Genomic DNA, 135,906 nt, shown 5'->3' on the forward strand with positions numbered 1-135,906 from the left:
CATCTCTCCCTATCCCTTCCACTCTTTCTAAAAAAAAAAAAAAATCAATGGAAAAATATCCTTGGGTGAGGATTAACAAAAATAAATAAATAAAATAAAAAGAAAGGAACCAGGTCACTGAATAATGTCCAAGGGCTCAAGCCCTTGCTTGTCTTTCATTGTACTGTTGCGTTTTGTGTGTTTCAGAATAGATTTTGATATTCTGATTATAGAAGCAACATTTGCTAATATGGCAGGTTAATTTATGGAGATACTAGTGTGAACGAAAGGAGCCACATGCTAACCTGACAAGCTCAGGGGAGGCCTGTGTGGCCGTCTTGCAAACTCAGAGACCTGAAATAACCACAAAGGATGGTTTGAAAATTAAATATTTAACTACAAACAGGTTATAGTGGGTAGTCATGTCCTAGTCCGATATCTTCCCTGACAAAGATCAACTTAGATCTTCTTTCCTGAGCCCATTTGCCTTTTTGCCTCTAAGATAACATATCTGTGAGATGTCTGTGAGATGTCTGGGTAACTTGTAACTTCCTTTTTTACCCCGGACCCCTCAGGGCACAACAAATGGCACCGGGACATTCCTTCATTGTTATTGTTATCAAGTTAATTGTCAACTGTTAATTACGTTAAAGTATCCTGTATCCATCTCTGTAAGAGAAGCACATGTCCATCATTTCACTTTTCACCCAATCCCAGAGGTTTCCCCGCTTTGCTTTGTCCCATCTCCCTAATCTGTCACCAATGGATTTCATGTAACTCACCTACGTCCCTTTCCTTTGATTTCAATGTATAAATATAGATGTAACCCTGCATTCTCCGGAGCATTATCTCAATTCATTGAGGTTCTGCTTCCCGGCATATGTCGACAGTTTGGCTCAAATAAACTCACAAAATTCTTTACAGGTTTCAATGGTTTTTTTTCGTTAACACTAGTTTATGCTTTCTATTTTGCAAAGAAACCTAAAGGTTTATAAGGTTAATTTTTCACTACACCTCTTATGGAAGAAAAGCTAAACTAAGCCTTTGTAGATAAAAGTCTAGGCTCTGTGTTTCAGGAGCCATCTTTGAAGAAAACACCCCATGAATTGAGGATCAACTATTAGGAGCATGGAGAACACAACATTCAGCAGCAATTGAGATCTTGCTTCCCAGCATGTCATCAGTTTAGCTCAAATAAACTCTTATTTTTAAAAAAAAACAAAACACATAGTATTCCTTTGTTCCTTTGTCTATTGTGGCATTCACCTTTTTATTAGTAATTGATAAGAAGTCCTTATTTGTTAAATGTTTTGGCCAAATATTGCATGTGTTTTCCTCATTTGTTTGTCTTTTAATGTTGTTTTATGATGGGTTGTTGTTTTGACATACAGAAATTTTACAGGTTATGTCTTTTATTTTTGGTTTCTGATTTGTCTGATGCTTAGAAAGGCCTTTCCCAACCCCTCTTCAAGAAAATGTATATAGGATGTGAGGGCAATCTGGCTGCGACATCTGTCACCCCATTGATCGCCAGGGTTGATTCGGCTGATCTGGCTGGCTAGGCGCGTGTCCCCCTCCTCCCTCACCGATCCATATGCGTCCCTCCCGAAGCTGCAGGCTCGGTCGAAGAGGACGACCTTCCCCCCAGAGGAGAGGACCGGTCTTCGGTCAAGGTTATACGAGTAGCTGCGCTCCCCTGCTAGAACCTCCAAACAAGCTCTCAAGGTCCATTTGTAGGAGAACGTAGGGTAGTCAAGCTTCCAAGACTCCAGACACATCCAAATGAGGCGCTGCACGTGGCAGTCTGCCTTTCTTTTTTTTTTTTAAAAAGAAAGAAAATGTATATACTTTCTTCTAAAACTTTGATTTTATTTGTTTTACATTTAAATATTTCATCAATTTATATAAAGTGGCTTCTGAAAATGTGCCAAGGATTTTAAAAACAGCGTTAATATGATGCTTTCCTGGAATTATTTTCATTTGGAAGTCACAAGAATATAAACCAGTAAGTATACAACACAATGTCACATTGTGGTCCAGGCAAAAGAAATAATCCCATGTATATATATTTTTTAATCCTCACCCGAGGATATTTTTCCATTGATTTTTAGAAAGAGTGGGAGAGAGAGGGAAAGACAGAGGAAACACTGATGTGATAGAAACATATCAATTGGTTGCCTCCAGCACTGTTGTGGCAGAATGCACGGGAGAACAATCAGCCAGCACTCTGAGGGAGGAAAGTTTAACCTTTATTTTGCAGATCTGCTGGTTCAGGGGATTCCAGATCCAAAACCTGAACTGAACTCGTGGGGAAGCTCTGGCCTCTATATCTCCTCCTGTGGAGGGCTTCTGAGGGTCTCCAAAGCTCCGCCCAAGTCAGCTGTGGCAGGGCCCTGGGGTTAAGTTCTGCAGCTTTGCCCAAGTCAGTCTGATGGGGAAGTGAGACTACAGGCAGTCCTCGGGTTACACGTCAGGCTCCATGTACATCGTTTCACGGTTACATCGCCATCTCCCATCCTATCTAATAAAGAGGGAATATGCTAATTGACCCTCACACCGTCGCAAAGATGGCGACACCCACAGCCAAGGAGGGAATATGCTAATTGACTGCCCTGCCCTCAAAGATGGCGGTGCCCACAGCCAATAAAGAGGGAATATGCTAATTGACTGTCACACCCTGAAAGATGGCGGCACCCAGTCCCCTCAGCTCCGCCAGGGTGGCAGGCTCATGGCAAGACTGGTCCCGGCCCCAGGCAGGCCCAGCCGCTCCGCGTGCCTGCCTCCGGAGTCCCCCATTTTCCTCATCCCCCCCAGCCGCCCAGGGCCGGCCCAAGGTGCAGGCAAGCCTTGGATGGCTGCTTCCTAGCCACCCAGGGCTGCCTGAGGCTCAGGTAACCAGGGTCGGCCGAGGCTTGCGCTGACGGCAGTGGCAGCAGCAGAGGTGTGATGGGGCGTCACCTTCCCCTGATCGCCAGGTCACCTCCTGCCCCTGAGGGCTCCTGGACTGTGAGAGGGGGCAGGCCAGGCTGAGGGACCCCCCTCCAGTGCATGAATTTTCATTCACCGGGCCTCTAGTTTATTTATAAAAAAAAAAAGTTCTGTCATTTTGACGTATGTACATATGTGCTTTATGTTTTTTATTAGTTATTTACCAAAAGTAAAGGTCAGGAATTGTTATCTTTCTTTTAAATTTTTTTTACTGTTTAACTTCATTACTGCTGTGTATGTGCTCCAAGACATAGGTGCTTACGTAGGTGGGTTCCGACTTACTGTGAAAATCGCGTTACGGCTTGCCGTAGGAACGGATCTCCGACGTAACCTGAGGACCTACTGTACAGTTTTAACCAGATACTGAACTAGGTTGCAAGCCCCTCCATTTTCCTTTTTATTCCCCCTCTTGTTCCACAAGCTATTCTTAGCCTTGGGGATTACAAAAGACTCAGGAATTGAGGTTAAGGTCAACAACTGCTCTAGCTACTTCCTGCTGAAGAGGGGTGACTAAAAAGGGGGCTCAGTATTCCGAGTTTTCACCATCTTCCCAAAGGGGGTTGTCGGAGTAGCAAGGGCAGAGAAGTTCTCCTCCCAGTACCAGTGTGAGGTTCCAGCAACACTTGTATGAAGACAGAGTAAAGCTATTAGAATAAAACAAAAACAATAATTATCCAGATAGGAGGGGATAAGGAGATTCAGGTCGGGCAGCTGGATCCGCCATCTTCTTGAAGATGATCCACAGGGGGTGGTTCAGGTCAGAGGTCACCTTCCACTCTGAATGCTGATTGTCTAGCTGATAGGCTGCTTTTACCTAGGAATGGTGGATCCAGGTGTTCAGTCCTGCAACTTTGAGAGCTGAGTGGGTGATTAGTATGACTGGATAAGGTCCCTTCCAGGTAGGCTTAAGGGGTTCCTTTTTCCAATCTTTTACCCAAACCTGGTCCCCAGGCTTGTGAGAGTGCACAGCTGTTCCTAGAAAGATGGGCAGTAACCCATCTGTGGACTTCCAGGATACTTTTCCCAAGTCCTCGTAGCTGTTTCTGAATATCTAAGTTCCCTATTTCCCCCAAATGTCCCTTTGGCCAAATTAAGGGAGCGAGTCTGCCATATAGAATTGCAAATGGAGAGAACCCTACCCTGGCTCTCGGGGCATGGCCCACCCGCAGGAGCACAAGTGGTAAGATACCTGTCCAGGGTAAGTTTGTCTCCTGGCATAGCTTAGCCATAGCCTGCTTGAGAGTCTGGTTCATGCGTTCTACTTCCCTGAACTCTGGGGCCTGTAGGCTGTATGTAAGTTCCACTTACTTCCTAAGGCCTTAGCTACCTGCTGTACTGCCTCAGCTATAAAGGCTGGGCCATGCCTAAACCGGTTTGGCTCAGTGGATAGAGCATCAGCCTGCGGACTGAAGGGTCCCAGGTTCGATTCCGGTCAAGGGCATGTACCTTGGTTGAGGGGAACATCCCCTGGGGGTGGGGTGCAGGAGGCGGCTGATCAATGTTTCTCTCTCATCGATGTTTCTAATTCTCTATCCCTCTCCCTTCCTCTCGGTAAAAAATCAATAAAATATATTATTAAAAAAAAAAAAGCCTGGGCCATTATTTGACCCTATGGTTAATGGCATTCCATACCACGGAATTATGTCCTTCAGTAATGCCTTAGTGACTTCTCTCGCCTTCTCCGTGCTGGTAGCATATGCCTCAACCCAGCCTGAAAAGGTGCAGACAAAAACTAAAAGGTATTTATTTCCTCTACTAGGCCCTATTTCTGTAAAGTCTACCTCTAGATCTGCAAAGGGAGCCTGCCCACAGCGCTGAATTCCTATTGGTCCCACAGGACCCTGCCTTGCATTGTTCTGTGCACAGAGGAGGCAGCGCTGAGAGACTGAGGCGCATAAGGAGGAGAGACAGGCAATTAGATAATATCTGCTTAACAAAACTTCTAGAGCCGCTTTCCCTAAATACGAAAGTTCATGCTGCTGGAGGACTACTCTATGAGCTAACTGTTCTGGAACGTAAACCCTATGACCTGGAAGTATCCACCAACTTTCTTTCGTCCTTTTACCCCCTTCTCATTGCGCCCATTCTTCTTCAGGAGGGGTGTATTTCGGAGGTTCAGGTAATTCAGGAACCAGCATGATCCGCGATGGCACTGCCCACTCCTTAGCAGCTAGCCTTCCCGCTGTGTCTGCACGATGGTTCCCTTCTGACACTGAGTCTTTTCCTTTTTGGTCTCCTCTACAATGGATGACTGCTACTTCCTTGGGCTCCCATACTGCTTCTAGTAACTTCAAGATCTCATTCTGATTTTTTATTCCTTTTCCTCCAGCCTTCAGGAGCCCCCTTTCCTTGTATATGGCCCCTGGATATGCAGGGTAGCGAAGGCATAGCGTGAGTCAGTGTAGATGTTGGTACGCTTATCCTTATTGAGATGTAAGGCTCTGACTGGGGCCCAAAGTTCTGCCCTCTGCGCTGACCATCCCTCAGGTAGGGTCTGTGCCTCTATTATCTTAAAGTTTGATATCACTGCATACCGGCTCATCTTTTTTCCTTCATCTAGGAAGCTACTGCCGTCCGTGAACAATTAAGTCTGGATTCTGTAGAGGCCAGTCTGTTAGATCTGGCCAGCTACAGTAAACCTCCTGTAGGACTTCTAGATAATCATGCTCAGAGGTTCCCTCTGATTGAGTCATCTAAGCATGGGTCAGCCAATGTTGCCCCTTAGCTTCCATTAGGGTGACAACAGCATGAGGCACTTTAACATTTAAGTTCTGTCCTAGAGTGAGCTTGTCTGCCTTTTTTACAAATAAGGCTCTGGCTGCAAGGGTCCTGAGGCATGGGGGCCACCCAGAGGCAACCTGGTCAATCTGTTTGGAGAGGTAGGCTACTGGCTTCTTCCAGGGTCCCAACTCCTGAGTCAGAACTCCTAGGGCTACCCCATTGTAAAGTCCCACATCACATCTGGGAGCCCTAGGGCCGGTGCCTCAGTGAGCTTTGCCTTTATGGTTGTGAAGGCTTTTTCTTGCTCAGGACCTCAGTTAATGGGTGCCTTTTCCTTTCCGTTTAAGGCTTCATAGAGGGGCTTAGCTAGATCTGAAAATCCTGGGATCCAAATTTGACAGAACCCTGCTTCCCCTAGGAATCCCCAAACCTGTTGCCGGGTGCTGAGGACTGGTATGGCACATACTGCCTGCTTACTAGTACTTCCTTCTAACAAATTTGAGCCTTCCTTTTGGACACCCAGTAACCTGTTTCAGTTAAGAGTTTTAGAAGGGCCCTAACCAGTTTGGCTCAGTGGATAGAGCGTCGACCTGCAGACTCAAGGGTCCCATGTTCGATTCCGGTCAAGGGCATGTACCTTAGTTGCAGGCACATACCCAGTGGGGAGTGTGCAGGAGGCAGCTGATCGATGTTTCTCTTTCATCGATGTTTCTAACTCTCTGTCCCTCTCCCTTCCTCTCTGTAAAAAATCAATATATATATATATATATATATATATATATACTAGAGGCCCGGTGCACGAAATTCGTGCACGGAGGGGGGTTGTCCCTCAGCCCAGCCTGTACCCCCTCCAATATGGGACCCCTTGAGGGATGTCTGACTGCCCGTTTAGGGCCGATCCGGGATCGGGCCTAAACGGGCAGTCTGACATCCCTCTCACAATCCAGGACTGCTGGCTCCCAACTGCTTGCCTGCCTGCCTTCCTGATTGCCCCTAACCGCTTCTGCCTGCCAGCCTGATCACCCCCTAACCACTCTGCTGCCAGCCTGTTTGCCCCCAACTCCCCTCCTCTGCCGGCCTGGTCACTCCTAACTGCCCTCTCCTGCAGGGTTGATCACCTCCAACTGCCCTCTCCTGCAGGGTTGATCACCTCCAACTGCCCTCCCTTGCAGGCTTGGTCCTTCTCAACTGCCCTCCCTTTCAGGCTGGGTGCCTCTCAACTGCCCTCCCTTGCAGGCCGGGTGCCTCCCAACTGCCCTCTCCTGCTGGCCATCTTGTGGTGGCCATCTTGTGTCCACATGGGGGCAGGATCTTTGACCACATGGGGGCAGCTATATTGTGTGTTGCAGTGATGATCAATCTGCATATTCCTCTTTTATTAGATAGGATAGAGGCCTAGTACAGGGGTGGGGGCCAGCTTGTTTGCCCTGAAGGGCGTCCCGGATCAGGTGGGGGTTCCCTTGGGGTGTGGGGCGGCCTGAGTGAGGAGCCTGTGGTGGTTTGCAGGCTGGCCACGCCCCCTGGCAATCCAAGCGGAGGCCCTGGTATCTGGAATTTATTTTCCTTCTACAATTGAAACTTTGTAGCCTGGAGAGGAGCCAAGCCTGGGGCTCCCTCCGAGGCCCGTAGCCATTTGTGTTAGGGTTATAATTGAAACTTTGTTGCCTTAAGCGGGTGGGCCCGGCCAGGGTGTGTGGAAAGCTTTGCTTCCCCTGTTGCCGGCGGCAACCCTGGCCTGCTCTCTCAAGCTCCATTCTGCTGCCATTTGTTTGAATTTGTTTACCTTCTATAATTGAAACTTTGTAGCTTGAGTGGAGGCTTAGGCCTGCAATGGCAGAAAGCTTGGCTTCCTCTGTTACCTAGGAAACCTTGCTCTCTGTGGCTGTAGCCATCTTGGTTTGGGTTAATTTGCATGCTCGCTCTGATTGGATGGTGGGCGTGGCTTGTGGGTGTGTCGGAGGTATGGTCAATTTGCATATTTGTCTATTATTAGATTAGATATATGTCTTAGAAGGGCTTGTGTTAGTTCTTGAACCCTTCCTCTCTGTAAAAAATTAATATCCTATCTAATAAAAGAGTAATATGCAAATTAACCATTACTCTGTGACAAAAATGGCAGCGCCCATAGACACAAGATGGCGGCACCCAGTCCTCTCAGGCCCACCGAAGTCCCCCAGTCCCAGGGAGGGCTGCCACTGAGAGCAGGCAGCATGTGGCCCAGGCTGTTGGCCTGGGAGGCTCCCCTGTACCCCCGGCTGATCTGCTCCCAGCCACGGCCCTGGCCGTTGGCCTGGGAGGCGGCTGCCGCCCCCCACCCCCACGATCTGCTCTCAGCCGTGACACCCTTCCCCTGTGTGATCTGCTCCCAGCCGAGACCTGGGCAGTGGCCTGGGAGGAAGCGTGCACGCCCCCCCCCCCCACCCCCCTGCGTGATCTGCTCCCAGCCTCGACCCAGGCAGTGGCCTGGGAGGCCGCGCGCACCTCACCTCCCCCACTACCACCACCACCCTCTCAGGATCTGCTCCCAGCCGAGACCTGGGCAGTGGCCTGGGAGAAGGCACACATCCCTGGCACAATCTGCTCCCAGTGATCTGCTCCCAGCTGCGACCCGGGAGGCTGCGCGCACCTCCCCCCCCCCCCCCCGCCCCCCCCCCTGCACAATCTGCTCCCAGCCAGGACCTGGGCAGTGGCCTGGGAGAAGGTGCGCTCTCTCTCTCTCTCTCTCTCTCTCTCTCTCTCTCTCTCTCTCTCGCGCACACACACACACACACACACACACATACACAGACACCCCTGATCTGCTCCCAGCTACAACCTGGGCAGTGGCCTGGGAGGCCTCAAGCACCACCCCCTCCCCACCCCCCACTCCCTCACCCCCCCACCTCCCCACACCCGCCCCCCGCATGATCTGCTCCCAGCCAGGACCTGGGCCTGGGCTGTGGGCCTGGGAGGTGCCAGCACTGCCTATCCTCCTCCCACCCAGTGATCAGCTCCCATCCGTGAGTGAGGGTGGGGGTGGGGGGGTGTAGGCCTGGGAGGCAGCCTGGGGTGTCAGCCTCCAAAGGGCCTGCGCCCACATGGAGTGATCCCCCACACACACACACCTAGAGCCTTGGAAATTCCCTTGCCCCCAGCCCAGTGATTGGAGATCGTGAGGGGCGGCGGGTATCTGGGCTATGCTGCCCAGCAAACCTCTCCCATTGGGTAGAAACTTCTGACCATGTTAGGGAGGTAAATGGGTTTTGTTTAAAATCTTTAGAAACTGCAAAGGAAATGTCTGAGGTAGGGTTTCACATCGGAAGTAACTTACTGTTAGGTCGAGGCAGGGGGGAAGTCCACAGCCATGCAAGCATCCACAAGGTAGATGGTGACAAAGATAACTGGCGCCTTCCCAGACCCTTGCCCGAGGCAGGAATTCCACACCTCTCATGCCCTCCACCCTCCCCTCACTAAACAGCTGTATAAAGGAAGTACCTAAGCCCTCTTTTTGGTGCGAACTTTCCTGGCCCACTCTCGGACAGGTGAGTTTCGCCCGGGAGCGCAAGATTAAAACCTCCCCCCCTTTTCATCGCCTGGACTCTGTCTTGTTTCCTGCATCGCAAACCTTTCACTTACAACTAATTTCTGAAGGCAAACGGAGACATTGCAGTTACATTACTGGAGAGTACCATGTGGTCTGGAGGTTGACTCTGCAAGGGCGGTGGTGGGTGCTCCCCACCCTGGTTCCTCAGCACCTTGGGCAGGGCTTGAGCCCACCCAGGAAGGCCTTTTCCCCTACAGTTTTCACCAAGGCAGGGAGGTTTTGTAGACATGAATAAGAAGTGCCCATGCACAAGTCCTGAAGATGCTGGGGCGGCAGAAATGACAAACAAACCAGGAAAAGAGCAAAACCAGAAACACCACCGATCACAACATAGATCATCTTTTTCTTCAGATGACGGTGTGTTTCCCCCTTCTTCGTCTTCTGGAAGCAAGACAGATTCAAGTACTGACAATTCTACCAAGGGAAAAGTTAAGAGAAAGAGAGGACAGAAAAGGAATAAAAGCAGAAAAGAAAGGACAAAAGATGCAACATCAAGAAAAAGAAAAAGAAGGAAAAAAGGAAGAAATAACCACATGATATCACCTTTCCAAGGTCTCATGAAATTCCTGTTTAAGGAGTTTATTTTATGACACTTTTAGTTTGGGTTTACATTTTTACTGGTTTGTCAAGACACGGCAGGTACACTGTCCAATATGTTAAAGAAAAAACCCTATCTAATAAAGAGGGAATATGCAGGGGAGGGCATTTGGGGGTGACTGGGCTTTCAGAGGAGGGCAGTTGGGGACGATCAGGATGGCAGGGGAACAGTTAGGCATTGATTAGGCTGGCAGGGGAGTGGTTAGGGGGTGATCAGGCTGGCAGGCAGAATCGGTTAGGGGTAATCAGGCAGGCAGGCAAGCAGTTGGGAGCCAGCAGTCCCAGATTGTGAAAGGGATGTCTGACCGCCTGTTTTTAAACAGGCAGTCGGACATCCCCCGAGGGGTCCAAGATTAGAGAGAGTGCAGGTTAAGCTGAGGGACACCCCCCACCAGTGCACGAATTTCGTGCACCGGGCCTCTAGTATATATATATATATATATATATATATATATATATATATATATATATATATATATGTCTTAGAAGGGCTTGTGTTAGTTCTTGAACCCTTGTGGCAGTCTGGTCCAGGTGAACTATTCCTTAGCCCCTGTGGTTGGGTTTTCCCACTCAAGGAAAACAGGGGCTGACGGGAGGGTGCCAGCTGAAGGCAGAAAAAGGCGTTCTGCCCAGACCAGTGGGAATTCCTTCTCTAATTCAGGCTCTAATGGTGAGTCCTTTGACTGGAAGGTATATTTCTGCTTCCATCTTGGCCAAAAGGTCTCTGCCTATTAGAGAGACCAGGCAGTCTGGAAAATACAGGAGTTCATGAACCACCTGGTGGCCGCCTAGCTGACATCAGCGGGGGCAGCAGAATGGTCTGTGTGTGGTCCCCAGTAGCTCCAATAATGGTGACCTCCCGTCCTGAGAGGGAAGCTACTTTCTGAGTAACTACCGAGTGCTCTGCCCCTGTATCAGCCAAAAAGTTTACAGTCTGGGCCCCAATTTTCATTTGGACCATGGGCTCATGGGGGCCCAGTTTGAAAGAGCCTGGTCTGTCCTAGTCGGAGTCGGCTGCCGCTAGTCCGATGAGGTCTGCCTCAGGCGGCTCTGGCAGATAGCGGCTCTGGCCTATAGCGGCTGGGTGGTTTGGACGGCCTTACCTGCTTTTTATGGTGGCTCAGACATTCATTCTTCCAGTGTCCTAATCCTTTACAATAGGCACACTGGTCCCGTTTAAGATCCATCCTTCCTTTTCCTGACTTGGCTTCTTGCTGTCTCCCTTTCCTTCCTGCCTGAGGGTTCTGGGAGTTAGCTTCTATGACAGCCGCAGTGATCAGGGTTTCTTACAATTGACCCAGGTGTGCTTAAGGGTCTGAAAAATTGACTTCAGGAGGTCAACCATGGCCTGAGATTTTTCAGAATAAGCAGGAGTGTGATGCTTCTAATTTAAGAGATTTGTCGTAGTAAAAGGCTGGTAGTAAAAGACTGATCCCCCCTCTTGTAGGGTTCCGTCTTCTCCCAATAGTAGGGTACCCTGAGTTTCTCACAGAGGCATCTGGAAAGCCGGGGGTGGTCTGGGTCCCCGATCAGCTGAGCACAAGCGCTGTCCAACTGGCTCTGGAGAGTCTGGTTTCGGGGGGGGAGACGGAAGGAGGTGGTGTATCAAAGCTTCCCTGACCAGGCAAAGGAGCACTGGGTGCCATGTGAGGCACATATGGAGGTGGTAAAACTAGCGGCAGTTCCTCGGGTGGGGGGGGTCCTGTAGAACAGGGGCCTGAGCTTCCTTCTGAGGGACCTGCTTCTTTTCTCCTGCCACTAAAACCTTACTCAGTCCCTTCTTACACACGCAGAGCCGGATCCAAGGAGGCCTGTGCCAAGCTATTTCTAGCCATTGATCTATGTAAGAAAACTGATCAGGATGACCAGGGTCACCCGTGATGACCTCAAAGAGGGCCTGACAGTTGGGACATCTAGGGTTCCCTCTGAGGGCCAACCCACACCATAGGCTGGCCATTCTAATTCACAGAATTTTCTTAGTTTCCAGAGAAATAGTTTCACACTATAATCCCCAGCAAATTCTTTCTGTAAAACCCAGCATTCTATAATATCCTATCTAATAATAGAGTAGTATGCAAATTAACCATCACTCCACGACAAAATGGCGGCCCCCATAGCCACAAGATAGCAGCACCCAGTCCGCTCAGCTCTGCTGCTGGAGTGTCCAGCCTGTCGGCAGGAGCAGCGAAGCTGGATCCACCTCCGGAGGGGTTTTTGATCCGCCCCTAGACACGGCAGTCAGAGCCTGGACAGCAGGGCATGGAGGCTTCCTCAGCAGCAGGAAGCCCCAGGCCCTGCAAACAGAGCCCGGACAGCAGGGCATGGAGGCTTCCGTGGCAGCAGGGAAGCCCCAGGCCCTGCAAACAGAGCCCGGACAGCAGGGCATGGAGGCTTCCTTAGTGTGTCGGTATCCTCAAAACCCCCAGGCCTGGCAGACAGAGCACACTGCAGGGCATTGGGGCTTCCTTCACATGGCGCATGGGGAGGCCGGCAGAAAGCGGAGAGCAGGGCATGGGGGCTTCATCTCCATGGCTGCAGCGAAACCTCCAGGCCCGCAGAGAGCAGAGAACCACGGAGTGGCCTAAGCCATCAGTAGGACACCCCCTGAGAGCTCCTGAATGTATTGTAGAGGGTGCAGGTTGGGCTGAGGGACCCCCATGCACGAATTTTGTATTTGACAAAGGCTCCTATGTACCTTCAGCATAAAAATTTTCCTTCATGAGAGAGAAAACAAACATTCAAGACATCTCAAAGCCTATTGGGATGATCTAAAGCCAATTCTAGGTCAAGAGAAAGTTTTCTTAAAATTTAAACCCTTGAAGGGTTGTCAAACTTGATATTACCAAAAGATTATATATCAGAGTGTATTAGACACAAACATTTATATAACTTTCAGAAATAACCAGCTTTAGAAATTACCTTCATTCTCCTTCAAAATGCATTTCTATGCCTATTCTTTCTTTATTGCCCCAAAGTCATACTTTCTTTCTAATTAGTTAGAATTCTTAACCTTAAATTTTAGGTGACATGTAAGTAATTAACATTCCTCAGATTAGCAATACATTCATATTTTTTAAGAGACACAAACAGAAATTTCACTAGATAAACAATTTAAACAACAAAGAGACATATTTAAACAATAAAGACAGATAACATTCCCCACTAAATCTTTGAATCACCTCGGAAACGCAGGAGAGGTTTAGAAGGTTTTTTTTTTAAACAAAACAGAAACAAACAAACATAAGCACCGGTGCGCCGCCACATTTACACCACAGAATACCCTGCGTTCACCAAATCAGTTTCAATTGCGCAGAGACACAGAACAAGTCCCTGAACAGAGGCAGTAGAAAACTGCCTAGAACACTTCTCTTCTACCTTTTTCAAAGGCAGGCCAGACTCGGACCCTTCCAGTCCAAGTTTTTACTTCCCTCCCCGGAAGTCCAGGAGGCAGTGAATACAGTCTAGAAGCCATTCCTCCAGATGATCCGAGCTATCCTATGGTAAATAATTACCTAGGTAGGGGCCAGATACCTCTTCTGTCTCATAGGACAGGCCAGAACTCGGACCCGTTTCCCCAGGGAAAAACTTACAGTTTCAGATGTCTGATTTTGACTTCCCTCCTGAGAAGTCCCAGAAAGGTGTTTCCTGCCTCTTTTGGGTCCATAGGAGCACGGAGTTGCCGCAGTCCCCCCCCCCCCCCCTCCCCTCCCCGGGCCCCATGAGTTCAGGAACTGGTGAATATGGTGCACCTTCCTTGGGTCCCAGAGCCCGAAGCGAGTGCCCCGAAGTCCACTCTCATCAGCAGTGGCCTAAGAGCCAGCTCAACTGATGTTTCTCGGCCAATGCACCAAATGTTGTGGCAGAATGCACAGGAGAACGATCAGCCAGCACTCTGAGGGAGGAAAGTTTAACCTTTATTTTGCAGATCTGATAATCCAGGGGATTCCAGACCCAAAGCCTGAACTGAACTTGTGGGGAGGCTCTGGCCTCTATATCTCTTCCTGTGGCAGGCCCCTGAGGGTCTCCAAAGCTCCACCCAAGTCAGCTGTGGCGGGGCCCTGGGGTTATGCTCTGCAGCTCAACCCAAGTCAGTCAGAGTGGGGAAGTAAGACTACAGTTTTAACCAGATACTGAACTGGGTTGCAAGCCCCCCATTTTCCTTTTTATCACTAGCCCCAACTAGGGCCTGGGCCTGGAAGGATCCTGCAACCAAGGTACATGCCCTTGACCGGAATCGACCCCAGGACCCTTTGGCCCTTAGGCCAATGCTCTATCCACTGAGGCAAATCGGTTAGGGCCCATATATATTTCTAAATATCAATATAAGAACATCTTTCTACTGTATATTGACCTTTAATGAGGTTTTTACCATGAAATAACTTTAAGCATGTTAAGTTAATAAACAAAATGTTCTGTTAAGAAGTCTCATCTGTGTTAGGACTAAAATCCAAGTACCATGATCTCCAACACCAATAGCAGTGCCGCTACTTTATTGTGTTCTGTACAAATCTCTTACAGTCTTCAGGACCAAGCCCATTCACCCACATTTGCTCAATTTACAGCTGCAGTTCCTATAGTAATTTAGCACATATCACAGACTCATTGTATATCTACAAATCTTTTTTAGGGTGAATAGTATTTTATTAATTTATTAATTTTAAAATTTAAGTATAGTTAAGTATATTATTAAGTATAATATAACAATATTCTATTAGTTCCAGGTATACATGTAATTTATTTGTTAATCCTCACCCCAGGATATTTTTTTCCATTGATTTTTAGAAAGAGTGGCATGGAGAGAAGGAGTGGGGGAGAGAGAGAGAGAAAGAGAGAGAGAGAGAAACATTAATGTGAGAGAGAGAGACACAACAATTGGTTGCCTCCCGCCTGTACCCCAACCGGGGCCTGGAATGAACCTGCAACCCAGGTACATGCCCTTGATCAGGAATTCAATCCACAACCCTTTGGTGCATGGGCCAATGCTTGTAACCACTTACCAACACTGGCCAGAACTACAACATAATTTATTTATATGTCCTATGATGTGATCATAAATCTTTAAGCATAACTGCTTGGAAACAAAAGTTGAACTAAATATAAAGGGAAAATTTTTAGCTTCCAGAGGCAAGGTTTTACTGAGCTAAGTGAATACAAAGGTGAAAGAAATGATATGATGTTTATAATTTTTAAGTAGTTGTTATGACCTCTAAATACTTATGCACAAATAATTTCTGAGAGTTAAACGTATGTTTATGGGTATAAAGAGGTCATATATACTTTTTTTCCTCTTCTTTAAATTTTTTATTAAATTTATTGGAGTGACATTGGTTCACAAAGCCATACAGGTTTCAAGTGTACAACTCAACAAAGCATCATCTGCACAATGCATTGTGTGCCCATCATCCTAAGCAAAGTTTATTTCCATCCCCATTTCCTCCCCCCTTTGCCCACCTCCACCCCGCCACCCTACTTTCCCTCTGGCTAACGCCACACTGCTGTATGTGTTTATATGTTATGTATATATGTTTTTTGGCTAATCCCTTCTCTTTCTTTCATCCAGTCTCCCTACCCCCTCCCTTCTGACAGCTGTCAGTCTGTTCCATGTATTCATGCCTCTGTTTCTATTTTGTTCATCAGTTTATTTTGTTCATTAGATTCCACATATAAGTGAGGTCATATGGTATTTGTCATTCTCTGACTGGCTTATTTCACTTAGCATAATAATCTCCAGGTCCATCCATGCTGTCACAAAGGGTAAGAGATCCTTTTTCCTTTTTTACATGGCTGAGTAGCATTCTATTGTGTAAATGTACCAAAGCTTTTTATCCACTCATCTACTGATGGGCACTTGGGCTGTTTCCAGATCTTGGTTATTATAAATAACACTGTAATCAACATAGGGGTGCATATATCCTTTAATTTAGTGTTTTGAGTTTCTTCAGATATATTCCCAGAAGTGGAATCACTGGGTCAAAAGGCAGTTCCATTTTATTTTATTTTATTTTATTTTTAATATTTTATTGATTTTTCACAGAGAGGAAGGGAGAGGGATAGAGAGCTAGAAACATCGATGAGAGAGAAACATTGACCAGCTGCTCCTGCACACCCCCTACTGGGGATGTGCCCGCAACCAATGTACATGCCCTTCACCGGAATCGAACCTGGGACCCTTCAGTCCGCAGACCGACGCTCTATCCACTGAGCCAAACCGGTTTTGGCAAGGCAGTTCCATTTTAAATTTTTTGAGGAAACTCCATACTGTTTTCCCACAGTGGCTAAACCAGTCTGCATTCCCATCAGCAGTGGAGTAGGGTTCCTTTTTCTCCACATCCTCACCAGCAGTTGTTGTTTGTTGATTTATTGATGATAGACATTTTGACAGATGAGGTGTGATATCTCATTGCGGTTTTAATTTGCATCTCCCTGATGATTAGTGACCTTGAGCATTTTTTCATATGTCTCTTGGCTATCTGTATGTCCTCTTTCAAGAAGTGTCGTTCAGGTTCTTTGCCCATTTTTTAATTGGGCAAGGAAAACAAAGGAAAAATTAGACAAATGGGAATACATCAAACAAAAGCTTTTACACAGGAAAAGAATCCATCAACAAAATGAAAATGGAGCCCACTGAATGGGAGAACATATGTGTCCAAGATACATCAGATAAGGAGTGAATTTCCAAAGTATATAAAGAACTTATACCACTAAATACCAAGAAGACATATATACTTTTGAAATCAATTTGTAATTACTATTTGTATATATTTATAATTCCTATTTATTTCACTTATCTCACATAAAAAATTTTCATGTTATGGTAAACTCTTTGTAAATGTACTTTTTATGACTATAAAGTATTCCATCATATAGATGAGCCATAATTCACTCAACTATTAGTTTCTAAAGTTGTTTCCAACACTCAAGAGTACATTTTAAAAAAGGATGTAAAGAATGTCTTTGTGTATAAAACTTCTAATTATTTCCTTAAAATACACGGTTAGGGGTGGAATTGCTGGAAAGAAGTGTATGATACATATGTAGAATGGTTCTCCAAAAAGATTTTTCTGCCCAGCCGGTGTGGCTCAGTGGTTGAGCATTGATCTATGAACCAGGAGGTCAGGGTTCAATTCCTCGTCAGGGCACATACCTGATTTGTGGCTCAATCACCAGTAGTGGGCGTGCAGGAGGCAGCCAAACAATGTTTCTCTCTCATCATTGATGTTTCTATATCTCCCTTTCCCTTCCTCTCTGAAATCAATAAAAATGTAAATATTTTAAAAACTAGTCCTCTCAGTACCAGCTCTTTCATTCTCCTCCAGAAACTGTCATTCACATTCACACCAACACTTTAAAAAATAAAAGATTTTACCAACTCTACCGGTTTCACCAGCAATGTTTGAGAGTGCCCATTTTCATAAAAGGTTTGGAGGGTAAAGGGCCATTCACATTCAGTTTATTAAAAACAAGCAAAAGTTATAGAACAGTAAGAAGCTAGGAAAATTCTAGGACAAGTGAAATAGGGAAACCAAGACAGATAGATAATTAAACAGCAGTTTTCAGCCACCTAGTGAATCCTATCTTCCCTAAACCAAAGATAATTAAGAGTAATTATTTTGCTCTTCACCTCTCCAACCAAAGGGTAAATAACTTAAACCATCCTACTTAGGGAGGCAGATAACAGAAATCCAATTAAGTGCCATTTGCCAACCACACCTAAGGACAAATTAAGAGAATAAATTTCATTTTGGTATATCAATATAAAGCTGATGAATAGCCTATTGATCCACCCCTAAAACCTCCCCTAAACACCCAGACTTTAAAACCCCTGAAAATGAAGGTCCCAGTGCGCTCTCCCTCCAGGGAGCATTCCTGTGCCATTCCCTGCCCTCCCCCCTCCCCAGCACTTATCCCCTAACCTCTAAGGGACCCCATGAGACTTGCAACCAAGAGAACAATAGGCAGAAGCTGTTTATTCCCCGGCTAACCCCCTGAATCTGTCTCCAAGACCCCCTTTTCTCTGATTTCCCAGTGAGCTAAGGCTCTCCTATTGATTCTTCTATGTCCTTTCTTGTTTCACTCCCCTAAGTATATTTTTGCTGTGGTTAATAAATTCTTGCTTGCTTTTGTACACTTTTTCTCTTGATTGAAATCTTTCCCTCAAGAACACAAGAAGACAAGTTCTCATCGTCTCCCAGGTAACACATCCATTTAATTAAGTATAAAATGAGGGGAAAATCATGGATTTTCCAAGTGGGCCCTAAATGCCATTACAAGTGTCCCTATAAGAGAGAAGCACAGGAAGGTCAGACTCAGAGAAGGGAAGGCCATGTGAAAATAGAGGCAGAGATTGGAGTGATGCGGGAATGAGCTCAGGAGTGGCAGCCAGCAACCACCAGAAGCTAGAAAAAGCAGGGAACAAATTTTTCTCTAGAGCTTCTTCAGGCATCATGGCACTGCCCAGCCTTGACTTTGGACTTCTGGCCTCCAGAACTGTGAGAGAATACATTTCTGTTGTTTTAAGCCACCATCTTTGTAGTAATTTGTTACAGCAGCCAGAGGAAAGGAATACAATGCATCACCCTATTCTCTCAATTAACACTTTAGGACAGGACCCTGGCCATGGCAGTGGGCAGGTGGTGGTGGTGGTGGTGGGTGGGGGCAGGGGCAAGGTGGAGATATTGAGATTTATTAAATAACCACCAGGTGACAGTGCTGTGCAGGGGATCACATAAAAAACTGTTCTGTCACTTCACTTTCTCCCTCTCCCCTTGGGTATCTACTTTCATCACTCCAGCCCACTGACCCAGAAACTTCTTCCTGGCCCAAAAAAGCTTCACACTTGGACCTCAGATATCCATAGATAGTTTAGATGATAGATATTAGGTTGAGTATGTCAGGGGTTGGTAAGCAATGAATGGAAAAATCTGCCTTTTAGTACTCTACAAAGCTCCAAGCACTGTCAAAGTTGTAGCTTTTGGGGAAAACAACCCAGGATTCCCTTTATGGATGGCCTTTAGCAAATGGTGAAGTGGACAAAGCTGGTGAGCTCTGTATTTCTAGCTGCTTCTCTTCAGTAAACCCGAACGCAGACACCCATTGCTCTTTGTGCTCTAGGTCCATGGTCGGCAAACTGCAGCTCGCGAGCCACATGAGGCTCTTTGGCCCCTTGAGTGTGGCTTTTCACAAAATACCACGGCCTAGGCGAGTCTATTTTGAAGAAGTGGTGTTAGAAGAAGTTTAAGTTTAAAAAATTTGGCTCTCAAAATAAATTTCAATCGTTGTACTTGATAGATCCTCCCTTCCCCCAACTGACGGACAGAATATGATGTAATTTGCACCTGTGGCCTGGACATTCCTGAGCACCTAACCAGGCACCTTATATGGGCTGTACATTGAACCACCAATCAGCACCTGCCAAATACCCTAAGCCCCCCCCTCCCATTCCTAAGTACCTAAGTGCCTAATCATGTGCCTTATATGAAACCACCAATCGGTGCGTGCCGAGTACCCTAAGCCCCATCCCTTCCCATTCCTCCCCTCAAAAGGCGTGTTCACTCATGCACGTGTGCTCTCTTCCTTCTCAAGGAAGCCCGGCAGGGTCCTTCTCCTCTAATAAAGCCTGTAGTCCTGGTTTTCGGCCCTCTGTCTCATCTTTCAGTGCTGTTGATATTTGGCTCTGTTGACTAATGAGTTTGCTGACCACTGCTCTAGGCCCTTCAATCATGTAACCCATTACGTCTCCTCTTTTGATTGTAATGTCTAAAGCAAGGTGAAAAACTGTGTCCTGGCTAAATAGATATTTGAAATATGTATTAAAGGTTATGGACAAAAAGGGGCCGTATGCTAACCTGACTAGCTCAGGGAAGGCCTTTGTGGTGGCCTTTCAAACTCAGAGACCTAAAGGGATGGTCTGAAATTAAAACTTTTCATTACAAAAGTAGCTTATGGTGGGTAGTCATGTCCTAGGCTGGTGTCTTCCCTGACAAAGGTCAATCTTTACCTTAACTGAGCCTATTGTCTTTTTGCATCTATGTATGATAACATGTTGAAATGTCAAAGTAATTTTCCTTTTTCCAGACTCCTCCAAAGCACAGGCACCACTCTGCAAAGACGACAAATCCTCTCATTGTTATTGAGTTAACTGTTGACTGTTAACTATCCTGCACTCACCTAAGAAAAAGAAGTATGTCTATCATTTTACTTTTTATCCAATCCCAGATGTCCCCCACCTCCCTAATCTATCACCAATGGATTTCCTGTAACCCACTTATGTCTTCTCTTTTGATTGGAATGTATAAAACAAAGTGGGGGGAAAAAACTGCCATTCTCCAGAGCATTATCCCAATCCATTGAGATTCTGCTCCCCACAATTGTCGACATTTGGCTCAAATAAACTCACAAAAATTCTTCACAAGTTTGAATGTTTTTTACATTAACAGGGTAAAACCATAGGCCCCAAATGGCATCAGTTGTGCTAAAGCCTATGATATCAAACCTAGACTAAATACCTGACCTAATTGCAGTTTCAACCTTCTCCAGAAATATAATCTTAATTAACCAGTCTGGAATTTTCTGGTCAAGCACCAGTAATCTATCACAGGGGCCCTCTCCATTGCCCCACCACCACCACCAAAGGAAGAAGAGTCATCTGCATAATAAAACCCTTGCTTTTACCTCCCTTCCCCCAGGAAAATTTCCTGATCTAAAAATAATCCTTTCTTTTCTTTTGCTAATAGCTCCTTTGTCCCACACTTTTTCCTATAAAAACCTTCCACTTTGTACAAGCCCTGTGAGCTCCCTTGTGGTTGCTACGTGGGATGCTGCTAATTCTGTGGGAAATATCTATTATTTTCCTATTTGGAGATTTAATTTGTGAGGTGCAAAGCCTAATCACCTGGTTGAGAGTCACAAGCAGGGCCGGCTTCATAGGTATGTGACCCCATAGTGAGAAGGTCCCTGTGCTTGTTTGTTTTTTACATTTTGAAAAAAATAAAACTTTATTAAATCAATAAGTGGGTATGTCTTTTTCCAAAGTGAGGCAGACACAAAGGATAGTAGCAGGTGTGGGTTTGCTGACTTGGCTTTGAGCCTTATGAAACCATTTTCTTTGCTGTTTGTTCCTTGCTGCAGCTTCAGTTTTGAATTGATGCCAGGATTGCCAGCGGTGTCCGTTCCAGACCCGGCCAAAAGAGGGCAGCCAGCCTGCACTGGTGCTGGAGCTGTGGTCAAAGTTGGCCCCAACTCTGTCTGTGGGGGGAAGTTTCTTTAATTTCTGTTTTTCCTTTTCTTTAAGAAAGTCTTCATAGGAGGGTCCTATTTGTTGGTTCCCAGAGCTGTGTTCCTCATCTTGGACCATCCAGGGTGGTGTAGCACCTGATGACCAATGAATGTCAGAGGTTGTCCTGTCTCCATCCAGTCAAGCTCTGGGGCAGGTGGCAGGTCCAAGTATGAGGGCCACTGTGAGGTGGAGGCTACTTACTTGACTGGTTGTCCCTTTCCAGCTTCCAGGTGCCAAAGAGCCCTCTTCTGGGTCTGGCACTGCTTCTTGTTCCACCTCTTGGATATGAGCTGCCATCTCTTTGATCATCCTCTTTTTCCTCATAGGAATCCAAACATTTCATCGTGGATTTATTGAATTGTGCATAATCTTGAGGGGAGATGAGAAACTTCTCTTTCATCTGAACCTCCTACCAAAATCGGTTTGTTGCTTTCTTATGCTCTGGACTGGCCAGGTGCTCCAGCAGCTAAGGTGTGTGCGCACCTCACGGCTGCAGCACAGGCACCAGAAGCGCCGCAGGTGCTCGAACACTTACCGCTCCACCTGACAGCCTTGTGGGCGGCCTCCAGGAGGCGTGGCCAAAGCCACCTGCGGCTGCCCCCTGCTTGTGACTGTAGATGTGCCCGAGCCGAAGAAGGTCTGGTGGCACAGAGTGCAGCGCTGCGCCGGCGCCATCAGCCCAGGGCGGGCAAAGGGGACACGAAGTGAGTCCTACCAACCCATTGACCCTTCACCCCTAGGGGTGGGGCCTTATTTTTTTTAATATATTTTATTGACTTCAGAAAGGAAGGAAGAGAGAGAGAAACACATCGATGATTAGAGAGAATCCTTGATCAGCTGCGTCCTGCATGCCCCACACTGGGGATGGAGCCTGCAACCCAGGCATGTGTCCTAACAGGGAATCGAACTGTGACCTCCTGGTTCATAGGCCAATGCTCAACCACTGAGCCACGCCAGCGGGGCCATGGGATTGGTTTAATATTCTGCCATCTCTATCTTGAAATTATGAGTACTTTTTGGACAAGTGGCCCTGCATTTTCATTTTACACTGGGCTCTGCAATTTATGTAGCTGGTCCTGTGTACACAGATGAGCACTGCTGTTCATCTGGTTTTCTAGAATATGTGTATATAATTTTTTAATGATATTGTTGCAGCAGGAATTAATGCATCAGATTTCCCAGACACGAGTGGGAATGAGGTGGAGTTTCTTGGGGTACTGTTGAAATAAGCATTTTCAGAAGCCATCATGGGAAAATGGGATGTGGAAGATTTTATTGGTGTGGAGTTACATTTTTCAGGTTCCAAAGTCCCCTGCTCCTTAAGCCAGTCCTGGAAAAGGTGAAGCTGGGAGTTAAGCAGAGCCAGAAATAAGGCCAGTGTCCAGAGCTTCCGTTCCATGTTGCAGCCGGGCGTGTTGGTTCAGCATCCAAGTTAATTAAAGTTCATTAGTCCATGTGTGAAGTCCATCATGTCCATGGGTTATGTGGGCACAGGGGAGAGCATCTCCCTGCCACAGGAGTCCCAAGTGGGAGAAAAAGGTACTTCCTTTGTTTGGAAGTTTATATACTTAGATTTCGCGTTTCGGTGACCATGCCCATCTTGGCCATTGACTCCCTTTCGGGTGTGATTAACAAACAATCACCTTTCCATGTCACTCAGACATTAATGGGAATTCATCTAACTGAGTCTAGTCCCTTCCCCCATCAATCATCAGAGAACAGTCTTGGAGAATGTTAAATGCAGCTTTTTAGCAAAGCTTTATAAATTACATAGCTATACTATTTGGCCTTCCCTTTCCTCCTTTCATGTTAAATAATAACCAGGTTATTACAACAGTATCAATATCATCCCAATTTTATTGATTTATTTTAGAGTGAGAGAGGAAAGGAGAAAGAGGGAGAGGGGAAGACGGGGGGGGGGGGGAGAGAAACATCAATTTGTTGTTCCACTTATTTGTGCAATCATTGGTTAATTCTTTTATGTGCCCTGACCAGGATCAAACCCACAACCTTGGTGTATTGAGACAATGCTCTAACCAACTGAGCTACATGGCCAGGTGTGTATATAATTTAGTCTGTGTTCTAGCATGATTGCCTCATTATTCCAAAAGAGGCAGGATAGTAAGAAGATAGGACAATTCCTTAGCAAGTGGAATGGAGAAACTGAGACAGATAGTTAAATGGCCGAGCAATTTACAGCCAGATACAGAAGGTCGCCAGGGTGGAAAGCCCCAGGTGCCCAGCAACAGGTAAAACTGGCACGGGACCTCACCCCCAAGGTGGCCTTTTTTTCCCTAGCATATGCCTGGTCCTGCAGTTTAGACCCCCTGACCTTTCCTCCCTAGAGATAACATCTAGGCCTCAGTTGCATTTCAGCTCCAGGCCAAGAAAAGCAGCAAAGCTAGGCAGGTGAGGCCAGAACCAGCTGCAATGATTAATGACCCCGATGCTCTGTCACAAGGTTTTTTGTTTGTTTGTTTGTTTTTGTGTTTTTTGTTTGTTTGTTTGTTTTTTTGTCACAAGGATCGTGGAGACCACAACCCTGAAAAGACAAACCTGGAAAAAGTGATCAATATTCTATTGAGATCCTTCCTTAAGACCTCCCCTAAACTCCCAGCCTTTAAAAACCCTCATAATGAAGGTCCCAACATGCACGCTCTCTTCTTCTTTTCCTTCCCCCACAGGCATGCATCTCCTAAACCGGTGATGGGCAACCTTTTGAACTTGGTGTGTCAAACTTCGCCAAAAAACTGAGCATAACTCGGGTAGTGTGTCACTTTGAGGAAAAAACATTATTTCGCAAATGTTTCATCCTCAGGAGCAGCAAATGTTTCATCCTCGGCATGCGGCCGCCTCAGCAGCCGCGTGTCATCAGAAATGGCTATGCGTGTCAGTGCTGACACGCGTGTCATAGGTTCGCCATCACTGTCCTAAACTCTGAGGGACCCCCACAAGTCTTGAAACCAGGGGAGCAATGGACAGCAGAAGCTCATCCTGGGTAAACTCTTGAACCTAGCCTGAGGGCCCCTTTTCTCTGACTCTGGTGACACACTTCTTTCCCATAACATTTCTAGAGAGCCAAAGCAGCCCCACCTAGTCTCTCCCTGTTGTTTCTTCTGCCCCCAGCTTAAAAATCTTTCCTGCAGTGCTGAAGCCGGTTTGGCTCAATGGATATAGCGTCGGCCTGCGGACTGAAAGGTCCCAGGTTCGATTCCAGTCGAGGGCATGTACCTTGGTTGCGGACACATCCCCAGTAGGGGGTGTGCAAGAGGCAGCTGATCGATGTTTCTAACTCCATCCCTCTCTCTTCCTCTCTGTAATAAAATCAATAAAATATACTTTTAAAAAAATCTTTCCTGCAGTGCCCTGACTGGTTTGGCTCAGTGGATAGAGTGTTGGCCTGTGGACTGAGGGGTCCTGGGTTTGGTTCTTGTCGAGGGCACATACTCAGGTTGTGGGCTCGATCCCCAGTGAGAGGTGTGCAGGAGGCAGCCAATCGATGATTCTCTCTCATCATTGATGTTTCTATCTCTCTGTCCCTCTCCCTTCCTCTCTGAAATCAATAAACATATATATATTTTAAATCTTTCCTTCGTGAAGTCAATAACCTACAAACTACAGGCTGGCCTGAGCAGACCCACTCTGGGCAGGTCCCTATCCAGTAACACAAAGCCAAACCAGTTCAAGTTATTAATGATCCAACTTTCCTGCCCAAAAAGGGGCTACATATATATGCACCTATGTGCACTTTCCTACTAGGCTACAGTCATCACCCTGTGAACAGGAAAAAAGGCCACATGCTAACCTGACTAGCTCAGGGAAGGCCTGCATGGCAGTTTTGCAAACTCAAAAATCTAAAGTAACCACAAAGGATGGTCTGAAATTAAAAATTTAACTAAAAGTAGTTTATAGTGGATAGTCATGTGCTACGCCAGTATTTTCCTTGACAAAAATCAATTTCAATATTAACTGAGCCTAATGTCTTTTTGCACCTAAGATAACATACCTGTGGAATGTTAGGGTAACTTGTAACTTCCCTTTTTCCGGACCCCTCAGGGCACAACAAATGGCACCAGGGCGAAGACCACAAATTCCCTCACTGTTATTGTTTTCATGTTGTCCACTGTTAACTATCCTGTACCCACCTATGTAAAAGAAGCATGTATTCATCGTTTCACTTTTTATCCAATCCCAGAGGTTTCCCTCTCCCCCCGACCTTGGCTTTCTCCCACCTCCCTAATCTATCACCAATGGATTTCATGTAACCCACTTACGTCTCCTCCTTTGAATGTGATGTATAAAATAATGCTATTTTCCAGAGCATTATCCCAATCCATTGAGATTCTGCTTCCCAGCAATTGTCGACAGTTTGGCTCAAATAAACTCACAAAAATTCTTCACAGGTTTGAATGTTTTTACATTAACAACCCTTTCTATGGTTGTACCTCTCACATCAAACACTATCGTTTCAAGGAATCCTATGCTGCTATTGACTGCCTTGCTTCCCAATAATCTTAGTCTCCTAGTCATTTCATTACAGGATCATTTATAATGTTTTTGTTTTGTTTTTCCTGCTGTGGAAGAATCAGGAGAATGAAAACTATAGCTTCCCCCATTCAAAGGGAACATGTTCATATGTTTGCTGAAATTGAATACAACCTCTCTTCCTGTCTTAGTTCACTGATGAGATCACACTGTGTGTGTGTGTGTGTGTGTGTGTGTGTGTGTGTGTGTGCGCGCGCGCGTGCGCAGTGGGGATGGGAGCAGAACTTGAGAAGTGAAGATTACCCAAGACTTACTGAACAAAGATTGTGAGTTTGATGCCCGTTGTGCACAGACAAGCCAAAAGTCTAATATGACAGGCTTTCTCATAGAAAGAGAGATTTATTCATAAGGCCAGCTAAATGAGGAGACCAGAGACTAAGCTCAAATTAGTCTCTCAGAACAAAGGCTTGGGATCATTTTTTAGAGGTTATACATATTTATGAATTCTACTTCAGGGGGTCTGATTGAGTAGTCTTTAAACTAAGCCATCTGAGGTTAGGGATGTGGAAGGGGCTACAGAGAACAGAAATTCCAATGTGGTAGAATTTGATTTATCAGCCCTATGTGTGTCCAAATTTGGTCCCTGTACCAGATCTTCCTTATTGACTGACCGCTTGAGTCATAATGGGCTCTGGGTGCTAAAAGTAGTATCTCTGCTACTTGAGTTCCATGAATCTTGGTTCCACTGTGCTCTCGAGGTTAGCTTAGTTATTTAGCTATTAACTGCTCCTGCTCAAGCCTCTGGGACCAGTCTGATCTAGCTTCCCAGAGCTCTGTAAAGAGGCCTGTTGTTATCTCCTGAAAGACACTTAAAAGAAAAAGAAATTCTATGGTTTCAATGTTAGGGCCCAGTTTCAAGACTAGGAAAAGAAGAGAGGTCTGCTGTTTCCTTGAGTGGTGGGATCCAAGACCCAATCCTTTTTCATGGAGGTGATATACTTCAGGAAGGAATGGCTGTGTCCTATTTCAGCAAAAAATGCAATGCTAATGTGGATGAAAGGGGCCACATGTTAACCTGACAAGCTCAGGGGAAGCCTGCATGGCAGTCTTGCAAACTCACAGAGCTAAAGTAACCACAAAGGATGGTCTGATATTAAACTTAACTAAAAGCAGTTATGGTGGGCAGTTACATCGTAGGCCAGTATCTTCACTGACAAGATCAACCTTTACCTTAACTGAGCCTATCTGTCTTTTTGCATTTATAATAACATACCCTTGAAGTGTCTGGGTAACTTGTAACTTCCCTTTTTCTGGACCCCTTGGGTCACAACTTAATGTACTGGGTGCCAGGACAGATACCACAAATTCCTTCATTATCATGTTAATTGTTCCTGCACCCACCTAAGTATGTGTCTATCATTTTACTTTTTATCCAATCCCAGGGGTTTCCCCACTTTACTTTATCCCACCTCCTTAATCTATCACCAGTAGATTTCATGTAATCCACCTACGTCCCTTCCTTTGATTGTAATGTATAAATACTGATGTAACCCGCCATTCTCCGGATCAATATCTCAACTCCTTGAGGTTTTGCTTCCTGGCATATGTCGACAGTTTGGCTCAAATAAACTCACAAAAATTCTTTACAGGTTTCAATGTGTGTTTTTTTTTTTTTTTACATTAACACTAAGAATAGCTCAGAGGCAGAAGAGCCCTCTGAGGCCTGGATTCCAAAGATCCAGCTTGGACAATGGGCATACAAGTGATAATTATTGTGGACCAAAGACTGGAAAAACTACCCTAACTTTTTTATGGCAGGATACTAAAAAAAAAAAAAGGGGGGGGGGGGGCAGTCAGTTTTAGTTTTTATTCCTGGATACTTCTTTTCTACAAAAGTCCTCCACTTTGCCCGCCTGGAGTGGCTCAGCGCTTGAGCATTGACCCAGGAACCAAGAGGTTGCCAGTTCGATTCCCAGTCAGATCCCCAGTAGGGGATGTGCAGGAGGCAGCCAACTGGTGATGTTTCTCGCTCATTGTTTTTATATCTCTCTCCCTCTCCCTTCCTCTCTCTTTAAAAATCAATAAAAACATATTTTTTAAAAAGTCCTCCACTTTTTTTCTTAATATATTTTTATTGATTTCAGAGAGGAAGGGAGAGGGAGAGATAGAAACATCAATGAGAGAGAATCATTGATCAGCTGCCTCCTACACACCCCCACTGGGGATCAAGCCTGCAACCTGGGCATGTACCCTGACTGGAAAGTGAACTATGACCTCTTGGTTCGTAGGTCAATGCTCAACCACTGAGCCATGCTGGCCGACTCTTTTTTTCTTTATGCAAGAGCACGAGGGGTTAGTGCAGGGGTCCTCAAACTTTTTAAACAGGGGGCCAGTTCACTGTCCCTCAGACCGTTGGAGGGCCGGACTATAGTTTAAAAAAAACTATGAACAAATTCCTATGCACACTGCACATATCTTATTTTGAAGTAAAAAAAAACAAAATGGCAAAAACACCCGCATGTGGCCCGCCGGCTGTAGTTTGAGGATGCCTGGGTTAGTGGGTAAGGGTGAGGAACCCATAATGACTTGGGATTGAATTTCCCACTAGTCTCACAGAACAGGGCCTAAAAATAAGATAGCATTTGATTTAAAGTAAATTAAGTAATGTGATATTTCTTGCATGTCCCATATGGTAGTTGCAAATTATTTCCTGCTACAGTGTAATATTTAAACCATAAACATCCAGCTGATGACATAATTTCTCACACAAATGTCCTTAGGTGCTTTTTTTTAACTTTTTTTTTTTCAAATATTCATTGATTTGTATGCAATTCAGGAGACTAGGAAATGTTTGAGTACACCTTCAAAGATAAACAAGGATCAGTGAAATATAAGATACTAGAGGCCTGGTACATGAAATTTGTGCACAGAGGGTGGGAGTTCCCCAGCCCGGCCTGCACCCTCTCCAATCAGGGCCCCCTCGGGGGATGTCCAATTGCCAGTTTAGACCTGATCTCACAGGGCCTGGAACCAGCAGTCAGACATCTCCCTCGCAATCCAGGACCACTGGCTCCTATCCACTCACCTGCCTCCCTGCCTGATCACCCCTAGCCGCCTCTGCCTGCCAACCTGATCGCCCCCTAACTGCCCTCCCTGGCTGGCCTGATCGCCCCTAACCACCTCTGCCTCAGCCCTGCCACCACAGCTTTGTCCTGAAGATGTCCAGTCTAATTAGCATATTACCCTTTTATTAGTATAGACTAGGGGCCCAGTGCATGAAATTCGTGCACTGGGGGTCAGGGGTCCCTCAGCCCAACCTGCCCCCTCTCACATACTGGGAGCCCTCAGGGGATGTCCTACTGACGGCTTAGGCCCACGCCCCACAGGGAGCGTACCTAAGCCTCAGTCTGGCCTCCCTTTGTGGGAGGCAACTGGGCTGGTCAGGGGAAGGCACCAGCCCCATCACCCCACTGCTGCAGCCACTGTCAGTCACTGCAGCCACCAAGGTGTTTTCATCAACAAGGACTCCAGTCCCTTCACCAAGAAAAAATGACAACTTTCTTTAGGCATTTTCAAGATGTGTCTTTTATAGGATATGGATTTATTTATTTATTTTTTATCCTCACCTGAGGGCATGTTTCCATTGACTTTTAGAGAATGTGGAAGAGAAAGGGAAAGACAGAGAGAAACACTTTGATTGGTTGCCTCCTGCCTGAGCCCTGATCTGGGCCCCAGCCAGGGAGGAGCCTGCAACCTAGGTACATGCCTTTGATCAGAATCAAACCCAGACCCTGCTGTCTGCAGGCTGAGGCATTATCCACTGAGTCAAACCAGCTAGGGCAGGATATGACATTTCTTAGCCTTCCAGCAGTGGACCTTCATTTTTTTCTCCAGAAGTGTGGTGGAAAAACCCTAGATCACCTTTTTGGATTCTTATTACCCAAGTTACTAAGAATATTACCAGTGGCATACAGGAAGCTTAGCCAATGTGCAGTCAGAAAAGGTGTTTCCTCTATAGTTCACACCAATGGAGGGCTGGGCCCTGCCCAGGCCTAAAGCCTCTGGCTGAAGCTTTAGGCCTGGGCAGGCCTCTCCAGCTCCCTCTGATCACTGGCTTAGCCCCTGCCCAGACCAAAAGCCTCTTGAGCAGGAGCGGACCCCCAGCTCCCTACAATCAAACGCAAGGGGTCCGCTCCTGCCCAGGCCAAAAGCAGACCCCCAGCTCCCTGCCCAGGTGGTCAATCGCAGGGGGTCCGCTGGTGTACCAGGCCGAAGCAACCCCCAGCTCCCTGGGATCGATTGCAGGGGGTCCACTCATGCACCAGGCCGAAAGCAGACCCCCAGCTCACTGCCCAGGTGATCAATTGCAGGGGGTCCGCTGGTGTATCAGGCCAAAGAAACCCCCAGCTCCCTGCAATCGATGACAGTGGGTCCGCTCGTGCACCAGGCCAAAAGCCTCCGGAGGCTTTTGGCCTGGTGCCGGAGTGGACACCCAGCTCCCCACTTTAAATGGCAGGAGGTCCGCTCGTGCACCAGGCCAGAGGCTTTTGGCCTGGAGCCAGAGCGAACACCCAGTTCCCCGCTTTCGATGGCAGGGGGTCTGCCACACCCACCATCCAATCAGAGTGAGGAGCTGGGTGTCTGCCACACCCACCATCCATCGAAAGCGGGGAGCTGGGTGTCTGCTCCGGCTCCAGGCCAAAAGCCTCCAGCGGAGGCTTTCGGTCTGGTGCCAGAGTGGACCCCAGCTCCCTGCAATCCATCGAAGGTCAGCTCAGGGTGCCTATGTATGCAAATTAACCACCATCTTGGTCAGGTTTATTTGCATACTCGCTCTGATTGGATGGCAGGCATGGCTTGGCTGGTGGGCGTGGCTTGGGCATAGAGAAGGTGCAGTCAATTTGCATATTACTGTTTTATTAGGTAGGATTAGTGATTCAGATGCAGGGAATAGTAAAGTGACATTTATTTATGCAGGGCTGGGATAAACAGTTTTATTTTTGAGTCAATTCTCCAACTCTCTTCAGCAAAGACCCATGGGAGGAAGCTGAGAGGCTGGCAGCAGCTTGATGAGCACTCACCAAGTCTGGAAGAATGCCAGTCTCAGTGTGTGTGAGCCATGTCCTGCGTGGTTCAGGGTTCGGGATCTGAAATAATAATTTGGAAATAATGGGGGGGCCAAGCAGAGAGTCCAACACTAGAGGAAGGACTTTGCTGGTGCTCAGGCCTTGCCAACCTTTTATTCAATTTTGGATACACATATTTCCCTTAGTCAGGCAGGCAGCTCCGGTAACAGACAGACTATCTTAAAGGTCAGTAAATATTAGTAAAGATTTGCTTTGAGACTATTTGGTCAGGAAATTGCTTGAGCCACCATTGTCTCGACTAAACAATTGGTACATAGCTTTGGCCCTTGCCAGAGCTCAAGGTTCATGAGCCTTCTGCATTCTTTGTTTACACTTTTCTGATAGTGAAGACAATGGGTAGCTTCTAACATCAGTGCCCTGGGACTTTTTTGTTACTGGTTTAAGAAAAGTCATGTCCAAAACATGCCAACCCCTCTTCATTTGTTACAAAAAGGTCTAGATAAGTCCACAGAAGTAAACATTTGGCTACCCCAGTCACTAAAAATTCTGTCCTTCAGCGTCTTTTCTTCAACAAGCTCTTCCTAGAGTCTTAGAGGTAAGGGGAAAACTGGAGAAGGAAGCCAGCAACTAAAGACCAATAAGGAGTGTTGGTACCCTACTACTCCTACAATAGGCTGATCTCCTTTGGTCCCTCTTGCTCCAAGAATTTGTAGCACTTTTGCCTAATGCAATGGTCATGGCTCCTAAGCTAGGTATTGATTCCAATAAGCATTGCTTGCTACAGAACACTGGTGTGTGTCTGGTGCTTAAAGCATGAAGTCACTAGAGTCTACACTCCTGTCAGAAATTGCTCTATGAAGTCTGTTTTATCAAAGCTAGGTGATAGTTTTTGCAGCCATCATTGCATTGCTAGTTCATCAAGACTTCTTTCCATGAAGTAAATTGATGTATGCAAACTAACACTGTCTTAACTCTTGGCCTCTGACTTAAACAGAGAAAAAAATCTGACTTTTGGAATCTTATGCCCAGAATCTTTTTTTGTGTGTGTGTGTATGTGTTTTTGTTTTGTTTTATTGAGGTCTGTAGATGGTGTTTCTGTTGTTACACATTCTTAGAAGGAGTAAAATTCAATTTATCTGTTTTTAAAAGCAAAATGGGGTTTACTGAAGATACATTCCAAACAAGGTATGTGCCAATCGAGAGAGAGTGGCCGGGCTGCTTTAGCTCACTGGGAAGTCAGAGAAAAGGAGACAGGTTGAGGGGGTTCACCCAGAACGAGCTGTTGCTGCCCATCTGCCCTGGTTGCAAGGTTCATGGGGACCCTTAGAGGTTGGGGGATATGTGCCTGTGGAGGAAATGAAGAGTAAAGGGAAAGGGAATGGCATGGCCTTGCTCCCTGGAGGTAGAGCCTGTGAGAGACAGAGCATGGCTTCCAACTCCTAGGTTTAAAAGAGGGGTTTCCTGAGTGGAGCCTTTCTTTTGTGTTCAGGGATGATTGACAAAAACTATCTTTCTCTGGGCATGCCCATAACTTATATAGAAAAACCCACAGGGGGGCAGGGTAAAAACCAAAATGCAAATTTTATTATAATTAGCCCAGGGCCTTAGTAAGGTCACATTGGCATTGAGGTCATGTTGCTGGCTCTGAACCTGACTGCTGGCGATTTGCTGGTGGTCCACTGGGCAATGTTGGTCCAACCCCTGTTCAGGACCCCAGGGCAGGCCTCATCCCAGCCACTCATGTCTAACTTCCTACCTAACATTTTCCCCCCTCAAGTTATGAGAACCCAATTCATTGGGGACTTTTGGGTGAAGACCACTCTGGCTGCTTCAAGTTGATTGGAGTCATTGTGGGCTTTGGGTTCCCATACTTGCTAGCTGTCAGCTGAGGGAGGTGACTGCCGATATCCACCCAAGGGCCCCAAATAAGGAGTTTGTCCCATGGGAGTGAGGGCTTGGTATCCTTCAGACAGTACCATTTGGAGCTGTATGGCTGCTATACAAGAATAAATGAATTGTTTTAATTAATTGAGTACCGTGGGTCCAAATATTAATAGGAGTATGCCTATGAAAACAGAAGAAAAAACAGGTTAATAATCAAAGTAATTTATAAATCAGTTTCTGAGTCTGTAAGACTGTCAAATTGGAGAAGGCTTAAAGTTTATTTTGCTGGAATTGCTGTACACAGTCAGATATGAGCAGAGCAAGGATGATGGGCTAGGTATACAAGGGCATCAGGGTGGAAAGCCCAAGTGCCTAGGAATGGAAATCAAATATAGGGTGGGATCTTGCCCCCAAGGTGACCTTTCCTCCCCTAGTATATCACTGGTCATTTGGTTTGGACTCCTTGACCTTTCCTCCCTAGAGATAATGATCTGCGGTTTTTTATTGAGCAGCATGCAAGGGTGATTCCTTTCCTGGGTTCTTGTCCAGATGGATTTGAAGAATGAATCTAAGGACAAAAGGTAGTCGGTGAGAAGTACAGAAACTTTATTGCAAGCAGATACTATCTCTAAAACTATAATCCTAAATTCCTAATCCTAAAACTCTGTCCCTCTTGGCAGAGGGTGGTCACTGCTTTTTTCTTTTTGTCTTGGGCATTATAAAGGCTGTGGTTCTTTGTTTGAACATGACCCTTTCTAATTGGTCTCTTCCCCAACTTAGAACCCCCGGGCTTTCCTCATTGGTCATTCTGCTAAGGCCAAAGCCCACATGGTGCTCCCTCTTTATTTTCTCTTATTTTGCAACATTCCTCTATCCTCTGTGAAAATGTTTCCTTTTCCCCCCCATATCCTGAGTCTTTTCTTTGTCCTTCACATATTCATCTTATCTGTTCAAGTTGAAGTTACTTTTTGTTTGTTTGTTTGTTTAAAGTATTACATATGCAAGTTGGAGTTACTTTTGATCTACCTATGGTACCTAGCAACCTTATCCTGTCAAGCCTTGAGAATGAAACCCCTGACTTCTCTGCCCAAAAGAGTAAAGTGGCCTCTTTTTTTCTCTTGGCACAGATTTATTACCCCGACTGCTCAGGCCAGAGAAATCTCTGTCCTTGATTTATCGCTGTTCTAATTGTTCAGGCCAAGATTCCTCTATCCTCTCTGGACCCCCTCCCTTTCTATCTTAAACTAGCTAGTTAATCCTTTACAATAAAATCTATGCTTCGGTTGCATTTCAGCTCCAGGCCCAGATAAGAAAAAAAAAAAACAAAAAACAGCCATGGCTGACATCATTTATATTGAATAATGTTCCCCCTGCTCTGGTGCTGGCCAATCAATCAGTGGAGACTGAGACCATGAGAGGAAACACCTGTAAAATTGCTGGATGTTCTATTGAGATCTTTCCCCGGGACTTCCTTAAAATCTCTGCCCTTAAAACTCAGTCCACTTTCCCTCCCAGGAACATTACCATTAGCTTCCTCACTCCTAAGCTCCAAGGGCCCTTCCTTTACCTCCAAAACTCATTTCCTAAGCCCATTTCTTCTAGGAATTACTTCTTTTACCTCTAACTTACCAAATAAATGTTCTCTTACAGTTTGGGTCAGGACTTTGAATTCTTTCCTAGCCAGAATCCAAGTAGCGAGCTTGCTGAACCCAGGTTTGGTCTGACCCCACCAGTCAGACACATGGTGCCATCCCTGCCGCATACAGCAGAATGAAGTCAAGCAGTGACAATTTAATAGTACAGATGCTGAGATAAAGTCTGAATGATTGACAGTGTATCAGTAGTTCTTAATAATTCCAAGTCAGAGGATGGGGAAAAAATGAAGCATTAGCTTGGAGGGTTAAGGCAACTAGAAGAATTCAGGAACCACTTTAGTTTATTGGTAAAAATAAAACTTTAGAGACAATCAACTGCACTAGAGCCCAATATTCACAATTGGGCAATGTGATTTCCATTGAAACACAATTTTTCTCCCTAAAATCACCCTCATTTTTATCAGAGACTGCATTAGGTGTAGTTTTAATTTGGTCTTATTTGTATAAACACAATAAGAATAGCAATTGATTACATAGGCTTTTAAAAAATTCTTTGCTGGTAAAGAACTAAAATGGAGGCTTAGGTAAATGCCGGTACTCACCACCTCCCACAACCTGACTAAAATACAGTACAAACATATTTTAGAACAGCCTGAAATCTGGCTGAATGGAAGTCTTACAACTAGGAAAGTACATTGAGACTGGTAGGAGGAGCGGAGGTGTGGAACGGGTTGGTCTGACACCCATATGTGGCATATTTTAAAATATATTTTATTGATTTTTTACAGAGAGGAAGGGAGGAGGATAGAGAGCCAGAAACATCGATGAGAGAGAAACATCAATCAGCTGCCTCCTGCACACCCCCTACTGGGAATGTGCCCGCAACCAAGGTACATGCCCTTGACTGGAATCGAACCTGGGACCCTTCAGTCCGCAGGCCGATGCTCTATCCACTGAGCCAAACCAGTTAGGGCCATATGTGGCATATTTTAAACAGGAGGGATATCTCCAAGGCCTCCTGTGAAAAGCAGGGGATCCAAGCCCCACACCAGACCCCCATCCCACAGTTCCAGAGCTGGCAAGAGAAGTCCCCATAACTTTGGGCTGTAAAAACCAGTGCAGATTGTGACTGAGTGACACAGAGGCTGCTGGAATCCCAGGTATTCCTCTTAAAAGGCTCCCACACGAACTTATACAGTCCAACTTCCTCTGAGTTCCAGTGCCAGGCGGTGGCTTAGGGGGAGTCCTGGGACATACAGGGAGGAACTGGACTATTGGGCATCAGGGCAGAAGCTCGGAGGCAGCTTTCTCTCAGACTGGGGTGCTCATGGGGGTCATCGTTCCTGTGGTAGCACCTCCCCCATCACAGAGCTGACAGGCAGCCATATCTTAGTCTCCATCAGTGTGATCCACACTGTTTGCTCCTCACTGGGGATTCCCTGAAACCCCATCCCATACAACTTGCAGCCCCACCCAAGCTCTTTGCAATTGCTTTTTCATATGAATAGCCCGTCTTGGCTCAGGGTTCAGACTTTGCTAAAATATCTTAAACATGCAGCAGCTGCTGTCAGCATGCCCCAAACCTATCAATAAAAGGCCCGAGACCCAGCACTAGCATCCGCCTGCTTTGCTTCACAGCTGGGCCTTGCCAGGGCTCTTCCTGGCAAGTAGCATCCATCTGCATATCTCTTTATAGTGCCTGCTGGGTGGCACCAGGCAGTGGCTGACTTTGCACCTTCCAGGAGGCCCCAGAGCCACTGCACATGGTGGATAGCTTCAGATCATACTGGAGTATAACTCTACACATCCGTAAGCGACATACTCAAGGGGCAGACTCTGTGAGCACCAAAGCCCCACTGAAGCAAGTCCTGCTCCATAGGGGCATCTCCTCCTGCACAGCAGCTCCTCCACTGTATTCCCAGCTCACAGCCAATTGGCCTGGGGGGTCAATTTCTCCCAGTGATGCCAATAGCAATCAAGATTCAACTACAACAAAACTATGTACACAGCCCACACAGGGGCACACCTAAAGTGCTTAGCTCAGGTGACTGAGGAGGCTGAGCCACTGGACTCTCCAGGACACCTACTACACTAGGCCACTCTACCAATTCCAGGAGACATAGCAACTCTACCTAATACAGAGAAACAAACATAAGGAAGCAGCCTTAATGCAGAGACAAACAAACATGTTACAAATGAAAGAAATGGAAGCAAGCACACTACTGAATATAGAATTCAAAACAATGGTTATAAGGTTACGCAAGGATCGTAATGAGCGCTTCAAGGGACTTAGTGAGATTTTCTCTTTTCTTTTTTAAAAAATATATTTTATTGATTTCTTTTAGAGAGGAAGAGAGAGGGATAGAGAGTTAGAAACATCGATGAGAAAGAAACATCGATCAGCTGCCTCCTGCACACCCACCACTGGGGATGTGCCCGCAACCAAGGTACATGCCCTTGACCAGAATCAAACCCGGGACCCTTGAGTCCACAGGCTGACGCTCTATCCACTGAGCCAAACCGGTTTCGGCCTTAGTGAGATTTTCAAAGATCTTAGTGAGAATGTCAAAGACATAAAAAAGACCAGAAATTAAGCAATTAAGCATACACTAACTGAAATAAAGAATAATTTACAGGGATTCAACAGTAGAATAGAGGATGATTCTGGGAATCAAATCAATGATTTGGAATATGAGGAAGCAAAAAACACCCAATCTGAAGAACAAAAAGAAAAAAGAATAAAAATATATAAAGATAGTATAAGGAGCCACTGGCACAACTTCAAGCGTACCAACATTCACATTATGTGGGTGCCAGAGAGAGTGATATTGAAAACGCATTTGAAGAAATAATGATAGAAAACTTTCCCTACCTGGTGAAAGAAATAGATTTACAAGTCCAGGAAACACAAAGAGTCCCAAACAAGAGGAGTTCAAAGAGACCCACACCAAGACACATCATATTTAAAATGCCGAGAAACCAAGATGGCGGCATAGGTTAAACACCTAACCTGCAGCCGGGCACAACAATTTCAAAAATACAACTAGAGGTCAGAACGGACATCGTCCAGAACCACAGGAAAGTTGGTGGACTGAAATGCCCACAGCTGGGGGGAAGGAGAAGGCCACGGGGACAGTCGGGGAAGCCGTAAAAGCCTGAGGTATGGAGAAACGGGCAGAGACACGAGCACACGCGCCTGCGGGGAGGATGGAACCGGAGAGGAGGGGGCGGCTGATGACCTGGCCGGAGTTCACTGGCAGGAAGGAGATAAAGGCTCCGGAGTGCGCTGAGCGCCGGCTCCGATTGCACTGAACCCCATTCCGGGCGAAACCCTGGGAAACTCACTCACTTTCGCAACTCCGCCGCCCCCGCAGGCAGCCCGGCCCGGGATGCTGGGGACGCCGCCGCAGCGGCGGCGCCCGGAGCCCGGCGGCCTCCCAGCACCCGTCCCCGCCGCGCAGCCCCCGCGCGCCTGGTCCCGCGGGCAGCGCGCCCCACACACCGGACGGAGGCCCGGGCGCCCTCTCCGTGCACCTCCCGGCGGCGCTAGACTTCAGTAGAGTTGACTGAATTCAAGGGATTAAGAAGTATAAATTGGGGGGGACGCCGCGGCGGCGACGTCCGGAACACGGTGATGGCGGTGCCTGGAGCTCGGCGGCCGCCCAGCGCCCGTCCCAGCCGCGCAGCCCTCGCGCGCCTGGTTCCGCGGGACGCGCGCAACGCGCACCGGACGGAGGCCCGGGCGCCCTTTCCGTGCACCTCCCGGCGGCGCTAGACTTCAGTAGAGTTGACTGAATTCAAGGGATTAAAAAGTATAAATTGGGGGGACGCCGCGGCGGCGACATCCGGAGCACGGTGATGGCGGTGCCTGGAGCTTGGCGGCCGCCCAGCGCCCGTCCCAGCCGCGCAGCCCTCGCGCGCCTGGTTCCGCGGGACGCGCGCACCGCGCACCGGACGGAGGCCCGGGCGCCCTTTCCGTGCACCTCCCGGCGGCGCTAGACTTCAGTAGAGTTGACTGAAATGAAGGGATTAAGAAGTACAAATTGAGAAGTTTGAAAAAGATGGCGGCGGAGGTTAAAGGCTGTTCTGTTGCCTCGCACCCAGCGAAATCGGAGGGGATGAGGTGTGGAGGTGCGTGGGTCTGGCTGGTGGCGGGGGAAAGGGGCTTTTGTTCCAAACCTAAGGGAGATTAGCTCTCCATCACCCTGAAACCCATCTTCTGGCGAACCCCGGGAGACCCAGATGCCTGCGGGGAGAGGCGGGACTCTTGCAGAGGTGCGCCCAGCAATCAGTGTTTGCTGCGCTGGAGTGCGGAACGAGGGGACTTAGATACATGGAAGGCAGAAGGACCAGACTCACAGCCATCGAGGCTTGCCGCACCACGGCCTGTTGGCGCCCTGAGACCCCGCCCCGCCCTAGGACCCGCCCCGCATGTTTTGAAGACCTGCCCCGCAAGTCTTGCAGGCACACCTGCGCCCCAAGCAACGGCTTATGCATGTGGGTGGCCTGCCCTCTGGCAGCGGACCAGATGATCTGCTGTTCTAGTCGGACTGCTCCAGGGCCACTCAGACAGGAGGAAGAAACTACAGTTTTTGCTGTAATCCTTGCTGAGTGCCTAAGGCAGTAGCTGATCTACACCCCATTGGAGACCCAGAAACGAGGGCATCTAGTGGTCTGTGGGAGATGACACCAGATTTCAACCACGTGCATAAGGGACACATTCAACGGGAATATTCAGTGAGCGCCAAAGCTTTGCTGCACCAAGACCCGGCCCATAAACGTGTCTCCTGCACAGCAACTCTTCCTTTATAGACAAAGAGAGCCCCCCCAATGACAACAACAACAATCAAGACTTAACTATACAAAGGAGGACCAAGATGGAGGCATAGGGCGGAAGCCTGATTGTTGCCTACCACAACAACTTTGAGACTACGACAAGAGAGCAGAGCAGACACCATCCAAGACCACCATAGGGCTGGCTGAGTAGATGCTCTACAACTAGAATAAAAGAGGGATATGTGGGATGATGCTGATGCCGGCGACCCAAAGACCACACTTTAAGAACTACAGCTCAGGCGACACAAAAGAACTATGGCTCAGGCGATACAACAGCGGCCTGGAACGTGCTCGGCGCAGTTCCCCCGGCGGTCTCCGGCTGAGGGGACGGCTCCACTGGCAGCCAAGCACGGACAGACGAGCCCCTATGAGACATGGGGTGGGAGACTCCGCGCTTGCTGACCTCTGAGTCCGTCAAGAATCTCAACGCCCCGGAAGCGGCCAGGTGCGCATGCTCGGCGACTGGCCACCGATGCAGACCCAAGGGCCGACGCAGCGACGCCAGTCTGGCCCACCGCCATGCACCGGGTGCACCGGAGCTTCGCCGAGCCGCCGCCCGACGAGTTCTGCAGCAGCCATACTGGAGCTCTGGAAGGATGGCCAGGGGAATTGCTGAGGGGGGATTGACCGGCAGGAATTGGGATCGGGAAGACGGGGCCCCGCTGAGACCCGGGTGCGGGCGGGGTTGCGCGCCTCTGGACTCGGGTGTGGTCACACGCCTCTGGGTATAAGTGAGGCCTCACGTCCCTGGGTCTAGGTGAGGCCACATGCCCCTGGGTCCAGGTGAGGCCGGACTCCGGGTCCGGGTGAGGCCAAGTGCCCCTGGACCCGGATGACGCTGGATCCCGTGCCCGGGCGAGGCCAAGCGCCCCTGGGTCTGGGAGAGCCCACACACCCCTGGGTCCAGGCGAGACCATGTGTCCCTGGATCCGGGTGAGGCTGCGTGCACATAGGCCCGGGTGAGCCCAAGTGGCCCTGGGTCTGGGAGAGGCCAAGCGTCCCTGGGTCCGGGTGAGACCATGTGTCCCTGGATCCGGGTGATGCCTTGTGCACCTAGGCCCGGGTGAGCCCAAGTGGCCCTGGGTCTGGGAGAGGCCAAGCGTCCCTGGGTCCGGGTGAGACCATGCGTCCCTGGATCCGGATGAGGCCTCGTGCACCTAGGCCCAGGTGAGCCCAAGTGGCCCTGGGTCTGGGAGAGGCCAAGCGTCCCTGGGTCCGGGTGAGACCATGTGTCCCAGGATCGGGGCGAGGCCTCGTGCACCTAGGCCCGGGTGAGCCCAAGTGGCCCTGGGTCTGGGAGAGGCCAAGTGTCCCTGGGTCCGGGCGAGACCATGTGTCCCTGGATCCGGGTGAGGCCTCGTGCACCTAGGCCGGGGTGAGCCCAAGTGGCCCTGGGTCTGGGAGAGGCCAAGCATCCCTGGGTCCGGGTGAGACCATGTGTCCCAGGATCCGGGTGAGCCCTCGTGCACCTAGGCCCGGGTGAGCCCAAGTGGCCCTGGGTCTGGGAGAGGCCAAGCGTCCCTGGGTCCGGGTGAGACCATGCGTCCCTGGATCTGGGTGAGGCCTCGTGCACCTAGGCCCGGGTGAGCCCAAGTGGCCCTGGGTCTGGGAGTGGCCAAACGTTCCTGGGTCTGGGTGAGACCATGTGTCCCTGGATCCGGGTGAGGCCTCGTGCACCTAGGCCCGGGTGAGCCCAAGTGGCCCTGGGTCTGGGAGAGGCCAAGCGTCCCTGGGTCCGGGTGAGACCATGTGTCCCTGGATCCGGGTGAGGCCTCGCGCACCTAGGCCCGGGTGAGCCCAAGTGGCCCTGGGTCTGGGAGAGGCCAAGCGTCCCTGGGTCCGGGTGAGACCATGTGTCCCTGGATCCGGGTGAGGCCTCGTGCACCTAGGCCCGGGTGAGCCCAAGTGGCCCTGGGTCTGGGAGTGGCCAAACGTTCCTGGGTCTGGGTGAGACCATGTGTCCCTGGATCCGGGTGAGGCCTCGTGCACCTAGGCCCGGGTGAGCCCAAGTGGCCCTGGGTCTGGGAGAGGCCAAGCGTCCCTGGGTCCGGGTGAGACCATGCGTCCCTGGATCTGGGTGAGGCCTCGTGCACCTAGGCCCGGGTGAGCCCAAGTGGCCCTGGGTCTGGGAGTGGCCAAGCGTCCCTGGGTCTGGGTGAGACCATGTGTCCCTGGATCTGGGTGAGGCCTCGTGCACCTAGGCCCGGGTGAGCCCAAGTGGCCCTGGGTCTGGGAGAGGCCAAGCGTCCCTGGGTCCGGGTGAGACCATGTGTCCCTGGATCCGGGTGAGGCCTCGTGCCCCTAGGCCCGGGTGAGCCCAAGTGGCCCTGGGTCTGGGAGAGGCCAAGCATCCCTGGGTCCGGGTGAGACCATGTGTCCCAGGATCCGGGTGAGGCCTCGTGCACCTAGGCCCGGGTGAGCCCAAGTGGCCCTGGGTCTGGGAGAGGCCAAGCGTACCTGGGTCCGGGTGAGACCATGCGTCCTTGGATCCGGATGAGGCCTCGTGCACCTAGGCCCGGGTGAGCCCAAGTGGCCCTGGGTCTGGGAGTGGCCAAACGTTCCTGGGTCTGGGTGAGACCAGGTGTCCCTGGATCCGAGTGAGGCCTCGTGAACCCAGGCCCGGGTGAGGCCACGTGCCCCTGGGTCTGGGAGAGGCCAAGCGTCCCTGGGTCCAGGTGAGACCATGCGTCCCTGGATCCGGATGAGGCCTCGTGCACCTAGGCCCGGGTGAGCCCAAGTGGCCCTGGGTCTGGGAGAGGCCAAGCGTCCCTGGGTCCGGGAGAGACCATGTGTCCCTGGATCCAGGTGAGGCCTTGTGCAACTAAGCCCGGGTGAGGCCACGTGCCCCTGGGTCTGGGAGAGGCCAAGCGTCCTTGGGTACGGGTGAAGCCAGATCCTGGGTCCGGGTGAGGCCGTGCGCCCCTGGATCCATCTGGGTGAGGCTGGGTCCCAGGCCCGGGTGAGACCACGCGCCCCTTGGGTATGGGTGAGGCCACGTGCCCCTTAGTCCAGGTGACGCCGTGCCCCTGGGATCGGCCGAGACCAAACCAGAGGGAGTCAGACCTCCATTACCACCATTTGTCCACCATCCAGAGCTGAGGGGTCAGTGCTGACATGTACACATAAGGAACTACTGGACATCGAAATTGGGTCTCAAAAGAACTGTTGGTCCAGGGGGAAGCTCGCTACAGATTGATTCATTTGCCTGTCAGCATAAATATTATTGCTCGTCTCACATTCAGTTCTTATTAGTATATATCTAGTGACATTTGATCTCGTTCATCTAGAGGAAATGAGGAACAACATAGACTGAGGAACAAGAACAGAACCAGAAGCAAGGAGGCATCGATCGGACTATCGGGCCTCAGAGGGAGGATAGGGGAGGGTAGGGGGAGGGTGGGGGGAAGGGGAGAGTTCAACCAAAGGACCTGTATGCATGCATATAAGCCTATCCAACGGTTAAGTTCAACAGGGGATTGGGGCATGCGTGGGGAGAGGGGTGGGATGGGAATGGGGGGATGAGGACAAATATGTGACACCTTAATCAATAAAGAAATTAAAAAAAAAAAATGCCAAGGATTAAAGACAAAGAGAGAATATTAAAAGCAGCAAGATAAAATCATTTAGTTACCTACAAGGGAGTGACCATACGACTGTCAGCTTATTTCTCAACAGAAACTATGCAGGCCAGAAGGCAGTGGCAAAAAAATATTCAAAGTGATGAATAGCAAGGACCTACAACCAAGATTACTCTACCCAGCAAAGCTCTCATTTGGAATTGAAAGTCAGATAAAGAGCTTCACAGACAAGAAAAAGCTAAAGGAGTTCATCACCACCAAACTAGTATTATATGAAATATTGAAGGGTATTATTTAAGAAGAGGAAGAAGAAGAAAAATAAGGTAAAAAAAATTCGAACAATAAAATGGCAATAAACACATATCTATCAACAACTGAATCTAAATATAAAAACAAATGAACAAGAAATCTAATGAACAAAATAAACTGATGAATAAAATAGAATCAGAGGCACAGAAACATAGAACACACTGACTAATTTCAGAGGGAAGTGCAGTGGGGAGTTGGGAAGAGATTAACCAAAGATCTTATGTGCAAATGTGCATCGCATATGGACACAGACAATAGAATGGTGAAGGCCTAGGGTGGGGTGGGAACCAGGTGTATGGGGATAATGGATGGACAAAAGAGGGACATCTGCTCTCAACAAAGGATTTTTTTTTAAAAAAAAAAAAAACCTCTTTGTTGGCATTTCATTCACAAGAAATCTTCAGATTGAGCTTTAGTCAACCCCTCGGGGCACAGAAGCCTAGCCACACAGTGGCCATCCCGGCTTTGCCTGCAATATCTATAGGTTTGGGTGGGTTCCTCAAATTCCTGAGGTCCCCAAAACGTCTGGAGGTTCTTTCCTTGCCATCTTTCAGGAAAGCAACCTTCTTTCCTTACCTGACAAGACTGCCATGAATCATGTGAATAAGCAAAGTAACAGGCCATTTTTTCCAAGGGACATTTATAGGCTTCAAAGTCAGTCTCAATTCTGGTAACATCAGAGTTCTGGAATGTCTCTCTTGATCATGAAATTCCAGTCAAAGACTTGGTTAATAAAACCACAATTGGAACCTGGGTTTGTGTGTCTTACTTTAAAAAGAACAGATTCTTATTGGATTTATGCAAACAAACATATTGTCATTAAAATAATATTAGCTCATTGAGAGTTGCCAAATTCTGGAGGGGTTTGATAGAGAGAAAAATATAAATGTCTCAATATTCGTTATGAAGTTATACTACTTCAAAGATGTGACCTGCTTAGAAACCTGTCTCCAATCTCAGGAATTAAGCAAGAGAAGAAAAACAATCAGCATTGACATTTATGAACACATTGTAAACATACCTTTAACAAATTACAAGACATATTAGTAGTTCAAAATTCACTTTACAGACTTTCTGCAATAAAAAGCTAAAGGCAGGTGAAGTTAAGAATTGTCTAGCAACCAAGGTTTCAGTATTTAATGTCTAGATCTATTCTGACAAGATTTACCTTCCAGAGATTTGTATTTTATTTTATTATTTCTTTTAAATATATGTTTTTATTGACTTCAGAGAGGAAGGGAGAGAGAGAGAGAGAGAGATAGAAAGATCAGTGATGAGAGAGAATCATTGACCGGCTGCCTCCTGTATGCCCTCTACTGGGGATTGAGCCTACAACCCAGGCATGTGCCCTTGACCAGAATCAAACATTTGGAGGTGGAGGTCCCAGGGTCTGCAGGTCTGCAGCTGGGGTAGCAGGATATTGGCTGGAGTGGGTGCTGGGTCACGGGGCAGTTCCAAGGCCTGTCTTGTTGGTCATGTTGATGAGTTTCTAAAAAAGGCCATTCTCCCCTTCAAGATGGCGTGGGCTCCATGCTGGAGTCCCGCCGTCCGGGGAGTCCCCGCAGCGGTGGTAGTCTCTCCTTGTCAACGAGAGCCTGTCTGCCAGCCCCTGCTGCTCCTGCGAGATTTAACTGTCCCTCACTCACTCACACAAACACCACACACATCCACACACACTCCTTTCACCCCCTCACTCACTCACTTCCTCTCCCTCACCTCTGTCCTGCCAGCCACCATCTTTTTTTTCTTCCAGTAGCTTTCACTTTCACACAGACCAGTTAATCAGCAGATAATTATGCCAAGACAGACAGACATCCATACTCACACTCTCTCAGACTAGCCCAGACTGGAGCTGAGTAGATAATGCCCAACTCCCCAGATGGGCATGGGAGCACTCCCGGCACCCACGCCCCAGACCAGAATTCTCGACCGACAACTCAGTGAGAACCTACCAGAGGAGTTAAGACTGTGTCCAGCCCCCCTTCTTGGTAGCAAATTGGCTAGTCCCACACACAAACAAACAGAAGAGTGAACTCATAATTCCTTAATGGAATCTGAATTCACTCACCTCCGGAATCCTGGTTCCTGATTTACCTGATGAAGTCCTATGACCTCCGGGGAGGTGATCAAGCTCCCCCTTCCACTCACTTGGAGTGGGCCTGACTGACTGGGGCCCCTACCTTACCGTTTCTGTCGACAGGTCCAGAGGTGTCCGTCCACTTTCTCCAGATGCCGGCCGGGTCCTGGGCTGAGGTCCGGGAGCGCCTGTGCCCCTCCCTCCCCGCCCCGCCCCCGCCTGTTCAATTCTGCTAAAATCAGCAGTGTGAGCCTCCCGGAGGCCTGTCCCACGCCCCCGAGCCCCAAACCCCCGTCCACTCACTGGAGGCAAGAGCCAAACTCGGTTAGCGTCCCAGTCAGGGAACCAAATGTTGCAGAAGACCAAAGAAATACCAAGCACGCTTCCTAGAGAAAGGGAGGGACCCCGTTTATTAACACTAGTGGACTCCGGGAATAATTTCCAAATCAGAGTGAAGAAACACGCAGAGGGCTTCACTTTTTATAACCTCCTGGGGTGTTTGTCTTGCAGATATGGTTCCACCCCCTTTCTTGGGCTTACAGGAAGGCCCCCAGGTGTTGGGGGTTCCCAGGCCATATCTGATGATCTGTCCTGGGGCCAGCGATAATGACCCTTCTCCCCCCCAGGGCAGTGCATTGTTCACAGTTTTTATGGCCTGACACGTCTTGCAAGACCAGTTTCCTCCTCATTATATTGACCAGATTGTGGGAACGCTGTGCCTGCCATAACCCATGATGCAGTATAAACTCTACCATGGTACTTCCCGTTAAGAGTGTAGATCAAGCAGTCTGGTTGGGCAGGCAAGGCATATTAAATCATAACAATGCATCAATGACAGAATTATATGCTGATAATGTGGGTTATGGAGGGATCATGACTGCAAGCAGAATTCTTGGGGATCAATGTGGTGGGTAAAGTATGTTGCTTTGGGAGGAGGCTCTCAGAGGCCATGACACCTGGTGGGGTGGTCATCCTCTCTCCTTTTATGTGTCTCAGTTTCCCTCACGGCTTGCGAATGTCCCACGTCCAGTGTGGTTCAGGGTTCAGGTTCAGGGTTTGGGTGCAGGCTCTGGAGGAGGCCACGCGCAAATGAAAGAGATAAAACAAGAAATACTAATGGAAATTGGGGGCCAGGCGGAAGCCCAAGGAAGGACTCCACTTTGCTCTGGCCTTGCCATCCCTTTTATTCAGGTTTGGGATACATCCATAGCCCTTAGGCAGGCAATTTCAGTAATAGCTCGGTGATAGCCTATCAGCAAGGATTTACATAAGACTAAAAGGTAGAAGTTGCTTCAGCTACCTTTGTCTCAACTAGACAGTGGGTGTATGGCTCTGACCCTTGCCAGAGCCTCAAGGTTGACCAGCCTTCCGGACTCCTTGTCCACCCCTTTCTGCTAGTGAAGGCAATGGGCAGCTTCCAACAATGGCTGTCTAAAACAAGGGAGTGAGGACCTGGAGTGCTGGTGACCAAACCTTATATGCACCCACCAGATGGGTCAAAGTTTAATTACAGTTGTATTCTGAAGTCCCTATTAAGCCCTTATACACCACAGGGGAGGCCCTCAGACACCTCTACAATGATCCTCAGTCACCTGAGAGTGTCTGCTTGCACTCTGGAGGGAAGATGTGCCTTGTATCGTCAGTGCCAAGTCATCCCCAGGCACTCATAGTTGCTTTAGTTTTCTGCTTGAAGGCAATTATACCCCTTTAACTAGAACTACTGCCTTGCCTTCCCAATCCTGGACAAGAAGGAAGAGTAAATAGCCCTTTCTCCAGCCTCATGGCCAGAAGACTTATGGTTTGTGCAATCCGAGTCACAGCGCCACAAAGATGTTACCGACTGGGGTTACTGGCTAGGGCCTCAGTTCTTTTAGTTGATGCAGAAAATATTTTAAGGTCAACAAAAACAAAAGTAAAGCAAAATGGGGTTTATTGAAGATACATTCCCAAAAAGGCATGTGCCAGCTGAGAGAGTGTGAGACAAAATGGCCAGGCTGCTTACATTCCAAACGAGGAGCACGCCAGTCAAGAGAGAAAATGGCTGGGCTTCTTTAGCTCACTGGGAAGTCAGAGAAAAGGGGGCCTTGGAGACAGGTTAAGAGGGTTATCCCAGAACAAGCTGCAGCAGCCAATCTGCCATGTTTGCAAGTCTCCTGGGGTCCCTTAGTGGTTGGGGGATATATGCCTGTGGAGGAAGGGAAGGAGAAAGGGAATGGCATGGCCTTGCTCCCTGGAGTAGAGTGTGTGCAAGAGAGCCAATTCTATCTATCTTTACAGAAACTGACTTGGAGAAATTAGTTTAACAATGTTCTCAAGCACATATGAGGGCTCTCCTGATCCCCATACTTTCAGGCGACTTGTCTCCCAAGTCTTCCCCTTAATAAAATAGATATACTTGCCAGATATCCATTCCCTTAGAGTGGGGACACTGTTCTTGAAGCTTCCTCAAGCAGCCCTCCCTCCTTCATTCTTCCAATTGCCCAATGGACATTAACCAAATTACCCTAGGTCTGATGGTCATGAGCAGCTTGTCCTTTTCCCTGCACAACAGGTACATTCAGTCACACTCTCAGCCTATACATAACTTGGGCAACATTATATTTAAGGTCACATAGACTTCTGGTCATTCAGTCACAATTAGCTGTGCATTGTCGTTCTCCACAGATTTGTTGCCCAATGCATTTCTAATACGAGCCCAGAAGAGTGGCCTCTCATGTACACTGTCTGGCCAAGTGATAAATGTCTGCCTGTTCACAAGTTTCCTCAGTCGGTGGTAGGTGGATAACTTATAGTTTGGGATCTCTTCCAGGAAGATCAAGATAATAACATCCTCATGCTCATAGAACATCTTGATGCTGGCCAGCTGTACTTCAAGGCAGCACCATTCACTGCGCAGGTAGTGGTTACTTACCACACACAAAGTTTTTCGGCTGGTGTTGATGGCATTCTGTATGTTCTCAAAGATATCTATACCTGGTTCAAAGTCCCGGTGGTGAAGACAGAGCTTAAAGGTGGGCTGCCCACCTTCTTCTAGGGCTGGAACAAGCTCTTCATATACCCACTGTTCATCAGTGGCAGTGAAAGAGACAAAGGCATCATAGATGAATTCCTTCTCTGTCCTATGCCACTTGGCCAGGAACCAGGCTCTAAATATGTAGAGCCCATACCTTAGAGATGATGTTATCTTGGCACTGAACCAAGAGACAACCATGGTTGTGAGGATGAGAGTGAAGGAGCAGAGGAAGTAAACCTTTCCTAAATCAAAATTACACATAGCATCATCAAAATCTATCAACAAATTCTGGGTATTTGGCTGCTGACAGTGATAGCTCTGGAGGTAAGGGATATGGACATTTTTTGTGTTTATTGACCAGTTCTTGAGCCACACATTGTCACAATTGCACTGAAGTTTATTCCCATAGATATCAAAGAACATCAGCGACTTCAGGTTCTTCAGATGACTTTGATTAATGACTTTTAGGTTGTTGAATCTTAAAGAGAAGATCTGAAGGCTTTCTAAGCCAGAGAACATGCCAGGAGTCAGTGACTCAATGTTGTTGTTTTCCAGGCGCAGCATTTTTAGTCTTTTGAGTTTTTGGAATAAGGAAATATTTAAATAGAGACTTCGGTCTCCAGATTTTGTTCCTGAGATATCCAACTTTGTGAGATTAGTAAGGGAGTCAAATTGGAGATGGTCCAAGAATACCATGGAATTTTTGCCTAGTAGTAGCTCCTGCAAGCCATCCAGTCCTTGGAAGAAGTTGGTTGGAACAACCTGAATCCCATGCATTTGTCCTTCTAGGTTGAGTTGTTTCAAAGACTTGAGGTTCATAAATGGAGGAGATATCAAGGTCCTAGTGGTTTCATATGTAATTTTATTAAAACTGAGATTCAAAACTTCTAGATTTTCAAGGCCCAAGAAAATACCTGTCCCAAAACTTGACAAGATGTTGTATGCCAGGTCAAGTTTATAGAGATAAGTGAGGCCAGAAAATGCATACTTCTCTATAATATTCAGGCGGTTCCGGGAGAGAATCAGAACTTGGAGTTTCTTCAGAAACTGAAAAGTTCTGCGTTTTAGAATCCTAATATTGTTGTCACCAAGGTCTAAACTCTCCAAATTTGGAAATTGAGCAAAGGCATATTTGTCAATTTTCACTATCCAACACCCAGCCAAGTTGAGCTCCTTCAAATAATACAGCCCATAGAAGGCCATAGCATTGAGTTCTGTGATGGGATTTCTAGAGAGGAAAAGAGATTGTAGGTATCTCAAGGGTGAAAATGCAAAATCTGGAAATCTTTCAAACTTGTTGTTTGACAGATCTAGAGCTGTCAAGTTCTGGAGGACACTCCAGGTCCGGTTGCTGACAAAGGAAAGTTTGCACTTATTTAGATTCAGCCTTTGAAGGCTGGGCATAGCATTGAACTCACTGTCATTGAGGTGAACCAGATTATTATTTTGGCTCAGGTCAAGGAACAAAAGCCTGGTGCAGTTGGCAAGGTGTTTTATGTCACCTGCATCAGTAGCCTTTTTTCTAAAAATCAAAACCTGTAACCTGGGCAAGTGTCTGAGGAGGTGACACACACTGTTCAAGTTTAAATGACCACCTCTAAACTCCCGGGCACTAAGGTCCATTTCCCTTAGATTCTGCAGGTGTTTGGTTGGAAGCATCTCCAGTTTTACCAATGTTCCACTTAGATTCAAGCTCCTCAGCTGGGGTAAAGTTTCCAGAGCAACATTCTGGATGACCCCACGGCTATTCTGAGAGACATCCAGAGTGGTCAGATTAGGCAGTGACAAAGCAGAGAAATTTAATTCCATTAGCTTGTTCCCCTGCAGGCTCAGCTGGGTCAGTGAGGCCAATAACCTGGGACTGTGGTCCAAAGAGATGATGCTATTGTTAGTGAGATCAAGGTATTCTAGGTGAGGAAGATGCTGAACTGCTTCAAGAATATTGGAAATATTAGTAATAAAATTTCTAGATAAACTTAAGTGTTTTAATTTTAAAAGAGTAACAAAGGCATTTTTGTGAATATTAGTAATTTGATTATGGCTCAGGAGCAAAGTTTCCAGGTTGGACAAGCCCTCAAAGGAGTTGTTCACACTTTGAATCTTATTTTCTACTAAATTCAAAAGGGTCAGATTTCCAAGTCCCCAAAAGGCCCTCTCCTCAATCTTCCAAATGGAATTCCACTCCAGTCGCAAGTCCACCAGAGCAGACAAATTAGTGAAGCAATGGGGAGGAAGGACCTCAATTTGGTTTTGTGTCAGGTTGAGGTGAGTAGTGTATCCAGGGATGTCATAAATGGCATCTGTCAAGTTGGTGATCTTCTTCCGAATGCAGAAAACATGGTGAATGTCCAATTCATATTGTGCACATTTACTGAATCCGTATGTCTCTGCCAAAGACAGCAGAGAAAATCCTATTAAAATGATCCAGATCTGTTGAGGAGGCAGGAGGTTCTCTAAGCCCATCTTGTCAGCTCCAGGCCTCAGAGTTACCATTAGAAAAAAATCCCTTCACATGTATGATATCATTTTTTAAAGAATGGTAGTTCCATGTGACTTTGCTGCAAAGAAAAAGAGAAAGTTGTTTAGTTTAAATTTCTTCCTCCATATATCATAGCTGCTTCAAAAAAAATGAAATAAAAATTCTCCCAAAGTTAACTTCCAAAACAAATCCATTTCTAAAGGAATCTCCATGTGCATCAGCAAAGACCAGTGTTATTTCTCCTATAAGGAAAAATTGTTAGCACATGGATGCAGAGAAGGCAATTGAATATTTTATTTAATTTAGAGAATTAAGTTCCCCAACTCTCCTCTCACCCATGCATAATAAAACACCTCCCTTGCTGTTTGGGCTGATACCTGAAATTTCACCACTTGAAATGCACTTTGGGGTCTATGGATCTCAGTTCAGTTAAAAGAATCATCCATGATGGGGCCGGGGAAGGGGGAGCGGGCGGGGCGGAGACAACAAGGTTTACAAAGTTTACAGGTCACCTATATCTTAATGTGAATGAATACAAGAATACAGAGTCCTTGCTTTAAAGCCACTCATTCTACAACAATTTGCATTTACATCGCTCAAACAATTAAATTTGTTACTTGCATATGGTATTCCTGGTAATCAGAAAAAAAGTATAACTACAATAAACTTAGCTCTGTCTATCAGTCTACTTTCTGATGCATGCTGAACAAGTATTCTCCAGCCTTGCCTCACAGTTTCAACCTATTCCCACAGTCACTCATGATACTGTAGTAAAAAGAGTACCAGCCCAAACAAAACTGGGATCCAGTCCTATGCCTTTGACAAATTCTTTAACCCCTCTGAACTTCTTTCCTTATCCATCTAATGGGATAATAATACTCCTTCATAACGTTGTACAGATCCAACAAGACAACTTAAAGTACCCAGCTTCTTGCATGCTTTCACTTCTCTGGATCTATTTTGTTTTGTTGTTGTTGTTGTTGTTGTTGTTTAGGTTAACTTTTTTTCTAATTTTATTTTATTTTATTTTATTTTTTAAATAAATCTTTATTGTTCAGATTATTACAATTGTTCCTCTTCCCCACCCCATAGCTCCCCTCCACCCAGTTCCCAACCCACCCTCTGCCCTTACCCCCCCACTCACTGTCCTCATCCATAGGTGTACGATTTTTGTCCAGTCTCTTCCCACACTCCCCACACCCATTTCCCCCTGAGAGTTGTCAGTCCACTCCTTTTCTATGCCCCTGATTCTATTATATTCACCAGTTTATTTTGTTCATCAGATTTTTTTATTCACTTGATTTTTAGATTCACTTGTTGATAGATATGTATTTGTTGTTCATAATTTTCATCTTTACCTTTTTTTTCTTCCTCTTCTTAAAGAATACCTTTCAGCATTTCATATAATACTGGTTTGGTGGTGATGAACTCCTTTAGCTTTTTCTGATCTGTGAAGCTCTTTATCTGACCTTCAATTCTGAATGATAGCTTTGCTGGGTAGAGTACTCTTGGTTGTAGGTTCTTGCTATTCATCACTTTGAATATTTCTTGCCACTCCCATCTGGCCTGCATAGTTTCTGTTGAGAAATCAGCTGACAATCGTATGGGTGCTCCCTTGTAGGTAACTAACTGTTTTTCTCTTGCTGCTTTTAATATTCTTTCTTTGCCTTTTGCTCTTGGCATTTTAATTATGATATGTCTTGGTGTGGTCCTCTTTGGATTCTTCTTGTTTGGGGTTCTGTGCACTTTCTGAACTTGTAAGTCTATTTCTTTCACCAGATGGGGGAAGTTTTCTGTCATTATTCCTTCAAATAGGTTTTCAGTATCTTGCTCTCTCTCTTCTTCTGGCACCCCCATAATTCGGATGTTGGAACGCTTGAAGTTGTCCCAGAGGCTCCTTACACTATCTTCATATTTTTGGATTCCTTTTTCTTTTTGCTTTTCCGGTTGGGTGTTTTTTGCTTCTTTGTATTTCAAATCTTTGACTTGATTCTTGCGATCCACTAGTCTGCTGTTGGATCTCTGTATATTATTTTTTATTTCAGTCAGTGTATGCTTAATTTCTAGTTGGTCCTTTTTCATATCCTCGAGGGTCTCACTAAATTTATCATTCTTTTGTAGAAAATTCTTGGAAAACCTTATAGCTGTAATTTTGAACTCTATATCCAGTCATTTGCTTTCCTCCATTTCTTTCATTTGTGATCTGTTTCTTTGTCTCCACATTTTGGCTGCTTCCCTGAGTTGATAGAGTGGTTTTGTGTGCTAGGTGTCCTATATGGCCCAGTGGCTCAGCCTCCCCAGTTACCTGAGGTGGACACTCTTGGTGCACCCTTTTGTGGGATGTGTGCACAGTCTTGTTGTAGTTAAGCCTTGATGGTTGTTGGTATCACTGGGAGGAATTGACCTCCAGGCCATTTGGCTGTGAGGATCAGCTGTGTCTACGATGGGAGAACTTCTGTGCTGGAGACACCCTTATGAGGCAAGATTTGCTTCAGTGGGGCTTTGGTGCTCAATGAGTCTGCCCCCTGAGTGTGTCCTTTATGGATCTGAGAAGCTGTAATCTGGATGGTCCTACTCTGACCCTTGGGTACACTGGCTCTTGGATCTCCAAGGAGGTGCTAATTTAGCCTCTGCCTGATGCCACCCAGCAGGAGCTATGGAGATATCTGCTGATTCTTCTTCTTTGGGTTTTGGAGGTGCCCAGATGAGGCCCAGCTGTGAAGCAATGCAAGCTGCTGTGGGGCCTTGGGCCTTCTTTTGGATGTTCTGGGTCTCACTGACTCAGCTGCAGTCTGTTAGGTCAAAGGACCAGGCCATTCATATGCAAAAGCCTCCGCACACAGCTGGGGTGGAGCGGAGTTTCAGGGCAGAGCAAACAGCAATGGCTTCCCATCAGCCCTGCCCTAAGAGGCCCCCTGGATTTCAGTGTCCCTTGGTAATCGCTGCAAGCACCTCTGAGAGAAAGCCTCCCTCAAGTTCTGCCCGCTGCCAGACAGACCAGTTTCTCTCCATATGAGTCTGGGTCCCTAGAGTCTCACCCGGAACTGGAATTCAGAGCAGTCAGAGCTTGTGTCTCCCTCTCGCTTGAAAAAGACAGCCGCATACTCAGTTGCCAGTCCTCTCTGTGTGCGCGCCTCTGTACCTCTGCCTTTACTTCCGCAGCTCCTCTGAGTCTCAGTTGCTTTTTTCTTTCCTTCTAGTTGTAGAATTTCCACTCAGCCAGCCTTCTTTTGGTTCTGCATGATGTCCGTTTTGCCTTTTAGTTGTAGTTTTGAAGTTGTTGTGTGAGGCAGCAGTTCAGGTGTTTATCTATGCCGCCATCTTGGTTTCCCCTCTGGATCTATTTTGTTTGTCAGTTTATTTTGTTCATTAGATTACACATCTAAGTGAGATAATGTGAAATTTGTCTTTCTCTGATTGGCTTATTATGCTTAGCATAATACTCTCCAGGTCAACAGACTCATGATTCTCAGAGGAAAGGGGCGGGGATTAACCAAATAATTTATGTGCATATATTCAAAACCCATGGATACAGACCTTAGTGTGGAGAAGGCTTGGGGAGCAGAAGAGAGTGGGAAGGAGGGAGGTCAATGGGTGGAAAAGGGGGATATCTATAATACTTTTAACAATGATCATACAATTTTAAAAAATATTTATTGTTGAGAGAATTAAAGATGCCCCTCTTTACCCTCCCCCCCCCAATTGCCTCCCTCCACCCAGTTCCCACCTCACCCCAGGTCTTCACCACCCTACTGTCTGTGTCCATAGGAAGATCTTTAGTTAATCTCTTTCCCCCTCTCCCCGCTTCCCTCTGAGATTTGTCAGTCTGTTCCATTATCCCATGCCTCTGATTATATTTTATTCACCAGTTTATTTTGTTCATTAGATTTCTTGTTCATTTATTTTGATTTTTAGATTAAATTGTTGATAGATATGTATTTATCACCATTTTATTGTTCATACTTTTTTTATTTTTTTTGTTTCTTCTTTTTTTATTGTTCATATATTTTATTTCTTCTTCTTCTTCCTCCTCCTCCTCTTCCTCCTCCTCCTTCTCTTCCTCCTCCTCTTCCTCTTCTTAAAGAATGCCCTTCAACATTTTATGCAATGCTGGTTTGGTGGTGATGAACTCCTTTGGCTTTTTTCTTGTCTATGAAGCTTTTTATTTGACCCTCAATTCTAAATAAGAGCTTTGCTGGGTAGAGTAATCTTGGTTGTAGGTCCTTGCTATTCATCACTTTGAATATTTCTTGCCACTCCCTTATGGACTGCAAAGTTTTTGTAGAGAAATCAGCTGACAGTTGTATGGGCACTCCCTTGTAGGTAACTAAATGATTTTATCTTGCTGCTTTTAAGATTCTCTCTTTGTCTTAAACCTTTGGCATTTTAATTATGATGTGTCTTGCTGTGGGCTTCTTTGGGTTCCTCTTGTTTGGGACTCTCTGAGCTTTCTGGACTTGTAAGTCTACCTCACCAGGTAGGGGAAGTTTTCTGTCATCATTTATTCAAATAGGTTTTCAATATCTTTCCCTCTCTCTTCTCTTTCTGGCATTCCCATAATGCGCATATTGGTAGGCTTAAAGTTGTCCCAGAGGCTCCTTACACTATCTTCATATTTTTGGATTCTATTTTCTTTTTGTTCTTCAAATTGGGTGTTTTTTGCTTCCTCATATTCAAAATCATTTATTTGATTCATGTAATCCTCTACTCTACTGTTGAATTCCTGTAAATTATTATTTATTTCAGTTAGTGTATGCTTAATTTCTGAATGGTCCTTTTTCATGCCTTTGACATTCTCACCAAGATCCTTGAAAGACTCATGAAGATCCTTGAGTAACCTTATAACTATGGTTTTGAACTCTGTATCCAAGTTTGTTTGCTTCCATTTCTTTCATTTGTGACATGTTTCTTTGTCTCCCATTTCAGTTGCTTCCCTGTGTTTGTTTCTATGTATTAGATAGAGCTGCTATATCTCCTGGAATTGGTAAAGTGGCTTTGTGTAGTAAGTGTCCTGTAGGGCCCAGTGGCTCAGCCTCCCCAGTCATCTGAGCTGGGAACTCTAGATGCGCCCCTGTGTGGGCTGTGTGCACAGTCTTGTAGTTGAGCCTTGATTGCTGTTGGCGTCACTGGGGAGGAATTGACCTCCAGGCCAATTGGCTGTGAGGACCAGCTTGGACTACAGTGGGAGAGCTGCAGTGCAGGAAAGACCCCTATAAAGCAGGACTTGCTTCAGTGGGGCTTTGGTGCTCACTGAGTCTGCCTTTTGAGTGTATTGATTGTGGATGTGTAGGGTTATAATCTGCTATGGTCTGAAGCTGACCACTGGGTGCACTGGCTCTAGGGCCTCTCAGGAGGTGAAAAGTCAGCCACTTCCAGGAGCTACCCAGCAAGAGTTACAGAGGGATCTGCAGATGGCTAATATTTGAATTGAGCTTTGCGGGGCCCAGGAGAGTCCAGCCGTAAAGGAAGGCAAGCTCGTGCTAGTGCTGGGTCTTGGCCCTTTTATTGATAGGTTTGGGGCATGCTGTCATGAGCTGCCTCTTGTTTGAGAGATTTTAGGAAAGTCTGAGCCTGAATCAGGACAGGCCATTCATATGGAAAAGAACTTGGGTGGGGCTGCAACTTGTATGGGGTGGAGTCTCAGGGAATCCCCAGGGTGGAGCAAACAGTGTGCTCCAAGCAGATGGAGACTCAGATATGGCTGCCAATCATCTTTGGGACAGCAAGAGATCCCAGAATAAACCCTGTGAGCACCCCTGTCTGGGAGAAAGCTGTCCCCAAGTTCCTGCCCCAATGCCAGACAATCCAGTTCCTCCCTTTATGTGTCTGGGTCCCCCAAAGCCACCTGGTGCTGGATCTCAGAGAGATCAAGTTCATGTGCTGGCCCTTTAAATAGAACACATGGGTCTCCAGCAGCCTTCATGTCACTCAGCCACAATCCATGCTGGCTTTTACAGCCTGTAGTTGTGGAGACTTCTCTTCCCAGCTCTGTATGAGAAATGGGTCACCTGTCCAAACTCAAATGACAGACTCAGAGACAGAAGTATGGCGAAAATGCAACTTTTAATACACTCTCAAAAACAGGCATCCATTCTATTGTGCAGGCATGCCTGGTGCAGGGAGCATAGCCCATTTATTTAGTCCCTCCTCCAGTTCCTCATTGGCTGAGTACTATTGGGTCACCTGTTTCCTCATATGTCGCCTAGGTCTTGCTGTCTCTCATTGGGCCATTTCAAAAAAAAATGGGCTGTGGCCTTTCTAGCTGCCTCCACCTACTCTGTATAGCTGAGGCAGATGCCTCGGGGGTTTCCACCATGATGTTGGTCCACAGTGCACAGTTCTTTGTTCCTCTTCCCTCCTCCTTACATTCTGTTTGCCCTGGGGGAAATTCAATAAATTCCATCAAGAGCCGACCATGCTGGAGATGGATCTCAGAGGTCCATTTCCTACATCTGGAATCCTGGGCTAGGGTCTGGTGTGGGGCTTGGACCCCTTGCTCCTCACAGGTGGCCTCCACAGAGGCAATCTCCTTCCTGATTAAAAAAAAGGCACATGTGGGTGTCAGACCAGGCCATTATGCACCTCCGCCCCTCCCATCAGTCTCAATGTGCTTTCTTTTTTACTTCTCTAGTTGTAAAACTTCCATTCAGCCAGCTTTCAGGCAGTTCTGAATAATGGTTGTTCTGTATTTTAGTTGTAATTTTGAGGTGGTTGTGGGAGGCAGCGAGTACAGGTGTTTACCTATGCCACCATCTTGATTCTCCTCTTAAAGGTAAAATTTTAACAAATAAACAAATAAACAAACAAACAAACAAATAAAAGTGCCCAGCTTGATGCCTGGTATACTGTGGAGTTCAAAAGAAGGTTATTTTCTTCTTTTTGCTTTAACTGTAGGCCAACACCAGCACACCTTTGTGTTGCTTCTTTCTCAAGAACACTGCTAGTCAATAAGAAGGAAGAAAATCACATAGTTGCATTGGGTTTTCTTCTTTTGTATATAAACATTTTCATATGCACACAAAAATATATGACATTTTCTAGCACTATTATTTGTAATTATAAGAATCACAAAACAAGCATCCATTAAGGAACAAACGGTATCCCTAACCAAAATGAGAAGTTTTTGTTTTGGTGCAAGGATGACCACCACAGTATTACAATGAATAGAATCACAAAACATGACTTTAAAAAGCTTTTATAAAGTAAGCCACTTATTTCTTACAACATCATTAACCCTCAGTATTATGCTCTTTTATAATTTTTGTAATTCTTGTGGTATTAAAGTGATGTCTCATTGTCTTTATTGACATACTAGCTGTACCCGGCCACGCGTTGCTGTGGCTCAGTCTGGTTAAATGGAAAAGAAAGAAAAGAGAAAGCGCACGTTTCTAATATGTTAAATTTCACAATGCTTGTGGGTGTACAATATTTTTTGTTGTTCCATTGTCTGTGCAGATATAGAGATTGTCTAGTTTGCCGACCCTAGAACATGCAACATATAATTGTCCATGTGAGAAGCAATCCGTGTCTAGATCTAAACCGCACAATTCTAAAGACTGGCCCTGAGCTTTGTTGATGGTGATTGCAAACACCAATCGAATTGGGAATTGCAATCTCTTAAATTGAAATGGCATATCCGTTGGAATCATAGGAATGCAAGGAATGAGGACATCTTCACTTTTGAAAGGTCCTGTCAAGATTGTTGTTTCTACGACGTTGCTCATTAATTTTTTTACTGCAAGCCGCGTGCCGTTGCAAAGCTTTGGCTAGTTGATATTTCGCAACATGATAATTGGCACGCCGATTTTCAATTGCAGTATGTGTGGTGGCATCCCTGGCAGATCGAGTAAATTCAAAAATTCTGTTGGATAATTAACTGCTTCATCTGCTTCCACAACAGTGTCGACAGACTTGTATGTGACTGCCTCGCTTTGAATGTTAGACTGAATAATATTGTTAAGTTCGTAGATGTCTTTGTTCTTGGCCTCAAGAATAGCTCGTTTACTCAGCCAATCATGATTCTTAATTGGTTTGAATATTGGGAAATACTTTTTCAACCAATTCTTCTTTTGACATCACTAAATTGCAGAAGTTATGAGGCAATGAAATTTGTCCTGAGGTCAGATCAACGGGCACCTTTCCGTTCCCAATTTCCAGCAATTGATGTGAGAATATCTCAGCTGATCGATCGTTTTGCAGCTGGACACGCATATTTGTAGTTAATTTTAATGTCTTTACGTGTCGCCACAAAGTAGAGTATTTCAGGCAAGCATTTATTTTGTCCGCTGGTGTCGATCGAGGAATTACAGGTAATGTTTGCCTGAAATCTCCTGCAAGCAATATTAATGCGTTCCCAAATGGTCTGATGTTTCGACGCAAATCTTGCAATGATCGATCAAGAGCCTCAAGCAATTTTTTGTGCATTCATCCCAAACAATAAGTTTGCATTTCTGCAATACTTTTGCCATGCCGGATGCTTTGGAAATGTTGCACGTGGGAGTTTCAATGAATTGCATGTTCAATGGCAATTTCAAAGCGGAATGAGCAGTTCTTCCACCTGGTAGCAAAGTCGCAGCTATTCCAGACAACGCAAGAGCTAAGTCTATGTCATTTTGGGATCGAATTGCTGCCAGAATCAATCTAATTAGGAACGTTTTACCAGTTCCTCCTGGCGTATCTAAGAAGAAGATTTCTCCAACCCCGTTATTGACAGTTTGCATTATTTGATCGTAAATGCCTTTTTGCTAAGGTGACCAGATGTCCCGCTTTTGGCGGGACAGTCCTGATTTTTAACAATTTGTCCCGCGTCCCGCGGCGTTTTAAAAAAGTCCCGATTTTTTTAAAGAATGCACGACAAGCTAGGGAACAGCAGGAGAATGGGAAGGGAATATACGGTTTTCGGAGGCCATGTGGCTATTTAGCCAGGATATGAGTTTTATATTATTTTTGTTAATTTTATAATGTTAAACTTTAATAATAACAAATAATTGTTGAGAACTGATTATCGAGAACTGCTTATCAAAGTTCGTATTGTTGATCAGTTGTTAGAATTCGACCACCATTGTTTGGACTTAATGAACAAGTAACTGTCTCTCAGACGATACACATCGTACTGCGTGCTAGTAAGCTAGTTAAACAAGTGATGTCATTACAAATCAGCTATTCAGATAATTTAGGTAAGTAATTTACTTATTTATTTCATAAATACATAAATTTTCTTGAATTTAGCAGACAGTACTCGTATTATTTATATATTTTTTTATTTTTATTTTTTAAATTTCTTTATTGATTAAGGTGTCACATATTTGTCCTCATCCCCCCATTCCCATCCCACACCCCTCCCCACGGATTCCCCAACCCCCTGTTGAACTTAACCGTTGGATAGGCTCATATGCATGCACACAAGTCCTTTGGTTGATCTCTCCGCCCTCCCCCCAACCTCCCCTATCCCCCCTCTGAGGCCCAATAGTCCGATCGATGCCTCCTTGTTTCTGGTTCTGTTCTTGTTCCTCAGTCTACGTTGTTCATCATTTCCCCTAGAGAGCGAGATCATGTGTCACTAGAGATATACTTATAAGAACTGAATGTGAGACGAGCAGTAATAGTTATGCTGACAGGCAGATGAATCAGTCTGTAGTGAGTTTCTTTCTGGACCAACAGTTCTTGAGAGACCCAATTTCAATGTCCACCAGTTCCTTATGTGTACATGTCAGCACTGACCCGTCAGCTCTGGATGGTGGACAAATGGTGGTAACGGAGCTCCAACTCCCTCTGGTTTGGTCTCAGCCGGACCCAGGGGCGCGGCTTCACCCGGATTCAGGTGAACGTGGCCTCTCCCAGACCCAGGGGCGCGTGGCCTCACCCGGGCCTAGGTGCGCGAGACCTCACCCGGATCCAGGGACACATGGCCTCACCCGGACCCGGGGGTGCGTGGCCTCTCCCAGACCCAGGGGCACGTGGCCTCACCCAGAGCTAGGTGCGCGCGGCCTCACCCGGACCCGGGACCCAGCCTCACCCGGATCCAGGGACACATGGCCTCACCTGGACCCGGGGGCGCGTGGCCTCTCCCAGACCCAGGGGCGCGTGGCCTCACCCGGACCCGGGACCCAGCCTCACCCGGATCCAGGGACACATGGCCTCACCTGGACCCGGGGACGCGTGGCCTCTCCCAGACCCAGGGGCGCGTGGCCTCACCAGGACCTAGGTGCGCAAGGCCTCACCCGGATCCATGGACACATGGCCTCACCTGGACCCAGGGCCGCGTGGCCTCTCCCAGACCCAGGGGCGCGTGGCCTCACCCGGACCCGGGACCCAGCCTCACCCGGATCCAGGGACACATGGCCTCACCTGGACCCGGGCTCCAGCCTCACCCAGACCCAGGGGCGCGTGGCCTCACCCGGACCCAGGGGCACATGGCCTCCCCCGGGCCCGGGACCCAGCCTCACCCGGATCCAGGGGCACAAGGCCTCACCCGGACCCGGGATCTAGCTTCACCTAGACCCAGTGGCACGTGGCCTCACCCAGATCCAGGGGCATGTGACCTCTCCCAGACCCCTGGTCGCGTGGTCTCACCTGGATCCTGGGGCGCACGGCCTCACCCGGACCCGGGACCCAGCCTTACCCGGATCCAGGGGCACACGGCCTCTCCCGGACCCACGATTCCGGCTTCACCCGGACCCAGGGGCGCATGGCCTCACCCGAACCCGGAATCTGGCTTCTCCTGGACCCAGGGGCGCGTGGCCTCACCCAGACCCAGGGGCGTGAGGCCTCACCTAGACCCAAGGGTGTGTGACCACACCTGAGCCCAGAGGCTCGCAGCCTCACCTGGACCCGGGTCTCAGGGGGGTTTCGTCTTCTTGATCCCAATTCCTGTTGGTCAATTCCCTCTCAGCAATTCCTTCGGTCATTTTCTCAGAGCTCCAGGGCGGCTGCCGCAGAACTCGTTGGGCGGTGGGCTCGACGAAGCTCCGGTGTGCCCGGTGCGCGGCGGCGGGCTGGTCCGGTGTCGCTGCGTCAGCCCTTGGGTCTGCAGCGGTGGCCGGTCGCCAAGCGTGCGCACCTGGCCGCTTCCGGGGCGTTGAGATTCTTGAAGGACTCGGAGGTCAGCAAGCGCGGAGTCTCCCACCCCATGTCTCCCAGAGGCTCGTCTGTCCGTGCTCGGCAGCGAGTGGAGCCGTCCCCTCAGCCGGAGACCGCCGGGGGAACTGCGCCGAGGGTTCCAGGCCACCCTTGTGTCGCTTGAGCCGTAGTTCTTAAAATGTGGACTTTGGGTCACCTGCGTCAGCATCATCCCACGTACCCCTCTCTTTTATTCTAGTTGTAGAGCATCTGCTCAGCCAGCCCTCCGGTGGTTCTGGATGGTGTCTGCTCTGCTCTCCCGTCGTAGTCTCAAAATTGTTGTGGAAGGCAACGATCAGGCTTCCGCCCTATGCCTCCATCTTGGTCCTCCTTTGTATAGGTAAGTCTTGATTGTTGTTGGTGTCACTGGGAGGAATTGTCCTCCAGGCCAATTGGCCGTGAGGGCCCTCTTTGTCTATATAGGAAGAGTTGCTGTGCAGGAGACATGTTTATGGGCCGGGTCTTGATGCAGCAATGCTTTGGCGTTCACTGAGTCTGCCTCCTGAATGTGACCCTTGTGCTGGTGGTTGAAATCTGGTGTCATCTCAACACCAACCACTAGATGCCCTCGTTTCTGGGTCTCCAATGTAGTGTAGGTCAGCTACTGCCTGAGGCACTCAGCAGGAAAAAGCTTCTGCTCAGCTTGGCTGGGGTGGAGCTACAGGGTGGAGCCTACAACCTTGGCTTCCTGTCAGCCCCGCCCTATGAGGTTCCTGTGTCTGTGTCCCTCTGTGCTCCTTGCAAACACCTCTGAGAGAAACGCGCCCTGGAGTTTCGCCCGCTGCCAAACAGTCTAGTCTCTCCCCTAATGAATCTGGATTCCCAGATTCTCGCCTGGAACTGGGTTTCAGTGAAGTTGGAACTGGGTCTCAGCGCAGTCTGGTGCTTCAGCGGCACAGGCAACCTTCCCTCTTCTGTGCGCCTTCCCGTGCGCGCCTCTGGAGCTCTGCCTTCCGCCGCTCCTCTGTGCCTGCGCCCCACAGCCCAGATTCATTCCCCCAGCATGCGCCTGGCTTCCCAGGGTTTCGCCCGGAACTGGGGTTCAGTGCAGTCGGAGCTGGTGTTCAGCGCAATCTGGAGCTTTTATCTCCTTCCTGCTAGTGAACGCCAGCCAGGCCGTCAGCCGCCCCTTCCTCTCCGGCTCCGTCCTCCCCGCACGCGCGCATGCTCGTGTCTCCGCCCGTGTCTCCATACCTCAGGCTTTTATGGCTCCTCTGATTATCCTTGTGGTTTTCTCTTTCCTTCTAGTTGTGGGCATTTTAGTCCGCCAGCTTTCCTGTGGTTCTGGATGATGTCCGTTTTGACTTTTAGTTATATTTTTGAAATTGTTGTGCCCAGCTGTAGGTTAGGTGTTTAACCTATGCCGCCATCTTGGTTTCCCCCTGTATTATTTATATTTTATAGTGGCGGCAAAAAGTCTAGCGCCGGCCTTGAAAGTGACACTTACGACTTACGTTACAGCAAATTCATGACCTTTTAAACGACAGCAATCTACTAAAAAAAAATTCACTCAAATGAGAAATATGCCAAAGAATAAAATAATACTATACATAATTTTGATTTATTATATTTGTAAATTGTACTTATGTTGAAAATTAAAAAAATATATTACAATACTATTTTTGCGTTCTATGAACATTTTTGTTGCTCCATATAGACCAAATTTTTAATCAAGAACACCCCCCCCCCCCGCCCCGTCAATGGTGTCCCGCTTTACCTATGTTAAAATCTGGTCACCTTACTTTTTGCTCAAGCGTTAGCTTAGGAATATTTTATTGCACATACAGCAAAAGATCACCCGTGTTGTAATTTTGTTCCCGACGCAATTCTACATCGAACGAAGCAGCAGCAGCTGGATTCAGTGATGGCATTCCCAATTGATTGAGAGCTTTTTTCGCGATTTCTAAGCACAAATCTTCAATCATTATCAATATTGAAATGGAATAGTAAAATTGGAAATTTGGAAATCGTAAATGGATTGTAAATTGGAAACATTGAAATGGAATCGTAAAATATTTAGTATAGCGAGTGTTGCTTTTACGTCCAACAGATGGCGCTGTTTTTCAAAAAAGCATGTTTGAACCTGTCACAGGTGTGATATCTATATAATAATAGGTATAAGGTATATAAAAACACACGCGTATTCGAATGCAAAGTTGTGTCAAAATTTCAAAGCAATCAGTGAAGAACTTTTGGAGATTTAAGATTTTGAACAAACGAACATTTACATTTTTATTTATATAGATTTCTGAATATTTGTGATTTTTTAGAATCTTTACATATTTGATAGCCATTTGGACTTTTCTTCCAGGGACCTACTTATTTATATCCTTTTTCCATTTATCTATTGGGTTTCTTATGTAGACGAAAGGGGGCCACATGCTAACCTGGCTAGCTTAGGGAAGGCATGCATGGCGGTCTTGCAAACTCAAAGACCTAAAGTAACCACAAAGGATGGTCTGAAATTAAAACTTTAACTAAAAGCAGTAATGGTGGGTAGTCATGTCCTAGGCTGGTGTCTTCCCTGACAAAGGTCAATCTTTACCTTAACTGAGCCTATTGTCTTTTTGAATCTATGATAACATATCGTTAGAATGTCAAAGTAATTTTTCTTTTTTCCCCCGGACCCCTCAAAGCACAGACACCACTCTGCAGAGACCACAAATACCCTCATTGTTATTAAGTTAATTGTTGACTGTTAACTATCCTGCACCCACCTACGTAAAAGAAATACGTTGTGTCTATCATTTTACTTTTTATCCAATCCCAGAAGTTTCCCCTGCTTTGCTTTCTCCCACCTCCCTAATCTATCACCCACTTACATCTCCTCTTTTGATTGTAATGTATAAAATAAGGTAAAAAGCACCATTCTCCGGAGCACTATTTCAATATGTTTAGATTCTGCTTCCCAGCAACTATCGACAATTTGGCTCAAATAAACTCACAAAATTCTTTACAGGTTTGAATGTTTTCTTATGTTAACACTTATATATCCTAGATCAGGGGTCCTCAAACTTTTTAAACAGGGGGCCAGTTCACTGTCCCTCAGACCGTTAGAGGGCCGGACTATAGTTTTAAAAAACTATGAACAAATTCCTATGCACACTGCACATATCTTATTTTGAAGTAAAAAAAAAAACACACACACAAGAAAACCCCCGGCAAAAACACCCGCATGTGGCCCGCCTGTCCTAAATATTAATCCCTTAGTGATTTAATGATTTAAATATCTTCTATTGATCGTTTAACATTGTCTATGATAATCTTTGCTGACCAAAAATTTTAAATCACAATGTGATAAAAGCCAATGTTGTTTTTATTTGTGTGTTTTTTCTTTATGATTTTGCCTTTGGATTTCTGTTTTTTAAAAATTGTTGGCCTCCTTAGATTACATTAAGAATTATACATTTAGCTTTACCTCTTCCATTTATATCTAATTCCTCTAAATCTCACTTTTGCATATTGTGTAAGGTAGGGATCCAGCTATAGTCTTCAATTAGCAAAGTATCTCACTATAAACTAAAAAACAATTGGTTGTTTTTCTAGTGCTTTTAGGGGCATCTTTATCATAAAGCAAATTACCATATATACTTGAATGTATTTCTGAACTATTTTTTTTCCTGAAGCACCATTGTTTTGTGTATTTTTTCTTTTTAAATGAAATTTATTGGAGTAACAGTGGTTTATAAAATTATACAGGTTTCAAGTTTATAATTCTATAATACATCATTTGTATATTGCTGAGCTCTCTTTTCTGTTCCTTTGTTTACTTATCAGTTCCTACAAGGGTACCATGTCATTTTATTACTATGGTTTTAAAGTATATCTTAATATCTAACAGGGTGAATCCTTTGTCTTTGCCCTTCTTCTCAAGTTGATTTTTAAAGTGATTAGCAATTCATGAAAATGTTTCCATTATAAATGTAAGTACTAGTAAGTCTACCAACTTTCCCCCAAAGTCATGCTGGAATTTGATTTGAGACTGAATTGAATTTGCAAGTTAATGTGAAGTGGATTGGTACAATTATCATGTTAAATCACCCCAAATGTGGACTTAGTATATCTTAATTTAGTCAAAACTTCCTTTATATTTTTTAAGTTTTTAAATATTCTCTGTAAAATTTTGTGCTTTCTGTGTTGTTGTTTCCTAAAAACTTTTAGATTTTATTATTTTAAGGGATATCTTAAATATATATATATTTAAGATATATATAGGATATCTTAAATATATATATACTAGGGACCCGTTGCAGGAATATTTCCTGCAAGACTTCCCTCCCACCACGGCCACCTCTCCTGCCCCCCCCCACCTCTTCCACTGCGGCGGGCAGGGTGGGGAGGGCGGAATGGGTGGGGCGCTTCCCACCTGTCCCGCCCACCCAACCCAGCCCACCGCCACCTCCCCCTCTGCGGCCCCTCGGGGGACAAAGCAGCTGCCGCTGCAAGCCTCGCCCTGCACTCCTGACCCTCCGCGCCTGCTTCCGCCGCCTCCAAGCACCCTGACCCGCCGCGCACGCTGCCGCCGCCTCCTCGGCCGTGTGCACTGCTGCTGCACGCCCCACCACGTCCCTTCCGCAGCCACCACCGCCTCCGAGGCCACCGTAGCCTCGCACACCGCCCGCCACTCCCTGCTCCCGCCTCTGCTGTGTGCCCCGCCCACAGCCACTGCCCGCCACAGCCTCCGAGGCTGCCGTGGCCGCGCACACCACCCGCCACGCACCGCACACTGCCACTACCGCCTCAGAGGCCACCATGGCCGCGTGCTCCACACCCGCACCACTGCCCGCCCACGCAGCCACCTTGCTTTCTGCTTTCTTCACTCCTCCCTCCCTCAGCATATGCAAATTAACCGCCATCTTGTTCGCTCTGATTGGCTGTGGGCATAGTAAAGGTATAGTCAATTTGCATATTACTGTTTTATTAGATAGGATATTTAAGATATATATATATATTAAATATATAAATATTTAAGAGAGGAAGGGAGGGGGAGAGAGATAGAAACATCAATGAAGAGCCCTAGCCAGTTGGGCTCAGTAAATAGAGCCTCAGCCTACAGACCACAGGGTCCCAGATTCAATTCCAGTCAAGGGCATCTACCTCCTTTGCAGGCTCCTCCCCGGCCCGGCTAGATTCGTGGTTGGCAAACTGTGGCTCTCAAGCCACATGCAGGTCAGGCTTCATGCAGGAGGCAACCAATCGACGTGTTTCTCTCACATTGATATTTCCGTCTATCTTTCCCTCTTTCTCTAAAAATCAATGGAAAAAGTATCCTTGGGTGAGGATTAAAAAAAAACAACAACACAAAAAAGAAACACCAATGAAGAGAGAGAATCATTGATCAGCTGCCTCCTGCACGTCTTCTACTGGGGATCTAACCCGCAACCTGGGCATGTGCCCTGACTGGGAATTGAACAGTGACCTCCTGGTTCCTAGGTTGATGCTAAACCACTGAGCCATGCCGGCCGGGCAAGGGATACCTTATTTTTTATATTTAATTTTCTAGTTATAGCAAGGGTGTCATAAGTTTTGATTTTTTTTGTGTTCATATAGAAAGTTTTCTAAACTTATATAGTTTTTTAAATGAGACTGTTAGCCCTAGCCTCTTTGGCTAAGTGGATAGAGCATCAGCCCTCAGACCCTGTTCCCATTTGGGGCTCATGCTTGAGGCAATGGGCCGGAGGCAAAGACCCTGCCGTGCCTGTATAGAAGACAATCAATCAATGTGTCTCTCTCACACTGATGTTTCTCTCTCTCTGTCTCTCCCCTTCCCTTCCACTCTCTCTAAAAATCAGCAGAAAAATATTCTCAGGTGAGAATTAACAAAAAAATAGAAATAAATGTGGCTGTTAAAGTCTATTAGGTTTATCTCTTTTTTTTTTAATATATTTTATTGATTTTTCACAGAGAGAAAGGGAGAGGGATAGAGAGCTAGAAACATAGATGAGAGAGATACATCGACCAGCTGTCTCCTGCACACCCCCCACCGGGGATGTGCCCGCAACCAATGCACATGCCCTTGACCGGAATCGAACCTGGGACCCTTCAGTCCGCAGACCGACGCTCTATCCACTGAGCCAACCGGTTTCGGCAGGTTTATCTCTTAATGATTATGTTCTCTACAAGTAATGGAATTTACATATGTCTTTTTCAAATTCATACATTTCCTATGCCTTTCCTTTATGTTGGTCTTAAATAATATTGGTCACAACCTCCAATACTATATTAAATTATTGTGACAATAGAAAGAAAATGTGTGGTGTTTTTTGGTTAATGGGGTGGCATCTATAAATTTTCCATTTATTATTTTATTTGCTGTAGGTTTTTATATATGTTGAATCAGAAAAGTTGCTTTCTACTCCTAATTTTTTAAGGAAGAATATAGTTGAGTTTGACCAGAACACACAAGAGGCAAGGGGAAACAGAGCCATCAAATAAGAGAGAGTATACAGGGACAATAATTTTCTTGAACAAATGATAAACTGGTTCTAACATGAAAGCATGAAAATATCAAGCACTTACTGTGGGCCTTGGAGCTTAGGAGAGGGAAAGGCAAAGGGAGACTGAAAATGCGCTGGGAGTGCTCCTAAAAGGGAGACAGGCCTGGCACTTTCACAGGCATTATTTTTTAAAAATATGTTTTATTGATTTTTTTACAGAGAGGAAGGGAAAGGGATAGAGAGTTAGAAACATTGATCAGGTGCCTCCTGCACACTCCCTACTGGGGACGTGCCCGCAACCAAAGTACATGCCCTTGACCGGAAATCGAACCTGGGACCTTTCAGTCTGCAGGCCGACGCTCTATCCACTGAGCCAAACCAGTTTCGGCTCACAGGGATTATTTACTCACTACAAAACTCAGCAAGACCAGTAATCTTTTTAAAAAATACATGTTTTTATTGTTTTCAGAGAGAGGAAGGAAGAGAAAGAAAGGGATAGAAACATGAATGATGAGAATTATTGACCGGCTGCCTCCTACATGCCCCCTACTGGGGATGGAGCTGGCAACCTGGGCATGTGCCCTGACAGAGGATGGAACCATGACCCCCTGGTTCACTGGTCCACGCTCAACCACTGAACAAAACTGGCCTGGCGAGACCAATAATCTTAACCCCATTTTATATTTAGGGAACTGGAAGCTCTGAGAGTGGGACTTGCACAATATTGCACAGCTAATATGTGACAAATTAGTGATTCAAAGAAAAGGCTAGATTCGTGGTCGGCAAACTGTGGCTCGCAAGCCACATGCGGCTCTTTGACCCCTTGAGTGTGGCTCTTCCACAAAATACCACGGCCTGGGTGAGTCTATTTTGAAGAAGTGGCGTTAGAAGAAGTTTAAGTTTAAAAAATTTGGCTCTCAAAAGAAATTTCAATCATTGTACTGTTGATATTTGGCTCTGTTGGCTAATGAGTTTGCCGACCACTGGGCTAGATCATCTCAGAACCTCATGTTCTTTCCACTATATTCACCCCCTAATTCCAAAAGAGGAGTCACCAAACATTTGTAGCAATGATACATCATAGGGATTCTTGTGTTACTTTATTTTGGTGATTCATTTGAAGAATGCTAATTTGGTGTATAAATTCTAGAATATTCCAGAAAAGGTGGTGTCATAAGTTTATGCTTACACTTTATATTCATCCCATGACAAATAAAATGGAAAAGCAATGCTTTAATAATACTTTCAATTTTAATTTTAAGGCAGCCCACTTGCATAATGACTGAGATGAATAGGCTGATTTAATGCTTTAAGGCATTTTGTTAGGCAACAAGAAAAAAATGGGTCAAAGGAGAAGAGATTTCATTATAAAAGTAAATATAAGAAGGAGGAAGAGGAAGAAGAGCAGAAGAGGAAGAAGAAGTAGTAGGATGAGTAAATATAAGACATATTCGGTAAGTGTTGGGTGGTTGAGGGGAACTGGGTAGAACTGTTAGGGGCAGAAATAGAATAGTGGGGTCCAGCTATAATCATAAGAAATATTAATCATGCTCTGTTTGTTCTGTTCTGATTAGAGAAAGCACATTTTAACCTGGCTGAGAGTTGTATGCTCCTGGACATGGAATGCAGTCCATCCTCCTTTTCCCAGAACTGCCTATCATCATGGAAAGATTAACAACCTTGTTGTGGAAACGATCTGGTTCTGAGGCACCCGCCCTTTGTGACTCCTCCATTCCCCAGCCCACATTGCCTGTAACCTGTAACCATATACCTTGCCCATTTCCCCATGCCTGTAATTCCTACTTCCCCACGTAATTTTTGTCCTTCTACCCAATATAAGCAGCTGGGTTATGGAGAGGGGTAGAGCAGATTTGTGGATAACCTTTTGCTCTCCTTTCTGCTGGCATTGTTGGAATAAACACTCATAAATGATTCAACCCTGCCTATGCTTACTTGGCTCAAGTAGTGACAGGCAGCCCAGACCCATTGGTTGTCTGATTTTATAACTAGATATCACTGCCAGATTCATGTGTTCTCTGCTCTCATCGATGATAAGGGATACCAATATGACCCCTAAAATATATCCCTGTTTGTTACAGAAAATTTTAAGTGAAGGAAAAACATAAACATTCAAACTTGTCCAAACATCTGGATTACATGCCCTGACAAGGGACAAGCCTTACTCATAAAGTTTCCTTGGGGACAGGGTTAGGGAAAGCAGTTTATTTTACCTGAAGCTGCTCGTGTGACTGTAATCAAAGAAGCACTGAGAGCCAATGCGCGAGCAGGAAACTGAGACCTATGAGCCAGAGAAAAGAAGTTCTCAAAGGTGATCAAAATGAAGGGCTTCTAGAAGCAGGTGTGGAGCTAAGTTTAGCAAGCTGGGGAGGTAAGAGCAGATAACTGAGGAGCAAAAGAGTGAATAAGGAGAAATCTGTGTAAAGACCCAAACAGCACTATTTTTTACAGCTTAATTTGAGGCCCGTTGCAGTAGTGTGATGCACAGAGCCTTTAAAAGGCCTTGAATAGAATATAGAGCCAAAAACACTTCTAGTTGTTATAGCATTCCAAATAAGGCAAGGATTGTAAAGAAATAAGATTTTTTATAGCAGACTACAATTGCTTAATAAAATTTGATGATATTATTACTGTGTTACTCTACTTAATTAAATTATATGCATTTTAGAAAAAATTTTATCTAAGCTAACCATATTTTCTGATCCAAAAAGTAGGCATGCTAGTACACATTTGTCTTACTTAGGGTTAGAATATTTTTCAGTGAAACTAACTACAAAATCAGGAGGTATTTATAAAGTTTAACCTACAAGTATAGGATTTAGCATTCAATTAAATATTATATTTGTGGTCATTTTCATAAAAATGGTATCAGAAAATAAGTCAGAGAAACACAAATACCATATGATTTCACTTATATGTGGAATCTAAAGAACAATATAAATGAACAAACAAAACAGAAATAGACTCATAGACAGAGAGACTGATGGTTGCCAGAGGGGAGGGGTGCTGGGGGACTGGGTAAAGAAAGTGAAGGGATTAAGAAGTACAGATTGGCAGTCACAAATTAATCACAGGGATATAAAGTACAGCATAGGGAATGTAATCAATGATTTTGTAATACTATGTATGGCGCTAGTTGTGTACTGAAAATATAAAAGGTACTTTTTGTAAAGCCTATGATTTGCCTAATCACTATGCTGTACACCTGAAACTGAAAAAAATTTAAACATTAAAGAAAATGGCATCAGGCTTTCAGTTTAAAATGTAACCCCTTATTTCTGAAGCTGTTTTTATAAGAAAATAAGGTTTGATCTACACCACTTCAACTTAGAACACCTTCCCCCTAAATGTTTTAAGCCATGAACTGCCTACATAGCAAATTATTCACTGAAAAGTGATTTTAAAATGATGTTGTTTTAGTCTTTTCTAATAGGTGTTACATGCAAATATATAAAAATTCAAATAGCACAAAATGATACATAGTAAAAACTTGTCTCCCTCCCACCCCAAACTCTCAGTCTTCCTCCCCAGAGGTAACCTCTGTTATCAGTTTCCTTTGTATCCTCCCAGAGAAGAAAATCACTAAAATGTCTATAAGGAGAGGGCATGAGGATAGTGACCAGAACAGTAGGGAGTCTAGTGAGGGGATAAAAGCATACACAAAGGGGGGAGGCAAGAGATAAGAAAGTCATCCTCAACTAATTGATAAATTTGTCATTAGTTCACCTTTTTTAGAGAGCCCCAAGCCTAAAGCTTTACTTCTTAATAGCAAAACTTGCTATACCAAAAGCGTGCAAAGGCTGAGCATCTGATTTCAGGTTCCTTAATATTTTTTCTCTACAATCAAAACACTATCACAAAAGTAAAATGTGTAGATGCAATCTCGCACAAAGCTGCTATCAAAATTCTAAAACACGGCTTCTTGAAATACCTGTAACTTGGCCTCCCCCTAGTCATTTAAGGAGCAAAATATGTGAGAGGAAAAGGGGAAAATTTTAATTAGCAAATGTGCAATATATATGTTAGCTCATAGAGAAAAACAGAAAGTTGGATGTTTTCTCCCTTAGCCATCAGATTCCATTCCTGGTCCTCCTCTGTCCACTACATACTCCTAAGTTGATATTTCTATCTGTGTCCTTTGTTATGCATTGACCCCTTGACAGCCAGGCCCACCCTTTTCCCCTCCCCACAAGGATGCAGATGCTTTTCTGGACAGGCACTTCTTTTATTAGTTAAAAAAAAAATCTTTATTGTTGAAAGTATTACATATGTCCCTTTTTTTGACAGGCTCTTCTTAACTTTTGCAACACCATGGATGGAGTTGGAGAGTATTGTCCTAAGTGAAATAAGCCAGTCAAAGAAAGATAAATATGATATGACTAGAGGCCCAGTGCACAAAATTCATGCACGGGGGTGGAGGGGGTGTCCCTCAGCCCAGCCTGCACCCTCTCCAATCTGGGACCCCTTGAGAGATGTCCAACTGCCCGTTTAGGCCCGATCCCACCGGACATCCCTCTGACAATCCAGGACTGCTGGCTCCCAACTGCTCGCCCGCCTGCCTTCCTGATTTCCCCTAACTGCTTCTGCCTGCCAGCCTGATCACCCCCTAACCACTCCCATGCCAGCCTGATTGATATCTAACTGCTCCCCTGCCAGCCTGTTTGCCCCCAACTTCCCTCCTCTGCCAGCCTGGTCACACCTAACTGCCCTCCTCTGCAGGGTTGATCGCCTCCAACTGCCCTCCCTTGCAGGCCTGGTCCCTCCAACTGCCTTCCCTTGCAGGCCATCTTGTGGTGGCCATCTTGTGTCCACATGGGGGCAGGATCTTTGACCACATAGGGGCAGCTATCTTGATCTTGTGTGTTGGAGTGATGGTCAATCTGCATATTACTCTTTTATTAGATAGGATAGAGGCATGGTGCACAGGTGGGGACCAGCTGGTTTGCCCTGAAGTGTGTTCTGGGTCAGGGTGGGGTTCCCTTGGGGCGTGGAGAGGCCTGGGTGAGGGGCCTGTGGTGGTTTGCAGGCCAGCCACACCCCTGGCGACCTAAGCAGAGGCCCTTGGTATCTGGAATTTATTTACTTTCTACAATTGAAACTTTGTAGCCTGGAGCGGTGCCAAGCCTCCTGCTCGATCTGTGGCTGCCGCCATTTCTTTTTGGATTTGTTTACCTTCTATAATTGAAACTTTGTATCCTTGAGTGGAGGCCTGGGCTCTCCAGAGTGTGTGGAAAGCTTGGCTTCCTCTGTTGCCGAGGAAACCCAAGCCTCCCTTCTGGTAAGCCATCTTGGTTGGGGTTAATTTGCATACTCGCCCTGATTGGCTGGTGGGCATGGCTTGGCTGGTGGGTGTCGGTTATGTAGCGGAGTCATGGTTAATTTGTATATTACTCTTTTATTAGAGAGGATTTCACTTATATGTGGAATCTAATGAACAAATTAAAATAGAAACAGACTCACAGATACAGAGAAGAGACTGACAGCTGTTAGAGGGGAGGGGGTTGGGGACTGTGTGAAAAAGGTGAAGGAATTAAGAAAAAACACACCAAGGTTGCTGCTGCCCTTAGCCCCTGCAGTCACCCCACTTCTCCAAGCCTCGGGCGGGACTCGGCCAGCCGGGGTTCCGTGCTGCCACCGAACCAGCCTTCCCAGCAGCTCTGGGCACCCGGGACCCTCGCCTGCCAGCCCGCTTGCCCGCAGCCCGCCGGCTGCACATGTCCCCAGAGCCAGGGCTAGGGCGGGCGGTGGCTCGGCATGGCCGGGCTGGGCTCGGCGGCGTCCCCATGGCCACAGCCGGCTGGCGGGACGGCTCCAGCCAGGAGAAGTACCGGCTCGTGGTGGTCGGCGGGGGCGGCGTGGGCAAGTCGGTGCTCACCATCCAGTTCATCCAGTCCTATTTTGTGACGGATTATGATCCAACCATTGAGGATTCCTACACAAAGCAGTGCGTGATAGATGACAGAGCGGCCCGGCTAGATATTCTAGATACAGCAGGACAAGAAGAGTTTGGAGCTATGAGATAACAGTGTAATGAGAACTGGTGAGGATTTCCTGTTGGTCTTTTCAGTCACAGATAGAGGCAGTTTTGAAGAAATCTATAAGTTTCAAAGACAGATTCTCAAAGTAAAGGATCATGATGAGTTTCCAATGATTTTAATCTGTAACAAAGCAGATCTGGATCATCAGAGACAGGTAACACAGGAAGAAGGATAGCAGTTAGCATGACAGCTGAAGGTTAATTATATGGAGGCATCTGCAAAGATTAGGATAAATGTAGATCAAGCTTTCCATGAACTTGTCCGGGTTATAAGGAAATTTCAAGAGCAGGAATATCCTCCTTCACCAGAATCAACGCGGAAAGAAAAAGACAAGAAAGGCTGCCATTGTGTCATTTTCTAAGAATCCCTTGAGTTATAGCTACCAACTGCCAGGAAAGCCCTCACCTTCTCTCCTTACGGTGACGTCACAATGGTACCTTTCTAGCCTTAGACAAGTGATCACGGTGGTGGCCTCTGACCAAGAAGCTGGCTGACTACTTCTGTGAGGTCGACCCCATGGTCATTTCAAGACAGATGGAAAGGAAACACTAAGGCTGCTTCAAAAGTTTTCTGATTATTTCAAAAGATATAACTGTGTAAACAGACACATTCTTTTTTAAGGGCTTACATTCTAATAGGGATGAATCAGATTTGGAACCTAAGCTGTTTGCCAAGCTGAAATCATGGGTTTTGAAATAACTTTTAACGTCTGGAATCATATTGCCTACTGTTAATCTAAGTAGAAACATAGGGAGTTGTTGTTGTTTTTTAAATGTGAATTTTTGCCTATCTCTAAAACTTTTTTTTTAATTTTTTTTATTGAGGTATTATATGTGTACATATCTTACCATTACCCCCCCCACCCCACACCCACACATGCCCTCCCCCCCCCCAGAGTTTTGCGTCCATTGTTTATGCTTATATGCATGCATACAAGTCCTTCGTTTGATTTCATAACTCCTCCACCTCTCCCTAACTTTCCCCCTGTAATTTGAAAGTCTGTTTGATGCTTTACTGTCTCTGTATCTATCTTTTTGTTCACCACTTTATAATGTTCTTTACTATCCCTAAATGAGTGAGATCATGTGGTATTTTTCTTTCATTGACTGGTTTATTTCACTTAGCATAATGTTCTCCAATTCCATCCAGGTTGCTGCAAATGATGAGAATTCCTTCTTTTTTATGGCAGCATAGTATTCCATTGTGTAGATGTACCACAGTTTTCCGATCCAGTCATCTGCTGATGGGCACCTAGGCTGTTTCCAAATCTTAGCTATTGTAAATTGTGCTGCTATGAACATAGGGGTGCATATATCCTTTCTGATTGGTGTTTCTAGTTTCTTCGGATATATTCCCAGGAGTGGGATTACTGGGTCAAATGGGAGTTCCATTTTCAGTTTTTTGAGGAAACTCCATACTGTTCTCCACAGTGGCTGCATCAGTCTGCATTCCCACCAGCAGTGCACGAGGGTTCCTTTTTCTCCGCATCCTCGCCAACACTTGTCGTTTGTTGATTTGTTGATGATAGCCATTCTGACAGGTGTGAGATGGTACCTCATTGTTGTTTTGATTTGCATCTCTCGGATAATAAGTGACTTTGAACATGTTTTCATGTGTCTCTTGGCCTTCCTTCTGTCTTCTTTTGAAAATATTCTGTTTAGGTCTGTTGCCCATTTTTTTATTGGATCATTTATCTTCCTCTTATTAAGTTGCATAAGCTGCCTGTAGATGTTGGAGATTAAACCTTTATCAGTGATAGCATTTGCAAATATGTTTTCCCATGCAGTGGGCTTTCTTGTTGTTTTGTTGATTGTTTCTTTTGCTGTAAAAAAGCTTTTTATTTTGATGTAGTCCCATTTGTTAATTTTCTCTTTAGCTTCCATTGCCCTAGGGGCAGTGTCAGTGAAGAAGTTCTTTTGGCATATGTCTGAGATTTTGTTGCCTGTGGATTCCTCTAGTATTTTTATGGTTTCCCGTCATAAGTTTAAGTCTGTATCCATTTTGAGTTTATTTTTGTGTATGTCTCTAAAACTTTTTATGTCACCTTTAGTTACCTTAAATACACTGAATCGAATCCTCAAAAGTGAGACATCTCAGACCTTTACTGATGCCACAGCCTTTGTTTTCCAGTGGCCAAAATACCAAAATGCCTATTGTATTTATAAATTAAAAACTGCTTTAAAAGCCTTTATTATTACTCCTGCTCTTAAAGATGATAATATTCTGTGTGGCCAAATATTTGGACTCATTCTGGACTTAGGCATTTCAATGGTCTTGGTTTTCTAATTTCACTCTTTTCACAACCATGTTCAGAGTAAAAATAAAGAATTTATGTGTGTCTTCCTTTGTAAGTATTTCTGGATAAGGGGGTTAAAAAAAACTAAAACCGTTTTTGTTTGTAATATAAAATATGGAATTGATCTTTCCAGGGTCAGAGATGATTAATGTTTTTGCTATATACTTTTATACATTATTTTCTTATCAAACTAGTTAACAAGTATTTTTATATCTTTGTAAGCAACTATGCTTTCACAGCATACCTTGTGTATATGTAAAGATAAGTATTTAATTCTCACTGTTCACTTTTAACTGACAAAGAAAAAAAGTGAAAACTACAGGAACTGTGGTGGAACTTGACTTGCTCTTCTGGTCCTGGTTGTGGCAATCTTTGGCCAGTCACATAGCTACCTGAGAAACCTGCCCAGGAGAGTACAACAGGATGAGGATCTGAAATCACCCTCACTGTCCCGCTAGATATTGACTGTGTGTCTGGTAGTACCTGTAAACCTTTAAATGGACAATTATTATAACTGTGGGTGACTTCTGATTTTGTTTTGAATTATGTGGATTGTGTTTAAACAATTCAAAAGTCTGTTCCTGATTTTGAGATACTAAGTGGTATTGCACAGTTGTCACTTTATTGAATGTGTACAACAGTCCCAGGAGGTTTATAAAGCATACCCTTGTATCGCTTCAGGTGCTGGAATTAAAATTGATCTGTTATCACAAAAAAAAGAAAAAGAAAAAGAAAAAACACACCAACAACTCATAGACACAGACAACAGTATAGTGATTACAAGAGGGAAAGAGGGGTCAGGGAAAGTAAAAGAGTATAAAGGGGGGATAAATGGTGACAGAAGGAGACTTGACTTGGGGTGGTGAACACACAGCACAATATACAGATGATGTATTATAGAATTGTACACCTGACACCTATATAATTTTATTAACCAATTAGAGGCCCAATGCAAGAAGATCCGTGTAAGAATGGGCCTTCCTTCCCCTGGCTGCCAGCACCGCCATTCCACTCTGGCCCCGGAGCTGCCTTTCCACCTACCAACACTGCCCAGAGGCCCAGAGCAGCTGGGGCGGTGCAGAACACCCCTGGCCGCTTGGCACCTGTGTATGCAAATTAGCCCGCCATCTTTGTTGGGTTAATTTGCATACTCACTCTTGATTGGCTGGTGGGCATCTCAAAGGTACAGTCAATTTGCATCTTTCTCTTTTATTATTGTAGATGTCAACTCAATAAATTCAATAAAATATTTTTAAATGGAAAAAAAAAATGGCGACGGAATAGAGTCGAGTTTGGAGTCTGTTCCTGGGGCGGAGAGTCGGAGCAGCAGAGGCTCGCAGAGGGAGTGTATGTGGGCAAGCCAAGGGACAGCTAAACTCCAGGAGAAGGCGGGGGAGTGCTGGGCAGTGTTCCTCTGACCGCACAGCACCCACAGGGGCTGGGTCCCCTCCCGGAGCTGCGGGCTCGCTGGGCGCCTCGCCATCTTGCAAGGAAAGGAGGATTTTAGTGGAAACCTGACTTTCCGCGACAACTGCAAACACTGAACTGCTGGGAGCACCAGACCACCGGTCCCCTATCAGCGCAAACATTCGGATTCAAAGAAACTCTTCACTGCACCACGGAAAGGTCAGATTTCGCCTGAAATGAGGGGCGGTTTCTAATCCCCGCGGTGGGTGAGGGAAGCACTGGGTGAGGGAAGCGCTGCAGCCGCAGGACCGGCAGGAGCCGGGAGGTCTGTGCCTAGAAAAATCGGCGGCAGTTGGAACTGCCGTGATCCGTGAATGAGGAGGGGGGTCTTCTGAGCTGCTAACAGAAGTGACCTCTTGAAAGCAACTCATTTTAATCTGACGAGGAGGGTCAGACTAAGAATTTTCAAAGGAGTGCAGGCTCCTTAGCCTGGTGCACAGACCCACGGTCCGCACACTTGGGCTCTTTCCGACTCTGATTGCTAAGCCCAATACATAGAAAAACCCAGGTGGAAACCCTGAAAGACTGCAGGGGGAAGGTGTTTTTTCGGAACCTGGGGACCAGAGCTGCGTGTGACCATCAGAGAGGCAGCTCTGAGGCGCACACCTCCACAAGCTCTGAGGCGCACACCTCCACAAACCGGTAGTGAGTGCCATAGAGGGAAAAAAAAAAAGAGCTAGAGAGGCCCGGAAGTCAATTCAGAAACACTGCCACCCAGGGGCTGAAACGCTAATTGTCTCTGGTGTAATCAAAAATAAATACGAGAAATTAAGACAGGGCTGGCTTAAAAAGCAGGACTGGCTTCCAACACTGAGGAGCCCTGGAATGAAGCTGAACTGAAATACCGCCCAGACTGGGAAAAAGGCGTACCAAACAGAATAATAGAGGAAGTGAATGACAGCCGCTACTGCACATTTTAGTCTTCCTATTTTTTAATTTTCAATTCTTTTTTCAATTTTTTAAATTTTTTATTCTCATATTTTTTATTTTCATTTTTTGCATCTTTTACTTAAGAAACTAATTTTTTTTTCTTTTTCCTCACTCGATTTTCACCTTTTTAATTATTACAATTTTATTTTCAATCAGCACTATTATTACTATTATTTTACTTTTTTTTTTTTAATGTCATTTGATTTTCTCTTTCTTTTATTTTTGGATTAGTGTCCTACATTCGATTTGCATCTTTCCCTTACAATCGCTTTACCCTATCTCAAAGCTAACATTATGCCATCACTCTCCTCTTAACCTTTCCCCCTTGGTCGCCAGTTTATCTTAACCCTTTCTGGCTTTAGATTTTCCCTACTTTTTCAGTTTACCCCTTGCTAAAACTTCACCCTACTTATATATCTAATTCCCAACCCCCTGCTCCAAATCCATACAAACCTCTCTCTACGCTACCTTAAAAAAATTATTTTTCTCTCGGGCCTTTTGTTGTTGTTTGCTTGAATGTTGATTAGATTGAATTTTTATGCTTTTTTATGAGATTGTTTTGATTATTCTTTTTGTTGGTTTGGTTGGTTCTTTTGTTTGCTTTGTTTTTGTTTGTTTTTTACTTTTGCTTTCCCTTGCCTCACTTGATATTAGCTGTTGTTGCAGTTTGTATTAATCTCCAGGCTCGTGTTGCTGGAATTTGCTGGGAATAGTGGTTGTTCTAGTGGAGTTTACTCCCCATATATATAGTTTGTTCCCCTTTTCTCTCTTAGTATCATTCTTGTCTCTCTTACTTTTTTTTTCTTTTCTTTTCTTTTTCTTTTCTGTTATTTCTTTTTCTTTTCTTTCTTTCTGCTCTTTTCCCAAGTTCAGATTCACACTCTTTTTTTTTTTCGTTGTTGTTCTTTCTTTTTACTCTCCCTCTTCCACTCCTATTCCCTAATTTGTCTTTCTCTGGTGGTTACCTTTATTGGAGGTTATTAATATCGTGAATACAATTCTGTTCAGTGCCTTGTCTGTTGTGCCTGGTTGTGTTGTATTTTATACCTTTAAATCAACGCCAGAGAGAGAAATCTATATAACCAGACATCCGGAGAAGACAGACCATGAGGAGACAAAGAAACAGCCCCCACAGGAAAGAGAAGCAGGCATCACCAGAAAAGGAAGTAAACGATTTAGAGGCAAACAACCTATCAGAGAAAGAATTCAGAGAAATGGTCATAAAGTGGCTGAAAAGGATGGAAGAAAAATTCGACAATATGAGTAAGAACCAAGAAGAAATGAAGAAGAACCAAGAAGAAATGAAAAATGACATCGCTGCTGTAAAGAACTCAATAGAAAGCATCAAGAGTAGACTAGATGAAGCAGAGGACCGCATAAGTGAGCTAGAAGACAAGATGGAAAAAAATACCCAATTACAACAGCTTCTAGAAACAAAAATTAGAAAGATTGAGGAGAGCGTAAGGGAACTTCGGGACAATACAAAACAAAACAACATCAGGATAATAGGGGTGCCAGAAGGAAAGGAAACTGAGCAAGGAATAGAAAACCTGTTTGAAGAAATAATAACAGAAAACTTCCCTGATATAGGGAAGAAAAAACCCACACAAATCCAAGAAGCTCACAGAGTTCCAAGCAAAATGAACCCCAAAAGACCGACGCCAAGGCACATTATAGTTAAGTTGGCAAACACCAACGACAAAGTAAGAATCTTACAAGCGGCCAGAGAGAGACAGACAGTTACATACAAAGGAACCCCCATCAGACTAGCAACTGATTTCTCAACAGAAACTCATCAGGCCAGAAGGGAATGGAATGAAATATACCAAGTCATGCAAAGGAAGGGTCTAAATCCAAGAATACTGTACCCAGCAAGGCTATCAATCAAAATTGAACGTGAAATCAGGAGCTTCAGAGACAAAAAAGGACTAAGGGAGTTTATCACCACCAAACCAGCAATGAAAGAAATGCTAAAGGGTCTGCTGTAAAAAAAAAAGAAAAGAAAAGAAAAGAAAAGAAAGAAATAGGAAGCAAAGAAGGTACACAGGGGTATAGAATAAAAATGGCGTCAAATAAGTACCTATCAATAATAACTTTAAATGTAAATGGATTGAATGCCCCAATCAAAAGACACAGGGTAACAGACTGGATAAGAAAACAAAACCCAGATATCTGCTGTCTACAGGAAACCCACCTCAAAAAAAAGGATGCATACAGACTGAGAGTAAAGGGATGGAAAAAGGTTTTCCAGGCAAATGGAAATGAAAAAAAAGCGGGGGTTGCAATACTTATATCTGACAAATTAGATCTCAAAGTGAAGGACATAACAAGAGATAATGAAGGCCACTTCATAATACTAAAGGGAGAAATCCAACAAGAAGAAATAACTCTGGTAAACATATATGCACCCAATACAGGAGCACCAAGATACATTAAAAAACTCCTGGAAGATATCAAAGGAGAGATTGACAGTAATACAATCATAGTAGGAGACTTCAATACCCCACTATAACCATTGGACAAATCCTCTAAACAAAAAATCAGCAAAGAAACATCAATCCTAAATGACTCACTAGAACAGATGGAATTAATCGACATCTTCAGAACATTTCACCCCAAAGTCACAGAATATACATTCTTCTCAAGTGCACCTGGGTCATTTTCAAAGATAGACCATATGTTAGGACATAGGCAAAGTCTCTCCAAATTCAAGAAGATAGAAATCATATCAAGTATCTTCTCAGATCACAGTGGCATAAAACTGGAAATCAACTACAATAAAAACAACCCAAAGAAATCAAACACTTGGAGACTAAACAGCATGCTATTAAACCATGACTGGGTTACCAAAGACATCAAGGAAGAAATAAAAAACATCATGGCAACAAACGACAATGAAAACACAACAATCCAAAATCTATGGGACACAGCGAAAGCAGTCCTGAGAGGGAAGTTCATAGCTCTACAAGCCTACTGCAAAAAACAAGAAACAATGGTAATAAATTACCTAACCCAACAACTCAAAGAGTTAGAGAGAGAGCAACAAGATAAGCCCAGTGTAAGCAGAAGGAAAGAAATAATAAAGATCAGAGTGGAGATAAACGACATAGAGACCAAAGAAACAATACAAAAGATCAACAAAACCAAGAGCTGGTTCTTTGAAAGGATAAACAAGATTGATGGACCTCTAGCCAGGCTCACCAAGAAGCAAAGAGAGAGGACCCAAATAAACAAAATCAGAAATGAAAGAGGTGAAATAACAACAGATCCCGACGAAATACAAAGGATTGTTACAAAATACTACGAACAACTCTACTCCAACAAACTGGACAACCTAGAGGTAATCGACATATTCCTAGAAAAATACAACCTTCCAAAACTCAATCAGGAAGAATCTAAACATCTCAATAGGTCAACAACTATGGAAGAAATTGAAGCAGTCATCAAAAAGCTTCCGGCAAACAAAAGCCCGGGGCCAGATGGCTTCATAGGAGAGTTTTATCAAACTTTCAAGGAAGAACTAAAACCTATCCTCCTCAGACTATTCCAAAAAATTCAAGAGGAAGGAACACTTCCAGGCTCCTTCTATGAAGCCAGCATCACCCTAATACCAAAACCAGATAAAGACAACTCAATGAAAGAGAATTACAGGCCAATATCCCTCATGAACATTGATGCCAAAATCCTCAACAAAATTCTAGCAAATCGGCTCCAGCAGTACATCAGAAAGATCATACACCATGACCAAGTAGGATTTATCCCAGGAATGCAAGGATGGTACAATATCCGCAAATCAATAAACGTGATACATCACATAAACAAATTGAGAGATAAAAATCACATAGTCATATCAATAGATGCAGAAAAAGCATTTGACAAAATCCAACACCCTTTCTGGATAAAAACTCTCAACAAGGTGGGAATAGAAGGATCATAACTCAACATAATAAAAGCTATTTATGATAAACCCACAGCAAACATCATACTCAATGGGCAAAAACTAAAACCATTTCCCCTAAGAACAGGAACAAGACAGGGATGCCCACTCTCACCACTCCTGTTTGACATAGTACTGGAAGTATTAGCTATCGCAATTAGGCAAGAAGAAGAAATAAGAGGCATCCAAATTAGAAAAGAAGAAGTGAAGCTGTCCTTATTTGCAGATGACATGATATTGTACATAAAAAACCCAAAAGATTCCATCAAAAAACTAATAGACTTAATAAATGAATTCGGCAATGTAGCGGGATACAAAATTAACCCCAAGAAATCTATGGCTTTTCTATACACCAATAATGAACTTACAGAAAGAGAGACTAAAAAGCAATCCCATTTACCATCGCACCAAAAAAATTAAGATACCTAGGAATAAACTTAACTAAGGAGGTAAAAGACCTATACGCAGAAAACTACAGGACACTGAAAAAAGAGATAGAGGAAGATGTAAACAGATGGAAGAACATACCATGTTCCTGGATTGGTAGAATCAACATCATTAAAATGTCCATACTACCCAAAGCAATCTACAGATTCAATGCACTCCCCATCAAAATACCAACAGCATATTTCACAGACCTAGAAAGAACTCTCCAAAAATTCATCTGGAATAAAAAAAGACCCCGACTAGCCTCAGCAATCCTCAGAAAGAAGAATAAAGTAGGTGGGATCTCAATACCAGATTTCAAGCTGTATTACAAAGCCACTGTTCTCAAAACAGCCTGGTACTGGCACAAGAACAGACATATTGATCAATGGAACAGAATAGAGAACCCAGATATCGACCCAAACCACTATGCTCAATTAATATTTGACAAAGGAGGCAAGAACATACAATGGAGTCAAGACAAGTCTCTTCAATAAATGGTGTTGGGAAAACTGGACAGATACATGCAAAAAAATGAAACTAGATCACCAACTTACACCATACACAAAAATAAACTCAAAATGGATACAGGACTTAAACATAAGACGGCAAACCATAAAAATACTAGAGGAATCCACAGCCAACAAAATCTCAGACATATGCCACAAGAACTTCTTCACTGACACTGCCCCTAGGGCAATGGAAGCTAAAGAGAAAATTAACAAATGGGACTACATCAAAATAAAAAGCTTTTTTACAGCAAAAGAAACCATCAACAAAACAACAAGAAAGCCCACTGCTTGGGAAAACATATTTGCAAATGCTATCACTGATAAAGGTTTAATCTCCAACATCTACAGGCAGCTTATGCAACTTAATAAGAGGAAGATAAATGATCCAATAAAAAAATGGGCAACAGACCTAAACAGAATATTTTCAAAAGAAGACAGAAGAAAGGCCAAGAGACACATGAAAACATGTTCAAAGTCACTTATTATCCGAGAGATGCAAATCAAAACAACAATGAGGTACCATCTCACACCTGTCAGAATGGCTATCATCAACAGATCAACAAACAACAAGTGTTGGCGAGGATGCGGAGAAAAAGGAACCCTCGTGCACTGCTGGTGGGAATGCAGACTGATGCAGCCACTGTGGAGAACAGTATGGAGTTTCCTCAAAAAACTGAAAATGGAACTCCCATTTGACCCAGTAATCCCACTCCTGGGAATATATCCGAAGAAACTAGAAACACCAATCAGAAAGGATATATGCACCCCTATGTTCATAGCAGCACAATTTACAATAGCTAAGATTTGGAAACAGCCTAGGTGCCCATCAGCAGATGACTGGATCGGAAAACTGTGGTACATCTACACAATGGAATACTATGCTGCCATAAAAAAGAAGGAATTCTCATCATTTGCAGCAACCTGGATGGAATTCGAGAACATTATGCTAAGTGAAATAAGCCAGTCAATGAAAGAACAATACCACATGATCTCACTCATTTAGGGATAGTAAAGAACATTATAAAGTGGTGAACAAAAAGATAGATACAGAGACAGTAAAGCATCAAACAGACTTTCAAATTACAAGGGGAAAGTTTGGGAAAGGTGGGGGAGTTTTGAAATCAAACGAAGGACTTGTATGCATGCATATAAGCATAAACAATGGACGCAAAACTCTTGGGGGGGGAGGGCATGTGTGGGTGTGGGGTGGGGGGGTAATAGTAAGATATGTACACATATAATACCTCAATAAAAATATTTAAAAAAATATATTTTTAAATGCAGGAATTAAGTATTTTTTAATATCCCAAATACAAAAAGACCATGAAAGACAAGCCAAAATGTTTTGAGTTTGTTCTGAAATTATCAAAACATCATGTTCATTGATAACATCATTCGTTTTTCAGGATCTGCATAACCTAATGACCATTTCTATGTCATCCAGGTGTAACAAGAAGTATACCAGAATTTAGAATTCAACAGAACTGGGGAGGAGGTTTTCTCCCTGTAGGAAAAAAATATTTAGAGCAAGAAACTAGATTAGATGGCCAGGGAGATTATAGGTGTCCAAAAAGCTTGAATGCTAAGAGCACAAGTTTTTAGGTACGTTGAGATGGAAGAAATGGAGAGAGAAGCATGGAGTGAAAAAGAAAGAGCATGAGAATGGGGTTGGAGGTGGGGGATAGAGATTTGAACTGTGGTTGTGTATACTTTAAGGAAATGGACAAGAGGAGAGGAATTTTATGAAGCTTTTCTGTTTGATATGCTGTGAAGCCCTGCATTGCCCCTTTAAGAAAGTCAACAGAAAAGGTTTTCTATAAGAAAAGCTTTTGAAGTTGGATTTGTGTACAGGCCTGATACAAGTCATTCACCATTTCATCTCTCAGCAGGCAGGATTGCTGATTGGTTGCACATTGCCTGGACCATAAGAAGCTTGAAGCCTTTGCATTCTCTAAAACCCAGTCAAAAATTCTATGGAGTGCACCTGATCTTATCAAACTAACCCATTCATGGAAAATAAGGGAAAGGAGCAGAAAGTTCTTGGTCTGACTAAACCTGAAGTAGGCTCAGCTCTGAAGTCTGCAAAACATAGCGTCAAATCCCAACTCTGTCACTTACCAGCTATCCTCAAATTATATGTATACTGGTCTCAGGCTCAGTTTCTTCATTTGTAATCTGGAATTCAATTAATTGCCCAATATCCACCGAGTTACTCAGCCCAAAAGTTTTATACTGAGTCCTGAGCCACCAGGTTCATGGTCAGCCCACAGCCTCTTGATAAGTTATCCACCAGCTGGAGTTCCTTGTGCTTCTGGAGGAAAGCAGAACTGAACTGAGGAGCCATAGAAACAAATGGAGAGGGGCAGGGGAAGAAATGCTCTGTATGGCTGAGGTGGTTGCAGAAATCCTCTTGACCCTGTTGGGGGGCTAGAACCATGTCTAAAGTCCTGGCCATTTCAGTATAATCCAAGAGGGGAACTGAAAACTACTGTGTAGTTTCACTTGAGCAACAAAAACCAGTGCTGGGAAGGGTTGGAAGTGAAGGTGGGGTTGGTATGCGGTGGTTGGACAGGGTAGCTGTACCTCATTAATACTCAGAAGGCTTGACCTTAAATAACAAGATTACACAAGAGGCTGATCCTGAAAGCTGCCATTTACTTAGTTCCCAGACACTAGGGAGCTGTCAAAACAGATGAGGCTTTGGGCACCCTGACCTTTCCCATCCCAGGAGCTAGGCCAGCTGCTTTTAGGTGGCAAAGTGAGGAGTTGAAGTGTGACTCAGGCAGAATAGGGCATAGGCTCTCACTGCCCTTGACTTCCGTGGATGAGGCTGGAAAACCCAGCTTGAGAAAGATGGACCCGCAAATTCCACTAAGAGGTGCTGAGATTGCCACCTATCTGCTCCTTTCCTAACTGAGATTATCTTGCTATATGGCTTAATCCATCCTGGAATCATCTACGGGTCCTAGCCCCAGATATAACCCACTGATCTTATTGCAAGTCTGGCTTTAAAAAGTAGTTAGAGCCTGGCTGGTGTGGGTCAGTGGGTTGAGCATCATCTCATGCACCAAGAGGTCACCAGTTCGATTCCCATGCCTGGGTTGTGCGCTAAATCCCCAGTAGGAGACAGCTAATAGATATTTCTCTCTCATGGTCCCTGTTCTTGAGCAATAATTAACAGAAAGGTGGATTCACATGCACAGGTATGTTATGCTACATGAAATTAAACACTCTAATATAAGAATAAACTAAATGTTATGGGATTGAAGTTTCCAAGCTGAGATCAATACATTATAAGATATTAAAGGACTATATATATAATTTTGAAAATACTTACCATTGGACCCCTTCTACTGTGTGAGGACACAAAGAGAAGTATGTGACCTGGAAGAGGGCCCTCACCCGACCATGCTGGCTCCAGAACTGTGAGAAATAAATTTCTGTTGTTTATAAGCCTCCCCCCAAAATACTTATTATTGGCAATCTTTAAGAAATTATAAAGAATTAAAGATTTTGTTCAATGGACCAGCCATGTTATAGAGCTGCTCAAGCAGTTAATACAATCTTAGATTAAATGAATGAACTATTGCTCCCCTGGTCAGGCCATCCATTTTATGGATGAGGAATCTGAGTCTGAGAGTTTAAATATGTATTCCAAGGTTGTAAAGGTAATGAATAGGGCTGATTTATCCATTAGGCACAGTAGGTACAGTGCTTAGTGCCCACAATGCTTTAAGGAGCCATTAAAAAGGTTTTATTGTCTTTTCTTAAATCAGAAAAAAAAATAAACATTTAGGTAGGAGGAAATGTTTTAATATATATTAATATACTAGTGGCCTGGTGCACAAAATTTGTGCATGGAGGGGGGTTCCCTCAGCACAGCCTGCACCTTCTCCAATCGGGGACCCCTTGGGAAATGTCCGACTGCTGGTTTAGGACATCCCTCTCGCAATCCATGACCACTGGTTCCTAACCACTCCCCTGCCCACTGCCTCTGCTTGCCTGCCTGCCTGATCGCCCCTAACTACGCTCCCCTGCTGGCCTGATCTCGCCCTCAACTGCCTCTACCTGCCTGATCTCGCCCCCAACTGTCCTTCCCTGCCAGCCTGATCTCGCCCCCAACTGCCCTCCCCTGCCAGCCTGATCTTGCCCCCAACTGCCCTCCTCTGATGGCCTAGTTGCCCTCAACTGCTCTCCCTGCTGGCCTGATCTTGCCCCCAACTGTCCTCCCCTGCAGGCCTGATCTCGCTCTCAACTTCCCTCCTCTGACGACCAATTTGGTTCTGATTGGTCAGTTTCTATGTCAGTCAGCGTCAAAAGGTCCGCCTCTTAGGCAGCCATTGACTCTTCACAGTTGACACAGATTTGGTTCTGATTGGTCAGTTTCTATGCCAGTCAGCATCAAAAGCTCCTCCTCCTAGGCAGCCATTGGCTCCTCACAGTTGACCCAGATTTGGTTCTTTTTTTTTGGGGGGGTGAGGGGGACGGTGGGCTGTTTATTAAGTGGTTATTACAGGGGTCAGACCACATAAGTGGTGTCAGCCCTAGGAATGCGACCTGTCAATGTTGATCACAAAGCCCCCAAGGCTGGTCCTGGTGAGCCCCAAGGTCAGAAATGAAACTGAAAGGCCTCGGTCACATGCTGCTTCCAGGCATCCAGGCTGGGCATCAGGGAGGAGATGCCCATGATGTGTCAGATCTCCCCATCAGACACTACCAAGCTCTGGTAGGACAGCAGCTGCACGCCTGCCTCTGCCAGGAGCCCAATCATGGTAGGCAGCATGGCAGGGTTGGAGGGCTGAGCCTGGAACAGGAACAGAGGCAGACCCCTGCAGAGAGGCACTTCTGGTCTGAAGGCAGCTCCATTGAGTGCCTGCAGCACAGGTGTGGCGCCCTGGACAAAGCCCACAGCCTGGTAGGGGGCACCTGCCAGGGCCACACTCAAAAGGCCTTCCCTGCATCCTTCCTTGCTCTCCTGGCACAGTGGGGTTATGGGAGGTGGTTACATTGAGGCTGGCCTCCTTCACCAGCAGCTTGGTGTTCACCAAGTTCACATCCGCATGATTAGAAGCGTCTTTGAGGAGGCCAACAATGACTGTGGGGCTCAGGCAGTTTCCGGCATTCTTCAGGGATAAGCCTTGTGTTACCACCCTTTGGGGAACTCTGCCCAGGCTCACATCAGAGTCCCCATAGCTTCTGCCAGACAGATCCAAGGTTTGGTGTGCAGAGAGAAGGCGCTGGTAAAGGCCTGGGCATTCACGACCCCCACGAGGGCTCTCCCCTTCACCATGTCCACGAACTGGATAGCAATCTCCTCCCCGCAGCAGCTCTGGGCCTCCTTGGTTCTGGTGCCCACGTGGGGGCAGCTGATGACATTCTTGTGGTCCACAAGGCGTGGTCCTAAGGCGGCTCCTCCATGAACATGTCCAGCGCTGCGCCCACGCACTGCCCCAACTGCAGGGCCCGGAGCAGGGTGCCCTCGTCCAGGATCCCTCCGTGGGCGCAGTTCACCACGCCCATGCCCTTCTTGCACGGGACAAAAGTGCTGTCATTAAGCAGTCCTGTCGTGGAGGGCAGGAGAGGGGTGTGCACAGTGATGAAGTCACAGAGGGGCCAGATCTCCTCCAGGGGCAGCTGCTGAATGCTGAAGGAGGCCAAGATCTCTGGTGAGATGATGTGGTCATACGCTACAATCTTCATCCTGAAGGACTGCATCCGGACGGCCACCTCTCTCCCGATCCTCCCCAGGCCAAGAATTCCCAGGGTCTTTCCCTTCAACTCGGTTCCCATGAACTTCTTTCTGTCCCATTTGCCGTCCTTCATTGAAGACGTCGCCTGGGGAATCTGCCTGGCCAGACACATGATCATCGCACAGGTGAGCTCCGCAGCACTAAGACTGTTCCCATTGGGAGTGTTCATGACCAGGATGCCCTTCCTCTTGGTGGCCTCCAGATCCACATTGTCCACTCCAGTGCAGGCCTTGCCCACCACTTGGAGCTTCTCTGCTGCTTTGATGACATCCGCGGTCACCTTGGTGGCCGAGTGGATGATAAGGCCTTCACTGTCCTGCAGCTCGGCTATCAGCTCCTCTTTGCTCAGGTTCTGCTTCTCCACCACCTGCAGCCCTCCATCTTGCAAGATCTTCCAGCAGCAAGGGTCCAGGCTGTCACTGATGGCACTTTCTGTAGATTTGAGAAGGCCATTGCTGGAGCCAGCCTCGGATCCACCGCTCTCCCTGGACAGAAACACCTCTAAGCCCCCAGATTTGGTTCTGATTGGTCAGTTTCTATGCCAGTCAGCGTCTCTGGGCCTATCAATGGGGCCTGAACAGAAAGGCGGGGTTGATCAGCAGCCCTTGTGGAGTCCTGGAGAGAAATGGAGGCAGGTTGCTGGCCAGACTGGGAGAGAAAGGGAGAGGCAAGTGCTGGTCAAAAGCTGCCACAGAGGCAACGGATCAGTCCTTGCTTCTCTCTTCAGGCCTCTCTCTGGCCCTGATTTGCAGCCCCCTCAGCAGTCAGTACTGGGGCACCTCGCCTGCAGTGGAAGCAGTCAGACTGACTTCTGGTCTGGTCCAGCTTAGGTCCTAAAGGTGTTACACCCTGGCTCTTTATTATAGAAATTTGCCTTTATACCAACATAGTTGTAGAGTCTATTCTTTGTAAGTTTTTTTTTAATTTAAATCTTTATTGTTGAAAGTATTGCATATGTCTCCTTTTTCCACCCCATTGACCTCTCCCTGGCCGCTCCCACCCCACAACACATGCCCTCGCCCCCCTACTGTCTATGTCCATTGGTTATGCTTATATGCATGCATACAAGTCCTTTGGTTGATCTCTTCCCCCCCCCCCCCCCTCACCCTTCCCAACCTCCCCTGCCTTCCCTCTGGGGTTTGTGTACTTTTTTTAATGGAGAAAGGGGCCCACAATATAAAAGCACCTAGGGCCCACAAATACCATAATGTGACCTCGTAACAAGTGGAAGAACTGGGATCCAAACCCAGACCACCAGCTTTTTAAAAAAAAAAATTTACCTTTATTGTTGAAAGAATTACAGATGTCCCCCACTTTATAAAAAATATATATATAATTTTTATTGATTTCAGAGAGGAAGGGAGAGGGAGAAAGAGATAGAAACATCAATGATGAAAAAGAATCATTGATTGACTGCCTCCTGTATGCCATCTACTGTGGATCCACCCTGAAACTCAGGCATGTGCCCTGACTGGGAATCAAACCATGGGATATATGTAGCCCTATCCATATATGGGATCATAGCTCGAAGCTCAACCACTGAGCTATGCTGGCTGGACAGATGTCCCCTTTCCTCCCAACATTGAACCCCTCCACCCCACACCCACCCTCAGGCCTTCACCACACTATTGTTTGTATCCATGGAGTATGCATGTATGCATGTAAATTCTTTAGTTAATCTCTTACCACCCCCACCACAACTCCCACCTTCCTTCTGAAATTCGTCAGTCTGTTCCATGCTTCTATGTCTCTGAATTTATTTTATTCATTAGATTCCACAAGTGAGTGAGATCATGTGATACTTGTCTTTCTATGAATGTCTAATTTCGCTTAGCATAACAATCTTCAGGTCCTTCCATGCTGTCTCAAAGGATAAGATATCCTTTTTTATAGCTGCTTCTATTTCAACAGTTGTTTTGGCCTATTCAGTTTTGTTTTGTTTTTCATTCTTCCTGATTCAGTATTGGAAGATGGTATTTTTCTAGAAATTTGTCTATTTCGTCCAGGTTGTCCAGCTTATTGGAATATAGTTGTTCATGGTATTTTCTTATAATCCTTTGTATTTCTGTGTTGTCAGTTGTTACTTCGCGTCTTTTGTTTCTGATTCTATTTATTTAGGTCCTCTCCCTTTGTTTCTTGATGGGTCTGGCTAACAGTTCATCAATCTTGGTTATCTTCTCAAAGAACCAGCTCTTGGTTTCATTGATATTTTGTATTTGGTTGGTTTTTTTTGTTTTTTGACTCTGTGTCATTTATTTCCTCCTTGATCTTTATTATTTCCTTCCTTCTCCTTACTCTGGACTTTTCCTGTTGCTCTCTTTCTACCTCATTAAGTTGCAGGGTTAGGTAGTTTATTAGAAATGTTTCTTATTATTTGAGGTAGGCCTGTGGTGCTATAAACTTCCTTCTCAGGACTGCTTTTGCTATGTCCCAGAGATTTGGGGTTGTTGAGTGTTCATCTTCAGTTATTTCCAGGAATTTTTAAAAAATAAATATTTTATTTATTTTTTTACAGAGAGGAAGGGAGAGGGATATAGAGTTAGAAACATGGATGAGAGAGAAACATCAATTAGCTGCCTCCTGCACACCCCCTACTGAGTATGTGCCTACAACCAAGGTAAGTGCCCTTGACTGGAATCGAACCTGGGACCCTTGAGTCTGCAGGCCGATGCTCTAGCCACTGAGCCAAACCAATTAGGGCGATCTCCAGGAATTTTTTTTTATTTCTTCTTTGATCTTATTGGTAACCATTCATTGTTGAATATCAAGCTATTTAGCCTGCATGTATTTGAAACTTTTTGAATGCTTTAATTATAGTTGATTTCTAATTTCATACCATTGTGAACTCACATGCTTCCCATGATTTTAAATCTTCTTGAACTTGTAGAGACTTGTTTTGTGTCCTAACATGTGGTCTATATTTGAGAATGTTCCATGTGTACTTGAGAAGAATGTATATTCTGAAGCTTTGGGGTGAAATTTTCTGTAAATGTCAATTAAATCTATTTTATCTATGTGTCATTTAAAGTCATTGTTCCCTTCATGATTTTTTGTTTGGAAGATCTATCCAGTGAAGTCAGTGGGGTGTTAAAGTCTTCTACTATGTCCCTTCCCCTCTCTGAAATCAATAAAAACACATTTTTAAAAGCCTGGCCAGTGTGGCCCATGAACCAGGAGGTCACTGTTTGATTCCTCGTCAGGGCACATGCCTGAGTTGTGGGCTCAATCCGAAGTAAGGGGCTTGCAGAAGGCAGCCAATAGATGATTCTCTCTCATAATTGACATTTCTAATTCTCTCTCCTTCTCCCTTCCTCTCTCTGCAATTAACAAAACCATATTTTAAACAATATTAAAGTCCCCTACTATGACTGTATTGCTGTCAATCTCTCCCTTAAAGTCCTCCAGAATTTTTTTTATATATTTAGGTGCTCCTATATATGTTTAGCAGGGTTATATCCTCTCTTTGGATTAATTCCTTTCATATTATGTAGTGACCTTTATTGACTCTTGTAATGGCCATCATTTTGAAGTCTATTTTGTCAGATATGGGTATTCCTACCCCATCTTTTTTTTTTTCCATTTCCATTTGTATGGAAATTTTTTTCCTATCACTTCACTCTCATCCTGTGGGAGTCTTTTATTCTGAGGTAAGTCTCTTATAGAGAGCATATATATGGGTCATGTTTATATAATATATATATATATATATTTATTATTTCAGAGAGGAAGGGAGAGATAGAATCATCAATGATGAGAGAGAATCATTGATCAGCTGCCTCCTATATGTCTCACACTGGGGATCGAACCCGCAGCCTCAGCATGTGCCCTGACCGGGAATTGAACCGTGACCTCCTGGTTCATAGGTTGATGTTCAACCACGGAGTCATGCCATCTGGGCTATGGGTCATGTTTTTTTATCCATTCAGCTACCCTATGTGTTTTGATTGGAGCATTTAATCTATTTACATTTAAGGTTATTATTGATAGGTAATTATTTATTGCCATTCTTATTCCTTATGCCTATGTTTCTCTCTATATATATATTTATTGTTATTATTACAGCAGTCCCTTTAACATTTCTTGCAATGCTGATTTGCTGATATATTCCTTTAGCTTTTTTTTGTCTGGGAAGCTCTTTATTTCACAATCTGTTTTGAATGATAGACTGTCTGTATAGATTAGCCTTGGTTTCAAATTCTTGCTTTTCATTGCCTTGAATACTTCATGCCATTCCCTTCTGGCCTATAAAGAATCTGATGAAGTCTCTGTAACTTTGAGCTGTAGAAAGCAGCAGGAATTGTGGCTGAGTGACACAGATACTCCTGGAGCCCCAGATAGGTCTTTTTAAAGGTCCAGCACAAGATCTTACACAGTCCCACTGCCTATGAGCTCCAGTGCTGGGCAGAGGCTTTGGGAGATCCAGGGACACACGAGGAAGAACTGGATTATTTGGCATTGGAACAGGAACTCAGAAGTGGCCTTCTCCCTGACAGAGGTGTTCACAGTGGTCATTGTTCCTGTGCTCAGACCTCCCCAATCACAGAGCTGATTGGCAACCATATCTGAGTTTCCATCAACCTGGCCCACACTGTTCATTCTGCCTTGGTGATTCCCTCAGACCCCATCCCAAGCCAAGCTCTTTGCAGTGGTTTTGCCATATGAATGGCCTGTCCTAGCTCAGGCTTCAGACTTTTCTAAAATCTCTAAAAAATCAGCACCTGGCATCAATGTGTCCCAAACCTATCAGCAAAAGGCCCAAGACCTGGAACTAGCACCAGCCTGCCTTGCCTCACAGCTGGGCCTTGCCTGAGCACTTCCAAACCCAATACAAGTAGCAGCCATCTGCATATCTCTCTGTAGCTCCTGTCGGGTGACCCTAGCCAGTGGCTGACTTTGCACATCCCAGGAGGCCCCAGAGCCAGTGCATCCAGTGAACAGTTTCAGACCATACCAAATTATAACTCTACACATCCACAAGTGACCCACTCCAGGGACAGACTCAGTGAACACAAAAGCCCCACATAGGGGTGTTTCCTGCACAGCAACTCTCCCACTATAGTTGAAGCTGGTCCTCACAGCCAATTGGCCTGGAGGTGAATTCCTTCCAGTGATACCAACAGTAATCAAGTCTCAACTACAACAAGACTGTGCACACAGCCCACACAGGGGCGCACCTAGAGTACCCAGATCAGGTTACTGGGGATACTGAGCCACTGGGCCCTACAGGACACCTATTACACAAGGCTACTCTACCAGTTCCAGGAGACATAGCACCTCTACCTAATACATAGAAGCAAACACAGGAAAGCAGCCAAACATGTCACAAATAAAAGAAATGGAAGCAAGCAAACTACTGGATACAGAGTTCAAAACAATGGTTATAAGGTTGTTCAAGGATATCAATGAAAGCTTCAAGGGACTTAATGAGGACCTCAAGGGATTTAGTGAGACTTTCAAGAATCTGAGTGAGAATTTCAAAGACCTCATAAAGGACCAGTCAGAAATTAAGCATACACTAACTGAAATAAAGAATAATTTACAGGGACTGAATAGTAGAGTGAGGATTCCTAGACTCAAACCAATGAATTGCAACATGAAGAAGCAAAAAACATCCAATCAGAAGAGCAAGAAGAAAAAATAATCCAAAAATATGAAGATAGTGTATGGAGCCTCTGGGACAACTTCAAGCATATCAACTTTATGGGGTACCAGAAGGAGAATAAAGAAAGCAAGGTATTGAAAACTTATTTGAATAAATAATGACAGAAAACTTCCCCTACCTGGTGAAAGAAATAGACTTACAAGTCTAGGAAGTGCAGAGAGTCCCGAACAAGAGGAACCCAAAGAGGCCCACACCAAGACACATCATATTTAAAATGCCAAGGGTTAAAGACAAAGAGGAAATTTTAAAAGCAACAAGAGAAAAGTAATTAGTTACCTACATGGGAGTGCCCATACAACTGTCAGCTTATTTCTGAACAGAAACTTTGCAGGCCAGAAGGGAGTGGTAAGAAATAGTCAAAGTGGTGAAGAGCAAGGACCTACAACCAAGATTACTCTACCCAGCAAAGCTATCATTTAGAATTGAAGGTCAGATAAAGAACTTCATAGACAAGAAAAAACTAAAGGAGTTCATCACCACCAAACCAGTATTATATGAAATTATATGAAGGGTATTTTTTTTTTTTTGCTTAACTGAGTTTAATAACATGACATAAAACCCCTACACTTGATAGAATCATTATGCAAAATACATAGATGAATACTGTCTTCTTTCAAAAATATAAAATAAATAAGCAAGACATGTGAAAATAGGCAAGTTTCCATTAAATAAATGAAATCTTTTTTAAAAAAGAAAGTTTTGCTTTCCATATCGTTTGAAAAAGGAAAATTATCATTTAAACAATATTCAAGTTTATTAAACAAATTATAAAGGTAATATAAAAAGTTTAGCATTCATCAGCTTCAAGGTTTATGTTGCTCCCAAATTTTGCATATAACTGAACTTTCAAATCTGCTAACACCCGTTGAATGGATTCCACTCTGAATTCTAAGGTGTCAATTTCTTCTTGCAAATTTTTCTTTGCTTCTTCTAACATTTCTTGTGTTTCTTCTTGAGAATGGCTAATAAAAACATCACCAATTTGATAAGGTATCATTAAGCAGTCTTCATCTGCAAGCATGATGTCCTCGCAAGCATCTTCTAAATTTTGGAGTTGTTTCTTTTTTTACATCTATTTCTTCCTTTAGCTCTGTGATTCTACTCATATTCTGTGCAAATTTGTTTATCTTTTGTTGATCTTCAAAAATAACATTGACGTCTTCTGCAGCCTGCAAAGGGCGGTACAGGCACTGCCGACTCGCGTGAATGGTGCGGGTTAAACGTGATAACCCGGCAACGTGCCCGGCTTTATGGCCAGTGGACCTTCAGCTTGCCAAGCCCCGTGACATGCCAGGGCCACCGGACCCCCATGCTCGGGGTCCCGGGTGCGGGCAGGCCTCTCCACGGGGCCGCCCTCAGGTTAGGGTGCTCGGCCCTGGGCCCCACACCGGCCTCGGAGATGAGCACCCCAGAGATGCCCTCCCTGGCCCTCGGCGGCCTAGCACCCGCCGCCCAAACATCTGCCTGCCTGAAGGTTATTCTTTAAGAAGAGGAAGAAGGAGAAGAAAAGGAAGATAAAAAATATGAACAATAAAATGGCAATAAATACATACATATCAACAATTGAATATAAAAATCAAAATAAATGAGCAAGAGATCTAATGAATAAAATAAGCTGAAGAATAAAATAGTATCAGTGGCATGGAAACATGGAACAGACTGACAAATCTCAGAGGGAAGGGGGGAGGCAGATACAGGAAGAGATTAACCAAAGATCTTATATGCATACTAGAGACCTGGTGCATGAAATTCCTATACTCAGGGGTGTCCCTCAGCCTGGCCTGTGCCCTCTCGCAGTCTGGGAGCCCTCCAGGGATGTCCGACTGCTGTGGAGGTGGGAGAGGCTCCCCATACCGCCACTGTGCTCGCCAGCCATGAGCCCAGCTTCTGGCTGAGTGGCGCTCCCCCTGTGGGAGCCCACTGACCACCAGGGGGCAGCTCCTGTATTGAGCATCTGGCCCCTGGTGGTCAGTGCACGTCATAACAACCAGTCTTTCCACGGTTCGGTCGATTTGCATATTAGTCTTTTATTATATAGGATATGCATTACTTATAGACAAAGACAATAGGGTAGTGAAGGCCTGGGATGGGGCGGGAACCAGGTGGAGGGGGCAATGGAAGAAACAGAGGACATCTGTAATACTCTCAACAATAAAGATTTAAAAACAATACAAAACAAATACAGCATAGGAAATGTAGTCAGTAATATTGTAATAACTATGTGTGGTGTCAGATGGGTACTAGACTTATTGGGGTGATCACTTCATAAGTTATATAAATGTCTAATCACTATGTTGTACACCTGAAACTATTGTATGTTAACTGTTATAAGCCAGTCAGAGAAAGACAAATACCATATGATTCCACTTATATGTGGAATCTAATGAACAGAAATAAACTAATAAACCTAATAGAAACAGAGTCAAAGATACGAGTACAGACTGAGAGCTCTCAGAGGTGAGGGGTTAGGGGGGCTGAGTGGAAAGGCAGGAGGGATTAAGCAAAAGTAAAAAATAACTCATATACATAGACAACAGTATTGTGATTACTAGAGGGAATGGGGTGGGAGGGATGGGGACAGAAAGTAGAAGAGGGTCAAGGGGGGGATAAATGGTTACAGAAGAGACTTGACTTTGGTGGTGAAACAAACAAACAAAAAACCCACATAAAACAATTATTTTTAAAAAATAAATAAAAGCAGAAGAAGTACCTTGCTCAAGGTCATAGACTATGTGTATAGGGGATCTGGGAATAATTGTATTTTAGTAACCACCATCTCCACTTACTCTTTCTGCAGAGCCTCTTTTTCCAGGCCTGTATACAGTAAGCAGCTAATTTCTTCTTTAAGACCTCTAAGAGAAGAAAGACAAAAGAGACCAATAGGCACAGACAATCTAGTTTTCCTACCAAGAAACACAGGCATCACTCTCTGCCTAGCCTTGATTCTATCACAGAGACAGGCCTGGAGCCAGGAAATGCCATCTTATTATAAAAGCCTAAGCGACCAGAAAAACCAGTCGCTATGATGTGCACTGACCACCAGGGGCAGATGCTCAACTCAGTAGCTACCCCCTGGTGGTCAGTGTGCTCCCACAGGGGGAGTGGCACTCAGCCAGAAGCTGGGCTCATGGCTGGCGAGCACAGCAATGGTGGTGGGAGCCTCTCCCGCCTCCCGGCAGTGCTAAGGAGCAGCAAGCCGAGCAGTAAGGAGTGAGCACGTGGGCGGTAAGGAGCGAGGGATTCTGGATTGCGAGAAGGATGTCCGCCTGCCACCTTAGACCCAATCCTCCAGGGGATCAGGCCTAAGCTGGCAGGCGGACATCCCCCAAGGGGTCCCAGATTGTGAGAGGGCTCAGGCCAGGCTGAGGGACCCCCCCCCATGCATGATTTCGTGCACCAGGCCTCTAGTCTTATTATAAAAGTCTAACCCATAATCCAGACGGATGGAATGCACATGATCAAAACTCAGCATAGTCCTGAGTAACTTGTGCATAAGGAGAGAATGTACTTGTGGTTCTCAGTCCTGCCTGAGCAACAGAATCACCTAGGGATTAAATACGGATTTCTGGGCCCCTCTCAAGAATCTGTGTTTTAAACAAATGCTTCAGGCATGCAGCCAGGGGTGAAAAGCCCTTAACCCAGTAGTTCTCAAGTTTGAGCTTGAATCAGAATCACCTGGAAGACTTTTTAAAAAGATATATTTTATTGATTTTTTACAGAGAGGAAGGGAGAGGGATAGTTAGAAACATCAATGAGAGAGAAACATTGATCAGCTGCCTCCTGCACACCTCCTACTGGGGATGTGCTTGCAACCAAGGTACATGCCCTTGACTAGAATTGAACCTGGGACCCTTCAGTCCGCAGGCCGACACGCTATCCACTGAGCCAAACCGGTTAGGGCTGGAAGGCTTTTTTAAAACACAAATTGCTGGGCCTGATCCCCAGAATTTTAGATTTGCTTGGCCTGAAGAGGGGCCCAAGAATTTGAATTTTCCCCAATTTCCCAGTTGACGTTGATGTTATTGGTTCAGGGACCACACTCTATGAACAACTGGAATAGCCTATCTTAGTTTGATCTTTATGTCAAACAATTCCTATGGTCTTTTCTTTAGTTTGTCCCTGCAAGGAATAACTGCTGAGGGAATTGGAATTAGCCACTGTCAGTTATCAAGTCAATCTCCACGCTGCATAGCACTGCAGAAAACAATCAGCTCACAAACCTCTCAAGATCACCAAGATTAAGCAGAGGGTGACACACATACACACACCCCAAGCCACTTGCTTCCTAATGGAAAAATTTTCCTCCACAACTTCTAGCCCCTGCAGGTCAGGGCTGGCCCAGCAGGGAACAGCAATATTTGACCCACTCTAGAGTGCAACTGAAGGACCTGAATCTCCATGCAGATAGGTCAGCAACCAAATAAACAGTTTTCCAGCAGTAGATAAGCTTAACCTTGATAACAGAAGCCTAATCTTGTCACATTTACAAGGGTTACCTTGCCTCAGGAGAACTCTTGAGTTTCTATTCCAAGGCTGATGATGCTACTGCTTTTACCCCCATGTCCTTCAAAGGCATTCCTGAGCTTGCACAAAGAAGTAGGGAAAAGGGAACTTTTCTAAGGAAATTGTAGGAAAAAATTCCAGTGAGGGTTTTTAGAAAATAGGGTTTCATGACTCACACAGAACCTGAGAGTATGACACTCCAACACTATCTGAGAAAGGCACTCTAACAAATAGCCTGTGAAATATTGCCATGAATTAAACTATACGTAGCTTGTTATTATTATCCTATATAATAAAAGGTTAATATGCTAGGTGTCCAGTTGACTGGCCGTTCAACCAATCAAAGCATAATATGCTAATGATATGCTAAGGCTGCTCGACCACTCGCTATGATGTGCACTGACCACCAGGGGGCAGACAGTCAACTGGTCGACCAGTCACTATGACATGCACTGACCACCAGGGGGCAGACGCTCCGAGAGGTAGGTTAGCTTGCTGCTGGGATCTGGCAGATTGGGACTGAGCAAGACAGGCTGGACACACCCTGGTGCCCTCCCATGGTCCCTCCCCTGCTGGCCAACCTCCTGTGTCCCTCCCTGTCCCCGACCATGCGCCGGTGGGGTCCCTCTGCCTGGTCTGCACCCTCTCACAATCCGGGACCCCTCGGGGGATGTCAGAGAGCCAGTTTTGGCCCAATCCTGCAGGCCAGGCCAAGGGACCCCACTGGTGCACCAATTCATTCACTGGGCCTCTAGTTATTTTTAATACATGATGTTTTGTCTGTAAAATTGGGAGGAGTGCTTCCATTTCTACTCTTGGAAGTTTTTTGACAGTGCTATTATTTGAAAATTTGGCTGGGTATGGGGGAGATGAGAAAGGAGGTGATCCACAGTGCTTGCTCTAGTCTGAGAGATTCTATGGAACTTGATGCCCAGAAAAGATACCTAAAAATTGCTTAGCACTTTATGATTTACAATCCTATCACATAATCTCCATGAATTTCTGCAGAAGAGGAAAGAAGGTTCAGAGAGATAGCATGATGTGGTATATATGATTAAGATTCAAATCCAGACCTCTTGACCTCAAATCCAGTGTTCTTAACACATCAGCACAAGTGGTACAAATACAGACCTTGATGCCTGCTTCCCAAGGCTACTGCATGGACTGTGGATAATGTGGTCCAGAGTGCTATCTAGAATTCTACCCCTTCCTTCCGATTGCTTACTTCTGGCATTTCTAAGGTGTGGTGAAACCCAACGAAGAACCACAGCAGTGATCTAAATGAAAATTAACTGTAAACTTGTATATGCTACCTTAGAGAGTTTATTAGACTGAGAGTGGAAAAGTTTAAAGCACTGTGATAATTTAAACAAATATTCTGACAGTAGTTACAGCAGCACCTAACTTAGGATGTATGGGGAATGCCAAATTCTCCCCCCCCCCCAGTTTTATTGAGATATAATTGACACATAACATTATATAAGCTTAAGGTATATAGCACAATAATTTTGATTTATGTATATGCTTTGAAATGATCACCATAATAACTTTAGTTAACATCTATCATCATCACCTCACAGTTACAAAAATTTTTTTCCTTGTGATGAGAACTTTTAAAATCTACTCTCTTAGAAACTTTCAAATATACAAAACAATGTTGTTAGCTATAGTCATCATATTGTACATTACATCCCCAGAAATTGTTATAACTGGAAGTTTGTACCTTTTTACCACCTTCACCCCATTCCTTCACCCTCACCCACACTTCTGGCAACCACAAATCTGATCTCTGTTTCTATGAGTTTGGTTTTTGTTAGATTCCACATATAAGCAAGTTTATACAGTATTTGTCTCTCTGTGTAACTTATTTCACTTAGCACAGTGTCCTCAAGGTCCATCCATGTTATTTAAAATGGCAGGATTTCCTTATTTTTTTATGGCTGAATAATATTCCATTGTACATATACACCATATTTTCTTTATCCATTCACCCATTGTTGAACACTTAGAATGTTTTTATATCCTGGCTACTGTGAACAATGCTGCAATGAACATGGGGGCTCAGATATCTCTTCAGATACAAAATTGTTAAGAGCTGCTTAAGTTATTGGGTATAGCTAGAAAGGTATAACCAGTACAGAACAAGGTTTGTTGGCTGATATGAAAATAAATGCTATGCCACCTCCATGTAATACCACTGTCTATGGTGACATTTCTGAATTAGTTACTGTAAAGAAAAAATATTTTCTTGATCCCCCAAACTCTAGTAATGCCATCTATCTCTTGGTACAATTCTGGGAAAAGGTTTTTCCTTATAATTCCCTGTATATTTCTTGGATGCTAATCAAGGGTCGAGGAAAGCAACATACCTGTGAGAAGCTCTTAGTACACGTTCCTGTTGCCCATCTTTCTGTAGTCAGATTTTCTCTAAAATAAGAAACTTCTTTCTTGGGAAATTTCAAAACCTCAAGACGGTTGCAATGAGCTCTTAAGACATGTGACCAAAAATAAGAAGCATTTTCTTCCTCTTCAGACCTCATGCTTCTTCCTTTTTTTCCCCTATGTTATTTTGTTTTGTTTTGTTTTCTAACTAGCTCATTTTGGGGTAACTAAGGGAGTTTTCCCAGAAGTGCCAAAATCCTGCTTGGTGTTTATTGCAAAACAGATTATTTAGTGCGAAGATTTTATCTTGTGCCCATCACAAGTTCCTCCGGATTTCTTGCTCCTTGGGAGCTCTTGTGGTCGCTCAATTGATTCAAGCCCTGTGTTGGAAACAGTTCTAGCCAACATACCTGGAATTGCACATGTGAATTGGTAGGGAGAGGCCTTTCTTCCCTTGTTTGTTTCCTGAAATTGGTGTGCTTCTTCAACTAGGTCTCAGGTATGTTTGAGCCTTGTAATCAGGCTGTGTAATTCTGCTTCTTTCCCCTCTGACTCCTCCTTTTTGCCACAAACTTGACTGCCTATTGAAGAGATTACCCATGTTGTTCTTTGGCTTGGGGTGCCCGACAACCCATTTACAGGACCAGCCCTTGGCAGAACTAAGAGTTTCTAGCCAGGTCTTGGTAGTTTAACTTTAGTACTCCCTCCTTCACATACCTCTACAGTATCAAGGGCAAGATCGCCTTCTCCTATGTGTGTTACAGTCCAGAAACTTGGAATCCACCCTCTTTTGACAGCCCAGTGCTTCTTTAAGTACTGAAACCACAACATTTCAATAGAGGTGCATCTCAGAAAAAGAGACAACAGCAGAATAATATATTTTGCAATAACATCATGATGGGTAGAGGATGGGATATATCTGGACAAAGTGTGTTTTCTGGATGAGGAGACATCCCCTAGAAGCATCCCTGAGACTCATGGCAATGCCTTCTTTGGTGGGGGAGAGTCTCTCTTTGGGATTTTTCAATATTCTCATTCATACTAGGTACCATCTCTTGAATAATAACAATAGTTACTGGCAAAATTAGGGAGCACTTGCCATATTCCAGGCACATATAAGTGTTTTATATGTGTTTACACAGTTAACAAAAAACTCTATGAGGTAAATATTACTCTCCCAGTGAGGAGGAAACTGGTCTTGCAAAGCTTGTCAGGCCATAAAACTGTGAACAATGCACTGCCCTGGGGAGGGGAGAAGGGTCATTATTTCTGGCCCCAGGACAGATCATTGGATATGGCCTGGGGACCCCCAACACCTGGGGGCCTTCCTGTAAGCCCAAGAAAGGGGGCGGAACCATATCTGCAAGACAAAGACCCCAGGAGGTTATAAAAAGTGAAGCCCTCTGCGTGTTTCTTCACTCTGATTTGGAAATTATTCCTGGAGTCCACTAGTGTTAATAAACGGGGTCCCTCCCTTTCTCTAGGAAGCGTGTTTGGTATTTCTTTGGTCTTCTGCAACATATGGTTCCCTCTGACCAGGAAGCTAACCGCATTTTGTCTTTGTTTAGCCTCCGGTGAGTGGACAGGGTTTGGGGCCCGGCATCTGGAGAAAGTGGACGGACACCTCTGGACCTGTCAACAGAATCAGTAAGGTAGGGGCCCCAGTCAGTCAGGCCCACTCCAAGTGAGTGGAAGGGGGAGCTTGATCACCTCCCCGGAAGTCATAGGACTTCATCAGGTAAATCAGGAATCAGGACTCCGGAGGTGAGTGAATTCAGATTCCATTAAGGAATTATGGGTTCACTCTTCCGTTTGTTTGTGTGTGGAACTAGCCAATTTGCTACCGAGAAGGGGGGCTGGACACAACCTTAACTCCTCTGGTAGGTTCTCACTGAGTTGTCGGTCGAAAATTCTGATCTGGGGCATGGGTGCCGGGAGTGCCCCCATGCCCATCTGGGGAGTTGGGCATTATCTGCTCAGCTCCAGTCTGGGCTAGTCTGAGAGAGTGTGAGTATGGATGTCTGTCTGTCTTGGCATAATTATCTGCTGATTAACTGGTCTGTGTGAAAGCGAAAGCTACTTTGATTTTCTGTTCGCTCATCTGGTTAAAATGTTTGATTTGCTGAAAGCTGAGCCTGTGATGGTCTGCAAAAGTCTCAAGCAGTGCTACTGAGTTCGTTTTCTCAGAGACGTTTGCTCTCTATCACGGGAGGACTCAGTCCACTTTCTGTGTATGTTTGTGTACTAGGGACTTTGGTTTGCTCTGTGATTTTGCTGTGTTAGGTTGAAATTTTGGAATTGTGGGGTAGATTTAAAGGTATTTATGGTTTTTCTTGTCTGACTGGGACTTTCAGGGGCTGGGCTCACAGCTCCAAAGGGAGAAGAGATTTTATGGGCCCTGCCCCCTGCCTGTGCTGAATTAAGGATCTTTTCTTTCAGGAGACCCTCCAGGCTTTTAGTAAAATTTCCCTGCACCCTTGTCATCCTCTGCCTTCTTTTCCAGGCCGACTAAGAGTCATTTTCCTCCACAGGTTGGACCCCAGCCTCCGGGAGGGAGGGCTACTACAGTGACGGCCTGTAGTTTTATCTGAAACTCCCGCTGTTTCTATTTCTCCCCTCTGTAGGAATTGTTTTCCTCTAACTCACAGTAGGAAATAATACAGGCCAGTGTCATTTGGCTTGCTGGTTAAAAGAAGACAACGGGCCCTAGAATCTGTAAAAGTGGCCGGGAATGAAGCTGGTCAAATGTACTGAAAGGGTTCGGTACCTGTTGCTGCTAGCAGAGGAGGGGCTGATATCCCCTTCCAGTGCACTCCCTTGGGGGAGGCCTGATCGCTGCTCTGCCACAGGGGACGGGTATGAAGGCAGGGGCCTGGTACCCAACCCACTGCCACAGGAAAGCTTTGTAATATGCAGGGCTGTTTCTAACTGCAAATCTGGCTATTTTGAACTGGCAGCTTATGGCAGGACCCTGTAACTAGTAAACAGGGTTAACAAAAGGGCAAAGGAAAGGCGCTCTCCCTTGACCCAGGAGGGAGCCTTCAGGACTTTGAGATTCTCTAAGAGAGGAGAAGTCTGACTGAGGGACTGGCCGAGACCCCGTTGGGTTGGGAGGACCGGAGGCTGCATATTGAACTTGTAGACTGCAGTTTGCTAGGCAGAGGTCCAAGCCCAGTTGTATAGGGGTTAAGCTACCTGTGTACAGTGAAGCAACTTTCTCCCGTGCCAGAATACATTTTGGGGAATTGGACAGACTGTGTTTGTGGCTGGAAAGAGGAACCAACCACCATGCACAGCCCTGACAGTGGCCTGTAGAAAACTGTATAATAGACTTAGAAGATGCCTGTGTCTTCATGGACATGGCTCCAGAGAGACAAGGATGTTGTGACTCTTACTATTCTAATTGCTACAGTTTGTCTCTGCCAGGTCACAAGCCCACCTCCTTCTGTGCCCAGGCCTCATTGTCCCTCTGACAGACAGCAAGGATCTCTTGGCTCTGAGAGAAACTTCTGAGCCATCTCAGCATGCAAGTAATTACAGAAAAGAATTTCAAGGCCCATTTTCCCTGAAGGAGTTCAGAGCCAGGATCCTTGAAGTAATATATTAGGCAGTGAGACAGACATGAGTAGAGCAAGGATGATGGGCCAACTGGCACTACCAGATGTGTATGTGAAACAAGGGGCATAGCCAAGGTCCTTGCCCAGAGTCTTGGGCCTTGGAAAAGACCAATGGCTTACTTGTCTAAGAGACTCGACCCTGTTGCATCCAGTTAGCCTGCTTGCCTCCGGGCGGTAGCGGCCACAGCTATGCAGTTGAGGTTTTGCTCGGGAGCACACCAGAGCGCTGGATGTCAAATGCTCGAGTCATCCAGTTTTAGTCTCTTCTGCTACCAGCCTCCTTCCTGATGATGACCCTGAGGAACCTCTACATAACTGTTTAGAGGTAGACGACTTTGTAAAGACAGCCCACCTGGGCCTCACTGACACCCCACTGGCATTGCTGGATGAGGTACTATTCATGGACGGGAGCAGTTCTGTCCAGGGAGGAATCAGGTATGCGGGGGCGGTGGTGGTTGCTTTGGACCAAACCATCTGATCTCAGGCCCTCGCCCGCAGAACTTTGGCACAGAAGGCCGAGTTGATTGCCCTTATTCAGGCTCTCTAGTGGGCAAGAGAAGAATCAGTGACAATTTGTGCTGATGGTGGGTATGCGATTGCAACAGCTCACTTGCGGAGTGCTGTTGCAGGGTATGGGGACTCCACAGAGGCAAGAGGGAACCGGGCTGCAGATGAAGCGGCCGGGAAGGCTGCCCTGGAAATCAGTGGGGCCTCTACAGATTCTGGTGGGTAAAGGCTGAAATCCATGACTAATTTTTACTCAGGTTCTTACAGGCTTTACAGTCTACCCAGGGGGCAGTCCAGAAGCACGTCCCAGACGTTCTGCCTGTGCCAGCTTCTGGTCCGGGCCATCCCTTCCAACCTGGTGACTCTGTTTGGGTAAAGACCACCCAGGGACTGACTCCTACCTGGAGGGGACCACATACTGTCATCCTGACCACCTCCACCGCTCTCAAGTTTGCAGGACTGAACACCTGGATACCAGAATCACCCCCTGTGGATTCGTTGCTCCACAAGGCTAAAAGAAGCTTGTGGGACAAGGAGGGCAGAGAATGAGGAGGAAACTGGTCTTACAAGGCATGTCAGGCCATAAAACTGTGAACAATGCACTGCCCTGGGGGGGGGGGGAGAAGGGTCATCATCGCTGACCCCAGGACAGATCATCAGATATGGCCTGGGGATCCCCAACACCTGGGGTCCTTCCTATAAGCCTACGAAAGAGGGTGGAACCATATCTGCAAGACAAAGATCCCAGAAGGTTATAAAAAGTGAAGCCCTCTGCGTGTTTCCTCACTCTGATTTGGCAATTATTCCCGGAGTCCACTAGTGTTAATAAACGGGGTCCCTCCCTTTCTCTAGGAAGCGTGCTTGGTATTTCTTTGGTCTTCTGTAACACCAGTTTTTAAATGAGGAAACTGAGACACAGAATAATAAGTAGCCCAAGGTCACCCAGGCAGTAAGAAACAAAGTTGTGATGGTATCTCTGTTCACCAGACACCCATGTGGCTTCTCTATGTACTTTCTGCTGGTGGGTTGAGCTACTGTCTCCTCCTCCTTGGGATTCTGGCACTATCTTGCCCAAGGCACTGACAGCTCTTCTACTTATTTATTCATTTATTTATTTTTAAAATATGTTTTTATTGATTTTTTTAGAGAGAGAGGAAGGGAGAGAGAGAAACATTGATGAGAGAGAGAAACATCAATTGGCTGCCTCCTGCATTCCCCCTACTGGGAATCGAGTCTGAAACCTGGGCATGTGCCCTGACCGGGATTCAAACCGTGACCTCCTGGTTCCTAGGTTGATGCTCAAACACTGAGCCATGCTGGCCAGGCCTGAGTCAGTTCTTTTTTTTTTTTTTTTTGGCAATTTTAATGAATCTTTATTGTTCAGATTACAATTGTTTCTCCTTTTTCCCCACATATCTCCCCACCACCCAGTTCCTATCCCCCCCTCTTCCCTTACCTCCCCCCCCCCGCTGTCCTTATCCATAGGTGTATGATTTTTGTCCAGTCTCTTCCCGTACTCCCCACACAGACACCCCTTTCCCCCTGAGAATTATCAATCCACTCCCATTCTATGCCTGATTCTATTAAGTTCACCAGTTTATTCTGTTCCTCAGATTTTTAATTCACTTGACTTTTAGATTCACTTGTTGATAGATATGTATTTGTTGTTCATAATTTTTATCTTTCTTCTTCTTTTTCCTCTTTTTAAAGAATACCTTTCAGCATTTCATATAATGCTGGTTTGGTGGTGATGAACTCCTTTAGCTTTTTCTTATCTGTGAAGCTCTTTATCTGCCCTTCAATTCTGAATGATAACTTTGCTGGGTAGAGTAGTCTTGGTTGTAGGTTCCTGCTATTCATCACTTTGAATATTTCTTGCCACTCCCGTCTGGCCTGCATGGTTTCTGTTGAGAAATTAGCTGATAATCGTATGGGAGCTCCCTTGTAGGTGACTAACTGTTTTTCTCTTGCTGCTTGTAAGATTCTCTCTTTGTCTTTTGCCCTTGGCATTTTAATTATGATGTGTCTTGGTGTGGTCCTCTTTGGATTCCTTTTGTTTGGGGTTCTGTGTGCTTCCTGGACTTGTAAGTCTATTTCTTTCATCAGGTGGGGGAAGTTTTCGTTCATTATTTCTTCAAATAGGTTTTCAGCATCTTGCTCTCTCTCTTCTTCTGGTACCCCCATAATTCTGATGTTGGTTCGCTTGAAGTTGTCCCAGAGGCTTCTTACACTATCTTCAACTTTCTGAATTCTCTTCTCTTCATGCTTCTCTGGAAGAGTGTCCTTGGCCTCTTTGTATTCCAAATCTTTGAGTTGATTCTTGCAATCCTCTAGTCTGCTTTTGGGTCTCTGTATAATATTTTTTATCTCAGTCAGTGTATGTTTAATTTCTAGTTGGTCCTCATTGAATTTATCGGCCTTTTCCATGAAATTCTTGAAAAACCTTATAACCGTGGTTTTGAACTCTATGTCCAGTTGCTTGTTCTCCTCCATTTCTTTGGTTTGTGATCTGTTTCCTTGCCTTCTCATATTCTCTGCTTCCCTAAGTTGGTAGGATAGTTTTGTGTACTAGGTGTCCTATTGGTTCAACGGGTCAGCCTCCCAGTTACTTGAGGTGGACACTCTTGGTGTACCCTTGTGTACTGTGTGTCCCCCAGCAGGAGCTACAGCAAGGGCTAGTTTTCTCCTCCTTTGCTTGGGCGGTTTTGGAGCAGTCTGACTGGAGCTGCAGTTGGTTAAGCTGCTCCAGAACAGGCCATTTATATGCAAAAGCCGCTGTGTGGTGCCGGGGGGGGTTTGTAGAATGTGCGGGGGGGGGCCTCTGGGGGGGCCTCAGGGCTGGGTGGGGTCTCAGGGCGTCACTAGGCTGGGGCGTGGCCAACGGCGATGGCTGCCGTCAGCCGTCTCAGCCTTTCCACGTTTCCAAGTCCCTGCGCCCCGCGTTCCAGCGCAGTAAACAATGATTGCTGGGTGCACCACTGCAAAAAAGTCACTCTCACTTTCTGACCCGATGGCCGAGAGTCCAGCTTCTCCCCGTAGGTGCCTGGGTCCCCCGAGTGTCCCCAGAAACTGGATTTCAGAGTGATCGGGAGCTTGGCTCCCTGCGGGTTGAAGAAAAGCCGTGCACCCAGCCGCCCGCCGCTGGCCCGATTCGAGTGCCTCCGTACCTCAGCTTTTCAGCGATTGTGCTTCTTTCTCTTCTTAGTTGTAAATCTTCCACTCAGCCAGCTTTCCCGTGGTTCTGGGTGGTAGACGTTTTTGTCTTTTAGTTGTATTTTTGAAATTGAGAGTCAGTTCTTGATAGTGTAGATTCAATCTCTTCAGAATTCAATAATTTCACAAGGTTCTCTTGGCTATCATTAGGGGAAAGAAATAAATTCTGCACCCCTGACCTGGATGGAATAGAACCGTTGACCTTTTGGTGCATGGGATGACCAAATTGAGCACTACCAGTGTTAACGGGAAAAAAAACATTGAAACCTGTAAAGAATTTTAGTGAGTTTATTTGAGCCAAACTGTTGACATATGCTGGGAAGCAGAACCTCAATGAATTGAGATAATGCTCCAAAGAATGGCGGGTTACATCTGTATTTATACATTGCAATCAAAGGAGGGACATAGGTGGGTTACGTGAAATTCATTGGTGATGGATCAAGGAGGTGGGATAAAGTCAAATGGTGGGAAACCCCTGGGATTGGATAAAAAGCAAAATGATGGACACATACGTAGGTGGGTACAGGAACAATTAACATGGTAATGAAGGAATTTGAGGCATCTGTCCTGGCGCCCACCACATTTGGTTGTGCCCCAGGGGCTCCAGAAAAAAGGAAGTTACAAGTTACCCAGACATCTCACAGATATGTTATCTTAGAGGCAAATGGGCTCAGGAAAGATCTAAGTTGATCTTTGTCAGGGAAAATATCAGCCTAGGAATGACTGTCCACTATAACCTGTTTGTAGTTAAATATTTAATTTTCAGACCATCTTTTGTGGTTATTTTAGGTCTCTGAGTTTTCAAGACTGCCACACTGGCCTCCCCTGAGCTTGTCAGGTTAGCATGTGGCTCCTTTCATCCACACCAGCCAGAGCCTGGGAGACTTTTCTTAGTAAAAAGGTCTTCATAAGCCTACCAGTAAGACATCCTCTTCTTCCTTGCCACTCAGAGATTGCTTCTTTATATATTTCTTTCCAGAAACCATTTATGATCAGTTCTCTCAACTAAACTGCAAGAAAGGCAAGATTAAAGCCACACTCTGGCTCATCATGTAATTAATTTATAGAAAAAATTCATGGTGCTAGTAAGTGCTGTTTTTGTGGACAAATATACCAAAATGCTGATCTGGATGCTCTCTGAATTAAAAGCTCTTTCAACTAAACAACCTATAAACCAATGAAGTGTGATGCACAAAGAACATCTATTTTTATGCATTTTATTATGTACTTAAAATAATAAAAGGAATTTATCTTTGTCAGATGCTTTTCTTAAATCAGTGCACAACTCCATCCTACATCTCCTGGGTCTGACATGAGGCCATCCAATTTCCAAGTCTGCACTACTGGAGAAATACCTGGAAGAGGAAAGAAGAGAAAATGGTATATCAATTTATTTTTGTAAATATATTTTTATTGATTTCAGAGAGGAAGGGAGAGGGAGATAGAAACATCAAAGATGAGAGAGAATCATTGATCAACTGCCTCCTGCACGCCCCCTACTGGGGATAGAGCCTGCAACCTGGGCATGTGCCCTGACTGGAAATCAAACCATGACCTCCTAGTTTATAGGTCGATGCTCAACTAGTGAACCATGCTGGCTAGGCGAAAATGGTATATTTAGAATTGATTTATATATAATACTGTGATAACTCCTCTCGGGAACAGGAGCATGGGAGGTGGCCAATTCTTGACTTCTCTCCTACAAAATTCACAAACAGTGAAGGTGTCACTACATGGTCTTTCAAAAACACTGTCTAAGTATGGGGTTTCATTTTTTAAAATATGTTTTTTATTTATTTTAGAGAGGAACGGAGAAAGAGAGAGAGAGAGAGAGAGAGAGAGAGAGAGAGAGAGAGAGAGAGAAGAGAAACATTGATGTGAGACACTTCAATTGGTTGCCTCCCACCCGTACTCCAACTGGGGCCAGGGATCAGGGCCAGGGATCAAACCTGCATGGCAAGTACTTGCCCTTGACTGGGAATTGATGTGTGGGGACCGGAACTCTAACCACTTAGTGGCACTGGCCAGGGCCATTTCATTCTTTTTTTTATGGCTGAATAACATTCCATTGTACATATGTACAACTTTTTTATCCACTCATTAGATAGCATTTTTTCCTTTTTATTGAATTTATTGGGGTGACATTTAACAAAATTATGTAGGTTAGACAGCATTCTTTAAAAGACAAAATTATAAAGACAGAAAGCAGATCAGTATTTTCCAAAAGTTAGAAATGAAGGGAAGGTGTGGTAAAAGAATAACATGAGGGAGTTTGGGAGGTGAGAGAACTCTTCTGTATATTGATTATAGTGGTGTTTACATGTATTAAAGCTTATAGAACTGTACAGCAAAAAATTCAATTTTATTGTATGTTCATTTATAAAGTAATTTTTTTAACAAATAAGAGGATTAAAAATGACATAAGATTTTTGGATGTTATTAAATGAGGATGTGATTCCAAGAGGTACTATAGCCATCTTGTACTTGATGATGTCAGTGATCATCAACTTTGGAAATGCCCCTCTCAGGACTTTTGTCACGTGAGATAGATAATATATTTCCCTTACCCTTAAAGGCACTTCCAGTTTGATTTTCTATTACTTGTTGCTAAAAACATCCCCTCACAAATAGATGCTAAATGTTATTATTTGTTAACATTTCATTTGGTTTTAAAAAGTAAACATTGAACCTCTAATAAATTTTATTAAAATAATTAAATGCAATATTAATGGAGAACAATCCAGAACGTTTGCTTTTAATAAAAATAAAGATGCCAGAGGAATGATGGTGTGAGAGAGCCCCCTTGTCCTATTCCCCTGAAATCTTAACAAGTTAACCAACTATAATTCAACAAAGAAATTCCTGCTCAACACAGACGCATGTCTGAGAGACCTGCACATTGAAACATATAAAGGTGGGCAACTGAGAATAAGAAGGGAGGAAAGTGCAAAAGGCACACAGACACAGCCCTGCAGCTGGGAATTTGTGACTCAGCGAGCTGGGAGAAGTGAGAAAGCTGGTGGTAGCAGGTTATTCCTTTGGCTGAAGGAGAGGAGGCAGTCCAGCAGGGCAAGCAGCGAGGGAGTGAACCGTGTCTGAGTAAACAGACGCCTGACAGAGCATAAGATTCTGCTGTGCTGCTCTCCACGGTCGGGCCAGTGGTGATGTTTCAGACAAAGAAATGGAACCACAGAGCCCAGCTGCTGCTTGGATTCCCAAAACTTGCTTCCATTGCCCTTGGAGTTGGGTCCAACAGCATATTATCTGTAAACCAAGAGCTGTTGCAGTAGAACTGCTGTTTTCCTCTGTGACTGATCTCCAGGAGGGGTACTTGGGGTGGAACCCCAAGGAGGTCAGGGGTCGCCATTATGGTGAGGGCAAAACAAACCCCACCCCCAAGCATAGTGGCTGTACTGTCGTTCCTTGAATCCAAGAAGCACACCTAGTTACAGAACACCTAGTTACCTCAATCCAAAGAGGGCCTCTCTGAAGCATTTGGTATTAAAGCTGTCAAAAATTAATGACAAAGAAAAAATTCTCAAAGCAGCCAGGGGAAAGAAGTAAGTGATCTACATAGGAAAACCCATCAGAATTTTATCCAACTTCTCAGCAGAAACTCTACAAGCCAGAAGAGAGTGGGACCAAATGTTCAAATGTCTGAAAGAGATAAATTACCAGCCATGAATAATATATCCAGCAAAATTATCCTTTAAATGTGAAGGAGAAATAAAGACATCCCCGCCATACAGAAGCTGAGGGATTTTATCACCAGAAAACCTCTACTGCAGAAAATACTCAAGGGAATTATTCTACCTGAAACAAAAAACATAAGGTCACAACACTACTAGTAAGATCGCAAAACAAAAACAAAACAAAAAAAACTTACAGCATAAACCGGGATAATTTGTGACAACAAAAACATAAAAGGGGAGGGGGTAAAAGTCTGAACTAGTAAAAAAGGATGAAGATCAGATGCACTCAAAAGAAAAAAAGCTACAGTATATATGCAAGCTTATTTTTTATTTTTACTGATTTCAGAGAGGAAGAGAGAGATAGAAACATGAATGATGAAGAGAATCATTGATCAGCTGCCTCTAGCATGCCCCCTTCTGGGGATCAAGCCTGAAACCTGGGTATGTGCCCTGACCAGGATTCAAAACATGACCTCCTGGTTCATAGGTCAATGCTCAGCCACTGAGACATGCTGGCCGGGCTGCAAGTTTATTTTTTATCAACCTAATGGTAACCACACACAAAATTCCCCAAACCAGGACACATAGCTTTAAAAAAAAAAGAGGAAAGAAGTATGGAATACCACCAAACAAAAACAATAGTCAGAAACAAAGAAAAGAACCAATGGAGGCACAGAGCTACCAGAAGACAAAAGATAAAATTGCTATAGGAAATCCTCATACATCAATAATTACCCTAAATGTAAATGGTCTGAATTCAATAAAGGCACAGAGTAGCAGAGTGGATCAAAAAACAAAACCCAACCATATATGCTGCCTACAAGAGACATCTAAACAGCAGAGACAAAGTTAGATTCAAAGTATAAGGGTGGAAAAGGATTCTCCCAGCAAATAGCATCCACAGAAAAACAGGTGTAGCCATGTTTATATCTGACAAAATAGATTTCAAGAAGGGGGTTCTAATATATGGTGACAGAAGAAGATTTGACTTTGAATGGTGAGCACATGGTACAATAAACAGATCTTGTAACATAGAAACCCACACCAGAAACCTATATGTTCATGTTGACCAATGTCACCCCAATAAATATAATTTAAAAAATACAAATTTAGTATAGAATTATCACTAATAAATTAATTTCATAAAAATATTTAAATGACCATGAATGATAGAGCCTTAATAACCCCTCATATCAATGCATCTTTTTACATTTCACTTGTTCCTACAGATACCCTATGAGTAAGGCAGGCATCATTTATCCCATTTTAGAAGTGAGCACATAATGGGTAAATGAGTGATAGGTAACATGTTTGTGGTAGATGCCTTAACTCAAAAGACTAATTAATGGTTTAAACTTTATTTTAGGAATGTGTTGGAGGGAATAGAGGAGGATTTTGGTACCCTCAAACTTAAGTTACAATATGCAGAATGAAAGGAATAACAGTGTTATTGAAGAGTGTGATAACGAGAAAAAAGTCAATTCTGAACTGCTAGACCTAAAAAATAGGTAGGAGGTGATATTTTGAAGAGGCTATCACTTTCCTTCGTCCATGAATAGAACATAGAGAATGATTCAAAGATATCAGCAGGAAAAAACACAAAGATATCAGCAGGTACTTGGACATTCGTTACTGACAAAGGATATGGTCCACTTTTTCAAAGATACAGAGACAGATACGTATAGATCTGATTTGGAGACTCAAAAGCTGTACTGTCCAAAAAAGGTTGTACCCTCTTCCTGTTACATATTGCATCCCACACCAATCCATAGCAAGTCCTTTCAGCTCTGCTTTTCAAATATATTCAGAAGCTTACAACTCACCACTGCTACTTCTCCCACTCAGGTCTAATCAGCCCAACATAATTTTTCACCAGTCCTACATCAATACTGGTAATCCCCAACAGATCTCTCTGCTTCTGTGATTGTCCCCTCTAGTCCATTCTCAATCCAACAGCCTGAGTGATTCTTTCAGTCAGGTCATGCCATTCCCCTGCTCAAAACTTCTAATGCTTTCCAGTCTCAGAAAGTACTTACAGTGGCATAAAAGGCCCTTTAAAATTTAACCTGTGCCCCCACTTCCCCATCTCATTTCCTACACTTTTCTTCTCACTCCCTCCATTCCAGCTACACTGGCTTCCTTGCATTTTTTTAACACACCAAGTGCACTGCTGCCTCAAAATCTTTGCACTCTCAGCTCCTTCTACCTGGAATTCTCAAGAACTCTCTTTTCCCTCTCTTTTCCTCAGACTTTTCCACCTTACCCTCTAGCAAGGGGATACCTTCTTCAGGTCTGTACTTAAATGTTACCTTATCAAGAGGCCTTTGATAAACTTGCATTCTTTGAGTCAGAAGCAAAATAATCCTATATAATCCTACCTAATAATAGACAAATATACAAATTGACCATACCTCTGACATGCCCACAAGCCACGCCCACCATCCAATCAGAACGAGTATGCAAATTAACCCAACCAAGATGGCTACAGCCACAGAGAGCAAGGTTTCCTAGGTAACAGAGGAAGCCAAGCTTTCTGCCTGCCTTTGCCAGGCCTAAGCCTCCACTCAAGCTACAAAGTTTCAATTATAGAAGGTAAACATATTCAAACAGAAATGGCGGCAGAATGGAGCTTGAGAGAGCAGGTCAGGGTTGCCGGCGGCAACAGGGGAAGCAAAGCTTTCCGCACACCCTGGCCGGGCCCACCCGCTTAAGGCTACAAAGTTTCAATTATAACCCCAACAGAAATGACTGCCGGCCGCAGAGGGAGCCCCAGGCTTGGCTTAGCTCCAGGCTACAAAGTTTCAATTGTAGAAGGAAAATAAACTCCAGATACCAGGGCCTCCGCTTGGGTTGCCAGCAGGCGTGGCTGGCCTGCAAACCACCACAGGCCCCTTGCTCAGGCTGCCCCATGCCCCAAGAGAACCCCACCCTGATCAGGGACACCCTTCAGGGCAAACCAGCTGGCCCCCACCCCTGTACCAGGCCTCTATCCTATCTAATAAAAGAGTAATATGCAGATTGATCATCACTGCAACACACAATATAACTACCCCCATGTGGTCAAAGATCCTGCCCCCATGTGAACACAAGATGGCCACCACAAGATGGCCAGCAGGAGAGGGCAGTTGGGAGGCACCTGGCCTGCAAGGGAGGGCAGTTGAGAGGGACCAGGCCTTCAAGGGAGGGCAGTTGAGAGGGACCAGGCCTGCAAGAGAGGGCAGTTGGAGGTGACCAACCCTGAAGGAGAGGGCAGTTAGGGATGACCAGGCCGGCAGAGGAGAGAGGTTGGGGGCAAACAGGCTGGCAGCGGAGTGGTTAGGGGCAATCAGGAAGGCAGGCAGGCAAGCAGTTGGGAGCCAGCAGTCCTGGATTGTGAGAGGGATGTCCGATTGCCCGTTTAGGCCCGATCCCACCGGGGTCCCAGATTGGAGAGGGTACAGGCTGGGCTGAGGGACAAAACCCCTCCGTGCATGAATTTCGTGCACCGGGCCTCTAGTAAAGAGCTAATATGCAAATGGTCATCATGCTCTCTCACCCTCGTGCTGGGGCCAGGGGACCTGAGGCCAGGCCGGGGGACCTGAGGCCACGCCCACTGCCTGGTGGGGTTTGACAGGGGTGGGGCTGGCCGGGGTCTCACACAATTTTGAGGTGTGTGTGGGTGGGCGGGGACTTGACTCTGGGTCCCGCAGTGCACCCCAGACTCTGACAGGAGGGAGATTGTCATATACATTTTACTAATTTTCTTTCATCTCTGACACTTCTATTATAGAGAAAGGGCAAATAGCAATATTAAAATACTAGAGGTCTGGTACACAAAATTTGTGCATGGGGGGAGGTCCCTCAGCCCAGCCTGCACCCTCTCCAATCTGGGATCCCTCAGGGGATGTCCGACTGCCTCTCACAATTCAGGACCGCTGGCTCCTAACCGCTCGCCAGCCTGCCTGCCTGATAGCCCCTAACCCCTCTGCCTGCCTGCCTGATCACCCCTAACCACCTCTGCCTCCCTGATCACCCCTTACTGCTCCCCTACTGGCCTGATGGCCCCTAACAGCCTCTGCCTCGCCCCGCATCTGGGACCCAGGATTACCCCCTCTGGCCAGTCGCAGGCACCTGGGACCTGGGCTTCCTTCCCTCTGGCTGGCTGCAGGCACCCAGGACCTGGGCTGGCTTCGCCCAGGCCGGCTGCCACTGCAGGGGACCGTGGGCGGGCGACTTTGCCTGGGCCACAGCCACAGGCACCCAGGACTGTGGGGCAGGTGGCTTGTCCCTCTCCTGGGCCATAGGCACTGGTGCAGCTGCTGGCGCCCGGGACCATGGGGTGGGCGGCTTGTCCCTCTCCCAGGCTGCAGGCGTAGCCGCTGGTGCCCGGGACTGCAGGGCTGGCTGCTTGTCCCTTTCCTGGGCTGCTGCCTGGCTGGTCCCCATTCCTCTCTCATGAGCTCATTCGTGCCTGGCTCAATCCCATTCCTCTTTCGCAAGCTCATTTGTGCCTGGCTGGTCCCCATTCCTCTCGCCCCAGTGTTGAGTGTCTGAGCCATTACAGTGTGACGGCATGAGGGCGTGATGACCATTTGCATATTATCTCTTTATTATATAGGATTTCCTGTAATTGATTCCCTTTTTAAAAAAATATATTTTATTGATATTTTACAGAGAGGAAGAGAGAGGGATAGAGAGTCAGAAACATCGATGAGAGAGAAACATCGATCAGCTGCCTCTTGCTCACCCCCTACTGGGGATGTGCCTGCAACCAAGGCACATGCCCTTGACCAGAATCGAACCTGGGACCCCTGAGTCTGCAGGCTGATGCTCTATCCACTGAGCCAAACCGGTCTCGGCATTGATTCCCTTTTAATGTTCATGAATTTAATGCACTGGGCCACTAGTGCCTACATAAAATTGCAACCCCTAACACATTCATTCACGTTACTCTGCTTTACTGTTCTTCATAGCATTTCTTAGCAATTGATATATTCATTTATCTAACTGTCTCTCTCACTCCCCTCACTAGAAATATAAGCTGCATGTGGGCAAGGACTTGATCTGTTTTGTTAGTTGCTGAATCTTCAACATCTAGAACTGTGCCTGACACATAGTAGATGCTCAATAAGTATTTGTTGAATAATTTAATGAAGGAATTAATGAATGTGGTAGTCTGTTGCCTTATTAGCGTAATTATACACTATCCACTTCTGTTGATTTACAAAGATCAATGTAAGACAGGGGAAACCTGAAATATACAGAAAAAGATCCTGAAAACCTTAAAACAAAATTAAATATAATGGGGACACAGATAATGTTTTCATATTCTTCCAGACTTTGAAGAAAAGAGAAAGATCTTTGTGGTAAATAGCTGGTATTATAGATGGTGTAAAAAAAATCCCACAAAACAGAATTTGATCTCAACATCACTAATGATTAGTGAAATGCAAGTCAAACCCACAATGAGATACCATCTGACACCCATCAGGTGGCTATTATAAATAAAAATACAGAAAATAACAAGTGTTGGCAAGGATGTAGAGAAATTAGAAACGCTGGTGGGAATGCAAAAATGGTGTAGCTACTATGAAAAACAGTATGGCAATTCTTCAAAAAATTAAATATCGAATTAATATATGGTCCAGCAATTCCACTATTTAATATATACCCCAAAGAATTGAAAACAAAGACATAAACGTATATTTGTCCATGCATGTTCATAGCAGCATTATTCATAATAGCCAAAAAGTGGAAGCAATTCAAGTGTCCCTTGATGGATGAACGAATACACAAAATGTGGCATATATACACAATGGAATATTATTCAGCCTTTAAAAGGAAGAAAATTTTGACACATACTATAACATGAATGAACTTTGAGGATAGTATGTGAAGTGAAACAAGCCAATCACAGCAAGACAAATATTATATGGCCCCTCATATGAGGTATATAAGGTATTCAAATTTATAGAGACAAAAAGTAGCCCTGGACTTATGTAACCATTTAATTTTTTTTTTAAAGTAGCCCTTTCCTGAGAAACCAAGATACTGCAGCTTTATTAAAGTTAGAGAAACTGTAACATATCTCTCTTTTTTTATATCTTTATTGATTAAGGTATTACATATGTGTACTTGTTCCCCCATTACCCCCACCTCCCATTCATGCCCCCATCCCCCTGTTGTCTGGGTCCATTGATTAGGCTTATATGCATGCATATAAGTCCTTTGGTTGATCTTTCCCCCGTACCCCCATTGCCCCCTACCTTCCCTGAGGTTTGACGTTCTGATCGATGTTTCTCTGTCTCTGGATCTATTTTTCTTCATCAGTTTATGTTGTTCATTATATTCCACAAATGAGTGAGATCATGTGATATATATCTTTCTCTGCCTGGCTTATTTCACTTAGCATAATGCTCTCCATCTCCATCCAGGTTGTTGCAAATGGTAAGATCTCCTTCTTTTTTACCGCAGCGTAGTATTCCATTGTGTAGATGTACCACAGTTTTTTAATCCACTCATCTGCTGATGGGCACTTAGGCTGTTTCCAAATCTTAGCTATGGTGAATTGTGCTGCTATGAACATAGGGGTGCATATATCCTTTCTGATTCGTGTTTCTAGTTTCTTGGGATATATTCCTAGAAGTGGGATCACTGGGTCAAATGGGATTTCCATTTTTAGTTTTTTGAAGAAACTCCAAACTGTTCTCCACAGTGGCTGCACCAGTCTGCATTCCCACCAGCAGTGCACGAGGGATCCTTTTTCTCCGCATCCTCGCCAGCACTTATTTGTTTACTTCTTGATAATAGCCATTCTGACAGGTGTGAGATGGTACCGCATTGTTGTTTTGATTTGCATCTCTCTGATGATTAGTGACTTTGAGCAGGTTTTCATATGTCTCTTGGCCTTCCTTCTGTCTTCTTTCGAAAAATGTCTATTTAGATCAGTTGCCCATTTTTTGATTGAGTTGTTTATCTTCTTTTTGTTAAGCTGCATGAGTTCCCTGTAAATTTTGGAGATTAAACCCTTATCGTTGATATCTTTGGCAAATATGTTCTCCCATGCAGTGGGCTTTCTTGTTGTTTTATTGATGGTTTCCTTTGCTGTGCAAAAGCTTTTTATTTTGATGTAGTCCCATTTGTTTATTTTCTCTTTAGTTTCCATTGGCCTAGGAGCAGTATCAGTGAAGAAATTGTTTTGGCATATGTGAGAGATTTTTCTGCTTATGGATTCCTCTAGTATTTTTATGGTTTCCCGTCATAAGTTTAAGTCCTTTATCCATTTTGAGTTTATTTTTGTGTATGGTTTAAGTTAGTGGTCTAGTTTCATTTTTTTGCATGTATCTGTCCAATTTTCCCAACACCATTTATTGAAGAGACTGTCTTGACTCCATTGATTGTTCATGCCTCCTTTGTCAAATATTAATTAAGCATAGTGATTTGGGTCGATTTCTGGGTTCTCTATTCTATTCCATTGCTCTATATGCCTGTACTTGTGCCAGTATCAGGCAGTTTTGAGAACAGTGGCTTTGTAATACAGCTTGATATATTGTATTGAGATCCCACCTACTTTGTTCTTATTTCTCAGGATTGCTGTAGCTATTTGGAATATTTTTTTATTCCAAATGAATTTTTGGAAAGTTCGTTCTAGGTCTGTGAAATATGCCATTTGTATTTTAATGGGAAGTGCATTGAATTTATAGATTGCTTTGGGTAGTATGGACATTTTGATGATGTTGATTCTACCAATCTATAAACATGGTATGTTCTTCCATCTGTTTATGTCTTCCTCTATCTCTTTTTTCAGTGCTGTCAAGTTTTCCGCATCTAGGTCTTTTACCTCCTTAGTTAAGTTTATTCCTAGGTATCTTAATTTTTTTGGTGCGATGGTAAATGGGATTGCTTTTTTAGTCTCTCTTTCTGTAAGTTCATTATTGGTGTACAGAAATGCCATAGATTTCTTGGCAATAATTTTGTATCCTGCTACACTGCCGAATTCATTTATTAAGTCTAATAATTTTTATGGAGTCTTTAGGGTTTTCTATGTACAGTATTATGTCATCTGCAAATGAGGACAGTTTTACTTCCTCTTTTCCAATTTGGATGCCTTATATTTCTTCTTCTTGTCTGATTGCAATGGCTAGTACTTCCAGCACTATGTTGAACAGGAGTGGTAAGAGTGGGCATACCTGTCTTGTTCCTGTTCTTAGGGGAAATGGTTTTAGTTTTTGCCCATTGAGTATGATGTTGACTGTGGGTTTGTCATATATGGCTGTTATTATGTTGAGGTATGATCCCTCTATTCCTACCTTGCAGAGAGTTTTTATCAAGAAAGGGTGTTGGATTTTGTCAAATGCTTTTTCTGCATCAATTGATATGACTGTGATTTTTATCTCTCAATTTGTTTATGTGATGTATCACGTTTATTGATTTGCAAATATTGTATCATCCTTGCATCCCCAGGATAAATCCTACTTGGTCAAGGTGTATGGTCTTTCTGATGTACTGCTGGATCCGATTTGCAAGAATTTTGTTGAGGATTTTGGCATATATGTTCATGAGGGATATTGGTCTGTAATTCTCTTTCATTGTGTTATCTTTACCTGGTTTTGGTATTAGTGTGATGCTGGATTCATAGAAGAAGCTTGGAAGTGTTCCTTCCTCTTGAATTTTCTGGAATAGTCTGAGGAAGATAGGTTTTAGTTCTTCCTTGAATGTTTGGTAAAACTCCCCTGTGAAGCCATCTGGCCCTGGGCTTTTGTTTGCTGGAAGCTTTTTGATGACTGTTTCAATTTCTTCCATAGTTATCAGCCTACTGAGATTTTTAGTACCTTCCTGAATAAGTTTTGGAAAGTTGTATTTTTCTAGGAATATGTCCATTTCCTCCAGGTTCTCTAGTTTGTTAGAATAGAGTTGTTCATAGTATTTTTTTAAATAATCCTTTGTATTTCTGTGGGGTCTGTTGTTATTTCTCCTCTTTCATTTCTGATTTTGTTTATTTGGGTCCTCTCTCTTTGCTTCTTGGTGAGCCTGACTAGAGGTTCATCAATCATGTTTATCCTTTCAAGGAACCAGCTCTTGGTTTCATTGACATTTTGTATTGTTTTGTTTTTTTTGTTCTCTATGTCATTCATTTCTGCTCTAATCTTTATTATTTCCGTCCTTCTGCTTACATTGGGCTTTTCTTGTTGCTCTCTTTCTAATTCTTTGAGTTGTTGAGTTAGATGATTTATTACCATTTTTTCTTATTTTTTGAGGTAGGCCTGTAGGGCTATAAACTTCCCTCTCAGGGCTGCTTTTATTGTGTCCCATAGTATTTACATTGTTGTGTTTTTATTGTCATTAGTCTCCAGGATGTTTTTAATTTCTTCTTTGATCTCATTGATAACCCAGTCATTGTTTCATAGCATGCTATTCAGCTTCCAAGTCTTTGAATTTTTTGGAATGTTTTTATTTCTAATATTATGCAATTGTGGTCTGAGAAAATGCTTGATATGATTTCAATCTTTTTGAATTTTGGGAGACTTTGTTTGTGACCCAATATGTGGTCTATTTTTTAAAATATCCCATGTGCACTTGAGAAGAACCTATATTCCGTGGCTTTGGGGTGAAATGCTCTGAAGATGTCAATTAGGTCCATCTGATCTAGTGAGTTATTTAGAATTGTTGTTTCTTTGTTGATTTTTTGTCTAGAGGATTTATCCAGTGATGTCAGTGTGGTATTAAAGTCCCCTACAATGATTGTATTGTTGTCGATCTCTCCCTTGTTATCTTCCAGGAGGTTTTTTTTTTATGTATTTGGGTGCTCCTGCATTGGGTGCATATATGTTTGCCAGGGTTATATCCTCTTGTTGTATTGATCCCTTTATTATTATGAAGTGGCCTTCCTTATCTCTTCTTATGGCCTTTACTTTGAGGTCTATTTTGTCAGAAATAAGTACTGCTACCCCAGATTTTTTTTTCATTTCCATTTGCCTGAAAGATATTTTTCCATCCCTTCACTTTCAGTCTGTGTGAGTCTCTTTTTCTGAGGTGGGTCTCTTGTAGACAGCATATATATAGGTCATGTTTTGTAACCCATTCAGCCACTCGATGTCTTTTAATTGGAGCATTTAGTCCATTTACATTTAAAGTTATTATTGAAAGGTACTTATTTGTAGCCATTTTTATTTTTTGTGTCTGTGTTCCTTCTTACCTTTTTATTTCTTCTTTTTACACCAGTCGCTTTAGCATTTCTTGCATTGCAGGCTTGGTAGTGATAAACTCCCTTAGCCTTTTTTTTTTTTTTTTTTTGTCTGTGAAGCTCCTTATTTCCCCTTCAATTTTGAATGATAGCCTTGCTGGATAGAGTATTCTTGGATTCAGTCCCTTGGTTTGCATCATTTTGTAAATTTCCTTCCATTCTTTTCTGACCTGATGTGTTTCTGTTGAGAAATCATTTGATAATCTAATGGGAGATTCCTTGTATGTAACTTTTTGTCTCTCTCTTGCAGCCTTTAAGATTCTCTCTTTGTCCTGAATATTTGCCATCGTAATTATGATGTGTCTTGGTGTGGGTCCTTTGGGGTTCATCCTGTTTGGGACTCTCTGTGCTTGTGTGACTTTTTTCTTCACCACATCAGGAAAGTTTTCTGACATTATTTCTTCAAATAGTTCTTCTTTTTTAAAAAAACAAACAAACATATTTTATTGATTTTTTACAGAGAGGAAGGGAGAGGGATAGAGAGTTAAAAACATTGATGAGAGAGAAACATCGATCCGCTGCCTCCTGCACATGCCCACTGGGGATGTGTCCGCAACCAAGGTACATGCCCTTTACTGGAATCAAACCTGGGACCTTTCAGTCCCCAGGCTGATGCTCTATCCACTTAGGCAAACCAGTCAGGGACAAATAGTTCTTCTAACCCTTGTTCCTCTTCCTGTTGTTCTGGCACCCCTATTATTCGTATGTTGCTTCATTTCATGTTGTCCCATAGCTCCCTTAGGCTCTCTTCCTGTCTTTTAATTTTTTTCTCCAATTGCCATTCAGTTTGGCTGTGTTTTGCTTCCCTGTCTTCTAGTTCACTAATTTGGTCCTCTGCTCCTCCTAGTCTACTGTTGAAACTCCATGGTGTTTTTTGTTTTGTTTTGTTTTTCTGGTGCACCATTCTTTTTTTTTTATTTCTTTATTGATTAAGGTATCACATATTTGTACTCATCCACCCATTCCCAGCCCACACTCCTCCCCACACATGCCCCCACTCCCCTGTTGTCCTTAACCGCTGGTTAGGCTCATGTGCTTGCACACAAGTCCTTTGGTTGATCTCTCCCCTTTATCCCCACCCTCCCCTACCCTCCCTCTGAGGCCCGACAGTCTGATCCATGCCTCCTTGTTTCTGGGTCTGTTCTTGTTTATCAGTCTGTGTTGTTCATTATTTCCCCTAGATGAGTGAGATCATGTGCTATTAGAAATACACTTATAAGAACCGAAAATGAGACAAGCAATAATGGTTATGCTGACAGGCAAATGAATCAGTCTGTAGTGAGTTTCTTTCTGGGCCAACAGTTCTTTTGAGACCCAATTTCAATGTCACACAGTTCCTTATGTGTATATGTCAGCCATGACATTTCATTTCTGGATGGTGGACAAATGGTGGTAATGCTGGTCTGACCCTCTCTGGTTTGGTCCTAGGCAACCTGTAGTGATGCACAGCTGCTACCTGCTAGTATGGCAAGGCGACGTCAGCGTCTTCCATCTCTGGACTGCTTCTCTTCTGTCTTGATGGCTGGAGTAGTCCTGTCGATTCCTCTCTGTTGCTGGAATCCATATGGTCTCGGAGTTGTTTTCTGAAAATATACAAACATATTCTCGACCAAAAGTTAATAAAGGAATATTTTCTATAAATTTGACTTGGGATCCTATTTCATTTTTTGCCCAAATGATTTTCCTCTGGCTTGTTTTGACACCTTGTGTGTTTTTCATGGGTGTCTTGTTTTAGCCTTACAATTAATTTTCTAAAGTATTAATTTTCTAGATGTAATTACTTACAGGATATTTTTCCTTACATGATATTCTTCTACTACCCTCCCCTTTTTGATTTAAATATTAGGATGCTTTTGCAAATTTTATAATGTAGTCTTGATGGCTTTTAAATTTTAATTTTTATCACTATAATATTACTGTTTTAGGTTCATTACATGGTACGCATTTTTATCATGAGATGAAGTACCAATAAAAATTTTAGTTAATACTTTAGGAACACCTTTTTGTCCAGTAGTATTAATTTTTCTAGAATATTCACTTGTTTCAACTAGCCAATTTAAATTTGCCTGACAACTTGACTACTATTTTACTGTCAAATTTATTACTCTGACAACAATCTTATTTTACCCTGTAAATATTAGTGGAAAGGATTATTTGCCTTCTTGAGCATTCCTGGTGGTAGGCTGGATTTAGATATCATAAACCCACTTCCCCACACCATGGGTACAAGACAATTCAAACAATTCTTGTAGGAGTGAGAGGGCATCTGCTGTCGACCAAGTCTCTGTCAGTCACCTGAGTCCTGATCTGGGCTGGGCATGGGAAGCACGAAGCAGCCATGGGGGCAGGAGACCTCCCTCAGAAGGGGTTAGGATTCAGGCCCCTGCAATGTTGGGGGGGTGAGGGTCTGTGCCCCACCTCTGTTGATCCTCAAATTCTCTCCTGATGGCCCCTCTGCGACTGTGCCTGTCTTAGGTTGTTCCTCCCTTGAGGAATCTTACCCATCTCTGGCTAACCAGCCATCCTCCGGGGCCAAGCAGGGTGATGTGAGATTCAGTTTTGTCTCCTTGGTAACTTATGCCCCCATGGCCTCCATGCCCAGCACCTGCCTTGGGATCCCCCCGCCTTCTGGTGGGGCCACAGCACTGATCACATATCTTGTGGAACCCGGGTTTCTTCTCCAGGGAGGGCTCAGTTTGCCCCACTGGGTGAGAGACAGATCCATGGCACCAGTCATCACGAGACTTCAACCTCGATATGGACAGAGAGCTCATGCAACAGCTGTGAGCAATTGAATTGTGAGAAGAGGGTCCCTCTTGGCCTAAAGGGTAAGAGGGACCAATATAGAATGCTCAGGTACCTTCCCAGGAGGCCCTCTACACAATGAAAAGGATTAAATCCTTACATGTCCTTTTTAAATTGCTGCCATTCAAAGAATTAGTTTGTAATTTTGCTTGGGATAATTGTACATTATGCTGTTGTAATTCTAAAATATCAAGAGATGTGTTAAGTTTGTCTCCAAGCACCAAACAGATGATTTTTTTTTTTATCCCCAAGGGTGCGAGGAACTATTATAAGTACTGGGGGTGATCCAAATCTGGGAAAAATTTTAATGATAGTGTAGAATAATATCATGTAAGGATATTCTTTGTTCTAGTCCATGGCAATTCCCTTTCAAACTGGCTGTCCATCTCTTTTTATATAGCAAGGTCTTAGTTACATTTTCTGCACCGCTACCGGGGGCAAGTAGTGACACCCTTTCTTTGGTGTTCACACAAGCCAGAAACCTCTCTTTAATTGTACACACAAAGGGCATTGTTGTGATTTCGTGTCATACAAAAGGGAAGCTGGGTGGAGACCCTTGTGTATTTATACTTTCTTGCCCCACCCATGGACCTCCTGGATGACCAAGGTGTTTGGTATTATTGGTAACTACATTAGTCAGGGGATCAGCCCATAAGGGGTCTTACCCATGAAGGGTCAGGAGCATAAGTCCAAAATACTTACCCTCTTGTCCCAGGTAAAATTACTGTACTTCTGATGATTGCTAGCGTGGCTAGAAAGGCATTCTCAGGCATTCTTGGGTTTCTGGTTACCTCACAATTTCTTCCCTGAGGTTTGACGTTCTGATTGATGTTTCTCTGTTTCTGGATCTATTTTTTCCCCCCATCAGTTTATGTTGCTCATTAGATTCCACAAATGAGTGAGATCATGTGATATTTATCTTTCTCTGCCTGGCTTATTTCACTAAGCATAATGTTCTCCATCTCCATCCATATTGTTGCAAATGGTAGGAGTTCCTTCTTTTTTACTGCAGCGTAGTATTCCATTGTGTAGATGTACCACAGTTTTTTAATCCACTCATCTGCTGATGGGCACTTAGGTTCTTTCCAAATCTTAGCTATGGTGAATTGTGCTGCTATGAATATAGGGGTGCATATATCCTTTCTGATTGATGTTTCCAGTTTCTTGGGATATATTCCTAGAAGTGGGATCTCTGGGTCAAATGGGAGTTCTATTTTTAGTTTTTTAAGGAAACTCCAAACTGTTCTCCACAGTGGCTGCACCAGTCTGCATTCCCACCAGCAGTGCACGAGGGTTCCTTTTTCTCCACATCCTCACCAGCATTTGTCATTTGTTGACTTGTTGATAATGGCCATTCTGACAGGTGTGAGATGGTACCGCATTGTTGTTTTGATTTGCATCTCTCTGATGATTAGTGATTTAGAGCAGGTTTTCATATGTCTCTTGGCCTTCTGTCTTCTTTCGAAAAGTGTCTATTTAGATCAGTTGCCCATTTTTTGATTGGTTTGTTTATCTTCTTTTTGTTAAGCTGCATGAGTTCCCTGTAAATGTTGGAGATTAAACCCTTATCATTGACATCATTGGCAAATATGTTCTCCAATGTAGTGGGCTTTCTTGTTGTTTTATTGCTGATTTACTTTGCTATGCAAAAGCTTTTTATTTTGATGTAGTCCCATTTGTTTATTTTCTCTTTAGCTTCCATTGCCCTAGGAGCAGTATCAGTGAAGAAGTTCTTTTGGCATATGTCAGAGATTTGTCTGCCTGTAGATTCCTCTAGTATTTTTATGGTTTCCTGTCTTATGTTTAAGTCCTTTATCCATTTTGAGTTTATTTTTGTGTATGGTGTAAGTTGGTGGTCTAGTTTCATTTTTTTGCATGTATCTGTCCAATTTTCCCAACACCATTTGTTAAAGAGACTGTCTTGACTCCATTGTATGTTCATGCCTCCTTTGTCAAATATTAATTGAGCATAGTGATTTGGATCGATTTCTGGGTTCTCTATTCTATTCCATTGATCTATATGTCTGTTCTTGTGCTAGTACCAGGCTGTTTTGAGAACAGTGGCTTTGTAATACAGCTTGAAATCTGGTATGGAGATCCCACCTACTTTGTTCTTCTTTCTCAGGATTGCTGTGGCTATTCAGGGGTCTTTTTTTATTCCAGATGAATTTTTGGAAAGTTTGTTCTAGGTCTGTGAAATATGCCGTTGGTATTTTAATGAGAAGTGCATTGAATTTATAGATTGCTTTGGGTAGTATGGACATTTTGATGTTGATTCTACCAATCCACGAACATGGTATGTTCTTCCATCTGTTTATGTCTTCCTCTATCTCTTTTTTCAGTGTCCTGTAGATTTCCACATATAGGTCTTTTTAGTTAAGTTTATTCCTAAGTATCTTAATTTTTTTGGTGCGATGGTAAATGAGATTGCTTTTTTAGTCTCTCTTTCTTTTTTTTTTTTCAATTCTACATCTCATTTTATTACAAACCCATCCTTGTGTTCCAGAATCAATGGCCATTTAACATACAACCCAAAGCACTTTGAAAATTGACCATGTTAACACTTCTTTCTCAGTACTTTAGCTCAAATGGAGAAAATCTTTTTTTAATTACTTTATTGATTAAGGTATCACATATTTGTCATCAACCCCCTCCCCCCATTCCCTTCCCAATCCCCCCCACACGCAAGCCCCCCTCCCCCTGTTGTCCGTGATCATTGGTTAGGCTCATATGCAAACACACAAGTCCTTTGGTTGATCTATCTCCCTTGTCCCCACCCTCCCCTACTTTCCCTCTGAGGTCTGACAGTCTGATCATTGCTGTTCTTGTTCTTCAGTCTATGTTGTTCATCATTTCCCCTAGATGAGTGAGCTCATGTGATACTAGGAATACACTTATAGGGACTGAAAATGAGACAAGCAATAATGGTTATGCTGAGAGGCAAATGAATCAGTCTGTAGTGAGTTTCCTTCTGGGCCAACAGTTCTTTTGAGTCCCGGTTTCTATGTCCAGCAGTTGTTAATGTTCATAACAGCAATGATATTTCAGTTCTGGATGGTGGACAAATGGTGGTATTGCAGGTCCGATCCTCTCTGGTTTGGTCCTGGGCAATCTGCAGTGACGCATATCTGCTGACTGCTAGTATGGCAAGGCATCGTCAGTGTCTTCCATCTCTGGACTGTTTCTCTTCTGACTTCATGGCTGGAGCACTCCTGTCAATTTCTCTGTGTTGCAGGAATCCACATGTCTCAGAGTTGTTTTCTGAAAATATACAAACATATTCTCGACCAAAAGTTAATAAAGGAATATTTTCTATAAATTTGACTTGCGATCCTTTTTCATTTTTTTGCCCAAATGATTTTCCTTTGGCTTGTTTTGACACCATGTATGTTTTACCTGGGTGACTTGCTATTAGCATTACAAATGAAAGTTAATTTTCTAAAGTAAAAATTTTCTAGATGTAATTTATTTGCAGGATATTTTTCCTTACATGATATTCTTCTACTATCCCCCCTTTTTTGGTTTAAATATTGGGAGGCTTTTGGAAATTTTATGCTGTAATCTTGATAGCTTTTAAATTTTACTTTTTTGCACTAAAATGTGACTGCTTTAGGTTCATTATATGTTATGCAATTTTACCATGAGATGAACTACCAATAAAAATTTTAGTTAACACTTTAGTAACAGCTTTTTTGTCCAGTACAATTGATTTTTCTAGAGTATTTGCTTATTTTGATTGGCCAATTTAAATTAGTCTGAAAACTTGACTACTATTTTACTGTCAAATTTAATACTCTAACAACCATCTTGTTTTACCCTGTAATTATTAGTGGAGAGGATTATTTGCCTTCTTGAGTAGGCCCTGAGCATTCCTGGTGCTAGGCTGGATTTAGATATCCTAGACCCCAGTTCCCCGGATCATGGGTGCAAGACATCTCCATCAAGTCTTGTTGCGGTGAGAGGGCATCTGCTGTCGGCCAAGTCTCTGTTACCTGGGTCCCGATTTGAGCTGGGCATGTGAAGCTGAGCAGCCATGGGGGCTGGAGATCTCCTTCAGCATGGGAAAGAAGTAAGTGACCTTCATATTTTTTAGTCTCTCTTTCTTTAAGTTCACTATTGGTGTATAGAAATGCCATAGATTTCTTGGCATTAATTTTGCATACTGCTACATGCCAAATTTATTTATTAAGTCTAGTAATTTTTAGATGGAGTCTTTAGGGTTTTCTATGTACAGTATCATGTCATCTGCAAATAAGGAGAGTTTTACTTCTTTTCCAATTTGGATGCCTTTTATGTCTTCTTTTTGTCTGATCACAATGGCTAGTACTTCCAGTACTATGTTGAACAGTAGTGGTGAGAATGGGCATCCATGTCTTGTTCCTGTTCTTAGGGGAAATGGTTTTAGTTTTTGCCCATTGAGTATGATGTTGGCTGTGGGTTTGTCATATATGGCTTTTATTATGTTGAGGTATGATCCTTCTATTCCAACCTTGCTGAGAGTTTTTATCAAGAAAGGGTGTTGTATTTTGTCAAATGCTTTTTCTGCATCAATTGATATGACTATTTGATTTTTATCTCTCAATTTGTTTACGTGATGTATCACGTTTATTGATTTGCAAATATTGTACCATCGTTGCATCCCTGGGATAAATCCTATTTGGTCATGGTGTATGATCTTTCTGATGTACTGCTGGAGCCGATTTGCTAGAATTTAGTTGAGGATTTGGCATCTATGTTCATGAGGGATATTGGCCTGTAATTCACTTTCATTGTGTTGTCTTTATCTGATTTTGGTATTAGGGTGATGCTGGCTTCATAGAAGGAACTTGGAAGTGTTCCTTTCTCTTGAATTTTCTGGAATAGTCTGAGGAGGATAGGTTTTATTTTTTATTTATTTTTTATTCTTTAAATAAATCTTTATTGTTCAGATTATTACAGTTGTTCCTCTTCCCCCCCCCCATAGCTCCTCTCCACCTGGTTCCCACCCCACCCTCTGCCCTTACCCTCCCTCTCCATGCCACTGTCCTCATCCATAGGTGTACGATTTTTGTCCAGTCTCTTCCCGCACTCCCCACACCTCTTCCCCCCTGAGAATTGTCAGTCCACTCCCTTTCTATGCCCCTGATTCTATTATATTCACCAGTTTATTCTGTTCATCAGATTTTTTATTCACTTGATTTTTAGATTCACTTGTTGATAGATATGTATTTGTTGTTCATAATTTTTATCTTTACCTTCTTCTTCTTCTTCCTCTTTTAAGGAATACCTTTCAGCATTTCATATAATACTGGTTTGGTGGTGATGAACTCCTTTAGCTTTTTCTTACCTGTGAAGCTCTTTATCTGACCTTCAATTATGAATGATAGCTTTGTTGGGTAGAGTACTCTTGGTTGTAGGTTCTTGCTATTCATCACTTTGCATATTTCTTACCACTCCTGTCTGGCCTGCAGAGTTTCTGTTGAGAAATCAGCTGACAATCGTATGGGTACTTGCATGTAGGTAACTAACTGTTTTTCTCTTGCTGCTTTTAATATTCTCTCTTTGTCTTTTGCTCTTGGCATTTTAATTATGATGTGTCTTGGTGTGGTCCTCTTTGGATTCCTTTTTATTGGGGTTCTCTGTACTTCTTGGACTTGTAAGTCTATTTCTTTTACCAGGTGGGGGAAGTTTTCTGTCATTATTTCTTCAAATAGGTTTTCAGTATCTTGCTCTCTCTCTTCTTCTGGCACCCCCATAATTCGGATGTTGGTATGCTTGAAGTTGTCCCAGAGGCTCCTTACATTATCTTCATATTTTTGGATTCTTTTTTCTTTTTGCTTTTCCAGTTGGGTGTTTTTTGCTTCTTTGTATTTCAAATCTTTGACTTGGTTCTTGTGATCCTCTAGTCTGCTGTTGGATCTCTGTATATTATTCCTTATTTCAGTGAGTGTATGCTTAATTTCTAGTTGGTCTTTTTTTATATCCTTGAAGGTCTCACTAAATTTATCTGCAGTTTCTAGAAAATTCTTGAAAAACCTTATAACCGTGGTTTTGAACTATATAGCCAGTAGTTTGCTTTCCTCCATTTCTGTCATTTGTGACCTTTTTCTTTGTCTCTGAATTTTGGCTGCTTCCCTGAGTTGGTAGGGTGGCTTTGTCTGCTAGGTGTCCTATGACGCCCAATGGCTCAGCCTCCCCAGTTAACTGAGTTGGACACTCTTGGTGCACCCCTTTGTGGGATGTGTGCACTGTCTTGTTGTAGTTAAGCCTTGATTGTTGTTGGTATCACTGGGAGGAACTGGCCTCCAGGCCCTATTGGCTGTGAAAATCAGCTGTGTCTACGATGGGAGAACTTCTGTGCTGGAGACACCCTTATGGGGCAAGACTTGCTTCAGTGGTGTTTTGGTGCTCACTGAGTCTTCCCCCTGAGTGTGTCCCTTATGGATCTGAGGAGCTGTAATCTGGATGATCCCACTCTGATCACTGGCTCTTGGATCTCTAAGGAGGTGCTAATTTAGCCTCTGCCTGAGGCCACCCAGCAGATGCTATGGAGAGATATGCAGATTCTTCTTCTTTGTTTGGGGTTTGGAGGTGCCCAGATGAGGCCCAGCTGTAAAGCAATGCAAGCTGCTGTGGGGTCTTGGCCCTTCTTTTGGATGTTCTCTGACCCAGCTGCAGTTTGTTTTGTAATTTTAGATTGCAAAGGGCGAGGCCTTTCATATGCAAAAGCCTCTGAGCACACCTTTGGTGGGCGGGGTCTCAAGGAATTAACAGGGAGGAGCAAACAGCTATTGCTAATCCTCAGCCCTGCCTTAAGAGGCCCCTGGGTCTCAGTGTCCCTCAGTAATCGCTTCAAGCACCTATGAGAGAAAGCCGCCCTCGAGTTCCGCCCAATGCCAGACAGTCCAGTTTCTCCCCGTATAAGTCTGGGTCCCCAGAGTCTCGCCCGGAACTGTAGTTCCGAGCAGTCGGGAGCTTTTGTCTCCCTCCCGATTGAAAAAGATAACAGCGTCCTCAGTTGCCAGCCCTTTCTGTGTGCGCGCCTCTGTACCTCTGCACTTTACTTCCTCACCTCCTCTGAGTCTCAGTGTGCTTTTCTCTTTCCTTCTAGTTGTAGAATTTTCACTTAGCCAGCCTTCCTGCAGTTCTGGATGATGTCCGTTTTATCTTTTAGTTGTAGCTTTGAAGTGGTTGTGCGAGGCAGCAATTTCAGGTGTTTACCTATGCCGCCATCTTGGTTTCTCTCAAAGATAGGTTTTAGTTCTTCCTTGAATGTTTGGTATAACTCCCCTGTGAAGCCATCTGGCCCCGGGCCTTTGATTGCTGGGAGCTTTTTGACGACTGCTTCAATTTCATCCATAGTTATCAGCCTATTGAGATTTTTAGAATCTTCCTGAGTGAGTTTTGGAAGGTTGTATTTTTCTAGGAATATGTCCATTTCCTCCAGGTTCTCTAGTTTGTTAGAATAGAGTTGTTCATAGTATTTTTTAATAATCCTTTGTATTTCTGTGGGGTCTGTTGTTATTTCACCTCTTTCATTTCTGATTTTGTTTATTTGGGTCCTCTCTCTTTGCTTCTTGGTGAGCCTGGCTAGAGGTTCATCAATCTTATTTATCCTTTCAAAGAATGAGCTCTTGGTTTCATTGATCTCTTGTATTATTTTTTTGGTCTCTGTGTCATTCATTTCTGTTCTAATCTTAATTATTTCCTTCCTTCTGCTCACTGTGGGCTTTTCTTGTTGCTCTCTTTCTAATTCTTTGAGTTGTTGAGTTAGATGATTTATTACCATTTTTTCTTGTTTTTTGAGGTAGGCCTGTAGAGCTATAAACTTCTCTCTCAGGACTGCTATCATTGTGTCCCATAGTATTTGCATTGTTGTTTTGGTATTATCATTAGTCTCCAGGATGTTTTTAATTTCTTCTTTGATCTCATTGATAACCCAATCATTGTTTAATAGAATGCTATTCAGCTTCCAAATCTTTGAATTTTTTGGAATGTTTTTATTGTAGTTTATTTCTAATATTATGCCATTGTGGTCTGAGAAAATGCTTGATATGATTTCAATCTTTTTTGCATTTTGGGAGACTTTGTTTTTGAGCCTATATGTAGTCTATTTTTGAAAATGTCCCATGTGCACTTGAGAAGAACCTATATTCCGTGGCTTTGGGGTGAAATGCTCTGAAGATGTCAATTAGGTCCATCTGATCTAGTGAGTCATTTAGAATTGCTATTTCTTTGCTGATTTTTTGTCTAGAGGATTTATCCAGTGATGTCAGTGGGGTATTAAAGTCCCCTACTATGATTGTATTGTTGTCGATCTCTCCCTTGTTATCTTCCAGGAGGTTTTTTTTTATGTATTTGGGTGCTCCTGCATTGGGTGCATATATGTTTTCCAGGGTTATATCCTCTTGTTGTATTGATCCCTTTATTATTATGAAGTGGCCTTCCTTATCTCTTCTTATGGCCTTTACTTTGAGGTCTATTTTGTCAGATATAAGTACTGCTACCCCAGCTTTTTTTTTCATTTCCATTTGCCTGAAAGATGTTTTTCCATCCCTTCACTTTCAGTCTGTGTGAGTCTCTTTTTCTGAGGTGGGTCTCTTGTAGACAGCATATATATGGGTTGTGTTTTTTTTTGTTTTTTTTTATTATCCATTCAGCCACTCGATGTCTTGATTGGAGCATTTAGTCCATTTACGTATAAAGTTATTATTGAAAGGTACTTATTTGTAGCCATTTTTATTTTTTGTGCCTGTGTGCCTTCTTACCTTTTTATTTCTTCTTTTTACACCAGTCGCTTTAGCATTTCTTGCATTGCAGGCTTGGTAGTGATAAACTCCCTTAGCCTTTTTTTGTCTGTGAAGCTCCTTATTTCCCCTTCAATTTTGAATGATAGCCTTGCTGGATAGAGTATTCTTGGATTCAGTCCCTTTGTTTGCATCACTTTGTAAATTTCCTTCCATTCTCTTCTGGCCTGATGTGTTTCTGTTGAGAAATCATTTGATAATCTAATGGGAGATTCCTTCTATGTAACTTTCTTTCTCTCTCTTGCAGCCTTTAAGATTCTCTCTTTGTCCTGAATATTTGCCATCGTAATTATGATGTGTCTTGGTGTGGGTCTTTTTGGGTTCAACCTGTTTGGGACTCTTTGTTCTTGTGTGACTTTTTTCTTCACCACATCAGGGAAGTTTTCTGACATTAGTTCTTCAAATAAGTCTTCTAACCCTTGTTCCTCTTCCTGTTGTTCTGGCACCCCTATTATTCGTATGTTGCTTCGTTTCATGTTGTCCCATAGCTCCCTTAGGCTCTCCTCCTGTCTTTTAATTTTTTTCTCCAATTGCAACTCAGTTAGGCTGTGTTTTTCTTCCCTCTCTTCTAATTCGCTAATTTGGTCCTCCGCTTCTCCTAGTCTACTGTTGAAACTTCCCATGGTGTTTTTTATTACAGTTATATAACTCTTCATTTCTTCTTGATTCTTACATAAGGTGTTGATTTTTTCTTCCATTTCTTCTTGATTCTTACATAAGGTGTTGATTTTTTCTTCCATTAGGTTTATGAACTCTATGACCCTTATTCTGAATTCTTTTTCTGACATATTGCATGCCGCTGTTTCACTTAGCTGCTTTTCTGGCGATTCCTCCTTTTCTTTCCTTTTGGGGTATCTTTGTCTACCCATTTTTGGTCTCACCGACTGATCTAGATGTTGAGTCGTGCAGGGGCTGCTCCTTGGGTGGCAGTGGCTTCTCTGGCTGTGGTTTCTCCTTGGGCAGTCATGGTAGCAGCTGCTTCTCAGTTGGCAGCAGTGGTGTCTCCTCTGGTTTTTGGGGGAGGCTGCTCGCACAGCTGCTGTTCCTTGGACGGGGTTGGGCTGATTACGAGGCTGCTGCTCCTTGGATGAGGATGGGTTGC

At 44.5% G+C, this 135,906-nt stretch overlaps 1 protein-coding gene, 1 long non-coding RNA gene and 4 pseudogenes across 4 annotated transcripts; 2 read left to right on the top strand and 4 right to left on the bottom strand.

Moving 5' to 3' along the window:
• Nucleotides 1–20,870: 20,870 nt before the first annotated feature.
• Nucleotides 20,871–21,818, bottom strand: LOC103302153 (centrosomal AT-AC splicing factor-like; annotated as a pseudogene).
• A 24,737-nt stretch (nucleotides 21,819–46,555) lies between these two features.
• On the bottom strand, nucleotides 46,556–101,993 carry LOC103302154 (toll-like receptor 13). Of its 3 annotated transcripts, none has more exons than XM_008159181.3 (2): nucleotides 101,950–101,993; nucleotides 46,556–50,565 (listed from the first exon to the last, which is right to left on the bottom strand). In XM_008159181.3, the coding sequence occupies exon 2, from the start codon at nucleotides 50,498–50,500 to the stop codon at nucleotides 47,618–47,620; it is 2,883 nt and encodes a 960-aa protein (XP_008157403.2). In that variant the 5' UTR covers nucleotides 50,501–50,565; nucleotides 101,950–101,993; the 3' UTR covers nucleotides 46,556–47,617. The 3 variants fall into 3 exon arrangements, 1 of the variants encoding a protein (XP_008157403.2); XR_008556987.1 differs by lacking the exon at nucleotides 46,556–50,565 and adding an exon at nucleotides 96,421–96,557 and having other exon boundaries at nucleotides 101,950–101,987; XR_008556988.1 differs by lacking the exon at nucleotides 46,556–50,565 and adding an exon at nucleotides 97,881–97,929 and having other exon boundaries at nucleotides 101,950–101,992.
• On the top strand, nucleotides 66,286–70,639 carry LOC129150258 (uncharacterized). The gene is made up of 3 exons (XR_008556990.1): nucleotides 66,286–66,495; nucleotides 69,304–69,495; nucleotides 69,616–70,639. It is a non-coding gene; the product is annotated as an uncharacterized LOC129150258 (long non-coding RNA).
• LOC103302144 (ras-related protein R-Ras2-like) lies at nucleotides 73,843–74,830 on the top strand (annotated as a pseudogene).
• LOC129150257 (D-3-phosphoglycerate dehydrogenase-like) lies at nucleotides 88,275–89,868 on the bottom strand (annotated as a pseudogene).
• On the bottom strand, nucleotides 95,598–96,388 carry LOC103302155 (prefoldin subunit 4-like; annotated as a pseudogene).
• Nucleotides 101,994–135,906: the final 33,913 nt, after the last annotated feature.

Source organism: Eptesicus fuscus, chromosome 1 (assembly GCF_027574615.1).
Source record: "Eptesicus fuscus isolate TK198812 chromosome 1, DD_ASM_mEF_20220401, whole genome shotgun sequence".
NCBI classification, from domain to species: Eukaryota; Metazoa; Chordata; class Mammalia; order Chiroptera; family Vespertilionidae; genus Eptesicus; species Eptesicus fuscus.

Bases quoted from the DNA above. Each gene is read 5' to 3' on its own strand.
- LOC103302154 (XM_008159181.3), bottom strand. From the start codon at position 50,500: ATGGTAACTCTGAGGCCTGGAGCTGACAAGATGGGCTTAGAGAACCTC.